The sequence below is a fragment of the Melanotaenia boesemani genome, chromosome 12, assembly GCF_017639745.1.
Source record: "Melanotaenia boesemani isolate fMelBoe1 chromosome 12, fMelBoe1.pri, whole genome shotgun sequence".
Classification (NCBI taxonomy): Eukaryota; Metazoa; Chordata; class Actinopteri; order Atheriniformes; family Melanotaeniidae; genus Melanotaenia; species Melanotaenia boesemani.
In genome coordinates this window covers 30,597,863-30,729,708 of record NC_055693.1, presented here as the reverse complement: position 1 = coordinate 30,729,708, position 131,846 = coordinate 30,597,863, and the positions used below count along the sequence as shown (strand labels likewise).

Sequence of the window (131,846 nt, the reverse complement as noted above, 5' to 3'; positions counted from 1 at the left end):
AGTGTCAAACCTGTATGTATCAAATATGATACATACAGCATTAGAGGGTTAAGGATTTCTGCAAGAGGGACAAATTATATGAGACTTCTTTATTCTGCTCCATTACATTCAGGTGTTGGAGATTTATGTTTGTATTGACTGTTTTGCTTATTAAAGACACATTATTTAACTTTCTAACCTTAAAACTCCACATTCTGGACTTGTTTGATGGCACAGTGACATCTATTATGTGCATTTCTGGGACTGTTGCTGCCCAGCAGCATCTCGATACAACTTTGCATCCGAAATGGCATGAGATGTCGCATTGAGTTTTGCTTTACACACACATCTCTATGCTAGCAGACAAATATAAACACACTGGCAATTTTAAATACATATTGTGGCTGATTCACCAAATAAACTTAACACGATATTATTAGAGGGAGAGAGGAATGGAAAGAGAGAAAGGGACAGAAGAAGAGATAAGTCAAGTTTAGAGATGAGACCTTTTACTGGTTGGAGAGATCTCACAGTACAGGTAAGATCCAAGATAGATTAGCAGTCAATACAGGGTGCACTCAGAGAGCACAGACCTCCAACAACCAAGATAAAGATAAATGACACAACTTATTTAGAATTCTTGACCCTGGAAACATACCGTTAGGTGCCAAGATGAAGCACATGACTACAACAGTCCTAAAGTTATTGAAGAAATTTGAGTGAACTTGGTTAGCTGTTAGTGTATTTAGCATTTACTTAAGATCATGAGGGATTGAGGAAAATGTATATTCATGAAAACAATCCTAAAGTGTTTTCCCAAGGGAAAACCCAAAATCTTCACCATCATGTAGGAAAATGCAAATTGAGTAATTTTTATTTTTAATTTTCTATTTATCATCTTATTTCCTTTTTTCCTCTCTTTAAAATGCAAGGAAAAAAGTAACTACATTCAACACAAGAAAATACTGACATTGTCAAATAGTTTATTGACCTAATAGCAAAATTATCCCTCTCTCCCAATAGTACAGAATTGATTCAGATCACCCACAAAATAAAATCACTTGCTCCTTATTCCATTTCTGATATTTCCTGAAAATGTAATCAAAGCCTGTCGTAACTTTTTGAGACACATTACTAGACAATTAGCCACAATAATCCACACTTAGTCGAAGATGGCGCCGAAGATGTCTGCTGCATCTCAAGCTCTCTCCCCTAACATTATTTTATTGTTTTGTTTTGATTTAGGCTCTTATTATTCTTTTTTTTTTTGTAGTTTTGCAACCTGCTATAGTGAGCTCTATCAGACAATATGATAGAGATAAATTACTATGCATCGAGTCTTGGTGGAAAAAACTTTTTATCGCCACCACCACCTCCACCAGCTTACAGCGGGGAATCTCCATGGCGGCGCCTACCTGTTGTTGTACCTGAGCAGCAAAGGCGGTGGAGGAAAAGAGAGTCACGATATGGAGTACTGATCCGGGTGAGGAAACAGGGGAATCGGCCTCCTCTACCAAGTATTCTTCTAGCAAATGTTCAGTCATTGGACAATAAGCTGAATGAACTTCGGAGTAGGATGGTGTTTCAACGGGAGATTAACATCTGTAACGTTTTTGCTTTAACGGAAACTTTGCTCGACCCCTTGATCCCGGACTAGGCCATTGTTCCCGAGGGACTCTCCGCTTATTGGCTGGACTGCACTATACATTCAGGAAAGAGCAGGGGAGGTGGTGTCTGTTTCATGCTGAACAACAAATGGTGCTCAGATGTGGGAATTATTTCTACAGGCTGTACTCCGGTCCTGTAGCACCTTAACAGCACCAACCTAAGGAAAGTCAGCTGTTCTCAGCTGTTGAGTATTGCAACTAATTGTGTAGTGTTGTGGCTAATTTTGGAGTGTTGTGGCTAATTGTTGAGTATTGCGACTAATTGTGAAGAGTTGTGGCTAATTGTGGAGTGTTGTGGCTAATTGTATTACGCACAATACTCCACAATTACTCAGAATGCTCCACAATTAGCCACAATAATAGACATTTAGCCATAACATTCCACAGTTAGCCACAATACACCACAATTAGGCACACAACTCCACATTTACTCACAAAACTCCACAGTTAGCCACCCTGGTTCCATAGGGTTCCTGACTTGGACATCGGGGGTTGGTGCTGGCCGACGGTGAGTGGCCGTCAGTGGGGACCTGGTCCTCCTGGGCATTGGTGGGGGGGCTCCTGGGGCCCTGTGTTTTGTCCGCCTCTGGGGGGCCAGCGCCTGCCGGGGCTGGCGACTGCTATATCTGGCCTCCTGGGGCCGTGGGGCACTCTGGCTGAGGCCTTCTCCTGCAGTGGATGCGTGGCCGTCACTGTGATGGGGTGGCCGTGATTCATGCTCTGGGGGACAACTGGCCCCCCCAGGTCCTGGGGGTCCTTTGGTCTGCCTCTGATCTTTGCAGTGGTCTGTTTGAATTTGCACGATCAATTATCACTATTCATGCCTGACTGTTTGCCCCTATATTTATTAACCTGCATGCTGATAGTCACTGCATTGTCCGTGGGTTTAATCACAACTACAGTTATATTCATGTTTTTTCTTTGTGTTGCTGGTGTTTCTGTTGTTGTGATTTAGGATTCTCTTTTCCAACTTGTATGTTCTTCTGATAATTGTCAGCTTTGTTTTTCTTGAAGATTATGCAAGTGGTTTTCTGTTTCCTTACAGGTGTAGCAGCTGGTTGTCTGTTTTTTCCTGTTTAGTATGAACAATTTATGCTGTTACTTTCTAGCCGGTGTCTCCTTGTCCTCCTTGAATTATCATTCTGCTTTCTTTGATGCTGGACAGGACAAGTTAAAAAAAATCTAACTGTTAGTACCAAAATGTGTTGATTTTATGGACAGATTGGACAATTCTAAGCGTATAGTACATGAAGTCCTTATATATTTTACAGCAAGATTAAACAGAGCCAAAGATAAACGCTTCTGAGAGGTAGAACAACAATTTCAGACAGACTTCAGTGACAAGCAAAACTTCAATCAGTGACTGGACTATCAACAGATGGCAGTAGAGAAGAGCATCAGAGGACAAAAGGTGGTTGTAAGCAGCTTCTCTGATAGACAAACAGCTCCAGCCACTTAGGACAATCCAAGATGTGCCAGTATTTCTGACTGGATGATGGCAAAAAGTTCCATTTATCACCACTACAGGACTAGTGGTTGTAGGGTGTAAGAGACACAATAAGTACAGTAGTGTATAAAGCCAACAATTAAACATGTTGTTGTAAATATAGGTGTGTTGAGTACTGATGTAATTCTTATAAAGTTTTGTATGGAGACAAACTGGCAGTGCTGACTGACAGTGACTTTTCATAAGTTAACAGACTTCAGCTCCAATCAACATTTATGGATAACAGATTTGTTTAACAGAGAAACAGCATTTTCCTGACATCTGAATTACAAACCAAATCCTATTTGTTCAGTAATTCTAAAACATCTGGTTTTGAGCTGTTTGACAGCTGTTTGTGTAAACCTGTAAACAGCTGACTGTTTACAGGTTTAAAAGAAAGACGCAATTAATTAAGCTCTTTCTTCTACTTAATAATTTTTTAGAGCTCTCAGAACAGTTGTAGTTTTCACATTTTACTTTTTCATAGCCTGATATAAAGCTGAACGAGTCCTTTTCAAGTCTTGCTTCCTTGGAATAAATGTAACTGTTTTCAGGGGGAAATAAAAGTTGCTGTAGATGGACACGCTGTGCATGAATGTGGAAGCAGTCTGACTGGAAAATATGACATGGGGAACTGACCTTAGCAAACCACTGAGACCACATTAGAGAAATCGGTAAATCAGACCTGCTGCAGAAGCTACACAGCTCTCTGAGTCCTTTGATGTCACAGAAAAAAAGTCGTTTTTATTTACAGGTTCGGCCCACCTTTTCCATGACAGTAGGGATTCAACAAAAAGATTCACAAGAGTCATGCATTCAGCTGACACATCTATATTAAAGTGAATGTAATAGATCCACAGGGGATTGTTCCCTGTCTGCTTCATTTCCTTCTAAACTTCAAAGGAATGAAAACTAAGGTAAGGTGTGCACTAACATTTATTAAAAACTTACAGGATAATTGTTGACTGTTAATGATCTGCCCTGTATCTGAGTTGGAAATTGCCAAATTGCAAACTTCTGTTTGAATTATCCAGAAGCTTTAAAACTCAACACTGACATACTGTAGAGTCAACCCTCTGGGACTTGTATCATCAGATCATTTTAAAGTGTCTGACCCCAACTCACCAAGCAAAAGTGCCCCACATGCTGTCTTGTACTTCACTGGTTGCAAAAATACTGGTACTGAGTCCAGAGCTAACAGAGAAAACTGACTCGGGAGAATCTGTCGACTTGAGTGATTTTGAAAGGGAATAGTTTCCATCTCAAAAGTAGGAATAGTAAATCATCCTTTTTCATCTTTCTGTAGCCTAGGAATAATCCAACTGAGTATGCCCATGTCCATTCAACTTCACAGCCCCTTCCTAGTTCCTTTTCTCACCATTTTCTGTCACTTGCCACCTATCTTAGCATTTTCTTAATAATAAATAAATAAATGTATGCAGTAAGTAAACTACATCATGTGCTGATTTGGAAAAATGATCCAGAATGCCTGCAACCAGTCTATGTTACATTTTGTATCTAATTCTTCGTACTGTATTACAACTGAATAAAACACAACACATCTTGCATCCGCTATTCCAGTTACTCTTCTTCTTCTTCTTCCCCTCCATCAGGTTGTATCATAAAGATGGACACCTTTACATGTTCTGTAATAACCACAAAAGAAGCTTTATGCAGCTAAGCTATTGATTTCTCATGCTTTTCTAAACGGGAAACTTTCTAAAATGTTTTAATATCCTATGCAATGAACTGCTCATAAGCTTACATGTTATGTGCAGCAAATAAACACAGTACATGTAGTATACAGTAAAGCCCTGTTTCCACCAATGAGTTTGGTCTAAAACAGTATGGGTCGGAACACATTTGTTCCACAGGTTAAACCTGGAAAGAGTACCAGAATATTTGACCCGAACTACTTTACTTTTTTGGGACCCTTCTGTTCCCTAACAAACCCAAAAGGGGTTGACACACTACAATGCATTGATTGGTCAAAAGAGTCATCATTCCCTGTGCGACTCGGCACTAAAAACAAAGCAAAAATGGTGCCATGCTACTATGATATCCTGCTATTACATAGCTGACACATCTATCACCATCTGGCTTATACACCACCTAGCAGGTAAGGGGATGGTTGGCTGTGGAAACAGAACATAGATCAGGATATGATCTCCATTTACACGAGACAGTAGTATAAACGAGATGCTGCAGGAGATGCTGTTTTAACAAAAAAGTTTTGTTAAGTTTTGGCCTCTCGTTTCCATGGTAACAAAGTCTTGGGTAGACAAAATGGAAAGGTTTGGGAATAGGCTCCAGAGTATATTTTCTTAAAAAGCAAGGTGAATCCTGTCCGTGTATTTGTGTTCTTTTGGCGATGATGACATCTGTCACGTCATCTTGCATTTGTGCACTAAGGCCCTGTTTACACCGGTGAACAGCACAATGTCAACAGCAATGGCAGACGACCAAGCTCTGTTTGCGCTGCTAAATCATTAAAAGTTGTTTTGGTCTCTTAAAGCAAGATGTTTTTTTATGCAACATTAATGCAGTGATCAAAGATGGAAGTTGTTTTCACTCCACTGTTGTGTAAATGTAATGTTTTTTTATATACAAAGGGTAACATTTTTAGTTTTGCATGGAAATATGCCTGATTGTATGAAGTTACTTTCAACAAAATTATGTACAACAATAGCTTGGTGTGATGTTAGCTTTTAGGCAGAGAGTGAGGAATACTCAGTGGCTGTAAGTGCGTTGGGTTTTCTAACAGCCTCTGAGTAATTCAAACTAAGTGGTACATGAAGAATCTAAGTAAGAGGAAAAGGAAAACACTGTTAGCATGAGGAGGTTTCCTCTGGGAGCTAAATACGATCAAATGTCTGGCCTGAGGGTGTAAAGCTACCATTGCAACCGGGGTTGATATACTGCAGGAGTTGATGAAGTAATGATGGTCGAAAAGAAATTAGGCTTTTGCACTCCTTATAGAAGCCCTCCCAACAATGCATTCCACCTCTCCTTTAAACTCCTCTGCAATGTCATGAAGAACAAAACAAAAAAGGCAACTTTCGATATTAAAAGTTGTGCCAACAAATTCAGGCTCCAGCTGACACAGGGTGTAGACAGGTGCTCACATAACAAATGCTGAAACAGAAAAAGAGACAAACACTCACAGAATTATTTTTTATTCTTTTTTTCAAAAGGAAATTCACTGAACATTCTGTTGTGTGTCACATAAGACATATGACATAGAGCTAAGCATGTAAGGGGGGATCCCATTTCCCTGACAAATGAAATGGTGATCTTAAAGATAATTGACTGACTGTCAGTCCTGTGACCCTTATATATGAATACACGTCCTCATGTACCAGAACTGTTCAAAACGCACTATGCGTCCAGAACTGCTGGATAGATTCAGTAGGTGTTTCTATTCTGATCAATTCATCTATAAAGGGAACAAAGCTTTGTGATGATGTCATGGAAATACTTAAAACAATAGGTGTGATATGTGATGAATAAAGTGTGAAACAGGGTGTGATAGGTAAGGCAAACCAAAGAAGTATAAAAGCATCATAAAGGGGTCAAAGCCCTTTTAACTTATCTCACCAGTGTGTGAAATCAAGTTTGACCTTAGGTGTGATAGAACCAAAAAGGAAATCAAGTTCATTAACATTATGCTAGTCCATTGGGTTTTGAAAGTATTTGTACATTTCAGCTTAATAAAACTGCAGGAGATGTTATCTGTAGAATTTCTGCTGTCAACTTGTCCTCTACCACATTTATTGGAATACATTTGGTCAGCTAGTCTGATTCATTATATGCATACTGAATATCTGCAATGTAATCTGCAAAAGAACAGTAAATAATATATATATATATGCTCCATTTTATTACACAGAAAAAGTCTGGTCTCTAGCAAAAATATAAATAAATTAAATATTACTAAATGTCATATGATGTAATGGCAGACTGATGCTGTCATAGGATGAAGCTTGTGTTAATAGTCGATATTATGCACGAGCAGGAAACCTTTCACCTACTGCGTGAGGAAGGCATTTCCTTTTCTCTTATCCTCTCCTATCCTCTTATCCTAGCCTCTTATCCAGACTTTGCCTAGTTTTCACACTTACAAAAGAATCCTGGACTGGAGGGTGGGGTGACAGAGGGGTTGGAGGGAGGTGTTTTACTGACTGAGGGCTTTACTGACTTGGTTACCAGCCTCATTTTTTCATGTTTAAATGTTACAATTAAGTCTCTTACTGGCTCTAGTTGAAAAGGCAAGCCCTTATGTAAACTACTACTTTAACTCGTGGATTATTGTCTTAAAAGGTCTATGGCATGTATTTTTATGGGAGCCTTCACACCAGCCTTTTTTTTACTGTAATCCTAATCTGTTTCCTCGAAAGTCTGTTCAGTTTGGGGAATTGTGAATGCCAAATGAAAAGAAGCAGATTCAGTACGGCTTCAACCCATTTTCATGTCACTTTTATAAGTAGTACCATTTTGATACCTAAGGGTAAAAACTTTTTTGGTTGTTGTTTGTTTGTTTTTTTTTTAAAGTGGTTAAAGGGTTCGTGCTTCTCTTCAACGGTGGCCAAGTTCTAAATTTACCAGTCAATCTATGTTTCTACTCTCACCTACAGTCACCAGCTGTGGGAAGTAGCTGAAAGAACAAGATCTCCAATACAAATCGTTTCCTCTTCAGGGTAGCTGGGCTTTTCTGTAAAGACAGGGTGAGAAGCTCGGTTATCTGGGAGGAGCTCAGAGTAGAACATCTGCTCTTCCACATAGAGGGGCTCTTGATAAGATGATTATGTCTTTCAACTGGCACGGTTACCCCTCAGGATCTCCCTGAATGAACAGGAAGAGGTGGCCAGAGAAAGGGAAGTCTGTGCTTCTCTGCCTGGTGCCCACGTGACAAACCTCTGATAAATGGTAGAAAGTGGATGGGTGGAAAGACATTAAAAAAAATCATAGGTTGAAGGGGTCCTGAGCTTCTTTAATTTTACAATTAATTTCTGTTTTTAGTTTCCTCTTTTTCTTTCAAAAGTTTTTAAGTTATTGCATGGTCAGGTCTAAAAAAGAAGATGTTTGTGGTAAATTTATGGTATTTATATATTAAATGGTGGGTTTAATCTATTACAATTTGCTTGGTTAGGATTTGTAAAAAATAACCATGGCTTGCAGTAAAACATAAACCAAGTGATAAGTCTGGGACCCTTTGCAGAAGAAAAAAAAAGGGAAAGATTTTGTTTTTGTTTCTCACATTTGATTATATCTGTTGCTACAACCGCTGTGTGATCATGTTTTATTCTAACTATGAATCATCACATCCCCTTTCCAACTTTCTCCTCATATAAAGGACTTTTCAAATGATGGTTGGTACATGTGCACAAAACAGTTGAGTGGAACATGAGTTAGAAGGGCTTAACGGGATATATAAGAAATAATGCCACCCTTTTTCTCCTCCTTTCACCATTGAAAACATTTTCCAGCCATACAAAAGATAGCACATCTTTCATGCAGCTTTTTCCAGCTTTACCTGCCGTGTGCTGTGTTTGCTATTATATTATTGCTCGTATAGTTTAGGGAGACAGAAATGTTTACTTATGACCACTCAACATTTTTCTGCTCATGATTGCATTATGAGCAAGGTGCTTAGCAACTCTTAGTGAAAGGACAATAGTTGAATAATGTTGGAACGCTAAGTTTTACACTTTAGCGGAACAACCTGATAGTGCAGTGCTGAGAGACGTTTTAACCAGGCTCCTGAAAGATCCATCTCTCAAAGAGTCATTTAGCTGAAATACCACAGGAAGGTGGTCACATTTTCCACTCAGTCATTTTTCTTAGCCATGAGGATAAGGAGAGGAGTGAAAAGGAGGTCTATTTTAAGGAGGACGCTGATATAAAGAGACTAATGAGACTGTAGGGGGAAAAAGAGGTTTCAGGATAACCTCAACTGAAAGATTAGGACTTTTTCCACTCAAAATGTGGATTTTGGCTCAATCTGTATGAATGTTAATAAAATACCAGAATCAACCATATTTATTTTGTGCTGATAATGCTACTCCAGGTACAGGTTCATGTCGTTCAGATCCTGTTTTTTTCATAAAAGCAGGGGAAAAAAATTCAAGAATAACACTATGTTCTTGGTGTACTAATGAAAGCAGCGTGAGTGGCGGATCTGGGAAGCAAATTATTGTATATTAACTCCAGAGAAAACCAAACAGCCCCGGAGCAAAAAAGCAGGACTCTGTCCAGCCTTCATTTTATCAAACAATGGCTGTGCCTCAGGAACCAGGGCTGAATTTGAATCCAGTACTCAGTGCTCCCCTTAATCAGTAGGTAATAATCAGCAGAGGTTTTGGCACCACAGTCATCTCTCTGAATACCTGGCTCTGTCCAGGGTAATACTACAGTTACCACAGGGTTTTACCTCTAATAGGAGAAGATTCACCTTCTTGTTAAACTTCAGCTGTGTGGCTTGTAGTAATTTACGGTGGGAAAATGAATGCTGTAAAAACAATGATTGAAATCTCAGAGTTTTTATGTAAACAGTGACTTTGTACTCTGACAACCTCTCAGAAAGTTTGAGCTTGGCCCCAGTTGCACTTTGTCAGGGCCCATTGGCAGCCCCTTGGCATCATCTGAGACCTTTTATCTTTTTCTAAACTTAGCTGAGTAGTTTAGGTATGGAGACAAAAATAGTTTCATAATGGTAAAGATTTACAAATGTGCAAACCATCTGTCAATCATAAGTCTTAACCCCACAGAGAGCAGACCTGTTGAGAGCAGGGTTTAAGTTTGTTTTTATGAAATTACCAAATATTTTAGACATGGTGAGGTCCTGTTTGAGTTAAAAAACAAAAAACAAAAAAAAAAAAAAAAAAAAAAAACAGGTAAATTTAGGTAAAATAAGAATGTATCTTTTAAATACACACGAATCATTAGAAACCATCCCACAGTGTCAAGATGTTGAACCACCAAAACATCAAGTCTTGTTGTGTAAGAAGCATATGTGTGTGTATGTGTGTGTGTAGCTAGATAAAGAGGCAGTGTGTACTGCTTGTGCACAGCTCTGCCAAAATACTTTCCTCTCACATCTAAACAGTCAAATTTTTTGTGCAAATAAACTCTGAGGTGACCTTGTCTGACAAACTATTGCTGCTACAAATGTTGCAGCACCAGTTAGGGCCTTTCAGCTTCTTCTGTGTTCATGTAAAATCTGCTGTCAGATGTCTGCTGTCCACACAGATAGCTTTTAAGTTTCTCTTTTTATATAATGTTCCTGATTGGTTGGATTTAGGCATTTCTGAATACATAGGTAATTCCTTCAATTCCACATATAAAAATCATTATTCATGACTACAGATATAGCTTCTTGTAGTTTTCAATGTGAAAACATGTCTTTATTTTGTTTTACAATCTAGTGACAAAAGGTAGAAAATGTTTTTAAAAATTTCCATAAAAATGTACTAAATGCACTGAGTTGCTGCCATGTGATTGGCTGATTAAACATCATATTTCCACTCATAAATGGATATCAGCTCATCTCAGATGGAGAGAAAGACAATGAACACATGTTCTCAGATGAGTTCAAGTTTCAGATACTTTTGAGAATCTCTGAATGAGTAATAGCCTTTTCATAACATAAATAGGGACAATATAAGGAACCATGTTGGCTTGTTGACATTGAGGCCTTAGTTCAAGTCTCTCTGGGGGGGTTGTGGGTGGAAAGTGCCTTTGAGTAACATGGGAACAGCCAGGCTCAGTCTGGGAAAGGAAGCAGACTGTCCATCGTTGTTGCACAATCCAATTACCTCCCATTCGCATCGATAAGAAACCAGACCAGATCAACACAGAAGCTTTGTGTGGCCAGTTGTGCATCTGATGGCTGGTTGGTTTACACTTTGAGTCATTCTCAGCCCTGCTTTCACCACGGATCTGAGAGAGGACAAAAATAACGACAAGAAAAGATCAGTGTTGAGGTATGTGCTTAAAGAATATCTTAATTTTATCTTGTTTTTTTTAATCCCATACATAACTGATGCATTGGTTTATTTTAACTGAATCTGGATGAATAGATGAATGTCTTATGAACCAGTGGCAGATGTTAGAAATGTGCAGATATAAAGCATTTAAGAAATGACATTACCCCTTCTCACATTCCTTGTAACATCTGTTTGCCTCCCACAAGATTAACTCATTAATTTGTGGGAACTGATAGGAAGCAGATGGACATCGCGCCTGTTCTAGATATCTTTTTATTAAGTAATTTATCTGATAGTTTTCTTTGTGAGGAATGTAGCTGCACTAAATTAGACAAATCTTTAAGGCTATGTTTTGAAATACTAGTAGATCTCTCTCTCTCTGTAATTTTGCCTCTACAAGAGACACATAGAGATCACATAGGGATGTGTTGTCTTTGCAACAGGGTGTTGCCCTGCATATTACAACTCATATGTGAGGGTTGAAGAGTAAACAAGTTTTCCAGACAGAATGTTTGCCTGGACATGACAAATATTGAACAACACATGAGAAGGATTCCTTATTTAACATGCATTCGTGTTGCAACAGATGGTCTGACATTAACTGAGACCGATAAAATATCATTATATCTTTTAACAGATGGAGTCAACTGCGTTCTTCCCAACACTTCTCTTAATCTGGACAGGTAAGACAGAATTTCATTACAGTCGGGTACTTGATCATTGCAAGCCACGAAACAGAAATCAGATAGCAGTCTCGTACAAGTTTTAGATAATAATGAATCATCAACACCAGTGCTACATTAAAAGATCTGTATCAGCTCATATCCAGCTTACTGGCTGCAGATGGCCAGTAGGTAAACAGGATGACATCAGCCCAGTGGCACAAATGCAATATGTGTGGTGCATTGGGGTGCTGCACCAGAGAGGGCACCAAATCGATGGGGGGAAATTATTTGAAATCTGCATTTTCTTCATATAACAGCATGTGTAAATGATATGATCATCATCAATAACAGAGACACATTACTCATTAGGAACACCCCCCCCCCCCCCCCCCCCCCCCCCAACCTGTCCTCTCACCTGTAAAAATTCAGGTTAGCTTCGACTAGCTAGCTAGTTTTTGAAAAAAACAGGTTTCTGTTGTCTTGCAACTGTGTACTGGGGCCTATTTCCCGAAAGCGGGTTTAGTCAAAACTCTGAGTTATTTCATGCAGAGAGTTAAAGGAAAATGAGTTTTCCGTTTCACAGAAAGAGTTCAGCTGGATTCGGTTACCATGGTAACACACTCTGTGAGACTAACCTGCTCGCTGGCAGGTTTAGACCCAGTAACTCTGAGTTTACATTCAGATTAAACTAAATCACTGATCAGATGTGGTGTCTCTCTCTTTTTCTCTTTAAAAGATCAGGCGACATCAAATCATTCACCAGAAGTCTGATCAGACCTGGTTTAGATATTTAATCCTGATGATTTTCTCTTTGAGCACTTTCGATTCACCCTGCGGTCCAGTATGTATCTGCATAATATTCTCAGCCCTCATTTAACTTTCCAAAATTTGTCTAACAAAATAACTAAATCTTTGTATTGTACTCCAGTTTATTTCTGAGAAGCAGTTTTCTGTACAATAATGATGATGTGCAGCAAGTTTCCATGGCAACCGTTTGTTGACGCTTGTGTGGATGCAGCGGATGGAAGAGCAGTCATGAACTCTGTATGCAGTAATTACTTCTAATAAATCAGTGCCATATAAAGACAAATACAATAATTTAGGATTTCTATTTCCTGTTGGGTATGCAGTTTAGAGTTTTACAATTTTCAAATTCAAATTTATATTTTATAATATTTATTAATAAATCCCTTTTCATGCTAAATGCAACACGAAGTGCAATTTTTGTACATTTGATCATCACTTTGTGCCACAACCGACCTTCAACTGATGTTCTAGTAATTATATTTCTATTTGGGTTTTACAATTTTTTTATCAGGTCATTTGAAGTTTAAAGTATACTTTCAAGTATACAACAAGTAGATTCATCTAGGCTATGTACTGCCACTGTAGTAGTTATATACTTCTAATCCACATTTTAATCTATTGAAGTATACTTTAAGTATACTTTTGTGAACTTAAAATGTTCCAATTTAGTTCAAAGAAATATTAAGTCAGTAAACTTTCAAGTGCACTACAAGAATAACGTCCATAGTACACTTAAAGTTATACTCAAGCATATTTAATAAAATAAACTTCAAGTATTCGACTTTTTGCAAAGGGAGGCACGAGTCAATGACTTGACCTTATTCTATCGTAAGTACAAGCTTTAGTATTAAAGTATAAATGTAAGATGTAGTACTATACTATACTTTTCAGTATAAGCCAAGTATACCTCACTATACCATTCTTAAGTATATAAAATAAGTAGTATATAAAATACATCATTGCAAACTACTTGAGGTGAGTTGAGCTTGTGATGACTGGTGCTGCTTTAGTAAAACAAATCTTCTATACTTGCAGTAAGAAAGTAATCAACAGGCTTCTCTTTGTGTTCAAGATTAGAAGTCCTCAAGTGGCTTCATACTGTCAGATGGAAATATTTTGAGGTACATTACACTCCGTGGTCTCTCTTCACCCATCTTTGGCCATTACCATTACTTGGTCAAGTACAGGGCGAGATAGGCCTCCTCACATTTTCTTGTCTTTTTTTTTTTTTTTTCGGTAGTTGAAATCTCTGCTGTGGATTCATCATAATTGGTACTTTCACAAATTTGTCCATGTTTTGCTAGCAATGCAAAAACTATAAGTTTTATTTAGCCTTGCTGTGCACCCCTCAAAAGTTTGGGAACCACTGCAGTAAGGCAAGGCAAATTTATATGTATAGCACATTTCATGTACAAGATACTTCAAAGTGTTTTACAGAAAAAACATTAAAAGCATTACAGTGGGGTGCAAGAAGCAATAACAAGATAATGCACTTGTTGAAACAAACCTTAAAAGATATAAAAGAAATTCAATAAAAACAAAAAGAAAAAAAAAGACCTAAAATAAAATTGATAAAATGCAAGAAAAAAAGTTCTGTTATGAGGGATTAACAGTTGTTTTGAAGGCAGCAAGTTTTAAACCCTGATTTAAAACTGCTGAGTTTCAGCAGACCTGCAGTTTTCTGGGAGTTTGTTCCGTATGTGAGGGGCATAAAAGATGAACGCTGCCTCTCCATCTTTAGTTGTGACTCTGGGAACAGAAAGTAGACCGGACCCTGATGACCTGAGGGATCTGGTTGATTCATAAAGAACCAGAGGATCCTGAATGTATTTTGGTTCTAAACCATTCAGTGTTTTGTAAACTAGAAAGATGGTTTACAGTTTAAAAAACAAAAAACTAGCCTAATCATCTCAGAAAGTTGTCCTCTTCAGAGATTAGGACTACCTGTTGTGTAATCCCATTACTTCATGTTTTCATGGCTCACAGACATGTATGCTGGGATGTTGTGGTGTGTTACTGGACCAGTTCTGAAAACATTTTAGCCCCCAGAGCACCAAGAATAAACATGCTTTAACTGGAAATGTGAAAAAAAGTTAGATTGTTGAAGCAGATGTTCCCATGTTTAAAAAACCTGTTTAAACATGCTACTTTTTTTTTTATTTACGACATTACAAAAAACATACAGATTTTAAGTGCCATGGTGAGTTCATGTGTTACACAGATTTGATTTGTTGTGTAAAATGAAATGGTAAAAGGCATGAATAATTCTCTGCTAATCTACTAGAAAGTAATTTATTCACAATTCAACAAAGCAAATCCATATTTACCTGCTAATCCTCTCCTGTCCTGTGCAGTGTTTTCTTCAGGAATGGCTTCCAAATTTGTAGCTCCAGCATGTGACCAGGAGACGTTTGATTATAATGTTGGAAACTGCTTGTCAAACTTCAACACAAGCATGAAGACAAGTAGCTATCAGAAAAAGTGCCCCTGGCCTGATGTCAAACTGTGAGTATTAGTTTGCTTTATTAATTCTTTTTGCGAATATAATGTTCTCCTCCTTGTATCCATGTGTTGCATGAGCTCAGCATCGGAGATTCCAGTGAGTGAAAACACAGGAAAGCTGGATAAAGTGGAACATTACACACTTTTTTATTGCCTCTTCAGTAAAGATATATAACTTTTAGTCATGGGAAAGTCAGATGCTTTCCTGTCTCCTGGCTACATTTGGTCTCGGTCAAAATTTCAGCTAATTAGTCATATTTTAATAAAATCGTGCCAGACTGTTGCTCCTCGGCTCCTATTTCCAGACAGGAGTTGTTTGTGGAGACTTACACTAAGCTTCTTCTATGCTACCTACAATGCAGTAGACTTTAATTATGGCTGTAATAATCCATATTTTACTGTTAACATGGTTTAGGGCTGAGGTCCCATAGAGCTCAAATGTAGGATGGAGTGTCCATCATCACATGGAGCTTGGCTTCTTGATCAGACTTCCAGCTGTCAGGCTCACTTGAGTCTGAGAAGATGTTTTCCACACCAAAATCTTGTTGTGACTACTGGTTGTGAGATTTATGGTGGTTTAGTTAGGCTACGGTCACCTCTCCACCCTTAAGATACAATCATTTAATACATAACCATGAAATAAAAGCTAGCCTCTAAACATCAGAGGAGGGATTTCTCAACTCATAAGAAGCTTGGATTTACTGGAGCTAGATGTTTTTGGCTGATGTATTTTTATTTTTCATAATAATGACTGAAGTTTCAGCTTCAAAGAGTAATGTTTGCCCTTTCCCTTTCTATTAAATACATTTTAATACAAATCCTGCACAGCTAGGCCTGCAAATATCCACTCACATGCCAAATGATTTATAATGAGCTTTTGTTTATCCTCTTAGTAAATAGTTGCAATGTCTTTTTGAATGTGTTCATTGTTTCTTTTGAAGTCTTTTGCCATCATTCAAGTCTGGACTCTGCTCAAACTGTTCACTAATGCCAACATTGTGTCCTGGTAACTGTTTCTTGACCACTCTGCCTGTGTGTTTTGGATCTTTCTTTGCTGGAAGGTACAACAAGAAAGTCCTGCCCAAGGCCAGGTCTTTCAGCCTGATATTTTCTTCTGAAATCTTAATGTAATCCTCTTTATTTCATGATTTCATTTAAAAATACACATTGAGAAGTTTTCTCTGACCCACTGGTTGAAATACACCCAAAGCTTTACATTATCATCACACTAGATTGTGGGGATAGCGTTCTGGTGTTTTAATATTTTTACTTCTTTCACTAAGCCAAAGAAAGCCACCTACCTGTGTCCAAACAAATTTCTTTTGCTTAAGTTGATCCCAGAACTGCTGAATAACTGGTTTCATCTCTGGAATTGTAAGCTTTTGTAAAATGAGAATTTTTGTGCCTGTTTTGGGGTCTCCTTGATTGGCTTCAGTGGAGTCCACTGGATTGTTTGTCTTGGGATATCGCTAACATCATACATGGTTTATACATACATTTACACCAGTTTTTTTTTGTTTGTTTGTTTGTTTGTTTGTTTTGTCTTCTCCATGTGTTTGGGAGCCAGAGCTGTCTATCATCCCACATGCACATATGTTTTGGTTGCATTTACCACCAATCCGTTGTGTTGAAGGTCTGTGTATGTTCAGGAAATTCTTAAAGTACCGTCGTTTTTCTGTTTTTTCCTTTGTCAAAATTGGAGAAACAGAATGATTTTCCTTTCCCTATTTCCAGAATCCAAATATGAAAAAAGAGAAAAACTAAAATGAAAAATGTCCCATTTGAAAATTGAAAGATGAAGACATGTTAATGGGTGGCAAAATAAAAGGCAAGATAAACACGTACATGGTGGATGAGTCAGTAAAATAATATTTTAACTTAAAATGCTCATATTTTCTTGAGAAGTGTTTATCCAGTTGATTTTTTTTTTCTTTTTGTTTTTCAGTGTTGTAAACTGACCTCTTTACATTTTACAGCATCTTACAGTTTATGACTTGTTTTCATGAACTATTTAGTTTTTTTTTTTTTTTTTGTACACATTTAGGTGTCCATAGATAGATAGATAGATAGATAGATAGATAGATAGATAGATAGATAGATAGACAGATAGATAGATAGATAGATAGATAGATAGATAGATAGATAGATAGATAGATAGATAGATAGATAGATAGACAGACAGACAGACAGACAGACAGACAGATAGATAGATAGATAGATAGGGGGAGGCAGACGGCATTACACTTCAAGGGAGAGAGCAGCCAACAAAAGCAGCTAGTTACAAAGCAGCTGGAAGAATTAAAGCCTGGTACTCACATAACGATTTTTTTAATCTCATGAGATATTTTTATCTAGTCAAGACCTTACACGTGAAGATAAAAAATCAGGCATTTAACAGTTTTGATCATACTGTGTGTGGTAGCTGGACATCTCATGTAACCAAACGTCATCTAACAAAAAAAGTAGAAGAAGAACCATAGCAACAACCGGCAAAAAACAATGAAGAAGAAACATAGTAACAACTGGAAACAACACCCAGCGAGGGAGTGGTGGTGGTCTTGGGACTACTGTTAACAGAAAAAGCCAGAATTAAAAAAAATAAAAAAATGAAAGACTGGAGACAGCGTGAAGACGGACTTTATATCCTTCCTTGTTCCCCAGCCAGCTTGCTCTCTGATTGGCTACATTCCGTGACACGTCACCATCCACAGTCACAATTCATCAGTCGTCAGCTTTTCGCACACATATGAAGATATTGGGTCGTATTGAACATGTTCAGTATTTACGATTTTCAGAGCACGCACTCACACACACACACACACACTCACAGCAGCGGGTATACCAGCGAATCACGTAGCCTTCACCTCTGGATTTGATGCAAATATGTATAACAGAAAAGGGCAAGGCTAACGGTTTAATACAGCTAGCTTAACCTTTGAAGTATCAGGTACTGTCATGAATGATCTGCCTAATGTTCGTTTAATTTTTAAGACATACAGGGTTTAAATTAGTTGTCTGTTTACCTGTTTTGTGTGTTGGCCCAGAGTCATGGGGCCCAATGGAAGGGACCACAGCTAAGGAGTTGTCTCTCTTCTTTAAATAAAAAACTGCCTGATGTCCATTTTGAACGCTCTAAATAACACCAGAGTTCAGATTAGGGATAAAACACCGGGCTGTCAGCCAATAAAACACAGAGGATTCCCCACTTCCATGAAATTCCTCTGTGAATGGTCATATTGTCCCTGTGTTGCATTCACAGAAGCCAGAAAATTACAAAACTAACATCTTCTTTAATGTCATAAGGCAGCTGAGGGAATGTAAACTTATTCCTTCTGGGGTGATAAAAACATTCGAGGCTTGATGTCAAATGTTGGGGGCTAGAGCCGGGAATGCCCAGGCCAGGCGTTGCCCCTGTAGTCAAAGTTATTAAACTGACTCAAGTCTATAAAAAGCATACATAAAAATTAAATAGTGAAAGAGGGAGAGAGAGAGAGAGAGAGAGAGAGAGAGAGAGAGAGAGAGAGAATGCATACATATAAAATCACAGAAAGATCATCAGGACCTAATAACATACAGACATTTCAGCCAGTACATCCCCAGTATGGGTGAGTTACGGGAGCAACTCCCAGAAAGATTTAAGATGCTACAATAATACTTTTCATGGAAACATCTAGAAATTGCCAAAACTTAAATATAATTTTTCTTAACAGTGTTTCAAGTGTGCTCGCTCTTGCAACATCTGACTGGCATTCCTCCTCTGGGAACCTTAAGTATTATTCACATAGCATCATTGTATGCAACTTATAACTTCCACATGGAAGACTTTTTATAAAACGACCACAGATGGGCTGTGTATAGTGGTGTATAATATGCTTTAAACAAGGACACTTTACCCAAGTAGAGCAAAACCTAAATTTGCGTGCAATTGTGTTTGTCTGTGCATATAACTTACAACATTGTCTCTATATATCATCATCACTCATATCATCTTTAAAAACATGACCAAGGAATTTAAAGGGGTCATGCACCCTAAAATGTGTTTTTTGAGCTATAACCATATAATATTACTTCATTGTGATGAAAAAACACAATGTTGATAAAATTTGTAATCTTTACATTTCTTTAAAAAACGCAATTTTGTGGGTCAAAAGTGGCTCATACAGGATTAAACTAGATTTTGTTTTTTGTGATGTAGAGTCATACTTAAGTCGTACTTGGTGCTTCTCTATGTAATGAGAAAATTTTCAAAATCTCACAGCCCCTCCCTCCAGATGCAAATAGGTGGGTCCTCTTCTAGCAGGCACAGAAAACCACCAACGTATGTGAAGGGATGTGAACTTATATGGTGTAGATTTGCTAGTTTCAGACTTCTATTGTTTCACAGAGTTTGTGATGCGATAATCCTGAAGTGGGATAGATTTGTACTTTTGAGGGGTGTAAAAGTAACACCAGACTTTATTCTTTTCCTGCTCACCGCATCTGGCGACAGACAGCAGCTCAAATCGTAGCACCAGCAACTTACAGCAGCACTTCCTGCAGCTGCCACAACCTGCCGCGAGTCTCCACTATGGCGCTACATCCAAGAAATTACAAAAAACCAAATACACCATGTTAGAAGCTCTGGAGGAAATACAGACACAGCACACTTTGTTTGTTTGTTATTTTTTTAACTTGTCCTGTCCAGCATCAAAGCAAGCAAAATGATAATCTGGTTGCTGTATTGTGCTGAACAAATTTGCTCTGCCAAGGGGAGGCCTATGGGTAAGGCTCCTCTTGATAATGTGATTAATTTATTTATTTATTTACTTTGAATCACAGAATCTATGTAATCTTGCTGGACCTGACCGGAGGGGACAGAAAAAGATGGAAAATAGCAAAAAGAGCAAAAGGGAAAGAAGAAAGGAGACAAAAAGATCACAGACAGAAGGCAACGACCCTTCAGTCCACACCATCACCAGACAACAAACTGTTACACCTGTACATGAACACACCAGAAAATTTCCTACAACTTTTACGAAAGCAGAAACACACCCACAGAAAAAACAGGGCTGCTAGTCATTAAGAGTTTTTAAATAATAACCAAATTAAAAAGACATAACAGCGACCAGATACTAACTCACAGGAAAAAAAAAAAAAAAAAAAGAATTATCACTTAGCATTAAAACCCACTGGACAACTCAGTGACTTTGTCAGCATGCAGAGCATGAGAAACAAGGAGTGATCAGTGATGAAGAGTGGTGAGTGAGATCATGCAAATGCGACCATGCCTCCACGGAGGCCAGAGGCAGACCAGGGCCAGAAGCCCGGGCCCTCAGCAGCAGACCCGGAGCACCAACCCAAGCCAACCCACCACGAAGACGACTCCAGCCCCACCCGAAGGGTGGCAGAGGAGAGCCCCAGCAAGAGCCCTTCACGGTCCCGGGGCACAGGTCCTAGTGGGCCAAGATCAGCAGCCGCCGGCCCCGCCAGGGACCGGCCACCCAGGGCAGCCCAAGCGATTGGGCCCAGGGCCCCAGGAGCCTAGAGGCGGCCGCCCCACCCCCCAAAGGTAGAGGGCCCGCAACATGCCTAGGAGGACCAGGCCCCCCCAGACAGCCACCCGGCGTAGGCCAGCACACACCCCGATGTCCCAGCCGCACACCCCGGGAACCAGGGTGCTGTCGGCCCCCTCCCCCCACTCCAAGGAGACCACTGAATGGTCTCCTCCGTTCCACCCCACATGGCTCCACGCCTCCCAACTCCCTACGTGTGTGTGTGTGTGAGACAGAGAGCGGGAAGTAAGAGGGGTCCGGGGATGTACGTCCAAAGGGAAGCAAACTTCCCTCTGGATGATGAGCCTCTAGTGGCATTAGGCACCCCCGCTCCCCAGGAGGCCCCCCAGGTCAAGACAGGCCAGGAGAGGCCGCCCCCCACGACCGGGCCACTCAGGGATCACAGCCAGTGAGCTGTCACCAACCCCAGAAAGTACCCACCCTCCCACACCCCTAACGGGGAATGAGAGGATGGGGACAGAGGCAGACCCATGGCCCACCACCCCCAGGCCCGCCCAGCCCCCCCCCCACAAGTGCACTTAACCCGCCCAAATGTTAGGACCCGACTTAAGGGGTATGGAAGGGCGTAACAAAGACACACGGTGAGGACAGATGTTATTGCAAAATAAAAGCACATTTATTTACAATTCCCGTGAAAGTGATGGACAACCTGTAAAACAAAATAATGAGCTGGGGTTAGCGGACCTGCAGAAAGAAACAAACCAAAACCTATACCAAACACTCGAGTGCACACACAGACACAACCGCAACTCCGTGAGGAAACTAAAACCAAACAAAAGCAACAGGCCCATAACTAAAGTGACCGTCGTCACAACACAATAAAACTCTAACCTAGCCCAGCGCTAAAACAACCACAAAGTTAACTTAACACAACTAAACACTGTAAGCACCCATTGTGGAAAAGGAGGTGGTCGCGACACACACACACCCGGTGCACAACATGAGGGGGAGAGCGGCCGGAGTCATTCTGGCTTCTCCCCCTCCAGACCTGCCTCGGCTGCAGCCTTTTCAGCCTGAGCTTCTCCGTAGGCTGCAGCCTGACTGGTCCAGAGGGGTGCCAGTCACACAGGGGCGGGGACAAAGGCGCTGGCCTTGGCCACTCCGGGCAGCGCTCTGCCGCCCCTAATCACACACAAACGGCCCCAGCTGTCTATGACAAGCAGGGCCGTAACACCCAACCACACACAGAAACACATGCACACACCTATTTCCTTGCACACTCCCGCTCATCCTAACTCATATATGCCCTCTCAGCCCCACCCACACAATATAAACACTCACACAGTATCCAACCCTCCCACTCTCACTCCCCAGACACACCCCCACTCACCATCGACACAGCACACTTTGGCACAGTTTGGGTATCCAAGTGTCCAAATGGAGAGTCCACCTGGTACTATCCACACTAAAACTGGCATAAAAACTATGAGCTTTGTTCTATTCTCATGAAACTTTGTACAGTTGTAGTCAAGGAGTTGCTGAATGCATGCAGTGGTATCTTTATGGGCAGAATGATTTCTATCATGATGTTTTCATCTGTGTAAAAAAAAAAAACAATTAGGCGAGGATAATTTTTTATTTTTACCTATGGTTTATCACAATTTGCACAGGCATATTAACATTCACAATGTTTCTAACACTGGATTTATATTCTATAGGGTCTTACCTATCCATTGAGACTACTCAATGGATTGTATACTCCTGTATACAAACATATTTTTAAATGTATTTTGCCTTTATATGTTAGCTATTGTGCTTTTACACCATGTCCTCCCAAACTTTTTGTTTTAGTTTAAAAAAGCGTGGTCACGGTCTTATATTATTTATTTCAGTGTACTGATCAAGTGCATTGTTATTCATAGATTCATAGAATTTGAAGTTCAATATTACTTAGGTTAGTGTAAATGTATTATCACTGTGTTTTCATATTGCTGGTTATGTTTAGCGCGGTGCCCAGAGATGACATTTCGGGGTCCTGTGTTGTATTTTAAGCTAGCTTAACAGAGCATAAAAGCTAGCAACAGCTTAACATCTGCTAGCATGATATATGCTTGTTTTATGTATTTTCTTCCCACACTAGTTTATGTAGTAGTGTCAGAATAACCAAACAACTTTAATACATGAACTCACATGAAGTGGCACTACATGGGAGAAAAATCCTTCTTAAACTTGAGTCTTTTCTGTCAAATGTGGGCTTTGGAATGCAGAGAAAAGATGTTGGAACACGAACACAAGGCAACTTCTGAATGGCTGCTAGCAGAACACATGCTTACTATACTAATGCTTTTCCCTTACTAATATCAAGTTAACTAAACACATGGATAAACTTCTAAGAAAAGCCAAATACTTTAAAATGTAAGAATTTTCTTTTCAGTTTACATTTAAGAGTTCAAGAAAAGGAGCTACATTAAGCTAGCTTAACAGAGCATAAAAGCTAGCAACAGCTTAACATCTGCTAGCATGATATATGCTTGTTTTATGTATTTTCTTCCCACACTAGTTTAAGTAGTGATGTCAGAAAAACCAAACAACTTTAATATATGAACTCACATGAAGTGGCACTACATGGAAACAATGAAATCCTTCTTGAATCTAAATGTTTTTGTTCAAATGTGGGTGTTGGAACACGAACACAAGGCGACTGCTGAATGGCTGCTAGCATAACACTTGCTTATTATATTCATGCTTCTTGCTTTATTAATATCAAGTTAACTAAACACATTCATAATAACTTCTAAGAAAATCCAAATACATTTGTAAGAATTTTCCTTTTAGTTTACATTTAAAAGTTCAAGAAAAAGAGCTACATTGAGCTAGCTTAACAGAGCATAAAAGCTAGCAACAGCTTAACATCTGCTAGCATGATATATGCTTGTTTTATGTATTTTCTTCCCACACTAGTTTATGTAGTAATGTAAGGATAACCAAACAACTTTAATACATGAACTCACATGAAGTGGCACTACATAGTAGAAAAATCCTTCCTAAACTTGAGTCTTTTCTGTCAAATGTAGACTTTGGAATTCAGAGAAAGGATGTTGGAACACGAACAAATAGCAACTGCTGAACGGCTGCTAGCATAACACATGCTTATTATATTATGTCTTTTGCTTTATTAATATCAAGTTAACTAAACACATTAATAATAACTTCTAAGAAAATCCAAATACTTTTAAACTGTAACAATTTTCTTTTTAGTTTACATTTAAAAGTTCAAGAAAAAGAGCTATATTAAGCTAGCATTACAGAGCATAAAAGCTAGCAACAGCTTAATATCTGCTAGCATGATATATGCTTGTTTTATGTATTTTCTTCCCACACTAGTTTAAGTAGTGATGTCAGAAAAACCAAACAACTTTAATATATGAACTCACATGAAGTGGCACTACATGGGTGAAAAATCCTTCTTAAACTTGAGTCTTTTCTGTCAAATGTGGGCTTTGTAATTCAGAGAAAGGATGTTGGAACACGAACACAGGGCAACTTCTGAATGGCTGCTAGCAGAACACATGCTTACTATATTCATGCTTTTTGCTTTATTAATATCAAGTTAACTAAACACATGTATAAGAACTTCTAAGAAAAGTCAAATACTTTAAAATGTAAGAATTTTCTTTTCAGTTTACATTTAAAAGTTCAAGAAAAGGAGCTACATCAAGCTAGCTTAACATAGCATAAAAGCTAGCAACAGCTTAACATCTGCTAGCATGATACATGCTTGTTTTATATATTTTCTTCCCACACTAGTTTAAGTAGTGATGTCAGAAAAACCAAACAACTTTAATATATGAACTCACATGAAGTGGCACTACATGGGTGAAAAATCCTTCTTAAAATTGAGTCTTTTCTGTCAAATGTGGGCTTTCTAATTCAGAGAAAGGATGTTGGAACACGAACACAAGGCAACTGCTGAATGGCTGCTAGCATAACACATGCTTATTATATTCATGCTTTTTGCTTTATTAATATCAAGTTAACTAAACACATTCGTAGTAACTTCTAAGAAAATCTAAATACATTTGTAAGAATTTTCCTTTTAGTTTACATTTAAAAGTTCAAGAAAAAGAGCTACATTAAGCTAGCTTAACAGAGCATAAAAGCTAGCAACAGCTTAACATCTGCTAGCATGATATATGCTTGTTTTATGTATTTTCTTCCCACACTAGTTTGTGTAGTAATGTCAGAATAAGCAAACAACTTTAATACATGAACTCACATGAAGTGGAACTACTTGGAAACAATGAAATCCTTCCTGAATCTAAATGTTTTCGTTCAAATTTGGGTGTTGGAACACGAACACAAGGCAACTGCTGAATGGCTGCTAGCATAACACATGCTTATTATATTCATGCTTTTTGCTTTATTAACATTAAGTAAACTAAACACATTCATAATAACTTCTAAGAAAATCCAAATACATTTGTAAGAATTTTCCTTTTAGTTTACATTTAAAAGTTCAAGAAAAAGAGCTACATTAAGCTAGCTTAACAGAGCATAAAAGCTAGCAACAGCTTAACATCTGCTAGCATGATATATGCTTGTTTTATGTATTTTCTTCCAACACTAGTTTGTGTAGTAATGTCAGAATAAGCAAACAACTTTAATACATGAACTCACATGAAGTGGAACTACTTGGAAACAATGAAATCCTTCTTGAATCTAAATGTTTTCGTTCAAATTTGGGTGTTGGAACACGAACACAAGGCAACTGCTGAATGGCTGCTAGCATAACACATGCTTATTATATTCATGCTTTTTGCTTTATTAACATTAAGTAAACTAAACACATTCATAATAACTTCTAAGAAAATCCAAATACATTTGTAAGAATTTTCCTTTTAGTTTACATTTAAAAGTTCAAGAAAAAGAGCTACATTAAGCTAGCTTAACAGAGCATAAAAGCTAGCAACAGCTTAACATCTGCTAGCATGATATATGCTTGTTTTATGTATTTTCTTCCAACACTAGTTTGTGTAGTAATGTCAGAATAAGCAAACAACTTTAATACATGAACTCACATGAAGTGGAACTACTTGGAAACAATGAAATCCTTCTTGAATCTAAATGTTTTCGTTCAAATTTGGGTGTTGGAACACGAACACAAGGCAACTGCTGAATGGCTGCTAGCATAACACATGCTTATTATATTCATGCTTTTTGCTTTATTAACATTAAGTAAACTAAACACATTCATAATAACTTCTAAGAAAATCCAAATACATTTGTAAGAATTTTCTTTTTAGTTTACATTTAAAAGTTCAAGAAAAAGAGCTAAATTAAGCTAGCTTAACAGAGCATAAAAGCTAGCAACAGCTTAACATCTGCTAGCATGGTATATGCTTGTTTTATGTATTTTCTTCCCACACTAATTTGTGTAGTAATGTCAGAATAACCAAACAACTTTAATACATGAACTCACATGAAGTGGCACTATATGGGAGATAAATACTTCTTAAACTTGAGTCTTTTCTGTCAAATGTGGGCTTTTAAATTCAGAGAAAAGATGTTGGAACAGGAACAAATAGCAATTGCTGAACGGCTGCTAGCATAACACATGCTTATTATATTCATGCTTTTTGCTTTACTAATATGAAGTTAACTAAATACATGTATAAGAACTTCTAAGAAAAGCCAAATACATTTGTAAGAATTTTCCTTTTAGTTTAAATTTTCAAAAAACAGAGCTACATTGAGCTAGCTTAACAGAGCAATTAAAGCTAGCAACAGCTTAACATCTGCTAGCATGATATATGCTTGTTTTATATATTTTCTTCCCACACTAGTTTATGTGTTAATGTCTGAATAACCAAACAACTTAAATACGTGAACTCACATGAAGTGGCACTACATGGAAACAATGAAATCCTTCTTGAATCGAAATGTTTTCGTCCAAATGTGGGTTTTAGAATGCAGAGAAAGGATGTTGGAACACGAACACAAGGCAACTGCTGAATGGCTGCTAGCATAACACATGCTTATTATATTCATGCTTTTTGCTTCATTAATATCAAGTTAACTAAACACATTCGTAATAACTTCTAAGAAAATCCAAATACATTTGTAAGAATTTTCCTTTTAGTTTACATTTAAAAGTTCAAGAAAAAGAGCTACATTAAGCTAGCTTAACAGAGCATTACAGCTAGCAACAGCTTAACATCTGCTAGCATGATATATGCTTGTTTTATGTATTTTCTTTCCACACTAGTTTAAGTAGTAATGTCAGAATAACCAAACAACTTTAATACATGAACTCACATGAAGTGGCATTACATGGGAGAAAAATACTTCCTAAACTTGAGTCTTTTCTATCAAATGTGGGCTTTGGATTTCAGAGAAAGGATGTTGGAACACGAACAAATAGCAACTGCTGAACGGCTGCTAGCATGACACATGCTTATTATATTCATGCTTTTTGCTTTACTAATATCAACTTAACTAAACACATGTATAAGAACTTCTAAGAAATGCCAAATACTTTTAAAATGTAAAAAATTTCTTCTCAGTTTACATTTAAAAGTTCAAGAAAAGGAGCTACATTAAGGTGAACAGTTTTTTTTCATGTGTTGGGAATTTTAATGAGCAGTAGCAGAGAAAGCTCTCGAGTTTGTAATACTTTCATGAATTCTCTATTGCATATAATAGAAAATCACTCATTTGGTAACACTCATTGATATTAGCTCATGTTACAGCTGTTCTACATTTATGTTCTGTAGTCGATTTAGTCTTTTTTTTTTTTGTTTTGTTTTTTTCTTTTTTTTTTTCGCTAGACCTTGTAAATGCTGTTTAAACCATGTCTGGGGTCGACAGTCACGGATATACAATAACTACAATTAGACTGTGTGTAATTGACCGTTTAGGATGAAAAATAAATAAATTAAAATGAATGACAACTTTAAACATTGAATGAGTTGTCATTGTTACTTTCATTACATTTATAGCCTGTAATTCAGTCATTTTTGTTGTTTTTCTGTACACAACAATACTGACTGGCCAGACCTGTGGACTGTCAAACAAAACAATTTTAAATGGGGGCGGCAGTGGCTCAGGCGGTAGAGCAGGCGTAGGCGCAGACTGGCAGCCACGTTTTTGTCAGCTTGCCCCAGGGCTACACAAGTGTGTGGCTACACATGTAGCTTACCATCACCAAGTATGAGTGAGGAGTGGATGAATAATGGATTCACAATGTAAAGCGCTTTGGGTGCCTTGAAAAGTGCTATATAAATCTAATCCATTATTATTATTAAATCCAAGAACACCTGGTTGGGATCCAAAACAAAAATTTGGATAAGTTTACATAAATTGCTAGTTTGGGTTACTTTTGAAACAGTGGACACTGAGAAATGTTATATGTTTGTGTGAGTGTGGCCATTTGGATGTGCTGTAGGTGGGAGAAATGGACCATGCTCACACAGTTGTGGATACAGTAATCCAAACTGCTCCCAATCAGGTGAGAGAATAGTTGTCATTCCAGTAATTCATTATTCCATCGAAAATAAGGAATAGTTTACTCTACATGCAATATTGTCTCTCTAGTCTCTGGGCCAGTATTGGTTTTGCAATTTTATAACTCCACCTCCCTGAGCAACAGAAATCATCTGAAAAGAAGCAAATACTTTTGGTGTAAAGAGTAATTAGAGCAGTCTTGTGTGTCACTTTTCCTAAAACGTGTTTTTCTGTGCTACTAAAAAAAAGGGGGGTAAAAAATTAAGGGTATACCCACTTTTCGAGGGATCACTGCACCACTGTGCAAGGTGCAAATTAAAATGGCGTTTCACACTTTAACGGATGTAAAGAGGCGTGATTATGACCAAAAGACCCAAAAAAGAAATACTTTCAACCCATCTCAAGTTATTCAGTTTTTCAGTTAAAGTTTCAACATTATATGGGAGAATATTACAGCATTATGAAGAGGTTATGTTATGAAAACTGTTGGAATACTAATGTACTCGGATGTGCGCCTCTGAGACAATGAGACAACATTTAATCAAACTAAGGGAAGTTTGCACTACACTGTTTGCCCTAGGTGTGATCTCGACTGAGTAAACATTTCTCAAGAAAATATGGGCATTTTAAGTTAAATATTATTTTACTGACTCCACGATGTAATATGGCAGCTTAGTAAAGATAAATTCCAGCAGTTAAATTTAATTTAGCAGTTCACAGCACTTTGATTAGAGAACAGTCTGTTGTAATCCTGCCTGGTTACTTGTTATCCATTAGGCTTTTATTTTTATAGGGTTTTTTTATTATCTTGGGGTCACTGTCTGTCCGAAAGAACATATTAATGTTGTTTTATATGGGCCAATGCAGTTATTTACGTGTGTATAGTTTAACATCATCCAAAGTGCTTGCAGTGTGTTACTCTTGGGCTTTATTTTGTCACCCGTTAACATGTCTTCATCTTTCAATTCTGAAGGAAAAATAATAATTGTCAAAGTCCCAAAAACAGGCTGTTTTTTAGTTTGTTTTTTCTCATTTTTTGTCTTTGGATTCTGGGAATAAGAAAGGAAAATTCTCTTTCTTGTCCATTTTCCAATTTTAACTGTAAACAAAAAAAAAAAAAAAAATACAGTACTTTCATTTTTTTTTATTTTTTTTTTTATTTTGGTTTAAAATGAAAAAACAAATTGCCTGAACGTACACAGACCACTGAAGCCACAGCGCATTTTGCCGCTCCCTCTATTTGGTTCAGAGATTAATAGGTGGACTGAGTCCACTTCTTTGATCTGAATCTGAGTTTGTTTGCGCATTCACAATTCCCCAAACAAAGCAGACTTTCTAAACAGACTAGAATTCAAATAAAACAGGCCTGGTGTGAATCCACCCCTTGGATTCATTAGAGTGGTCTTGGTGGTGGTTGTTACACTTCAGGCAAAAGGACTAAAGTATGAGTCTGGAGTAAAACATCTGGCAGTCCGCAGGAAATTGTACTCCAGATAGTTTCTAACAAGACTTTTCTGAGAAAAAAGAAACAGTAAGTGAAAAACGTTTAACAGAAAATAGCATGAAAGAAAATCAGATCAGAGTGATTGTAAGGAAGCCTTTCGGGCTGAAAGACCTTTCAATCATTGCCAAAGAGAAGTGGTTTAAAATTCATGTGGAGACGTGCAAATAGTTTGTTAGTAATTTGCTGACTGACACAGTTACACTGCAAAAGAGAAATGGTGAATGGTGAGAAACCATTTTGGACAAAGAATTTTTATCAATCCTTTTAGAGCCTGAGCAGTGTGTATCCTTGCTACAACAGCAACACGTGAAAACCCCTGATGCATGAGGAAAACACTTCCTCATATAACATCTGGTGTCAAAGCCAGTGTCTGGTAACACCTTCAGCTTTGTTTTCATGTCCCATACCACAAAGAACCCAGAGCATATACTAACTTTATTCATGCATTTTTTTGTGTGTGTTTGTAAGATTTTATGTAATAGAAAATGTATCATAGAATAATCAAACAAAAAAAGGACACATCTTTTTTTATCAAAGAAAAAAAAATGGCATATCCACATGAAACCAGCAATGAAGCTAGCAATGACAATATGTCATATAATATTCTTCGCTGTAATAATTTAAATATAAAGCACTGTGACAATAATATAGTGATCCCCCCTTAAAAGGAAAAAAACAAAACAAAAAAACACAAAGTCATATGTGTCCAACACGGTAATCCTGTTACTTACCCAGGTACTTTCCAAGAAGAAAAGAATTTTTGTTCAAATAAAAACAAGCTCAAAACTAAAAAATTCTGAACATGTCTTGAATCATGTTTTTGCTTCTAATAGCAGTGGATTTGTTTTCCATGTAAGCTTTCTTCATGGGTGCAGTCTCAGAAATGTCTGACTGCTAACGTATTGGCTATGCAGGTTTTTGATTAAAGGATATCGAGGTGTTTGGAGAACATATGAGCTGTGTGTCTGAGCAGCAGTAGACATCAGTCAGAGTTAGGAAGAGCAGCTTAACTAGCTTTCTAGCAGTCTGAGTAAACAATTTATATGAACTGTTTTCCACTAGGTCATTTTTTTTTTAACCCTGTCCTGTCCAACAGAACGGTGGTCTGTGTGCCATATTTTGCTTGACAGATTTGCTCTACCAAGGGAGACATGTTATATACATGGCTGCCCTTGATATTTTTATTATTTTCATTGTAATCTTATTTTCTTTAGTCTTTATATGTCAGTGCCGAACCTGATGGAAAGATAGAGGAAGAGGAAAAAAAAGGGAGAAAAGGACAGGATTAAAATATGTAAATAACAGTTGGCTGCCTAGAACACACCACAAAAAAAAAACAAAAAAAAAAAAACAATATAAACTACCACAGTACTACATGATATATAAAGAAAAAAAGGATAATGATGATATGAAAAAGTACAGTAGTCATCAAACATACCTGCAGAGAAACGTACCAACACACAAACATCAGCAACCATCTAGTCAGAAACGGATGGAGAGACGAGTACGTTTGTGAGCATGCATGTGTGAATGTGCGTGTGTGGCCATGCAACAAAGAAGAAATGTGTGCTTGCAAGGGGGCCGTGATCCCGCCGCACCACGAAGCATCAGTGGGGGATGGGGGGAGCCCGAGGCCCTGAAGGCCCAGCAGGTCCACAGAGCACCAAGCCTCAGGCTCTTTTTGGAAAATTATTATTAAATCTTTTTTCTTGTTTTATTTGTTTTGTTATATTCTGAAGTCAAACACAAAATAAATATGAAAATAAACTCTTCAAAATAGACATGTGTAAATAGTTTTAGTAGAATTAGTTTGTCCCTATAAATATGCCTAAAAATTTGACTATAATTGAAATTGCCCTTGTTTTAAAGTTATGTAAAGTTTTTTTGAATTTATATTTTTATTTTAAATAAATTATTTTTCACCAACTTATTGTCTGATAAGCAGTTAATAATTATTGTTAGAAAATGTTATGAACATCACCAAACAGATGGATGGAAAGCTAACAAAAGCTAAATGCGATCGTCGACTATTATCAATTAATTTGGGTCAGATTAATAAAATACTTACATTTAGAGGTCATTTTGTGCCACTCAATTTTCTCGCCTCCTTGCGCCATGTTAAGCTTCTGCCCACAATGCATTGTGGTCTATATTGACCCGTCAAGTGACCATCGATGCTCACTACTTAGTCTTAGTTCGGGGCAGCAGTGGCTCAGGTGGTTGCGCAGGTCTTCCAATAATTGGAAGGTTGGCGGTTTGATTCCCACTCCCCAAGTCATCTGTTGTGTCCTTGGGCAAGACACTTCACCGTCTGTGCCTCGAGTGTTGGCATCACTGGTGTATGAATGTGGGTATCCAATTATGGCTGTTGTCTCACATCAGATTATGCTGTTTACATGATCACTGGAATTATTTGATAACTCCAGAAATCAGAAAATGATCTGTAAACGGATTAAATTACAGGGTTATCAAAATTTGTTTTTTGAGTAATGTTTGTGTTTTTTTTTATCTTTGTTTCAATTATTAAGTTTTTAAAATTGTTTTAACATTTCAATTGTTGATAAAACACACAATATAATATTGAAATGACTAGAAAATGTGCCACTTTTGGCCATTTCCTCTTGTTTGATCCACTATTAAATCGTATATGAGGCACCTCTCCATTTATTTCTCATTAAAATGAGCAATGATTTGCAAATATGTTAAACACCACTGCTCATACACCTCATTTAACTTGTATTTATATTCTCCAGTTTAACATCACTGCTTTTAATAATGAAACATCATCATTAAAGTCTTGGTACTCCTAAAATCGTTTTCAAGCCTTAACTTTCTCTTCTGTTTTGCTCTTTTCTTCTGCAGTGACTACAATGTACTCAAGCTGTGTGTGGACCACTGGATCAGCAAGACTTGGTGTAAAAAGTCTCTTGGAGATAAGTTTTTTTTGAAGGTCCACCAGATCTACTTTTCATCCTGTGGACAGATCCAAGACCCCCCACTATTTACTCTCATCATGTTAACAGCCCCTGTTATTGTTGCCACACTGTTACTGCCCTTTCTGTGTGTTCCTCTCACCACCTGGAATAAATAGATGGGCTTTGGTTCTCTGATGTGCTAAAAATAAGGTACTATTTAGCTGGTGGCTCTGCTGATCATAGTTCAAGCTTACTAATGATCATTTCTAAATTACTCAATTAATTTATCAGCTATGTTTGGTTTCTTTTTAAAACACAAGTGAGTTGGTATGCTTCTGTTTATTCAGCATTTTCTTAGGAAATTCAAAACAGTACACTAGAACTGGAAGGACAGTGAGGAATGTTTTTGCATGCAGCCAAGTGTGGGAAATATAAGAGTGGCCTTCATACATATTAACAAGTATTGGTAAGAAAAAAACACCAGGGGGTTGACAATCTTAATGTCAAGCTGATCAAGCCTGTAGCTTCATTAATTGCATGTTCACACATAGGCTATTTTTAATCAGTGTTTCATCAATAATGTCTGTCCACAAGCATGGAAAATATCCAAAGTAATCCCAATAACAAAGAATAAAAAATTGCCATTTTCTGAATCTAATAGTCAACCAATAAGTTTATTACACATATTAGTTTTTGACATCATTAACCTGCTATTAGCAAGCAAAACAAAAGCAAAAGTATGAATACAATGAGTGTGTTTTATGCTAGCAGCTATTTAGCAGTTGCTAACTGTTCATGTACATTTGAAAGAAAACACTTAAGCATGGAAAACAATGGCTAAACTAGCATATTTCATGCTAGAAGCTATTTAACAGTTGCTAGCTTTTATACTCTGGCTAAACTAGCTTAAAGTAGCAATTTTCCTTGAAATCTTAAACATAGTTTCCAAAGAAAATCTTGACATTTTAAAAACATTTGGCTTTTTCTTAGATGTTCAAGTTGATCACTTTTTCACTTTTCATGTATCCACTGTCCTCTAAGTGTCCTTAAACAATTTTTTGAAAACTTATTAAACAAAACAAAAAAAATCTAATGTAGAGCTTGTTTTTACCCTTTGCTCATACCACAACTTTGTCTCGTGAGAGTTCATGCAAGCTTTTGATTAATGTTAATAAGGTGCATGCTGATTGGCTGCAGGGAGGCCAGAGTCAGAAGAGGGGCTGCCCCAGTGCATGCACAGTGTGTCAGACTCCAAAACATCAACAGCTTAGTGATAGCGAGCGAACTTGACCAAGCAGCAGCTTAGGGAATTCAGCCATTTATGTTTGAGCCAGACTCCGAGCCTGTGAGTGAAGATACTGAGATGGTGGAAGAAGCACGTTAATGTTTACAACAAAATTTACATGGCAGAGCACTTAACCGCACTTATAAAAAAGAAAACACGGGGCTCATTTGTACATTGCAGGGGGTTAAACTTTTAGGCTCGTCTCTTAGCATTAGCTTTAGCATCAGCATTAGCTACGTCAGCAGTAAAGCATGACTTTATATCAGTAGCGACACTTACCAATTACATTGATGGTAAGCCGCTCAAAGTTGGAACTGCTCCTCTTTCCAACTGCCATGCCTGCCGTCAGTGGCAGAAACTGGTGCGTAAGTGACAATTGACTGAATATTTAATTTTATTAAAACTGGAGCACATGGGTTAAAATATTGGATGGATAGAACAAAATCTTAGTTTTATGTAGATTCAGTCCCACTGTAATTGATCTCTACCCAACACATATTTATGGAATTATGATTTCAGATGTGAAAAATTCCTCATGACTTAACATAACATTGTCTTTCTAAAATGTTATACTTACTGATAAGTCACACTTAGGCCATGTACACAGATAACAATTTTTTTAATCCTACGAGATTTTTTTTTATCGGTTCGAGACCTCAGACGTGAAGATAAAAAATCAGGCATTGAATCGTTTTGATCAAAATGTGTGTGGTGTGCGCCCATAATCCAATCACAGAACAACACACACATGACGATGCTGTCCTGCAACTCATGTATAATCTAGTCCTCCGAGCAGTACAAATGTTGAAACGTAGAAGAACAACCATTGCAACAACCGGCAAAAAACAAAGAAGAAGAAACATAGTAACAATAGGAAAACACAACACACTGCATGAAATGGGATAAATAGGATGAGGGAATGATAGTGGTCTTGGAACTATTGATAACAGAAAAAGCCAGAACTAAAAAAAAATAACAGACTGGAGATGGTATGAACCATGGATGTATTATAAGAACTGGATAACGGACTGAACAATGGCGGCACGCCGATTTTTCCCAGTGGCCACTCGTGGTACTGCAACAAAAAATCCCATGGGGCCCAAAAAGCATTTTTCCCATAGGCCACAATGGTAAAAGACACGGCTGTAAAACTGTTGACAGGACGTCTTCAGCTTTAAACACAGCTAATTACTAATCTTTCTGTTCAATATTTTTAATTCATGGACATTTAATCCGTCAATTATTTTTCAAAAGGCCATAAAAGCCACAGAAAAGTCTCTATTTCTCCGGTGACGTCACGGCTGTGCACATGCACTGCCGAAGCGCGGTCATGCTGTGTCGGGAGCGAGGAGGACGGCTGTTGACTTCAATATGATGGGAAAGCTGTTCGTAAAAGTTAAGTTAAAGTTAAGTTTCTTTTTTCTGATATCGAGTAACTTAATACATTTGTATTCTTAATGTTTGATATTACATGCATGATAGTTCCTGTTTTTAAACGTATTGTGACCTAAATCCTAATTAGCTCTAGGTTGTAGTTACGACCACCTGTTTAAACCACCTGATAGTGCGTTTTACTGGTTTATTTTATGTAAAGAGAGATTCAGCCCATGAATAGATTGGGGAAAGTGAGGGTGGCTTTTTTTTTTATTTGTTAATTTCTTATATTTTGGTTCACATTAGTTCACTTTTTGTTAAGTAGTTTAATCACACTGTTCACCCAGAGGGCAATAGAATTTTTTTTAATTAAAATATTTTGTCTTATGAGCTGCTATTCTATTTTCGTTAGTTCAAATAAAATATGAATAACAGTCTTGACGCATCGCTGTCAGTGATATTTTGTTATACATATACAGTTAAATATTTTGGGAGTGTTGAGCCATTTCATGACAGCGACACAATGTCGCCAAGTTAGGTAAAATAGCCTACAAAACCATTTTCAATCCCTAACGGAAATCACGATACATAAAATACATAACTACATAATAAATATAGAATGGTGATAACCCAAGTGGCCTAGTTTTCCTTAACATAGTCCTCAGTTTAAACAAAGTTTTTTTTTCTTTGTCAATTAAAAAACTGCAGCATTTAACAAAGTGGAATCTGGCAAAACACAAGAAAGGAACATTTTAAGAGACGCAATTGATAATCTTGGTGTCATCCAGGGAATAGCAGAAAAATAAAGAGAATATGCATGGGTAGCACAATGAAATAATGCATTAACAAGGACTTCTAACATTTATTACAAAAGACGTGCCTGAAATTATTCATGAATAAAGGTAGGAATTGTAAGTCATCGTGAAAATTTGACACGGGATTATACAAATATACAATATAGACTGACTTATATTGGGCTATTACGAATCCCATATAGAAATTCATCAGATTAAAACAAACCATCATTTTAACAATTACTACACAACTTTTTCCACGTATATTATATCATTACTTTACATCGAGGTCCGATCGTGTGCCGTAGAAAATCATCATCTGAGTTTGTACAGCTCTCATACTGCAGATTAATGTCGTGACCGCGCGTCGCTGGATCAGGTCACTGGGCTGCGCATTGCTCGTTCACAGTGACGTGAAGCATGATGGGAGGTGACACTACTGCGCATGCTCTATGGGCCCAATATGCGGAAGTAACCCGGAAGCCTGAGAACTTTTTCGGCGTATGCGCTGGGTGAGCAACTTCCATAGAAATGAATGGGCCGCCATTTTCAGTCCGTTATCCAGTTCTTATAATACATCCATGGTATGAACACGGACTTTATTTACTTCCTTGTTCCCCAGCCAGCTCGCTCTCTGATTGGTTACATTTCGTACCACATCACCATCCACACAGTCAGAATGCACGAGTTGTTGGCATTCCTCAGAAATCGGCTCTGAAATATTGAACATGTTCAATATTCCACATTGTTAGCTACAACCCATTTCGGAGTGGATTATTGGGACAAATCGGCCCGTAACACACTACAGACAACATGATAATTAGACAGGGAAATCCCACGATGATCGGGTGTTTGCCATCCGAAGTTGGGAAGAGGCAAAATCTGGACAAAACAGCCCAAAAATCGTTATGTGTGTACCAGGCTTTACTAAAGATATTTTTAAAAGAATGGCAGCGCAAAGTATAAATCTTGCTGTGATGGCATCTTGTGTCCAAGTGTGTCATGTTAAATATGTAGGAACCAAATCTGAGTGACTGCATATAGTGACTGAAGTGATTGTCATATTTTTAATGAATAATATATATTAATATTAAATTTGTATATGAAATTTATGTAAAAATTAAGGTTGGACTCAATAAAAAAATTTGGAAATACTTAATCGCATTTTAATCATATAGGAATATTTGCACCAAAAAGCAGTATTTTTCATTTAAATGTATTTTAGTAGACAACTGAATCAAAATAATAGACACAGACATTAATGTTGTAAACTCAAGCTTTAGTACTGGTTGGAAAAATGCATTTAATTGCATTTCAGTTCTAAACAAAAAAAAAGAAAGAAATAGAAAATATCCCTCGCCCAAAATAAAGAGACCTAAAGTTAAAGTGACATTTTAAATATCATCTATTTTAAAAGAGAATAGTCCTTATATCTAGAAAACAACAACTTGCCAGAAACTCCAGTGTGTGTTCTTTGGGAAACAGGAAAAGCAGTAATGAGAGGGAAAATAATTTCCTTCTCTTACCATAAGAAAAAGAGTTAGAACTCAGAAATCCCTAAAGGATGATTACCATGTCATCCCAGTAGAACACACTCTGAACGAAATAAGGAAAGCTAAACTTGAACTTGATAAAATAATAGATTAAAAAAAAAAAAAAAACAATTCTTGGTGCAAAGACTTCACTTGGAGAACTTTGAACATGGCAACAAATCTGGAAGGTTCCTGGCTAATCAGTTAAAAACAAACATGGAGAAAACAACAATTTCCTCTGTAAAAGATCCAGAAGGTAATATCAACCATGACAAGATAAATAACACTTTTAGAGCATTCTATAAAACATTATATAACCCACAAGTAAACACAACAGATGCGGATCAATTTCTTAGTAACATCAATCTTCCAAAATTTAAACATGAAAATAAAATGGCCTTGGATTTACCTCTTTCAGTCAGTGAACTCCATGAAGCTCCCCAGCATATGCCCAATAATAAAGCCCCAGGTCCAGATGGTTATCCAGCAGAATTCTACAAAGAATTCTGGACAACGCTGACATCCAATTTCTACAATATGATATCAAATATAAAGGGAAAAACAAAAAATACTTTCAAATATTAACTTAGCTAATATTACACTGGTATTAAAACCAGGAAAAGACCCTACACTTCCACCCAGCCCCTGTCGAATTTCATTAATAAACATAGATCTTAAATTAATCAGCAAAGCTCTCGTCAGAAGGATAGAAAGAAAAGTCTTTATGCTGATGATGTATTACTTTTCCTTCAGAACTCACAGACATCTCTCCCAGAGATAGTCACACTCATTAACAAATTCTCATCAGTGTCTGACTATTAACTGGTCTAAGACTGTAGTGATGCCTAATAACACACCCAATCCTATAATACAGTTTGGAAACATTAGATATTTAGGCCTAAATATTTCTCCCAGATTATCAGGACTAACAAAGCTAAATTATGTCCAGCTACTTAAAACAATACGAGATGATCTCTCACATGGAAGCGCTTACCCATATCACTCATGGGGAGGGTTGCCACAATTTAAATGATGGTTCTACCTAGTCAACTACCTATTTCCAATGATACCCACTAATCCTCCAGCTGGTTTACATATATCCAAATTTCTATTGAAAAACAAGCATCACGTATCAGTCTAAAATCTTTACAACAGACTAAAGACAGCGGTGGATTGGAGCTACCCAACTATTCACTTTTGCTTAGCTAACAAGCTGCAATATATCTCAAATGGCTTAAACCTAGCGGTCTAGATGAACCATGGTTAGATGTAGAGCAAGCATTGTGTGAGGATCTCGTTATCTCTGACCTGCCATTGATCAGCTCAGCCATCAAACCACATAAGTGTTTTAAAAGCATTAACATCCGTTTTGCTTTAATGGCTTGGTGGGAATTTCTTAAAATAACCAGGTCTTCACTTATTTCATGTAATCTTACACCCATCTGGAACAACTCTGACATCCTGCAAAACAAAAAGATGATTTACTTTACTCAAGGGAAAAATAAAGGAATAAAACAGAACATATAACAGAAAATGGAAACTTCTTGTCATTTAATATTCTCACTTCACAATATGGAATCAGTAGCACTAAATTTTTAGAATATTAACAGCTTCAGTCTATTATATGTAAAAAAAAAATATTCCATTTAACTTGCAACCAACCAATTAAAACAAAACAAATTAAACAACCAATTAAAAACAATTAAACAACCAATTAAACTTGCAGCTACCTATCAGGGTAGCAGAATTCTTGGATTTCAGTGCCCCAAAGCTATTATCAAAAATATATAGACCAGGCATCAGCAACCTGTGTGTGCCGTTTTCAACCATAACTAAAAGTGAAATTACAGCTTACAACACAAAAACATACCAGGTATTTTGTTCCATCCATATAGAGCACATCCAATCATATTGTTAAAGATATTTTTTCTGTAATTCAAAAAATTGCTTTCATAAACATATTGCACTGGGAAGACAGGCCAAAACATGGACATGGACAACCAGCTAGTCATTTAAACTAAAACCAAGTGTAGACTGAGGCAACATCAAATTAACAGCTGCCTACCAGTTAGTTAGTGTGATCTCTGGCTTTGCTTGGCTGCGCTCTGTGATCTGGGTCTTGTAGTTAGTTACTTTGAGCTGCAAACAGGCCTCAGAATGCTCCGTTGTTAACTGACTGCAGATAGGGCTGAGCATATGTTTCATGTGTGAAAACACCTGCTCACAGGAATATGTTGGACAGACAGCAGCACCAGTGCAATGTCCAATGAGACAGCTGAATTTCTCAAGTGCAGATGCCCAGCAGGTGAGAATGTGGGCTCCGTGATCTTGCACTGGTGTGGCTTCTAACTGTTTTCTGAGCTCTGCAAACTTCGTCACCCAGGGAGTTGAGCTGTTCAATTAAATCAGCTGCAGTGCTTTTAAAATCAACAAATCGCGTTGTGAACTCTGCCTCCAGCTCACAGATGTACATGATTATTTCAGTGGTGCTGATGTTGCGGTGGGAGTAAAACTCTCTCATGTGTCGGAAGTAGTGGAAAGTGGAGGTAGAAATGTCATCTGAGAATACTCCCAGCTTACCGACAAAGGCCTTCCATGTCTCTAACATGTCCAAAACAGTTTGTCTTGCACCTTGCAGTCTGAGATTGAGCCCACTCAGGTGCCAGCGATAAACACACTCCACTTCTCGTCCTCTAGTTCTGGATGCTTTTGGCCCTTTTCAGCCAGAAAGGCCTTAATAGCGTCAAAGCAGCTGACAAATTACTCCAGAACTTTTCCACAGCTCAACCATCTCACTGCTGTCTGGAGAGGGAGATCTGTGTATGCACTGCCCAGCTCCTCCAGCAGGGACTGAAATCCCTTCAATAAGTTAATAGTCTTTGCCACCATGGCCACAACTTCATTGAGATCCAAATTGGATATTTTTGCACCCAGATTTTCTTGGTACATTATGTTATGTATATATATATATATATATATATATATATATATATATTATGTTTTACGATGGGATGATCGACCTTTTCTTCAATTAGTTTGACAGCTCCCTTTTGTCTCCCTACCGGGTGTGGTCACTGCAAACATTTTCCCGATGTTAATTCTCCGTCCCTCAAAATATTCAATTAATGCCTTGGGTATGTCTTCTCCTTTGTTGTGTCAAGCAATGGCTTCAGGCAACAAAGTTCCTCTCTGACAGATGAATCACAGTACCTTGCCATGACTGCCAAACACAGGATGTCATTTACGTCCACACTTTCATCAAGTGCAATGCTAAATATTGCAGCATCTTTTAATCCTGCTGTTTGCTGAACTCTGACATTTTCAGCCATTTCATTGATATGTCGCTGAACACTTCTAGCTGACGTGGGAATGTCCTTTATTTGTGACTTGATCGTTTCTTTCTTTGGCAAGTTTTCAAAGAGAGCATCTGACCAACTGAGAAAAGCTTCCTTAATAAATTTGCTATCTGTAAACGGTTTCCCATGCTTTGCAATACAATGGGCAGTGCAATAGCTTCCTTCTGTTCTGTGATTTTTAACAGAGGTAAAAACACTGAGGGAGCTAGCTTGTTGGTCATACCTGGACACAACACGTTTAATTGACTCTGCTTTGTCTGCTTGATTTTTTAAATTCTTCTCGCGTTTTGTCTCAAAATGCCACTTGATACTTGACTTTCGCCACACAACATTCTCACAACATAAAGTGCACAAAGCATGGTCTTTCAAAAATACAAAACCATTCTGCGCCATCTGTAGCACGAGTGCCAAAGCTTACAGACCCCTGATATAGACTATTATCTAGTCTAGAAACTTAATCTATCTCAAATTTCATATTGGGAGGATGACTTATCCAACAACTAATCAAAATGAATAGTCACAAATATGTTTAAACACCTTTAAATGACTAATATGCAGCTAATACAACTCAAAATTCTTCATAGAACTCATACAGGACAAAGGATGTTCAGAATGGGTCTGTCACAATCAAATATTTGCTCACACTGCAGTAACAATACTTATTAACAACTACTTCCGTGCCTTGTGACCCTGAACACCTCTCCAAAGGTTCTGGCTACAGGTATGTGATGACAGGTCAACATGGTTTAAATGTAATATTCTAGCAAAACCCACACTGTGGCTACTAGGTGACTTGGGTAAAATTAACATGGTAATTAACTCTGCATACATGATCCTCATGGTCTTATGCTTTGCAAAGAAAACTATCCTTGTGAACTGGAAAACCAAAAATAATCTGTTTACTCACCAGTCTTACTAAACCAATCAGTAGAGAGAAAATGTTTGCCTCTTCAAAGAACCAGTTAGCTGAATTTCATTCCCTCTGGTCCCCTGTGATTAGCTCCATCACTTAGTGTAGGTGGAGGATTGTGACCTCGTCGCTTTGGGGGTTGGAATACGGAGGGGGCAGCCTCATGGCTGCGGTTCCCTGGTGGTTTCCCGTGTTGGAGATCTGGACTGCTCTGCTGTGGGGGTGGCTCTGTGTCCGGCCCTGGTTGGGCTCTTGGAGGTGTCTGCAGATGAGGTCGCCTTGTGGCGGTGAGGTATGGCCACTTGTGGGGCCTGAATCAGTGGATGTTGGCCCTTGGCCGGGTGGCTGTTCTGGGTTGTCTGGGTGGGGGTTTTGGGCTATGGTTCCTGGGAGTGGCTCCTCCTCTTTAGGATGGAGGGGTCGGTTAGTGTGTAAAAGGATGGGGGAGTGGTAGATGATGCCCTGGTCCCCTGGTTCTCGATGTGTGTGGCTGGAACATTGGGGAGGATGCTGGCCCACACCATGCGGTTGTCTGGTAGGGCCTGATCCTCCTGGGCATGGTGCGGGCCCTCTGCTTTTTTTGGGGGGTGGGGGGCTGTTCTTGCCTGGTGGATCGGACCTGTCGATCTTGGCCTGTCAGGGCCTGTGCCCTGTGACCACAGGGCAGGCCTTTCTCTGCCACCTTTGGAGTGTGTCTCGGGTGTTCTTCGTGGTGGGATGGCTTGGGTTTGTGCTTCAGGATATCTGCTCATCGCCCGGGTCTCTGAGCCGCCCTAGTCTGCCTCTAGCCTCCGTAGAGGTGTGGTCACATTTGCACGATCACACTCATCTCTGCTCACACTCCTCATTCCTCATACTCTGCATGCTGATACAGTCACTGGGTTGCGTGTGTCTTTGGTACTTTGGTTATTGTTGTGATACATGTTGTTGTTTCTGTCTCAGTTATTTTTTAGGTACTCCTGATGATTGTAGGCTTAATTTACCTGTAAAAGCTGTAGGAATATCTCTGTTGTGACTCTGTACTGGTGTAGCAGTTGGTTGTCTGGTGTTAGGTTGAATTAAAAGTTGTTGCTTCTGTCTACTGTGTCTTTATTTCTTCTTCCTTTTTTATACTTTTCTTTTTACTTTTCTGTTTTTTTTTTTCTGTCCTCTCTGGTCAGATCCAGCAAGATTACATAAATTCCAAATAAACAACATAAAACTATATATTTAAAAAAAAAACAACTAAAAATTAGATTATCAATAGGAGCATTATACCTATAAAGTTACCCTTGGCAAAGCAAATTTGTTAGACACAACACAGAAGCCAGACCATCATTCTGTTTGCTACAATACTGGACAGGACAAGTTCCATCCATCCATCCATTTTCTGCTGCTTATCCAGTGTCGGGTCATGGGGGCAGCTGCCTAAGCAGGGAAATCCAGACTTCCCTCTCCGGGGTGATCCTGATGTTTTCCCAGGCCAGCCGAGATATGTAGTCATCACAGTGTGCCCCCTCTGGGTGGGACATGCCCAGAACACCTCACCAGGGAGGCTTCCAGGAGGCATCCTGACCAGATACCCGAGCCCCCTCATCTGGCGTCTCTTGATGTGGAGGAGCAGCAGCTCTACTCTGAGTCCCTCCCGGATCATCGAGCTTCTCACCCTGTCTCTAGAGCCCTGCCATCCTATGGAGAAAACTCATTTCGGCCGCTTGTATTCGCGATCTTGTTCTATTGGTCACTACCCACAGTTTGTGACCATAGGTGAGAGTAATTTGATGTAGATCAACCGGTAAATTAAAAGCTTTGCTCTTTGGCTCAGCTCCTTCTTCACCACGACAGACCGATGTAGCGTCCGCATCACTGCAGACGCCGCACCGATCCACCTGTCAACCTCCCTCTCCATCCTTCCCTCACTCGTGAACAAGACCCAGAGACACTTGAACTCCTCCACTTGGGGCAGGATCTCAATCATGACCAGGAGAAAGCACTTCACCCTTTTCCGGCTAAGGACCATGGTCTCGGATTTGGAGGTGCTGAGTCTCATCCCAGCCGCTTTACACTCGGCTGTGAATCGCTCCAGCGAGAGCCAACAGAACCACATCATCCCCAAAGGGCAGAGACCCAATTCTGAGGCCACCAAACCGAATTAACTTGTCCTGTCGCTGGTTTGCTGACAGGACAAGGGCAAAAAAAAAAAAAAAAAAAAGAAATCAAACAATTATGCTCTTAATTAAAGGAACTAAATAAAGGAAAAGGAAATACCTCCATAGTGAAGACCCAGCAAACTTGAAACACTGAGTTCTAGCTTTAACGCAGTTAGAAAACCATCCCACAGCATGTTCAGATAGGCCAGTATCAGAGTCTTTCTGTCAAGATGATATAGTCTACTGTGTCAAATGCTTTAGATAAATCAATAAAAACAGCTGCACAACATTTCCGACAGTCCAGTGCTTCAACAGTGTAATTCAAAACCTTAATAGCAGCAATTGTTGTGATTTTTCTAAAACCAGATTAATGTGAAGACAGAATACTGTTAGTGTTAAAAAATCTAAGTGTGTGTGTGTGTGTGTGTGTGTGTGTGTGTGTGTGGCTGTTAGTTTGTCTGTGCTAAAATCAGGAACACTAATCCTGCAAAGTAACTACTGCTTTTCTATGTACAATTACAGAAATATAAAAGACATTCCCAAAGATTCCAAAAGATATTGTTCACAATGATTTTGTTCCTCTAGAGAAAATATCAGTGATTAACCTTCACATATATCTGGTTTATGGTTATATAATAGCTGAATACACTATTCCATATGTTAAAGTCCCAGACTGCCAGAAGCCTTGTACTTAAGTCTGATGATGGTGAATTAGGAAAGGTTCAACAACAACAGAGCCAAGGTTCAGCTGTGGTTGGGTGGTCTGCACCATCACCACGGAGGTAGCAGCTGGATGTCATGCCTTTTTTTTATGTATTTATTTATTTTTATTTATATATTTCTGATATTGTTTATATTATTATTGTAATCACTGTTATCATAAATAAAAACCAATTAAATTATGAAGGGCAGGCATACATAGAAGATGTTCCCCATGGCAGAGTAAATCTGTCCGGCACAATTTGATACACAGATCACTGTTCTGCATGTCATGACGGGTCAATTAATAAATAAATCTTCAAGTGATACTAAATGAAGAACCATTTGGGGTTCTTCTAATGGAGCTAAATTATTGAAAATAGTCAGACCTGTACCAATAAATGAAGTGTATATGTATACATCAATTAATGAAGCAAATGACTACATTTCCCATCAACACTATGCTACGATGATGCATCATCCATTAGGAGTTCCTGCCTGAACCAAGTGCAGCTGAATGATGTGACAATTGTTGTATGAAGTACAACAGGAAAGTAGTAATTTTACAATTTTTGCCTTTGTGAAACGGCTACCTTTTGCACTGTGGACCATCATAGCTGCTGTACATGCTTTTATTTTTGTCAAAATAATCTGTGTTTATTAATGCAAGATGTGTAAATGTACCGATGTCTGAGACTAGAATGAAAACCTGTTTAATGTCCAGTCCATTTACGTCAGAGTACTTAAACACATATTTTTTTGCCAAAACATATTTATCTTTAAAGAGACATGTGGATGGCCAGATTTTCAGTAGAATAGTAAAAAAGTTCTTATCATTTCCAGTAGACTCAGCTGCATTTTATTTAAAGGGGCCAAAAATATCAAAACTCAGAAAATGGGGGCACCATTTAGGGGTTTTGTTGTTGGTTGAGATGGGTTGTAAAATGTAAATAAAAACTAAATGTAATGATTTGTATAGTATGGTCTATTGGGAATAAAATATGGGTTAATGAGATGGTCAGATGGTGGTTCATGGAAAATATGAGCTCATTTTCAATTTCATGGACACAGGTTCACAAATCTGAGACAAACTGGGTCTAAAAATTATGAAACACTTTTAGAAAAATGTTCCTCAAAGTAAAATGTGATGACTTTGAAGCTTAATCATCTACAGTGTATAATTTCACCAAAAGATTCAGGGAATCAGGAGGAATCTCTGTGTGCATAGGACAAGGCTAAAGGTTGTTTACAGACAGTTGATAATGCTAAACATCACCCTGGAACTACTTTTTACAGATGTGTTGCTGCCATTAGATTTACAATGAATTCAAATTATTTTCCATGAAATGGTAAAATGTCTCAGTTTCAACATCTGATATGTTGTTTATGTTTGGGAATAAAATATGGGTTATTAAGTTAAAAAAAAACCAAAACATTGCATTCTGTTATTTACATTTTACACAGCATCACAACTCTAAAATATGGGTTTTATTATTTTACTTTACTTTTTTCATTTATAGTAAAAGACTATTTCAGGGTAAGAAGAAGCAAAACAAAACATTTCTTAAGTTGTTTTTATTTAATTTAATTTCATAGCAATAGGACATTGTTTACTGTTGCTACTCACTTAATAACTTTGTCACTAATTACCCTCCATAAATGAAATATGTGAAAACATATCGGTAACTCTTATGAAGAAGTCCCAGGGTCTTTGCCCTTCGCTTGCCTCTGCAAACCTGCAACCCTGAAATATAAATACTGGGCTGGAAAGGTCCATTAATAATGCAACCCACTTGGATGAAAAAAGGCTGTGCAGGGTTAATGCAAAGCACATTCTGTGACTCATTAACTCGGGAAGCTGCAGAATCGAACACACACTCAAGCAGGTGTATGCTTCACATCAAAGCAGGGCTTCCAGTGGAAGCCTTAGAACAATCAAGGAGGAAAAACATGATTAATTTACAGTTAAACTTCTACGTCACCTCGCTGGATGAACACATAATTCTCTTCATTTGACCTTTTGACTCCGTTGTGTAACATAAAATCCTGAACCACAAGCTGTAGATTTTTTTTCTTTTTCCCATAGCACGTGTTTGGTCACCCTGGCCACTCTGTACACAAGAAAAGTCAACAAACTACAAGGTTGAAAAGCCATATTTACTGATCTAAGGTCAATTTACCCTGAGACAGAATTCCTGCTCGGTTCATCCAGTCATGTAGGACAGTTAGGACTTGTTTTTGCGATCAGTTTACATGGATTATAAATCACTGCTGGCTCTACTGTAGGGTTTGTGTGTATTTTACAACATTTTTTTCAACTAGACTCTAGTAGTTCTGGTGGATGAAGATTAAATCAAATAAATAAAGCTTTGGAAAAAGCAACTACCTATACAAGACATCTGTGAACACACATGTTGGCGTGTTATCTAAGCAAGGCAGAACCAACTGTAGGGTTCAGCCTCCTCTAACTGTCTACTATTTATCACTGTCGACCTCAGCACACCCAGTTCTGTAAAAATCATCAATACCAGGAAGCTTGATACTCTGAAATATGTTCTCCTTGGCAGGTAAAAGTGAATAAATTAAGAGTAACTTGATCCTGTTTTACCTTAGTACTGTTAGCCTGGACTAAGTCTTCTGTAAACGATCTCCTGATAACTACGTTTAGTCACTTAAAATCTAACTAAATGTTTGGGAACAGTCAAAGTGCAGAGTCAGTCCTTTATAATGTAAAACTCCAACATCTATCAAAATCTAGAATTTCATGTGAAATTGTGCCACCTTCACTGGTAGAAGGTGGTAAGAGGTGAAAGAGCCCATGAGGTTTTATTACACCAGACACTGTTGAGGACGGTGGACTTTAACATCTGTCTGTTTTCTGATCTTTGCCCACCAGTTTTAAACCAAAGATTATTAAGGGGACAGCAATGGTGATAAGGTTTTTGTGGGAGCTATGGAGAATTAAAAACCTTTAGTAAATAGATATCTAAATATCATCCATCATCAGTTTTCTTCTTCAGCTCATCTTATATCTGTAAACATTCCCTGAGAGATTAAAGTCATGTTGGAAATGTCCAAATAAACCACTGAGAGAACTTTTAGCCTCTGTGTTTGTGTCAGTCCACATGAAACACAGTTTTGGGACACTACTAATGAACTTTTCAGAATAATGAACTTTTCCAGAGTGAAGATCTTCAGCTAAAGGATAAAAATTTGTTATCATGATTAATCAGAGGATTTTCTGTGAATTATCACATGATTATGTGCAAAATTCAACAATGAATTCAAAAGTAGCTGCAATTTAATTTTAAGTGTATATGAACATGAGGTCAGTAAGTTTTGTGTTAGAAACACTTAAACAAGCTGCTTTTAACAGCAGGATTCTTTTCATGTGGTAGTTTTAATATTTATAATATATTTTATGTGACAAAGAAGAATGAAAAATTTAGGATTAATTTAAAGGTTAAAAATAAGGTAACAAATCAGCAGGATGACCTTCAAAGCTGTGTTCCTTCCAGAGGGAACAATATCACATGAGTTTATGCCCTCAGGTGTGTTTCCCTGCTGGAAAAGACAAAAAGCCGGATTAGAATCTCGCGACTTTTTTATTGTGGAGAAAGTTATTTTTTAAATGACTCTTTAAAACCTAAAAACTGAAAATAAAAACAAACTTTGGGCTTTTCACTTGCTGTAAAATGAGTGCATCTTTCCCTGTGTGGGAAGCAACTCAATACATTTAGAGATGTAGACATGGTGAAGATGACTTAATGAAGTTCAAAATGAACATCAGAATGAGGGAGAAAGGAGATTTAAGTTACTTTGAATGTGGAATGGTTGTTGGCCTGACACCAGGGATCCTCAATCCTGATCCTCCAGGGCTGACATCAAGCTCTGCACAAGTCTGAATCAGTTGTCTTGCAGCAGGAGAGCTTCTAAAACCTGCAGGATGCCGGACTTTGGGGACCAAGGTTGAGGATATTGGCACTAAATCATCAGAGGAGCAGAAAATATCCAAAAGGCAGCAGTTGTCTGGACCAAGATGTCTTGGTGCAAACAAATCTGCATGATGATGCGATCATGTCAATATGGAGCAAAACCTCTGAGGAAGGTTTCCAACACCTTGTTGAATCCATGACACCAAGAATTAAAGTAGTTCTGAAGAAAAAATAGGGTCCAACCCGATACAAGCAAAGCTGTCTGGGAACTGGACATCAGGGGTTTAAATCCCAGTTGAGACTCACTTCCAGGATTCTGAGAATGGTGGTGAATAGGACACAGTAAATGAAAGTCTGCTGCCTTCAGGTAACTGAACTAAATCAAGGGAAGCTTATTATTTAAATTTAATTTAAATGTATCGGTTGATTGTCAGTTTTGACAATCTAAAGATTACATGTTGACTCTCTTATTATAGGTTGATGCAAAACACAAAAAGTCTGCACCTGAATAAAATTGAGCAGCTGGTTGCCGTACTTTGATAAATCCTCCCAACTTTTCCTGATTTTGAGTGGATTTCTCTTGAAAACTTGTTGCAAAGTTTCCGCTGGTTAATATTCCAATAACTGCTTCAAAAAAGAGGTGGAAAATAAAATTAAAAAAAAAAAAAAAAAAAAAAAGAGGTGGAAAATAAATCTAGTGGTTTTCGGCTCATCATTAATCCAGGCTCACAGCCCTTTGATAAAATGTGACATTCATACAACCAGCAAATGCTTGACAGCGACCAGCATTTTCACCACTTGTGAGGTTGTTTTACCAGACAGGTGTGTCATTCTGTTATTCATGACATCTGTGGAAGATGCACAAAGCTGTGGAAGTCTGCAAAGGAAAGGTAAAAGAACAAATGAAGAAATGTGTCAACCAAAACTATGTTCTTTTCTTTATTTTAGATTCATTCTTATAGCAGTTTTAAGGTATTTGGAGTCTAAACACCAGTGAGAATCTTGCATGGCATCAAGTCCAAACATCACAAAATAAATAGACACAATGAAGTAGAAAAATAAAGGTCAGGACCATGTTAGCTAAGGTCACGATAAAAGGACCAACAGACTGGTGTGAGGGGTATCAAACACCTAACAAATGACTGTAACAACCCTTGAAGCAGCTCTCTTTTAGGGATTTTGGCTTCAAGGAGACGACTAAGTTTAAGGAGGGGTGGCGAGCCGGGGAGCTCGGCTGGCAGCAACAAAACCAAACTCCAGTCAAAGTGCTAATTTCTAAAAGTCTGTACAGAAAAGAAATGGATGACGTAACTCCTTGTTTACACATCGTAGCTATTCAAAGGTAATGGCAGTACGGCGGTAAACAGGAAGAAGGCAGCTAAACTACAGGCAGTGACAGTAACTCAGGGTTTAAAGAAATTATTTTAGGGTCAATTCATCTGAAAATGATCAGTTTTGATGAGAATCCATTTCTTGATAAACAAGAAAATTGTGTGTTTGGCTTTTTCTGTTTCTTGTTTTTTCTTCACAATTTAGCCTAAACTCTCCAGCCTGTTGTCCCAGAGGTCAACGTTATCATTGCACTTATGCCCCAGACCTGTGGAGTAGTTAAAGGGATAACAAAGGATAAAACGTTTTCATGTTACAAGTGTTGTTTCGCAACATTTGTATTGTCCATGTTAGGAATGTACTATTTCTGGCCGCTGACAAAATAACATCTTTAGGGAGATTAACATGACACCACCATCACTGTGCTGGTTTAAAAACTGGAATAAACAAAAAAGTAGAGCTTATCCTGCAATGGTTTCCGTAGGTTTGCAAACATCATTACGGGAGCTCCTCTTGCTACCCAGACACACTGAAGGTTTCCAAAGAGGCGTGTGTGCTTTGACAATCAAAGTTCTTATCACCAGGGTCTGCTCTGGATTTATACTAGCATGTGGATCTCATTGTACTCGTCTCGTCCGTCCTCATCGAAGTTGGGAGAATCCTCGTCGCAGTCCAGCTGTGAGAAGACAGCGTGAAAAGGGCTTTAGTTAGCTTAAAGAACCACCTGGGGGGGAAGGGGCAATTTAATTTGTGTAATGACAATTTCATAAAATTGCATCTCATAATGAAATGAGTATATCTGCAACCCTGAGGGCTATTACACCATTAGAATCACAGTAAAGGGAACGCTTGTGAGATTTGTTAACGTGTAAATATCCATTGATGTGTTACTGGTAAAGAATAAATGTAGATGGTACATAACACAAATGGAAAAAGTTTCAGGCTTGACTAAAATGAACAAAACAAAAAAACAGCCACTTTCAGGATGAATATGAATATCTCTAGCATGATGCCTATGTAGGTATAAACCTCTATCAAATCTTAGTACAGCATGTGAAGACTGTGTCTGCAAAGGCCAACTCTTATAAAACAGAACCAAATTAGAGGTTTTATAGGTCAATATATGTTTAGAAAAAGACACTATTTTCTGATTCTGTACATTACTACAGTCCCTCAAATCACTGAGGCATCTCAAACATAAACTAAAGGAAGAACAGCATAGGATAGAAAAACCTTCCTCGCTAAAGGTTTAAGTTTCAAAAACTATATGAAGCCCTAAAAACACTACTCAGTCTTAGTTTCATATTACATTTATGTATTCATTGTTACTATGTTCCACTTATTCCACTTTTTACATTGTACATTTTTACACATCACGCTTTAAGGTTTATTCGCTTCAAATACATTTGCTCTGTTTCTAAGCTCACTACGAGGGTAAGATGACATTTATCTGGTCTTTCCTCAGCACTTTGGTCAGACTGGTTCTTAGACATGACATGTATTTGACGCCAGTCCAGGTGTCTGCCCAAGGTCCTGAGGAAGGAGGACTTTTCCAACAGAAATGTATAACCTATTGTTTTTTAATTGCCTCCTCTGAGTCTTTTTCTGACTTTGTGTGAGTCAGAACGACCATTCTCATTGCTTGCAAGTAATTGTCTCTGTTTATTACTTTTTATTAAACTTTGTTATACTTTTACTCATTCCAGACTCTTGGTAATTCATTTTTCTACTACATGCTCTATGGAAAAGACGGAGCATCTTGTCCGTCTTTTGTGCCAGTTCCATTTGTAGTTTGGTTTGTTTTCCGGATCCTTGCAGATCTGTACCACACAAGTCATCAAAACTGATCTGTAGAAAAAGTGTGCTCTAAGTTTTTCTTCTCTTGGAAAAGTTTATCACTTTCTCTCACAAAAAACTTTAATCAATCAAATAAAAACTGGAAGGAGAACCAGCTGGTAAACCATTTATAGCATCTTTCCACTTACAAAAAACCTTCAGTGTTGTTCTAAAAATGCGCTCATGTTCTGTTCTAACTTGTTCTTTCTCTGGATTTTTGCTTTCAACATCCTGTGTCTGAATAACATTGACGCCTGGCCAGATAGATCATTATCTTTCACATTTCCTGAGAATACTGCTACATCCTAAGGTAACTTTTCTTCTCTGAAATCATCATCTTTCAGCAGATAATAGACAATGAAATGATGAAAATGTATAGAAAGTTTCAGTTTTTACATTTAAAGGTAATTATGAGACCTTCGGATGAGCACAAAACAAACTGTCAAGAAGTTAAGAACAAGGCTGTTTATCTAAGTTCTTAAAAAAGACGACCTTTTGGAAATGATAAACTTTAATGTGATGGTGATGACATAAATGGGGATTAAGAGATCTAGCCAAGAAAACTTGATACTCAGCTTCAGCAAGTGCTGTGTCTCTCTTTCTAGTGAGGACTCAGAGCAAAGAGAAATATTTACACATGATTTGAATAAATGTGGTGAAGAAAGCTGTCCATTATCAGAGAGCAGAATATGATCTGGAATGTGAGGGCTGAAGTTCATCTGCAGCATTTCTCTGAACGATTTTACAATTGAACACAAACACAAAAATTGCGAACATCAATGTAATGTTAAATTTGCTGTAAAAATAACTATCCTGAGGCCATGCGGGACAAGATAATTGTGGCAAAGTTTCATACATTCCTGGAATGCCCTCGTTACCCAAACCTACCGCCTGAAGCTCGCGTTCCTCAAAAACCCTGGAGAGGATGAGGCGACGCAGCGGCACCGTCATGATGAGGATGAAGGGGAAGGCCAGGGAGGCCACCGAGGACTTCACAACCCACAGCGCCACGATGCATCCCAGCTGGATTATGGTGAACATGTTCATACGCCATGTCTTCACCTAAAGAAACACACACTGGGTTGGTTGGAGAAATGTACAACATAGTCTGCTGTAAAGTCACATAAATATACAGTAGGAGGCATACAGAGACAAACTAAACACAAACTCAATCCCAAAAGCTGTTCCCCTCCAGAAAGAAAGTCTAACATGACCTGGGCTCCATCTAGTGGAAAGCTCTGAATCTTCTCTAAGAAATAGAAGAAAGGGTGGATATTTGTCCTTAGTTTCTAGAAATAAACTTCTAAAGACTAAAACAGTTTTATGTGTTCTTTGCTTTAACGCCTTGGTGGTTTTAAGAGTACATCTGGACAGAAAGAGGCTGTTTAAGTGAGTAGTGGCGTGTTGGCTCAGCTACTGGTGAGACATGATATACAGGCCAGTTTGAGAGACAGATGCAGACATTCACTGTGGAGGTTTATCAGCAAAACAAGTATGAAAGGTATAATTTATTAATTCATTAATTAATTTTATTATTAAATCTCTATTTTTAAAAGGTATTTTTATTGATATCTTTATTTTTTTATTATCTTATTTGAATTAAACAGTGTTACATTTAAAAAACAATGCTTTTAATTGTAGGTTTTAATTTCTAATATATACATCATAATTAAATTACATTTTTAATATAAATTTTTATTTAAATTATTTATCTGAAATTTTTTGTTCATTATTTCTTATATATATAAGAAATAATGAACAAATATATATATATATATATATATATATATATATATATATATATATATATATATATATATATATTGTTAATTACATTCTTAGCAATTTAAAAACATTTTCATTTTTAAATCAATGTATTTATTATAATATGTCATTATAATTTTATATTCATATTTCACTTTTTTATTATATTGTATATTATATTATATTATATTATATTATATTATATTTTTTATTATATTATTTATATGATGCTGTGGACGTCTGTGTAAATATCACAGTTTACCTCAATTGCTCAATCATGCAAATAATATAAATACTGAAAATGGTTCTGAGTGGTCAGTGAGAGTAGAAATGTACTGTCTAAATGCAGTCATACAGCAGAGTGATGAATATCTTGGTGACCAAGTAGCCAGAAAGAAAATTGTGTAATTTAGTTACTAATATGTGATAAATAATCAGGTTCCTCTTCCAAAACAAAGCTAAAAACCATGAATCAAACCAGAATACTGGTGCACATGTTTCTAATAGGAGCTTGTCATTACTCAGGTTTCAGTTATGTCTCGGACTCTTTGGCCTCCCAGCCTCTGATGTTTCTGTTCTGACTCAGTTCACTGAAAAGCTGTCGGGGAACGCAGTGTGGGTTCTGGCTTTGGTTATTACCCTGCTGGATTCGGTTATCCCATCTCACTGATGACAGTGGGACCAAAAAAGCATGTGAGCAGAGTTGCGTGCGTTACCTTGGTGACGTAGATGTGGTCAGGGTGGTGCTTGGCAGGAGTGACCATGAGTGTTATGCGTTCGTACAGCTGGATGCCTGTCAGAGAGGTGACCCCCATGTACAGGAAGATACCGAAGAGAACGGCCAGAGGGATGAGGCGCAGCACGTCAGTCATCACGATGGACATACCTGGTGGACAGTGAAGGTTTAAAGGGGAGAAAATTCACTCAACAAAGAAAAGTTTTAAAAGACAAACACACTCAAACAAAAGCTTTTTAATCAGGGATTCCCATCAATGTTGTACGCCCAAAGTAAATCAAACTATATTTATTTTACCATAAGCAAAAATGTCCCACACAATAAAAATGATTGATCTGAAAAACAACTATCGTTCTGTGGTGCTGCAGAGGCTGAGTCATACCTCATGATTGTCTAGACATGCATGAACTGCTGAGGTGCCACTCTACACTCTCTAGTTCATGTTTACTCGCTGGGAGATTTTAACAGCGTAATTAATGTAAAAAAAAAAAAAAAAAAAAATCCTGCATCTCCAAAATTAAACAGAATAATTGCTCGTTTCGTCTTCTCTGCCTCATGGAGGATGAAAGATATTGATGTCGTAAAGTAAAATGTGAAAACCGCCTTCCATACAGACCCAATTTTAAAAAAAGCAGAAATTGGATGACAGCACGCACTGAAAAAAAGTTTTTTTGTATTGTGTTACATCACCATTACTTTTAATTACACTTTTGAAATACAATGTCATTCAGAACCTATTCTGTTCAGCTGAAATGTCTGCACTGATCCATGCCAATGAAAGATTTCAGCTGCCTGACAGTCTAAGGTTGTCAGTGCCTGGTCCGTCTCCTCATTATCTACCATGTTTTTAGATAGGGGAGAGGTCTGGACTGCAGGCAGGTCAGTTAAGCACACACACACACTGTGTATGTGAAGTCATGCAGAATGAGGACTGACATTCAACTGCTATAATAATCTAAGATGTCACCTTAATGGTAACATGTCTCTTCAAAATTTCAATATCCACTTCTGCATCAATGATGTCTTCACACTAATGCATCCCCATACCATCTGTTACACTTTCTCTGATAAGAGCCTAGGTGTTATGTCTCACCTTCGGCATGTAGAACAGCAAAAGCTCATCTAATCGCAAACCTGTGTTCACTGTCATGAGCTGACATGAGCTTTGGTGCGGAGTTGATAGATGGCCCTCTTGTGTAATTCACTTTCAAGTTATATTTTCTAATTCAGAAATTGTTTGTTGTTAGTGAAAATAGATTTTCCAAGGTAACCCTGAGCTCATATAGCTCTGACTATAAATATGGCGGTTTTTCATGCAGTGCCTTACAGGACTTAAAGGTCACATGCATCTAACAGTAGTTTACAGCTCGATCTTTACTCACTGAGATTTTTCCAGATTGGCTGGATTTCATGCACTGCCAGTCTTAAAATTGCAACATTTTTAGCTATATTACGATACTGTTTGAAATTCATTAAAGATTTTCTGGGACAGAACAGTGAGAAATAACCCATTTTCACTTGGAAAGACTAACGGCCTGATTTACTAAAGGTTTGCATGTGTAAAAACATGTGCAAACTTAACAGCACATCCAAAAACATGTTGCAGTGAATTTACTAACTAGGTAAAAAATTGGGAGTAGATGCAAATAGATCAACGTAGCACATGCAATGTGATTTACCAAACATGAAACTGAATGCACTGGCTAATTTTGTGTCTATATTTAGCATGTTTGAAAGGCAGGTGTTAACTGGTACAACTTTACGCACAAATGGCTGCAGATGTTGTTGCGGGGAGAAGGCATATACACCACAAAAGAAATATTTATGTAAATATTTTTGGAATGCCAGAGACAAAGATTATTGAAACTGTGTTGCTGTGTTGAATGCATGTTGCTGCTGCACTCTGGGTCTGCTGGCATTCAGAGCCCTCATCACCGCCCAGATAAAGCATTGACCAGCTGCCCAGTAAATGCATCCTCATTAGTGCGCACAGCGCACACCTCATGCTTAATGAAAGGTGCTATAGGCTACTGTGGTAATAGTGCCAGAATTATTACTAAACATTAAATCAGTTCATGAAAAAAAAATCTATGTTTTTCCACAAAGGATAAAGCACATCTCTTGCACTTGAACAGCTTTCGGTGACCACTTCCTTAAGCTATTGCTAAAAGTGATGCAGTGAGTTGATGAAAAACCTTTTCCTCAGTTGCATTTTTATGTTTACTTGCAATTTGGGTAAAAAATGCTTGTGCATATGTGATGGGTGTTTAAATGATAAAGATCAAGCCCAAAAAGTACTGAGTAGACACATGCATGAGATTCTAATGAAGCTGTGGTGTTTCTAATGCATTGCAAGGTAGTGCTAGTTAGCAATAGCGTTGAAAAGGAGCTAATTAGTAGTAGCACTAAGCTATAGCACTAAAGAGGACCTAGTTGTCCTCGTAACTCTGAATTCCGAGGTATTTTTGCCGGAAATGACAAAGTGATCTAATTTTTCCAAATAGCTATCTCATGTTTCAGAGGATCCCGAGATTCCAGATTTAAATATGGCTGCATGTCCTTATTAAAATTCTATATAATACATTTTGTGTTCGTTATGTTTCTAGTGTAAACAGCAGCAAGTTGTTATTAATAATTATGGTCTTACATTGGGGCTCGTTGGGGTAAAATGTTGTGGTTTATAATTCATTAAAATTAGCTGACATGGTTGAAATTTTTACAATGAGTTTGTGATATTCTCCTTTTATACGCCATTTATAGATGTTGACGCTCAAAAGTTGGCTGTTTTGGAGGCGTCCATTTTTTTGCACCAACTTGGATTCCATCTACCTGGTGATGTCACCTACTCTCGACCACTTGGAATTCTGAGACAACTGGAATGCATCATTAGCTCTACCATTAAAGAGGAGCTACTTAGGTCTAGCATTGAAGACGAGCAGCTAAGCTCTAGCATAAAGAGGAGTTAGTTAGCTCTAGTATAAAAAAGGAGTTACGTAGCTCTAGCATTAAATAGAAGTTAGCTCTAGCATTACTGAGGAGCTACTTAGCTATAGCAGTAAAGAGGTTTTAGTTAGCTATAGCATTAAAGAGGAGCTACTTAGCACTAGCATTAAAGAGAACTTAGCTCTAGTATTACGGAGGAGCTACTTAGCTATAGCATTAAAGAGGAGTTAGGTAGCTATGGCATTATAGAGAAATTAGTTAGCTCAGCTATTAAAGAGGAGCTATGAAGTTTGAGTATGAAAGAGTAGTTAGTTAGGTCTAGCATTAAACAGGCGCTAGTAAGCTTTAAGCATTGAAGAGGAGTGTGAGAAATGAAGATGTCAGCTAATCAGTAGCATATAACCTATATGAATATGAATATAGATAAAATTGATGAAGATAAAAAAAAACAGGCTACAATATGACATTTGCTTTTTATAGACAGGATGACATTCACTGGGCACACCTTAGCCCATTTACTCTCTTACCAACAAGCACAGCCACAAGAAGCCCGGTTAGCCTCTGCTCTTTCACCTCCTGAATCATGGGCTTTTCTCCTGGAGCTGTTGCCTTGCTCATCACCGTGAGTGCATTGACATGGGTGACAGAGCGCACAGTGGCTGCAGTGAGCCACGGCAGGCCGAAAAGAGGGCAGATGGCACCAAGGACGACAATAAGTAGGAGATCCAAGTGGAAGCCTGAGCCTTTAATAAGGCGACGTTCCTTTTTACTGCATATCAATCTGAAAAGGTAGTGAAAAAATATGTTTTTAGAAACAAACTTCACCACATATAAATTATACATTTGCCATTAAACACATACAAACTCTAGTGTAGTATAGATGTAAAAAATTTAAGGGCACACACGAAGTGATTTGAGTTTCCATGAAAATGAGAATGAAGACGAGGAGGGCAGGAACAAAAGATGCTCCCATCATCCAGGTTGGAAATGGCTGCTTGTCACCAAATGGACTGATGAACCAGCCTCTCTTGTCCGGGGATGTGACTGAAAAACCTGACGGGACATTGAGTTTCTGAAAAGAAAAACAGTCATATTCAAGGACTGAAAAATGTATATACAATCTTTTTTAAAAAGGCACTTTTGTTGCCACAATATAAAATTATTGATGGTGAAATTACCTGTGTGTAAGTGTCAGTAATGGAGTAATCCACCAATACAGAAACTAAGATTGAGATGGGAATGCCAAAGTCCCCAATAATTCTTCTGGCCTGAGAAAATTAAGAAACTAAATGTTAATTAAAATAAAAAAAACAAGCCTCAGCACAAAAGATTACTTTAGCACAAGCCTTAAATAAATCAGAGAAACATTCTTTATTGGGTGAATGAATATTTTTAAAAACTTGGTTAATCCCATTTGGATTGCAAAAGATTAATAAAATTCTTACAAAGAAATGAGATATAAAAAGTGTTAAAATCTAGATTCACTGTTAAATTTTGCAAATAAAAGTTCACCATCAAGTTTTTAAGAGAATGATCCACAGAGGGGCTATCAGTCTCCTGCACACCTTACCTTACCACCCAAAAAGCGACTGTTTCTGAATTTCCTGAGAAAGAATGCAACAAAGAAAGTGCCCATCATGAGCACCAGAGACAGAAGAGCGGTGTTGGGCTGGTTGAAGATGGGAATGTCATGATTATGAAAACCATAAGTTGCTGTGGAGTCTGTGGGGTATATTGCCATCAGTGGATGCTCCTTAAACACCTGGAAACAAAAGTGCATTTAACTATACTGGCTTCTTGTATATGTGATTACTGAATGATTAAAATGGATTCTGTGATGCTAATAAAGATTTTCTTGATATCAAATTTTGTGGATGAGTAGTACTGCTGGTAGCTTACCTTAAAGAGCTTGGAGAAAGTTTCGTAGATGAAGATGAGGGAGATGAGGAAAGCAAAAATCTCTTGGGTAAAAGGTGAAATGTAGCGGACCATGAAGCTGCCCTCTGCTGCCACAATCACCAGGACAATGAAGATGAGCCAGAAACCAATCCACACTCGACCGGTCAGGTACTCAAAGTTGTAAGCCTGACAGAACTAAAGAGAAAAAAAATCATATTAGTTACCTGATCTAGTATAACCCCAAATCCAAAAGAGTTGAAGTAGAATGTAATCATTTGCAAATCTCATCAACCAATAATTTATTTCCAACAGAAAATAAATAACATGTCAGGTGCTGAAACCGAGACATTTTACCATTTCATGGAAAATATGAGCTAATTTAGAATCTGATGGCAGCAACACATCTGTAAAAAGTTGGAACAGGAGCAACAAAAGGCTAAAAAAGTAATTGGTATTAATCAAAAACAACTAGAGGAGCAACTCCAAGAACATTTTCAGAAATCACTGTCTATAAACAGTTCACCCTGAAATCCACAAATGCAGGTTAAAGCTCTGTCATGTAAAGAAGAAGTTGAGTGAGAACAGGATCCAGAAACACAGATGTTTTCTCTGGACCAGCAAAGTGGAAAACTGTTCTGTGGTCAGATGGATGAAAATGTGAAATTCTTTCTGGAAAGCATGGACGGCGTGTCCTGCAGACTAAAGAGGAGAGGGAGCATCCAGCTTGTTATCAGTGGACAGGTGAAAAGCTGCATCTCTGATGGGATGGGGCTGCATTAGTGCCTATGGCGTGGGCAGCTTCCACATCTGTGAAGCTCCATCAATGCTGAAAAGTACATGGAGGTTTTAGAGCAACATCTGCTCCATCCAGACAACGTCTCTTTCAGAGAAGGCCTTGCAGATTTCAGCAAGATGATGCTGAACCACATCCTGCATCCATCACAGCAGCATGGCTTCACAGGAGAAGAGTCCAGCTGCTGAACTGGCCTGCCTGCAGTCCAGACCTTTCACCAATACACAACATCTGGAGCATCATGGAAGCAGAAATCCAGCAACCAAGGTCCAGGACTGTAGAGCAGCTAGAATCCTGCATCAGACCAGAATGGGACGACATTCCTCTCCTAAAACTCCAGCAACTGGTCTCCTCACTTCCCAGATGTTTACAGACATTTATTAAAAGAAGAGGAGATGCTACACGAAGCTAAACATCACCCTGGAACTACTTTTTACAGACGTGTTGCTGCCATCAGATTCACTCATATTTTTGATGAAATAGTAAAATGTCTCAGTTTCATCATCTGATATGTTGCTTATGTTCTACTGGGAATTAAATATGCGTTGATGAGATTTAGATTTTACACAGCATCCCAGCTTTTTTAAATTGGTGTTGTAAAAGATGTAATGTATGTAATGTACATTCTTCTTTAATTAGCACCTTATAATAGGCTTCCTCAAACACCAGTAAGGGTCCTGAAAAACCAATGATGAGAAGGGGCTGACCAGCAAGCAGAGAGAAAATAACTCCAAGGGTCGCTGTTGAAATAATGAGCTCAGTCACCCCCATCAAGCCTTCTGTTTTCTCACCTGTATATATAAAAAGACAACAAAAAAGTTGCTATGACATTGGTAATGCTGTCGAAATAAAACAAGATTCAGTTTTCGCCATGTTGCTGATAATTTTAGTTTTACCCAACAGGCCTCCGAAGGTAATAGTGGGTGACAGTGCAGCAAAATAGATGAAAATGACAGCAGCAATGCACTGCATGTCCAGGGCATCCTTCAGATCGCTGACATATTGTGGGTAACGCCGGCGGATGTCATGGATCAGGCCTCCAAAGGGGATTCCTGAGCGTTTTAAGGGGTCCACCTCCTGGTCTCCCTCTTCCTCTTCTTCTGGAATAATGTCTGAGAGGGATTGTTAGAAAACTTTTTACAATGAAACTGCATCCAATCCTCACAACAAAACACAAAAACCAGTCAGACAGCAGGAACTAGTTTGTGTTCATACATTGATACAAGAAGTCCCCTCTGCACCATGAACTATTGTTATAGTCTTTTTTTGTGAACTCTTGGCATTATGGTGAATGTATGGTGACATTGGGCCAGACAATGTAACCGTATTTGTCAAACAACTGACACTTGTCATGCTAAAAGTTACCTTAAAAAAACAGATCCCAACACAGTTCACTAACTAATATTTCAATTGACTGGCTGCTAGATTACTTTAATGTTTGTATTTAAGGAATTCGATATGTTGCCTTTTTGGGGGGAGGTTCAAGTCCCTATGACCCTCAGGGAAAACCCTAAAACTGTTTGGTCCAAAATCACAGGAGGACTAAAAGCTCAATATTCAATTCAAAAGTAAATACCATAAATAAACCCTACATCAAGATTGAATCTTACTACACTGTAAAGAAAACCAACTTGCTATACCCACTTTATGTTGTTAAGGGTTGGATGGAGCAGGTTTGAATCCTGCACATAACAAGTGCTGCAGTTCATCTCAAAGTAAGTAAATTAGATCTGCTCTTAGACCAGCGGTTCCCTACCCCTGTCCACAGAGAACACAGGGACTCCGCAAGGTTTTTGATTGTACAGACCCTGTGTGATTATTAAAATGAAGGCCATGTTCACATAGAGATAAGCTTTTTATCGTTTGGACGTTTAGTTCACATGAGAGTAGAGATTTTGGAGTCTGAAAACACAAACTTTTGAAACCACGTCCCAAAGCAAAAAAATAGGGGTCATCAAAATCTATTAACTTTAAGTATGATATATTTATGAAGCTCAATTCAAGTGATCAGAAGTTTCTTTCAAAGACAAAAGAGAAGAACAAAATTTTCATGAAGTAACTTCTTTAGGTTTTGACGGAGTACCTTTGTTTTCCTGCTCTGCTCCATATATGGATTGGTGCTTCTTGCCTTCTCTTTCCTTTCTCTTGCGCAACAGCTGCTTCTGGAAGTCAGCCACCGTCTTCAGGAGGTCTTTGCCCTCCACATCTGAGGGTGGAATAACAATGCTGCAGTCCAAGAACTCATTGATGCCATTCAGGAGATCCTGCCTGTCATCAGCGAAGTAGGCTACCTCATGGAAGTTCTGCAACAAAACAGAACTGGCTGAGTGAGCGAGAGATGAAATTAGAAAGGTATTGCCATAATGTCATCAATTCTAACCTTCAGTTTATAACAATGAAACCATCTATCATGTTTCATCTTTCTGATTTGATCCCTAAGAGCCATGTGGGCATTGAACTACCTTGTCAGACATGAGAGTAGCAAAGGAACGTCCAATCTCATGGTAGTCCACACTGGACTGACTGGGGCCGAGCAGGACGAAAAGAAACCGAACGGGGACGGGGACCTCAAGCACTGACTCCAGGAGGACTGCCTCACTCAGTCTGACAAAGGCCATGGCTGGCTGTTCCAGAAATTCAACACAGCCTTAAATGACAAAAAAAGAAATATATATAAATTTATAATCAGAAATTTGAGATTTGTCAGCACAACCCAAAGAGGTAATACCATTAGCGGTAAGGATGACAAAATTATGCAGCATGATGATTTTTCTCTGAGCAGTTTATAAAAACAAAGAAGAAAAGAAAGAATCCCTCTGACTTTGTCCCTGGAGCTTACCAACTAAAACAATGACAGCTTCTGCATCTTTGGGAATCTTGGCGAGCAGCTTCATGGATCTGGCTGCAGCTGGATGGCTCTCGGGAGGCAGAGGGTGGAGAGATTTCTTGGAGGAAGAACAGTGCAAAGATTACCCACTTTACTTGTCTCGACTAACATGATGTTGCACCAGAACTGTGCGTGAGACCAATAATGTGAATTTACTGTGGGAACCGTGGGAGTGACTGAATCAGCAGTCATATCCTAACGTCCCTATGCACTTCGTTTCAACTGCACAACTGGTTCTTAATGTTGGAAAAGATTTGTTTTCTTTAAGGCAGGTTTAAATTTGCCAGCATTTTCAGCCATGGGGAACATTAAGTTTTCACAGCTAACATATCAAGAAGCTTTAACTAGAAGCACCTGCAGGCAGACTAAGAACATAATTCAACACATGTGGAAGAGGGAGGCTCGCTGTCTCCGACTTCAAGAACTACGTACAAGACTTCTGACCTCATGGATGGTGTTTCAAAGAACAATGTGAGTGCCACAGGCCTTACATCAGCAGTTTTAAGTAATCATATTTAAATCTATGCTTACTGGTGATTCTTAAGTCTTAAAGTAATCCATAAACTAGAACAAGACAGTTCAGTCTTTTATCTCTGTCCATTTAGATAGCCGAATTCAATTATCCTGGTTCGCTCTTGTCAAAACTAGTTTATAACGTTCTGTTTTCTGTTTAAAACTTTCTCAAGAAAGTGTGCTGCTTCGCCTGGAGTGCTTCGACTACATCCCAGCTTTTCATCACTCTAATCCTGTATTCTGAGGTTTTTGTCAGTAATCTTTTAGATTATAAAATGAGATGTGGAAAAAATAGCAATCTCTAGAACTAATCTTAAGTGGTGTAACAGTACATGTATTCATATTCGGGTTACCAACTGTCTTGCACAACAGTTAGAGCCTCTGGCTAGCGGACGTTATGGCTTTAAGGAGAAACCAGAGCTTAAAGACCTGTAAAAAAGGACTTTATTAAATAAATATTTTCTGACAGCCTTTGTCTTTAGCAATAATAAATACTGTAAAGTAAATAAAACAGGTAAATAGATGAAGGGTTTTTACTTTGAATGCAAGCTTTATCTGAAAACCTGTACTCATTCATACAATTGTCTTATTAACCAAACATGTCATACCCATGCAACTAATCATGTTCCTTTATCTTTTACAAAGTACATGCAATTAAAGTTTTACTTTAAAAGAAAACATTGAACTGTGGATAAAATTAATATTTGTACAAGTTTGCTTGAATCATTTTTATTTTTCCCTTGAAACCTCCCTTCATTATAATATGTATGTGCAGATCCTGTCTATTAAAAATAAATACTGTCCATATCTCTGTGTATGCCATACTTTTATTTTCTTTAAGAATCTTTTATTGGAAATTTAATTAAAAAGGTTTTTTTTTTTTTTTTTGTTATTTTGGTTTCATTTTAAATGTCATTAAACATGTTCCTGTTCACACTGAAGTTAAGTAGCTTCATGTTTTTGTTTCCTTACTATACTGAAGAAAACTCGAACTGTGACCTTAAAACCAATGTACTGAATCGTGACTTTGGGGTACCGTTACACCCTTACTAATCTATCGTTACAGAGAGTTTCAAAAAGTGTAACCTTACAAAAAGGCTGACAAACACATCTTGTTTGGGGTCGTACACGCCCACTTTGTTATCTTGGTGCTCTTCGGGCTCTTCGGCCACCAGTGGCAGGCTGGTGTCCTGGATGTGGTTGTGATTGAAGCTGCCGTGCAGACTGGCGGATGACTGGTGGCGGTGAAAGCGATGCTTCAGATCACTCGGATGGCTATGTGAAAGTAAAACAAAGCACAAGCATAAATAAGTGCATGAAGCCATCCAAGTTTGCATGCAATAGCCTGGAGAATTTTACCGTACAAGTAAATCTGGGAATTATTATTTGACAATGACTCAGTTGCCCTGCGATGGACTGGTGACCTGTCCAGGGTGTACCCTTCCTCTCACCTGTTAATGCTGGGATAGGCTCCAGCTTACCCGCGGTTCAGAAAATGAATGAATGACTCAGTTGCGGAAATAAAAACAAGTGTTGTGATGAACAGTTTGAGAGTACTAAATAAATAGTGTGCATGCTTCTTTTTAGCTTTAGGTATGTTTGTTGACTATAATGACCATACTGGAGATTTTCAAAACTATAAACCAGTAAACATGGAAAACAAAGTGAAAAACTCCACCTGCTGAGTCAATCAGAAGTTCAAAAACATGTAAAATCATGTTTTGATGTGATCTGTAGTTTTATTTCATTCTTGCTAATAGTCCCAGATTACGTTTTTTCCATATCCAAAGTTAACTTTTTTCCCACTTGTAGTGCTGGTGCTCATAACTGCACATTTTGGAGCACCAAGCATGTTATTACATGAATGCTTCAATATCACTTCAGTCCAAATAAAACAGTACTTTGGTATTTCTGTCCGCTAAACTGTTTATTACCAAAACAAGTTATCAGCAAGGATGTTGCTGAGTCAAGTTGCAAGAACACTGCTTAACTGGTGGATACATACAATGTAATTTCCAATGAGCTGTGTTTCTGAAGGCTGGATTTACTTGAAGTATTTAAATGTCATAAACAATTCTGAGGCTGAATCTCATCTATGTGTTGCTTCCTGTCTTCAAAATGCTGCTAGTTTCTGTACGGCACGTTTAAATGTTGCAGTCAAGTTGGGAAACTAGTTTGTTGTTATTCAGCCTTGTTTAGGCTACGTCATTTTATTATTTTTATTATTATTATTTTTACTTTATTTGACTTATTCATGTACTTATCGTTTTAAAAATTGGCTGTTTTTGTAATCTTCTCATTTCTGTGTTTTTATGACTGTTTTCATGAGCTCCTGTATTTAAACTTTCATACGTATTGTTCTTAATTGTTTTTTATTGTTTTTAGGTTTATTTATTTTTCTACTTTTAACATTTTTAACTCGAGTTTATTCCTCAATGGGACCCTCCACCCTGGGATCATTATCTGCTTGGTCTGTAGGATTGCAGTTCTGACAGCAGTCGTCTTCCCTCTGGCAATATAGTGTGACAGCCAACATTTAGTTAACTTTTTTTGTTGTTATGTAACTAAAAAAATCTATACCTCTCTCTGCGCTTCTTCTCTTTTCCATTGGCCATGTGTCAGGTCAGTTTAGCTGTCAATGCAAGTTTCAATCAATAACTGGAGAGAGGTTCAGCTTTAGTCACCTTAACATGTTTTTGCTTATTTGACTTAATATTTAATGAAAAACAGGAACTCAATTTGAGAATGGGCAGCAGGTTGGATCCTGGTTTATTTCACCTTATTAAAGTGGGATTTTGACATCTACACTGACTATTACAATAGTTTTCATCAACTCTGTCGACCTTGATACCAACAACAACCAACTCGGATGTAAAGAACATGTTAACACAGATGCAACAAACACTCAAAATCTAAAATGACAACTGGCCCAGTTGGCAAAAAGACACTTGATAAAGCACAAGTTCAGTTATTTTTATCTCATAATAAATCACATTTTATCTAAAAACAGCATTTTTAGATAGCAGGTTCTTTGGTATTACCCCTGTCCTTTCCTATGTGTAGTTTTCAGACTGAAAGACCCAATATTTAGTCTGAAAAGGGATTAAATCAGACAGAGAAAATAATTTTAAAAAGGACACAGATCTAATGTCCAGAACAGCTCAGATGATGAAGAATAAAACCTTTGATCTACCCGTCTGGGCTTTAAGAGTCAGTACAGTTTTGTCAAGCCAGGGGGAAGTCCACCAGCTGATGAGTCAAGTCTTAATAAACATAACTTTTGGGAAATTCCCTGCTCAGTTCCCCAAATTCACCATTTTATAAAGAACCTCCACTGAAGGATAGTGATTTATGAGGAGGAAAGCTTGGATTTCCACCATCCAGGATCAACATGTAAACATAGCTGCGTGTCTGACAACTGAAAACTGGCAGGTCACTTAAAACATGGAGAAAGAAAATACCAAACGTGAGGTCATAAAGTCCTTACTGGTGATGATTCATGAGGCAGGGATCAAGAGGTAGACAGGGAATCTTGGATCTATTGCCAGTATTTGTTGTCACCGAAATGGCGATATGTTGCCAGAGTAAAACCCCAAACCAAGCCTTGTTTCCCTAGCTTTGAGATGAATGATTAGCAAGTTGATCAATCTACTGAAAGATTATTTAGCAAAAAGCTAATAAACAACTGTTTGTACAGCAGTATGTTTTACAGACATAATTAAAGACATTCAGAAAAAAATTTGGACTTTTCTAAAGAAATGTGTTAATTTATGGACTACTCTGCACAGTATCAGTAGATCATCTCTGTACTGTGCAGGATTATGATAAACAGTTTCTGTAATCAGATAAATAAATAAAGGTAATTAGTTATTTGATTAGATTATAATCAGTGTAAATGTTTCAACCTTTTAGGACACAAATTCTACAAATTTCCTGAACTAAAGTAGTTAAACGAGGCCAGCTTTTCTAACTGAATGTAGTACTTTATGCAAGTGGGGAAAAATAACTTTTTTTTAACAGAAATGTGAATGTAACGTTAGCAACAGTTAGCTGCAGCTCTAACTCAGCAGCAAACATGTTTCCACATTTTCTTAACTTACTCTCCTGTGTGATGGCAAACTTTACAGTATTGTGAACACAACATTACCAATAAATTGTTAACAGCCCTAACTCAGCAGCACATCACCTCTGCTTGTTCTTCTCACAACAACTAATTTAACAAGAAGAAAAATAGATCTAGGCATAAGTTATGACGATGAGGAGATTGTCAATGTAAATGTCCACATAGTCGTCATAAAATTAGAATATCATGAAAAAGCTGATTTCAGTAATTCCATTCAAAAGGTGAAACTTGTATAATGTAGACATTCATTCCTCACAGACTGACATATTTCACATGTTTTTGAAATATTATGGGTACTGTGTTGTACAAAACAGTAGAACTTCTCTATCTGTTGTTGTAATATAAACATTGTTAACATACTCTCATGTGTGATGGCAAACTTTACAGTATTGTGAACATTAACAAAAACAGTGCAAACTACATCAGTGTAGTTTACTTGCTCTCCTCAACCTCATAAGCTAATGTAAGCCATATATATGTCTTTAAATTATATTTTTTTCCCTGAATTTGAAGCTTAAGAGGCTCATGATAAATTCTTGGTTTGTCATATTTGTGTGCATACCTTAGCAGTCTCATAATTGTTATAAATTCTGTCTATTGTTGTTAGCTTAGCCTAGCTCAACAGCTCTGCACCACTCTGAAAGTTTTGTTTTTTTGTCCTTTTGGGGTATTATATCATACAAAACATTAAACATGCTTTAAATGTTGATGTAATGCATCTGTATCTAAAAAAAGAACAAGTTGCTGTTGTTTGTATCCATATGTCCCACACAGGTTGCTAATCCACTCTAACAGAATTTAGCTTCTCACAAGTAGTCATTTCACACTCATCATCAAAATGAACATAACTTTATGTTTTAGTCAAATATTTAATATATATATGAAATGACTGGTCAAAGTGTCAGGTTACAACAGTTTTCAAGAAACAATGTGGTGGAAAGAGGAAGCTTTGCCGTAATAAGCTCAGAACACATCCTGTATTATAACCAGATAGCATGACTGTTCTATCTAAAAGAAGTAGAGAGAGTAGAAAGAGCAGGTAATTTATATTTCGATTAGTAAACTTTCTGACCTGTGTTTGAGAAGCAGCGCACGTAGAACACTGGGTCTGTCCTCTGCCCTGATCTGGTCAGAGATAATCATTGTTTCCACAACCAGGTGGGCAATGCCAGGCAAAGAGTTCTGGTCAAGGTCCAAAAGGATGGCACCTAGAAAATGAATGTAAAACAAAACAAAGACATAAAATAGTTGCTTAGACTGGATAATCTAAAAGGACTCTTTAAAAAAAAAAAAATATTCCAGCATTTGGTTTAGTGTTAGCCCATGTTTACAGAATTTTTTTCAATTTAAAAAAAGAGCATTTGACTTTTCACTTCAGCTGGAGAGAAAACAGAAGCATTTTACCATGAGTAATGGTGCGACGAAGCTCCAGCAGGCTGCGGAACGAGAGTGAGGCCACATGAGGTTTGCCCCAGCGGTCCGTCTCCTCCTCCACGTCCTCCTCAAACTTGATCCAGCGAGCTCGCTCTTTCCATCGCATTTCATGCTCTTTCTCCACAATCAGCTCATTGAGCTCAACAAACAACTAAAGATGGAGAAGGACAGAAAAGTAAAAGCATTATTTTATTCTGCATCTATATCTGGGGTTACTTGTGGGATTCACCAGCTAAGTATAAACATATCTATCTAGTTGTAATCATCAAAACATGATAGATAGATAGATAGATAGATAGATAGATGGATAGATAGATAGATAGATAGATAGATAGATAGATAGATAGATAGATAGATAGATAGATAGATAGATAGATAGATAGATAGATACGGTGGCATTGTTATTTTATTATTATTGCCCCAAACAATATTGCATAAGCTAGCTCCAGGTCCATTAAACGTTTTTTGTTTTTTGTTTTTTTTTTTAGCAGTGATGAAAAACTGGTTACAGAAATAAAAAAAAGAAAGCACACACCAAATATTTCACGAAATAACACTCACTGAGCAGCAAATTATTTACTCAAATTTATTATTTAATATTTATTATTAATTAATTTAATATTTATTATTTATTATTTAGCACAAATATTCTTACAATTAACGACTGAAGAACCAGGAATTTTGCTATTTGAGAAGTAAAACTATTGCTTCTGCTGCATACCTCATGGATTTTCTTATCGGCTGCCCTCTTTTTCTTCTTCAAGCTGGATAAAGGTGTGGAGCTGTTGCTGGCCCGTGACATCTGACATCTGGATGACTTCTTCACTAGGTGGCGTCGCACCCCAGGGTTGTCCTCAAATCTGTGGCCTGAAAAGTCACAGTTATTCCATGTCAAATGGCTTAAGGTCAACATTGCTATGCATTATAATAAACTTGCAACAAAGCTGGGCTCAGACACAGGCAAGGAGAGCCTGGAAAGGTTTTGTAATTCTTAAAAAAGACCTGGTGGTGTATCGTGCAGTTAGGGCTAGGGTTCGGATGGTTAATGGCCACAGGTCAGCATCATGACAGTATGGTATGATCTAGTAGTGTATGGCATGGTATGGTATGATCTGGTATAATATGGTCTGCTATAATATGGTATGGTCTGGTCTGGTATGGTATAGCATGGTATGGTATGGTAAGGTATGATCTGGTATGGCATGGCATGGCATGGCATGGCATGGCATGGCATTGTATGGTATGGCATGGTATGGTATGATCTGGTATGGGATGGTATGGTATGGTATGGCATGGCCTGGTCTGGTCTGGTATGGTATGGGATGATCTGCTATGGTATGGTATGGTATTCTTCGGTAAGACAGCAATAAGGCTGAAATATTGATGCTGACCAATATTTATTGGCTGTCAAGAAACACATCCATCCATTCAGATAACACTTTTTTCTAGGATGGTCTTGCTTATTTCAGCATGCCAAGTAGAAAAAAATGAAAAGTTAGTATACATTTCTCAAAGAACAACATTTTTCAGTTCCAGTATGTAATGCGGAGTGTGCTATTTCTATATTAGCTTACATTGTACATGGCACCCTAAAATCTTTTCAAAACTGAGCTGTAGATGAAATCAGAGACTGTTTTCCATTCCAAAACATGCCCACATGGCGTAGGTATATACAGGCACATACTGCCAATAATTACATAAAAAAAGAGATATGCGACCTGTCCTGGGTGTGACAGAAACTCCATGTGAATGGTAAAAATGGCACATGTGGCAGTGATGGTCAGGTTGTAAAAAGAATGTGCGTCAGCTGAAAACCATGATCCTTTTCTGACTCTAATCAGGTAACTTTGATTTATAACCGTAACCAAATTATGCTTGTGTCTAAACCCAGTCATGAAATTACAGTTTTACTGTAACATGTTGTTTTTCTATGTAACCATGGCAACATGTAAAACAGCATCCATGAAGTAGATAAATCAATGTATTTTAGTTGAAACCATGATTTTTTTTCCACCAGGTTAATATTTTTTGTCTCGTATGCAAACAGGAAATGAGCAACAGCAAGATAAAATATGGTTTTATCTTACTGTTGATTTAATAATGATGTCTACGCTGATGTAGAAATGCATCTGTGGGGACGGTACCTCACAAGACAAAATTCGGAGACATATTTAAGGGTATAAACAAACAACAGAAAAGACTGTGGATCAGTTGGAGGATTTGTTTTATCAGCAACCAATCCAGATCCATTGTTTGAGCAACAGCCTTAAGCGTTCTTTTAAAGGCTACATACCCATCAAACAAACCGTCTTTAAGAAAATATTCTCCAGATTGGAAAGTCAAAAATCAAACTAACATGCCTGTTTAAGTTTTCCAGAGGACAGAAAAACATCCACCATCCAAGGACAGAAAAACTGAACAGTTCCTGTGACATGGTAAACTATATTTAGATATAGATGTAGTTATATAGTTTATGTATTAATTCACAGCCAATTGACTTAGGAATGTCAAGCTGTAACGAGCAAGCCAAAGCAACACACAGTTAAGATGCAGGATGGGGTTTGTTTAGGTTGTGGTTTGCCAGCCATGTGCTGACTGCTGCCAACCAGGGACAGACTAGGCCAAACATTCAAGCTGGGAGTTGTACACTCACCCAGGCCGCTCGAATTCATATACTGCATGCATGTACAACCCCCCCCCCCCCACACACACACACACACACACACACAGGTAATCACCAAAAAATTTTTCTCTCTTACTCTCATCAAAAGCCTCAATACAACAGTCACAGCAGGACTCCATTATTCATATCATATTATGTTAACCTGAAACACGATGTGTCATTTTGTCAGCAGATAGTTTAATATCAGCTTACCATAAATAGAATTTGCAGTAAAATAATCCAACAAGGATAAAATGCTACATTCATATCATTTATAACCAGATGAACACACTGATGAAGTCACAAAGTTTCCATCAGTGTTTTAACCTGGACTAATAAAATATTCCTCATGGTCCAGTTTACTGCTGTTTCTGAGAGGGACAAGGACAGATGTGGACAGTAGCCTATGTGTACAGACTAGTAACATTGACAATAGAATGAAGTGTTGACAACAAATAATACCAAGATAGTTAGTACAGCATGTTAAGGTTTTCCCAGAGGACCCGATAATTCAACCACGACAGGAGTTGGATAAGGCAAAAAGTAATTTATTGTACAGGTGGAAGCGCCGGGAAACTGGAACAGTCTGACAGGACGAGGAGGGAGAATCCAGGAAGACTGCGGCATTCAGGAATCTGCAAAAGCTCCGAATATAAGGGCATCAATCCAATATCCGAACAGCATGGTCAATATAGCAGGCAGAGGTCATACACAGAGTGGCAGGAAAGAGACTACTTATCCGGGGCAGGCCAGAATCCGTGGTTGGTCCAAAACAGGGTTCGATATCCAGGTAGACTTAGGGCAAGATAATCCGATGAGGGTAAGGCAAGAGAAATCCGTGGCGTAACAGGGTCAAAGACAGGAAATCAGGAACAGGAAGCAAGGCTGGATCTCAACAAGGCAAGAGCAGTTGACCATCTGGCAGGGAAGCAAAGACTGGAGAGGGTTTAAGTAGAGCAGAGCACAGGTGAGACAAGGGAGGACAGGTGGAGCCAATGAGCCTATCAATGAACTGGAAGCCCAGCAGAGCAGCCACCATGACACAGCAATGGTACCAAGATCATTACTACAGCAGTAGTGCAGGATCATTACTGAAGCAGTAGTACCAGGATCATTACTACAGCAGTAGTACCGGGATCATTACTACAGCTACACAAAGAATCTCAACTTGTGCTCATCATGTTATGTTCAGATAAAAGTTTGTAGCTTGTAATACACCACCTGTCTCTCCTCCATCAATCATTTATTAAACAGTGAACTCACATGATGCTGCTGCTGCTAATATGAAAATGTCTGAAATTTTCTGACACTTGCCTCCTCCTCAGCAGTCTTTCCCCTTTTATCTTTTTATTCTGAGTCCATTTTGCCACCATGTTTCTCTGCATATCAGCTGATCAACACGCTTTGCTCGTGTTGATCATTAAAAAATATTATTGTCATTTTGACCAGTCGCCATTATTGGTGACAATCAGCCACTATGTCCATGCACTGTGACTTTTTTTTTTTTTGACAAGCAGGCCAGTCAGACCACTTCAGGTCCAGGCCACCAGGAATTGTCCCACATCTCCAGGCCTGCTGCCAACCAATTAGATTGGCAAGGACTGTGAAGTCAATCCATTTATATATTTTGAGCCATTTAAGTCACCACATGAGTAGTCAGCAGATAAGAAAGAAGCTTCATTATAAGATCGTGAATGTCTGCGGTTTTATAAATTTCTACACAGGTCTGGTGTGCAGTTTGCAATGGACCACAAATGTTTCAATGACCCTACAAGCCCTCACATGTAAACACTTGGAGCTCCCCATCAGTCAGTTAAAACTTGGGATACCTCCAGGGTGGAGTTTCCAAGACCTTAGGTTTAGCATGACTTTGATGACAGAAAACGTACATAAACAGAAAGCCATAAAGCACTCATTAAGTTAACACCAGGGCTAAATAAACACTTGCCAACACTTTTTGGCAGGCAAAAATTTGAATAAATAAAAAACTTACTAGCTACTTTACAAGGTGATGAATTAATGATACGTCCTTGAAGCTAACGAAGACAAACAACTGGAACCAAAATCCAGCAAAGCCAGACTGAAGTGTTGCCCTCTGGTGGACAGGAGGACTAGCACACCCTGGAAGTAACAAGCCTGTGATGTCCTCTCGGTCTTTTAGTGGACATGAATGTTTTTTTCGAGTGGAACAAACTTTGTGTAGCAGCTGATTGTTTTGTAAATAGTCTTCAAATAAATAAATAAATAACTAGATATAAATAGTTGCTTATAATTTTGTTGTTTCATAAATTTGTCAGCTTTTAAAATTAATTATTTATATTTGCATTATAAGTAATAAAAATGGTTTGTTAAACATATTTGTGCTTTTTCACAATAGAAAATGAGTTTTTCCTATTAGGATTTTATGTTTCTGGTGTGATTTTAAGTCCAGTCTGTTAATAGAGTTTGTCAAAATTAAAAAATAACTGTAAAATCATACAAGTGAGGTTGTGCTGAAAAGAATGATACCAAACAAGATAAGGCAAATTGTTCTGAATGTGAAATCAAAATATATAAAAAGTAATAAAAGTAGCCAAAAACGGCCAATTATACCCATGACCCAACAGGGTTAAGCCACAAAGTCTCTGAGTAGCGGCCAGAAAGGTGCTGCATCTACATTTTTCTGTTTTTCTTTCCATATCTAAAATAGGAGGACAAATATTTAATGTGAAAGAGATAGAAGAAAATAAAGCATAGCTGCATGTTGTCAATGAAATGTTTTTCCGCTCTAGCTGTCGCTGAGCCCAAAGCCAAATGGATGCCACAGGATCAATACATTAGTAAAAAATAGCAGCAGTGGAGCCCCAAATCAATTCACTCAATATTGTGGACAGTTTTGTTCAGTGTATGGCCATGAATGAGCCCTCACAGGTATGAAGTTGTCATCATTCAATAGAATCCAGCGAGATTCCATCTATTATTTTTCATGGGATTTATCCTCCCTGCTGTGTGAACGTATCCGAACTACGGAAACATGACGTAACTGTTCTTACAGTGACATGTGTTTATAAAAAATAGGCTCTGAAAGGACAGAAATTAAGCCCTACCCAGCAAGATGCTCATTTTCACAAGTAAAACAAATAAAAACGGGACTTACGGATTGGTTCGAGTGGCGACCCCAGCTGGGTATGAATCGACTCAAGCAAGTCATAATCGTCAAAGTCCAAAACAAACTCTTCAAAGTCCTCAAACCCATCCACATGCGAGAGGGAGCTTTGGCGCTGATGGTGATGCAGTGGGGTGCCGAGGCCTTTTTGGATGCTGCTGCGGCGATCCAGTCCATGGTTCTCAGCCACCAACCCATCACAAGTCCCATGTCCTTGCTTCTCCTGTCCCTCAATGTCTGTCATCTCCGCAGGTGCTGCCTCCTCCTATCCACCTCTCTCCAAAAGGACACACTGCTCATCCAGGGCTTCCAACTGGTGGACACGGTTGCTCTCCTTGGGTCAGTGTCCTGAGGAGCTTTGAAATTCTATCTTCTTTGTATTGGTCGCAGCAGCAGCTAATTAACTTCCTCAACGTCTAAGCTGCAAACAACTCAAGAAAGAAAAGATGTGCAGTTCAGGAATGCTAACTTCAGAGAAATTCTCCTCACCAAAGTATCAAAGGTAAATATTGGAAACTGTCAAGATAAATATCCACTTTCAAGTCCAATGAGACCTCGTTGTATGATAAGAGCTCCTTCCCTCTCTCCAAACAAAACACAAAGTTGGAGCAAAGCCCTCACGCAGACCCCCGAACAGAGAAACACATAAATGGTTACATTTGCATTGGCTGCAACTTTAAAAAGAAGACTTGATGTGGGATGAGGGATGGCGAGCTGTTGTGAGAGGTGGCTGTCAGCTGAACGTTGGGTCCACCCTGTTTTAATGATGTCCCCAGTCCATTGATCTTTGCAGCTGCTGGAAACGGAAGACTGGAGCGGAACAGGAAGGTTGATGCCCCTTTTTCCCATCGTGCTTCATATCATATGATGTGTCAGAGGGTAAAGGTCGAGTTGCAATGGCTGGCATATCCGCTGAATTGAATCAAATATTACACATCACAGGGACAGAAAAACTGAGAGGTATACTTATACAGTTACCTAAATGAACTCCACCTGGTGAAGAGAACAGAGAATCTGTTCCTGCTACAGAGATAATTGTCAGCTAAACCTGCACCATCACTGCTCCTGTGTCTCCATGGAAACCATGTGTCTCCTTAGTTTCCAGGTATTTCCAGTATCACACTGCTGAATAAAGTCAGGATTTTCTTCTGAACCATGACTGTGGCTTTGGGATAATGATTAATTTAAATACCTATTTCACCATCAGAGGGCTGTTTATCTGCAAGGAAAGGCATGGCTGGGGTAAATGAACAGATAACAAATATTAAGTAAACTTCAGATGTCCCAAGTGTCAGTGAATGCAGCATGTAATGCACTTCTATATGTTGTTCTACGTCAACACTGAAAAATATCATTGGCTGTTTGTTTTTACATATTTAACATCTGATGACCACTTAAGTTGTGATAAGTAGCTAGTTATTTTCTATAATCTTAAAATCAAGGCCTTAAAAAAGAAAAGAAAGAAACAAGTTTTCATTTGTGCCACTCTTTTCCTGCTGGGCCCCTCATCAAAACTTTTCTAGACCTGCCCCTGCACTTAAATCCTTTCTATCACCTGTCAACCACCTGGTTAGAGAAGGGTCTGATTTGCATTTCAGAACCTGTTCATAATTTACCTTCACCACATTCATGGCTCCTAAAAGGTAAACCAGTGATTTAGAGAAGACATCTCCTTGTTACATCTTGCTGTTTTACTCTCACTAGATATCTGAACCTGGTCCATCTGGCTGTGTTATAAGCAGCAGATGCCACAGCTGTGGGACCTGCAAAACTCAGCTAATAATGAAAATAATATAAAATGAACGCAAACAATAAGCTGTCTAATTAAAATGTGCTGTTTTGCATTGGTAGTTTCCTCCTCCTCAACTCGAATGCTGATTGATAAACAAGAGAGACGGTACCTGCGACAGAAAAGCCATTCAGCTGATTGTCTGACAGTCACGTCATGAGGACCAACAAGAGAGGGATGAGGAGGAAGAGGAAGAGGGAGAGGAGGAAGATGTGCAGCGCAGAGACAGAGAGCGACTGGAGCAGCAACGTTTGAAAACCCAGCAGAAAAAGTGTGGGTGTTGGACCCACTCACCATGAGGGGTCAAAACAACCACATCCCCCATGGGTGAGATGCTCCTATACATAACCTGCCATCTCAACTGACCACATTTCATTTTAATCGCATTGCTTGCTGCTTTAGCAACATTAGATGGTGACTCAGGATGTCGGATGGTCAGTGTTAATAATGTTTTATTCATAAGGCTAACAATACTTTTTCTGAGTTACAATCATTTTGGGGCAGATCAGTTTCAGTACAGTATTGGTCTATGTGTGGGAAACCCTGAATAGCTTCACTGTTTAAACATAACCTGGCTTGAGGTCCGTGGCTTTCAGTCGTCAGTTTGCAATAGTCATAATCCATAGAAGAAACAGCATTTAATTCCAGATATACAGACTGATTTATTTTCATTATGGTAGTTTTATTATTCAAACAAACAAACGATAGCTATTCTGCTAAAGGACAGCTGGCAGTCATAGCTAGCTGGAGGTTTTCCTGTGCTTCTAAACTCTCAACTCCGGTTAAAAAGAAATGTTCAAAACCATTTTTATGTGATTTACCGAAAGAACGTCCAGGCAGAAGACCTGTAGCCTGATCCATCTGTTTTCTCTGAGAGAAATCCAGAGTTAATTTGTGGGATTTAGTTATTCTTTACAGAGCAGAGTAGATTTAGCCGGAACGAGACTTCTTAGTGACTTTAGTTTGTTATAAAAGTTAGCTATTTTAATAAACAAGAATATCAAATCTGTCATCATGACATCTCTATCCTGCACAACCAAACCACTTTACACAACCCGCCCCACCGCTATTAAATTCACCCTAAATATGCCACTGATTTTATCTGGCCTGAAAAATGTGCTTGAGAACAAAGTGGAACTACTTATTGGAAACAACAAATGAAGTAATATCACAGGTTACACCCATTGCGCCCGGTCTCGGGTCGGCCCACAAATCACTGCTAGGGTTTAAAGAGTTTTGTCTGTAACAACACTTTGACTAAGACATGATACAACTGAAGGGATGGGGCATTAACCTTTTAGCCTTTCAGTTCAGTAACATTATCATTTAGATATTTTAATTATTTTCTTTGTGAGTACAGAAAGTACAGTTGACCATTATGAAACATCAAACATAAACAGTGCATACTCTGTCAATGTGAAGCACTACTGGCTACAAATCCAATGCCCCGTTTTCTGCTACCAGATGGGTTCTGAACAGTCAATGATCACTCTGCTCTGCTAAAGCAGGAAAGGCCAGCGGCAGGGTCGCTTGTGAAGGGGAATCGACTGCAGCCTCTGTTAATTAATGCCCCATCACACCGGGAGACAAGAGTTTCCTCTGGGTTTATAGAGAATATGCTCCCCATTTTTTTTTCCTTAATGCTTTATTCTGTCTATGCTTGTCATCCTTAAGTTTTAAATATAGATTTGTTTTGGAAAATCAACAGTTTTGACTTCTACTGTACTTTCGTTTAGAAAAAAATAATACTTTGGTACAAATCTAGTACGTTAAAATCTGTTAGCTTTAGCCGAGCCAACTGTAGCTGCTATTTCCTGCACTAATTGTACAACTTAAATGAAAACAGAGGATAGCTTCTACTTTAAATTCTTGCACATGATTTGCCTGCGTGTTTCTCCAATTTGTAACCAAAAACTTCTTTGGTTTTAGAGTCTTCATGCTTAGATGTTAGCTAATGTTGTAACATACTAGCTACACTGCTAACTTTTGAGTTATTTTGTGAGCTAGTCTTGTTGCTCTTCTCCTTTATTTTCTGATTTACAAATTCCAATCAAGTATTATGACTTGATTCAAATATCAACTTGATTCAAATTAAAATATCAAAAATGCCCCCCCCCCCTCAGTTGTATAGGCACAGCTGTTGGGGGACCAAGCTAGAGAGGCATATGTGGTGGTTTTGTCCACCTCTGATATCTGATTGGACACCCCAGGTGCCACCACAAGTGACTGACAGAAGTAGAATAAGGACAGAAAAACTTTACAGACAAATATGATCTCCGGTGTCACCACACTAGTCTGAAGTATGTTTTTCCTAGTCATCCTTTCTCCTCTTGTTCTATAGTAGCAGTAGGCTATATTCATTTTTAAGATAATGTGGGGAAAACTACGTCATATTTAGTTTTCAGTGAGTGAATTTAGGGACTACACATCAACTTAGTTTGGAAGATATTTACATTTCAGCCGCAAATAAACTATAAAAATGCTCAAAGAGTACCTCAGTATCCATGTTAGCGTTGACTAAGCTAGAGCTACATGATACAGTTTCATTTAAACAGGAGGCCTTATTTTGTAAAGGAAGAAATAACAATAAAAAAATTTCTGACTTTTTTGTAAATACTAAGGACAGAGATCAGGCCGAGACAGACCCAAGTCCCAGTATTAGCAGCCCAACGGCTCTCTGGAGCTAGCCACACCAGTATCCAGTTTACCACATCCAGTTTAACAGATTAATCCTCATTTTGAATGTTGCCTCAGCTTGTTACAAGAGATTTTCTGTGATGTTATTTCAAGTATTTTTTACACTGCAGTTTCATCCAGAAATACGCCTAGAAGATACAAAGATACTAACAGCCTCTGAGGAGGAAGACAATGAGGAACAGCTCCTAGGGGTCAAGCCACTGATCCCCCTGTTACCAGGGGGGAAAGTAGTTCTTCCTGGTACTATTACCATAACCTTCGTCACTCTCTCGCTTCATGCATTTAAAAATTTTCTGGGTGTCTTGAAGCTGCTCCTTTTTCCTGACATGCTGCCTCACACTGACTCTTGGCTTGATCAAGATCTTCATCACTGGGTGTTTTTCTGATTTTCTGTGATAACCCATCTTCAGTGTCCCTGTCTTTTCTTTTGAACAAATAAGTTATTTTTTATCTGCGTTATTACTTTGACAAAAAATTAAAAAACGGACTATTTTGTAGTGTTTCCCTGCATTTTTATGTAAAATGTCTGTAGATTAATACAAAGGTTGGGCATAGAGGAGACCACCTGGCTCTCTTCGAGGGGAGGAGCAAGGGCCCTGAGGAAGAGAAGGAGCGTTTTAGTTCAGCAGGGACTAAGTTTGCACTGATAGTTCAAAAACATTTCAGAATGAGTTAAAAGGAATTTTTAAACAGACAAAGTAGTTTACAGGACTGCATATTGCTAGCGGATCTATTTTCTGACTAAGAGTGTGGTTGTGAAACTGCTGTCACTGAAACTTTTAGTGGAACGCAGTACCAGACCGTACCGGCTTACCTTCACCCCTGCCTGTTACCACATCAAACACCACATGTTGCACTCCACAAGAACCAACTGGTAGACCCATATTACTTACCTTTCTATGGACCTTTTTCAACCTTTATTTCTCATATCTCTCTAATGTGACAACATCCCAGCAGTGTACGAGAATAGGTTAGAGAAAGGAACATAATCAGTTTCTTTCTTAGTATGTAACCCCCCCTGATAAAGCCTTGCCAACAACTGGCCCCATCACATCTAAAAGTCTAGCTCCACCACTGCAGCTGATAGTGTTGTAGTACTTTTTACAACCAACGGAGGGTGCTGAGCGTTTCTAACAAATTATAAATTAAGCCTTTGCCTCAAAATGCAGATGATGACATTGTCTCACCAGAGCTTATTTCTGCATTTACATCAAATAAAATTCCTGATTAAATTAGTTTGAGCAAAACAAGCCTGAACCATAAAACAGACGGAGATAAACCAGCATATCTATGCAGCAGGCTGCATTCAGTCAAGGACACAAGTAAATGTTCTGTTGTCGTGTTGGATAGAATGAGAGCTGAAGATGAGAGGAAGTTATGGCCTGTGATGAGTCTGAAGCTAGGATTTGAATGTTCATGTGTGAAGTGAAACATTCATGCATGACTACATCAGCTGCTGCAGAGACATTCATATCCTAGCAACCACATCAGCTGCTATGGAGAATGTCTGATAGAAAACTAGTGGAGCACAGTTGGTGGATGATAAACACTGTAGTGAAGATACGCTGAGAAAAGACACCACACATACAGCAGATTCCTCCTCTAACAACTTTTAGTGGCGTGGGTGAAAAGTGAAACTGAGTCATCTAAGAGGATGAAGATGGATGATAAAAATGGAGGGTATCATCTCTAATTCCAATATAGCAAACAGTTTCAAGAGCAGTTTATTAGCGTCTCGGTAAAGGGCTCTCATGAATTTGTAGGAAATAATCTTTTTTTTCAGTTTTTAGCCACAACATCCTCTGGAGCCTTGCTGGTGCTGTCTGAATGAGCTGTTATAGAGCAAACAAAGACCACCACCGACAGTTCCTTTCTGATCTGTGCATATCTTGTTACAGTGTTGGTTAGTGTTTGTGAAGCACAAGCTACAGGTTGTCCCTCCTGCAGGCATGCACCTAGACCATGCTGTGAAGCATCGATGTCAGTACTGCTGGTTTGCTGGCATCATAATAACACAGAACAGCTAGTTTTTTTTTTTTTTTTTTTTTTTTTTTGGGATCCAAGAAATCTGCAGAGCTGTGACATCTGCTGCTACAGGCATTTTTCTGATAGCTCTTGTTTTGGACAGATCAGCATTGAAAACATGTCCATCAGAGCTGACTTGGTTCAGTCAAAACCTGCATTTCAGAGGGTTGAGGTGCAGGTTCACTTCTTAGGCTCGGCTGAGAACCTTTCTGAGATTTTCATCATGTTCTATTACATCGAGTATGTAGTCAACGATGATAGCACAAGGGCACCCTGCAAAAATCTGCTCAATTGCACGTTGAAACACCTCACTGGCAGAGCTGAGTCCAAAAGGCATCCTGAGAAACCTGTAATGACCAAAACAGGTACAGGATGTAGTACACATGGACGACTTGTGGTCAAGTGATGCGTGCCAGAAAGAGGTCTTTGTGTCCAACACAGAGAAACTCAGTAGCATTTAACATGAGTGCAGCAGCTTCTTCTACAGTACGCATGGGGATGTGTGGTCTTTCCAGGGCAGAGTTCAGATCTCCTGGATTTACACATATTCTGACATATTCTGGTCTCATCCATGTCCATTTTATTAGTGGCTACCATGGAAGATACCCAATCTGTTGGCTTGGAGACAAGTGTGATGGACACCTATTCCATTTTGACTTTGTGCTTCATAGCCGAAGGAATGTGATGCACTGAATGAACTGCTGGTCTGACATCAGCTTCCCAAGCTCATGAGCGAAAAGATCGCTGTATTCTGTGAGAATCTGCTGTGACAAATGACCTTCAGTAGTGCTGACTTGATGAACATCTTTACTCAGTCCCAGTAGTGGCTGAACATCAACAATAAAGAATGACAATGTGTACAACTGTCCCTGGGGGAAGCACTCCAACTTGATCACACAAAGTGTGCTGCCACCATAATCAACAAGGTTCACAGAGTGTGAAGACATGCTTTTATTTGTTCATCAGTTTTTATGCTGTCAAATGTCAGTTTTGAGATCACATTGCACTTGGCACCAGTTTCTTTACCTCACACAGTAACAAAAGCTTCATCATTTTCTTCTATTTGTATATCAGTTGAATGGAGAAATTATTGGAGTTCTGCCGTTAACATAAAATGTCTCAGTGTGGTCCAGCTCTATTTGATGAACAGTCCTTCTGGATCGCTGTCTACATGACTGCCTGGGCTTGCAGCACTTCATATAATTATTATACTTTTTGCCTGCATTGCACTGCTGACCATAAGCTGGCCATTTATTTTTCTTGGCTACATGAGCACCTCCACAGTTGCTGCAGATAACAAATGGCTACGTTCCTGGTTTTTCAAAATTTTTAGTTTATCATCCCTTTGTTTTTTTCTGAATTTAGGCAAGATGGCATCAATATTTGTTGCAGAATGTTAAGGAGAAGCAATACTTTTGTTGTATTCTTTAGTCATCTCATGAATTTGACAGAGATAACCTTTGCTAAAGTCAAGTCTGTATCTTATTGGTTTTGTAAGAACCCCGTCCACCATTGTATACTGGCCACTCAGCACAGCAGCTATGACTTTGATGCAACTAAACCTCCAACTAGCAGCTATTTGTCTTCTATAAGGTGCCAGGTTCACACTAGGTTAACTTGTAGCATCTGGATCAGTTATCATTCAGACACAAAACAATTCATAGCTGATATGAAATGAGGAGTTTTTAGGAAATAAAAGAAAAACAACAAGCACATCACATCATTATGAAGCATCATCCTTACTTTTCATGTCATCCAGATCAGCACTGGCCAACATCTGGGCCTCAGCCTCATCAGTGGGAACCTGCTGGTAGACGGCAGTCTCAAGAGCCGTCATGCTGCCGATGCAGATTCGGTCCCGCAGGTCATAGCTGCTGCGCTGGACCGTTGGTATACGATGATGGATGGGCTTCTTACGAAACCAGCCACGGGTTGAGTTTGAACTTGAGGGATCTGGTCCTGAGAGACCACTGTCAAAGAGCAAAGATACACAGAGGAAAAAAGAACAAAGTTTATCATTTGTTGTCATAATGAGCTTCAAAATGTATAACACTAAGAAAACTCCCCTGTTACTGTCACTGCTTTATATAGTTTCCTCCAAGATTTCATATCATTAAATTTGAATTACACTTATTAATAACAAAATAGTGCACTGTCTGTTTTAATGTACTGTAATGTTAAAATTGGCTAAATCATTGTGCACTGTCACCACATAACCAACAGAGGGCATCTGAACACAGCAAGCAGCCTGGATCTCCTCAACAAGCATCTGAGTCATCCTGGTTCATGCAAACACAGCAGCACAGTCCTGCACAGGCATGATGCCTGTTTCTGCACTTTTATTTAGCCAGGCATTAGCAGACACAAATACCTGAATCACCATGGAGCCCCTGACCTCCTGGCAACAAGCTCTATACATAATTCAAAGCATCACCAAATAATTAATATTCAATTAGTTTTGCATGTTGGCCACCCAGCAGGGCTTTTTAACATGTAGGATTTGACTGCAGCCATTAGCGGATCATAAGTGTGACGGAAATTATTATTAAATCATTATTGGTGATTTGTTTTATGTTTATATTTCTGCTGCATGGAAACATTTAGACTGATGATTAGCTTCATCTAAAAATACAAGCTATGAATATCCTCGAGTAAAGCCTGCTCTGTGTTTTCTACTTTAAGCTTCTACTTTGCTAAAAGATTCATTTTTTAAAGCAAACCCAGCCTCTAAATAATACCTAGATCAATCATTTAGCTGGGTTTCTAATGCATGTTATGCTTGACAAGTAGCTGCTACAGTTGAGGAATAAAATGAGAATTTAATTAGTCTTTAGAGACCACGAGGGACATTATAGTGCAGAAAACCAAAGCAAAGCAAGTGATGCTGTGCAGTGAATATGCTCACCTATCAGTATGTAAAAGCAGAACAGAAGAAAAATGTATATAGCTATATATGCAGTGAGTAAATTCTCATTTCTTATATAACATGATTGTATATTACAAATACCAAATACAATCATCTTTAGCACTGCAAAACATTTTTCACCAGTTTAGTTTTACAATCCAGCAATTTAATTTCCTCTCGCTGCTGTAATCAAGCGGTTTTGCAGCAATAACAGCTCTAGTAAATACAGCAGATACACAGTTAGCAGCTAACTTAGTCTATTTCCTTCATAGCTGGACACAAATAGAAATACAAAGTAAAAAGTTTATGAAGTTGTGCTACTTGGAAACAATACTTACAGTTTTACAAAATAGGAGCATGGAAGTAGCTGAAAATAGTATGTGAAATAGGCCACCCTTTACAATAAACATATTACAGGATGGGAGGCTAAGAAGGACCAAAATGAGCTGTGGCTCTGGCTCATAAAGGACCTGCAGATCTTCAGTAGAGAAAAGTGGAGAATGCTCACAGGATTAATCCATCCAATCACAAATAAACCATGACAAAGAAATATGTAATTTACTCAGTCTCTATTCAAAGTACATCCACATCATATATGTTATTCACCTTATTAACTTGCAGGACCTCTACTTTCCATTTTACCATGTATACTATTTTCTGGCTCCACAGTCAGAAAATGGGCTACAGAAAGATTTTCTCATTTTAACTTGATGAGGACAATTTTAATATTTATATAGACTATACATAAAAAATATTTTGTGTCAGTATGTGTTTTGTGTCATATTAACCACTCACTCCTGAATCAAATCCAATTGTAAACCTTTGGTGACAGAATTTGTGACATCACATGATTATCCATTAAATCAATTTAATATTTTATGATGATCCCATTAGTAATTTAGAGTAAACCAAACATTAAATCTGTGAAGCAGAAAGCAAAACAGTCCACTGAAAAGACTTGATAAAAGACAGAGGGATTACCAAAACAGGTGAAACTTCACACACCCACCTGTTGCAAGCTGCTTCTTCTTCCTCCACCTCATCGTTCTGTCCAGTAACAACTATTTCCCCATTATGAGCTGCCTCTTTTGTCAAAGTGACTGCAGCTTTCCATGACAGTGGATGCTCTTCATTTTCCGTGTGGACGGTGGCAAGTGGTAGAGGTTCCTCCAAGTCCTCTTGGCTCCCAAAACTAAACTAAGAGGAAGAGGAAGATCAGTGAGAGGGGAGGAAAAGGCCGTCCCATGGTCAGGTCATCATAAATCACAGCCAGTTATTCAGTGCTATAAGTTCCACGTAGTCATACATGAACACAGCTCAACTCTCCACCATTACAGACTTATTTTACCTGTGGGTGGATATCATGTATTTCTGTGGGCGTGGAGACAACCCCCTGTCCTTCTCCCTCAAACTCCGCCTCTTCCTCATCTACTTCATGTATGGTGGGCGTGACATCAGAAGGAGGCAGTGATGTCTTTTTTTTCTTCCGTTTCTTTTTGCGCCGTCTGTCCGCACTGTGCACCCTCTTGCGTAAACGCTGGGGCACGGGCAGGTGGGTGGACAAAGGGTGGTGTGTATGATGAAACGTGTGTCTGTGATCTGGGTTTTAAAAGAGAAAGAAGTGAAAAGTGCGTCACAGTGTTTAAACTGTGTCTCTGCTGACTGAACAGATGCTGTTGCACACTGTCATGATGATGTCCTTTATACTATGCAAGGTATTTGAAGAATATTGTGAACAGATGGAACGCTCTAATTATACTGTGATTCTGACGTGAAATAAACTGATGTTGCATTTTAAAAGTCATGGTTTCCATTTAGGATGACAGCTTCAGGGGAAGTCATTAGTCTGAGTTATTCTGCACATTTCAGCTTGTCTCTTGGACTTAGTGATTTCTCCCCAAGGAAATGCTGTTTTCAAACATTAACCTATGTAAGCTAAGCCATAATAGAGAAGTAGGTTCTCAGAACATTGTACGTTATCAGAACAAATAATGTTCTGTCAGGGTGTTAATTCCATCACGTAAAACATGTAGGGAACAACTGCACAACTCTCAAGAGAAAACTTTCTCCTTCTAAACACACAGCTTTAGATTTTAATTAACATTCAATTAATGCAGTCAATTTAATGAACATCAAAGGAAAGCAGCTCCATCTAATCTTAGGCAGCATTTTCTCCTGATGGAGCATGGGGTATCCATCTGCTAATCTCTCTAACACAAATTCCCCATACTCAGTTTACATGGGATATGGTTCCTTGCTCTGATTCAGAGCTCTTAATATGATTACAATGGAAAGGGTCAGGATTAGTTTATATGAGAGCGTAATTAAACAGTAACGAACACATTTTTATTTGGCTGGATTGTAGTTTGACAGAGCAGCACCTGACCTAACAGCCTTAAAAATATATTAATATATTAAATATATTAAATATTGATGTCAGCACTGAAATTTCCCCTTATGGGCTGAATAAAGGTCTGAAGTTACTATTGTGCATGAAGTCTCTTGCTGATTTATTTGCATTCATTACAACCTGAAATGTGCACTTTCATTTTATTTTTTAATGGTCCTACATTATATAGATGTGTTGAACACAGGTTTGCACATGTATGGGTCAGGGTCTGGTATGGAGCACTATTTCATTCCACTGATTTTGAAAAATCAGACAAAACTCAGACAGATCAGACAAGAAGAGCATTAATTACAGAGTTGACACAGGTAACCCTGAAGAAGCTGAAGAGCTGTTCTGCAGAAACTTGTGTTGGTCCAGAGAGCCAATCTAAAACATAAAGCTGGATTAATACAATTCCTTTAAAGGTGTTTTGTTTTAGAAAAAAAAAACAAAAAGAAAAACATGAAAAAAATCCACTACAAATATCAACATAAGAGAAAATGGAAAGTTCTATGGCATATAAAAAATGTTGAATTCTTCCTTCTTGAATGACGGATTATTTTGTGTTACTTGGTAACTGTTGATCTACTCTAACATAGATAATATGTGGAGTTCCCGAGGCTCAATTTTGGACCTCTATTGTTCAGCATCTACATGCTCCCTGTAGGTTGGATCATGGAAACACATAATTTGATCACAGTTATGCTGATGACACACAGCTTTGTATCATTGTCTCACCAGAGGACTCTAGTTCCATTTAACGCTTAAGAGAAAGCCTCCATTAAATCAATACTCAGATATGTTGGAACCAAAGATGAGCATACAAAGATCAGTGCCCAGTTTCAGTCAGCAATATTAAAAACAGTGAATCAGTCCAGAAATCATGGTGTCATTTTCGACTTAGCTGAATTTTAACAGCCAAGTCAAGTGGCAATCTATTGTTTTATTCTTATGATTGACACCTACTGACCAATCAGAGTCAGAGAAGGCTAGTTTCCAAATTTACCTTAAACTAAATTTATACTCGCACAGCGTCTGTGTAAGGTCGGTTATGTCGTCACCGCCATAAGCTCAGCATAGGTCTGCGCTCTGTGGTTTTAATTATGCTTCATTTGGGTGGCAATCAGTCAATTAACAATAACCAAAAGGTACTTAAAGTGCTTTACATAAAAAAGTAAAAATACATACATGTACAACAACACCCCTAAGCGCTGCAAAACTAACAAGCTAATCATTAGTTAGCTCCCAGATTTTTGCTTTCGGGTTTTTCCTCTTAAACTTACAGTAAGACAGGGTATAAAAATGAGTGGGGGAGCTGGACCACATAAGAAGAAAAAAACCTATCACTTTCATACGGAATGGGAAGAGGACTTTTTTTTCACGATGACATTTTCAAAGTGCGTTTGTCTCATCTGCCAGTCTACCGTTACAATATCAAAGAAGGGAAATGTGGAGTGGATTTTCGGACTCTTCATGGAAAATACGACACTGAATTCCTACCAAAAAGCGAGCTGAGAAAGACAAAGGTGAAGGAGCTAAAATCCCAGTTGTTGGGACAGCAGTCATTTTTTACACAAGCTACTTCTAAAGCGAAAGCTGCCACTGAAGCATCATTCCGAGTAAGTCACATCATCGTTAATAACAAGAAGTCCTTTCAAGACGGAGAGATGGTAAAAGAGGCCTTCGTTGAAGCAGCTGACTCATTGTTCCGGGACTTTAAAAATAAAGCAGAAATATTGTCTTCGCTCAAAGCTCTCCAGCTGTCAAGAAGTACAGTTATACGGCGCTGTGAAGCCATGGCTGAGGACTTAACCCAGCAAATGTGGAAGGACATCGGAGATTGCGAGTGTTTCTCACTGCAAGTGGATGAATCTACGGACGTGAGTGACACAGCCCAGATGTGCGTTTTCATTCGTATGGTGTTTAGTGATATGACTGCAAAAGAGGAACTGTTAACAGTACTGCCCATGAAAGAAAAGACGCGAGGAGAGGACATATTTCAGTCGTTCAAAAACTTTGTGGAGAAAACCCAGCTCCCGGTGTACAAATTGGTGTCTATCACCACCAGGGGTGCCGCCAGGAAATCTGGGCCCTATGAAAGATAATGGCATAGGGCCCCCGTATGAGTGTGTGTGTGTGTATATTATATATATATTTAAATATATATATATATATATATATATACACACACATATATATATACACACACATTATATATATATATATATATATATATATATACACATACATACTCAATCAAAGTGTCTGTTAAAGGCTGTATTTCAATCTCAATCTACATCTACTTTTTAAATGCATTTTTTGTTAAGCACTAGTGGTACAAGGCTTGTACATAGTCACAAAGATACAGAGAAAAAGGGTCCATGGGACAGTCCTCATATGAGCATTTTCTAATACTAACAGTTTCCCACCCTGGGACATCCATACGTAGTAATGAAAACATAATATCACAATAAAAAAAGAAGAAGAAAAAACAGGCTCATCACAGCAAGTGTTGTAAGCTGCACTAAACATTTGGTTCACATGCAGAGTTGTAATAGAGGTAATAGAAAGACACAGCTAACTAGACTTAAAACATTGACTGTAACTTTAATACAGGCTGATGTAGGCTTAATGTTTCCAACCAAATGTCCAGTATTCAGTACAAACAATTACAGGCTTTTGTTTTTATTTCACAGTGATTGTTATGTAGAAAAAAAAGGGTTAGTCAATTTCTGTCAAAAAATCTTTTGTATTGTTTGGATGGTAAAAAGAGAAATTCTCATACTCTGTAATGATTCTAACTGGTCTTTGAACATTGCTCACCTTCTTCATTGGGACAGGTGGGGGACGGGTTATGTGGAGATGGGGCTGCTGCTGGCTCATCTGTTTTAATATGTTGAAGGGGTAAGGAAAGGAAAACTAATTTAATATAGATATCTTACTAAAATGTACTCCCTCTGAGGTCTGTCGCATTTTCATCTTGCCTGGTCTTGTTGTGAAAGTTTGTGAAGTGTCAACCCTGTGAGCTTTGTGGATTAAACAGGCTACTCGCCCACTGGATTATCTACAGACATACGATGAGTTTACTATAAACGCTAGAGGCTTGGTTTCATTAAAGATAAAAAATACACAAACACGGGTCGTTTTTATTGAACCAAGGTAACTCGCGAACCGTCGGCTCGCGCATCACTAGGCATCATCCAGGCGATGCCTCTGACCTCAGAGGGAGCGGACTAAATTAGCTTGTAGGTAGCTAGCTTATGAGCAACAGGTTAATCTCAACCTCACCTTTCTTGGTGAAAAAATGGGTCACATATTGGCATCCTCTCTTCTGTCTTTCATTTCGCTCCTTTCGCTCTCTCCTTTTTTGAAAACCCGACTTATTTTTCCCTCGCTGCATTTTTAATATTCGATGCTTCCGACAGGTTCATTCAAACTGATGCGCTATTACAGCCAGGACCAAACCATTTAGTTTTATGGAGGTGGCCGTCAATAACAATTTTTTTTTTATCATTTTACTACTGAAAAATAAGTTAGAACAGAGTGGCAATTTATTTTACTGCTACATTTTCTCATTATACTTGAAAAAATAGCTATTATTTCTAGATAATGCTTAATAATTTTCTTATATATTTTTATATCTCAATGGGCCCCTATCAAGTCGTGGGCCCTTGGAATCTTCCTAACTTTCCCCCCCCATACGGCGCCCCTGATCACCACAGATGGCGCACCTGCAATGACTGGCCACGTGAATGGATTTATTGCCAAGTGTAGGCAGGACGATACTTTCCCAGACTTTCTGAATTACCATTGCATCATCCACCAACAAGCGTTATGCGCTAAAATGCTCAACATGAAAGAGATCATGGATGTCGCAACGAAGATCGCCTGTGCTATTCGAGCCCGATCTCTTCAAAGACGGTTATTCCGTGCACATCTGGAGCAGGCTGACTGCGACCACTCTGACTTGTTGCTACCCACTGACGTGAGGTGGCTTAGCCGAGGGAAATTCCTGCAAAGATTTCGAGAGCTCTGCCTGGAGATTAAGGAGTTTTTCTGTGCAACTGGGTATGCAGAATACAAGCAACTAAATGACGGTGAGTGGCTGTTAGACTTGGCATTTTTAACTGATCTGACAAACATGTTGAACGACCTCAATCTAGAGTTGCAAGGAAAAGACAAAACAGTGATCAATATGATCAGCTCAGTTAATGCTTTCAAACGCAAACTGCAACATCTGTCCTCAAAGCTGCAGCGCCATGATTTGGCAAACTTCCAGAACCTGGCCTCAGAGCTGGAGATGCAAGGGAAGGCCTGTGTGCAACTTGACAGTGGACGCTACACAGAGCAGATTGACAACTGTCTGTCAGAGTTTGACAAACGCTTTCAAGACTTTTCTTTGCTCGAGCCAGTTGCTACATTCACGTGTTTTCTTTTTCGGGAAGATGTGGAGGTTGATTCACTCTCATCAAAAATTCCAACACTATTTCACCTGAACTCTTCTGGAGTGGAAGATGAGATATTCACACTACAAGCCGACATTGAGCTGAAGTCCAGAGCTCATGGACAATTCTGGAACTTGCTAGCAGAGGGAAAGTACCCCAACATGAGGAAATGTGCCACCTCCTTGACTGCATTTTTCGGCTCCACTTATTTATGTGAGTCAGCCTTTTCCCACATGAAGATAATTAAGTCCAAGTACCGCTCCACTATGACTATTGAGCATTTGGAAATGTGCTTGAGGCTGGGTGTCAGCAGCTACTGTCCGGACCATGCATCCCTGGCTGATTCAATTCAGTGCAAGACATCAGAGTGAACTTGGGTAATGGCAAAAAAATGTACATAATTATGTTGTGTTGTGCAACATATGTGGTTATGCAACTTACATCAACATAAGTTGTAAGAATCCTCAATATATTTCTCAATAAATATAATGGGTAGATCATTTTGACTTGGTCATTTCATAAGTAGCTCCCATGCTGAAAAAGTCTGAGTTCTACATGAACATGTCTATGTATGTAATCCGGTTTCAGCTCCTGTCTATCCAATTTCCACGATTTTTGGGACATTTTCTTCTTTATCGGTGCTGCTCAATGAATCCAAGTAGGCAGCAACCTTTCCTTTCTGTTTACAAAAGCTGGCCTCTGACTGGTGTAGAGAAATCACGTGACGGCCGTACCACCACCTTTTTGAATTTGTTGGTACACTGAACCATAGCTAGTGTCGATTTACAACAGTGATCACGGGACTAATTAGCTCCAAACTTTTGGAGTTAAGCTAAAGGCGAACCGGTCTTTTTTTTCGAGGAAGAATTGTGTGGTCCCCAGACTGTGGAGCGAGATGAAACGATAACAAGGCTGACCTTACGGCCTAACATAAAAACACGGGAAAGTGCTACAGTGCTGCAGGGTATTAGGAGCCTTTTAGAAGTGCATAAAACGGACAAAATGAGAATAACAATATACACCTAAAAGCAATACTACCCTAGTCTGAACTGAAAGCCAATCTAGCCACTCTTAGGCCTGGTACACACATACAGATTATCGGGCTGTTTTTGTCTTAATTTTGCCCCTTTCCGACCAAGGATGGCAAACGCCCTTTTATTCTGAGTATTAGAAGATTTTCCTATACAATTATGATTTGGTCTGAGGTGTGTTACGAGCGGATTTGTTCCAATATTCGTCGGCTCCAAAATGGGTCATGGCTGACAATCGGAAATATTAAACATGTTCAATATTTACGACCAAAAATCTTCATGTGTGTGAGGAAAGCCGACGACTCCTGAGTTGTTACTGTGTGGATTGTGACATTGAACGGAATGTAGCCAATCAGAGAGCAAGCAGACTAGGGGATAAAGAAGGATATAAAGTCCGTGTTCATGGTCTCTCCGGTCTGTTATTCTTTTCAGTTTTGGATTTTTCTGTTAACAATAGTCCAAAGACCACCATCATTCCCTCGTCCTGTATATCCTCTTCCATGCTGGGTGTTTTCCGGTTGTTGCCATGGTTCTTCTTCCTTGTTTTTGTTAGATCACGTTTGATCACAACAGATTTCCAGCTCGGAGGACTAGATTCTTGATCTGTTGCGGGACAGCATCGTTATGTGTGTGTTGTTCTGTGGTTAGATTATCGGAGCCACCACACACAGTACCATCAACACTTTTAAATGCCTGATTTTTTATCTTCACATGTGGGGTCTTGACCAGATAAAAAAATCTCATCATATTAAAAAAATACATATATGTGTACCAGGCCTTAGTCTGAGTGATCATGTCACATTTCATCCATCTCTGATGTCACTGTTTTGAGACTGACCTCTCAATCTGCACCAGAGGGGGCGCAGCAAAATGTAAACAATCATAACTTTGTTGGATCTGATTCAACAGCTTCAAAATTGATGCACACACATGCTGTGTAGACGTGTGTCAAAAGGTGATGAAAGAAACCCCTTTTAGGTGGACTCCTAAGAGATTCTGTGATTTTAACGTGTAAATGATGCATTCTGGTGTACGCAGAAAATATAAGAGAAAAAATAGTATAAGCCTCAGAGGAAAAGTTGTAAAGTTTAACATTTTGGAAAAAGGTGACATTAGAGAAAGGAATCATGAAACTCTATGCTGCGTTTAGTTACACAGCAGATTATACTGTTGACAGGTGACTAGAATTATGTTCAAACTGTTGATGTCCGTAAACGAATCATTGCAGGCAAAAGTTGCCGTTTTCTATGGAGAAAAAGTAATGCTGTGATTGCGAATGGCCAAACGACGACGGAGCAGCATTCCATCAAAGATGTTTTATTGTGAAAACAACAGTGTCCCGTTTTTATCTGAAAGTCCGGTCCCTGAGGGACAGCTCTTATGACACGTTTTATTAACAGCTGTGTCACTGCAGAGAAGATCCTCTCAATCAAAAAGTCTATACCATTCACATGGATCCCACATTTGGATTAAAAAAATGTCCATTTTTGCAACAAAGCAACAAGTGTGCAGGTATGATATTTACTTCCATAAACAGAGCGTGTTGTGTGTGACGTCATCATACTCAGTGAATGTGGGTCACTTTAGAGCCAAAGACTGTTCATGTTAGAGCAAGGCAATTCAATTTGGTCCCACGAAGGCAGCAGTTCTGCAGGTTTTAATATTTTCCTGCTCCAACACACCTCCCAAAAGCCTATTAAGCTCTGCACAATAACCCATTAAATTAGGCCAGGTGTGTTGAAGAAGGAAAACATAGAAAACCTGCTGAATTGTGGCCCTCATTGTGGGACCTAACTGAATAGCCATGTTTAAGAGTCTGATGGCAGTTGCTTTAAATTATAAAGTAAACAACTTCCCAAAAGCTGCAGTGTGAACATAGCTTTGCCCTACATTTTAAAGGTGGGGAGAGATAGCAGACTTGGATAATGGATAAGGGCAAACTGGCTCAAAAAAGGCTGAGAGCCAGTGGCCTATGATCTTAGTATTGGCTGTGCTAAAATAGTCAACACGCGAATGCTTGACTTTGTTTACATCTGACTTCCTAATGCTGCACATCACTGTGTTTTTCTTTTGTGTTTCACTTACATTGTGACTGTGTCTTTTAAACAGAAGAAGCTAAAAAGATTAAACCAACGCAAGTTTTTGCGTATATGTTAAAAAAAAAAAAAAAAAAAACTACCTTTGGGGATAAATCTAGGCGTGTTAATCCAATTTCTCCTAATCAGTTAACTGCCATCCTGACAAAGTATATCAGGTGTCTGTATGATGACTTGAATTATCAGGTAAGTCCAGAAATCAAATAATCATCAGATGTTTGGTGTGAATGAAAACAGGCTCAGTGTTGTCTACATGAACTAGAGAGGCCGTATAACTTGACACAGAGACACCCAACACTGTAGCTACTTGGAGTTTAAGTTAGTGGAACAACTTTGAAGATCCAATCGTCAGTGCTTGTTTCATTAAAGGTCCCATATTATGCAAAATTCACTTTTTAATGGTTTTGGAACAGTCATACTGGTCCCCCCGCATGTGTAGGAGACCCGTAAGTGTGAAACTCTTTCAGGCGCTCTCTCTCCCCCCTGCTCCACCTCTAGGGAAGTAAGCGCTGAAATGAGCTTGTTTGAAAGCGTGTACGTTATGACGTCATAAGGGACAATAACCACTCCCCACAGAGCGATGGACCCGTCTACCGGCTCTCAAAGCCCGCCCTCTAAAAATCACCTAGCGCCCAGTGTTTTTCCCTCTTCGGCAACCCTCGTTAGCGGACATGGCTAAGCGACAGAAGCACTGTTCTGTTTGTGGCTGCATAAATGAACACGAAAACGTTTTTTTACTTCCATCCACTGAACCCACGAGGACTGAGTGGATTAATTTTATTTTTGGAGGAAATGTACCCGGAAAACTTCCAAAGGTTTTGCATGTCTGTGGCCAGCATTTCAAAGAGGACTGTTTCCACAACATGGGGGCATGGAAAGCAGGCTTCGCCAACCGTTTGAAGCTGAAGCCAGGTTCAATACCAACTGTCCGTGACACAGCTGGAGAGGTAAGAGCTGGCAGTTATTTTATCGTTTCGGCCTTATTAGTCTGATAGCTTGAAAATATATTAACCTGTCAATCACCTCATGACGGGCGATGCGATGGGCGGAGCCAACAGCTGAGCTGCTCCACCAGGGTTCCGCCCACCATAAACGGCACATTTCTGAAGCTGCTAAAAAGAGGGAGGTGAAGAGAAGCCGCTGCACTCAAACTGAGGGTCGATTTGTCCATACCATGGCGGAAATATTTCATTTAGATATTAATGAATGGTCTCAGATTGGGAATAAAGTGTATAATATGGGACCTTTAAATGCTGCTGTGTGGATGTGAGTTTTTTTTCTAGAACGTATGGGGAATAAACTTCCGTATCCGAGTCACTGCGTGCTGTATACGGTTGCTTTGCTTACACTCAAAGTCTTTTTCAGTATAGTGTCGGCCCATCCTGTCCCCACCGCTGGACGCTGAATCACCGATGATGTCCCCAAAGCGCTCCACAGACAGAGCTTTCTCCCAGTTCTCTTCCTCCTCTTCTTCCTCCTGTTCCTCCATAGATGCATCCTCATCTTCCTCCTCCACCTTCACCTGCTGATGAATAAAATATCAGATGTGCAATGATGAGAAAACGCAATGTCGTGATGTAACAGAAGAAGTGAAGCATATTAATTCCTTTAAAATGACCCTACTAGTGCTTTATTTATTTCACGAGCTGTGTTTGTATCACAAAAGAAACATCACAATGTCCTCTAAAACAATATTGAAGGATTAGTATAGCTACAGATGTATAGTGTCTGTATATCCTCCACCACATGCAGGTAAATCAATACAACAAAGTGCTAAGCAGCAAAGAGCTAATGTACCAGACAGCCAGCCCCTGGAGACAGTGAAGGGCTGATGGGAGTGTCCTGACTCAGCCATTCTGTGCCTCTGATTGGTCAAATCACTGGGACATGCTGCGTCCTTGCTGGCACGGTAAGCACTCTGGCCACGATACAGTGGTTTCAGATTTCTCTGTGCCAGGGCTCCATTACTTCCTAATTACCAGTGGGATGAGGGGACAGGATGCATTTAATGATCTGTGCTATCTACAGTACACAAGGCTGAGGCAGACACAGCCAGACAAGAAAAAGAAGAGTTTTAGAGCAGCTAATTGCTTTATTTTCACCAGGGAGACAGTTTATGAGAAATCAAACCAATTTACAGACTGATGTTCCACAAGTTAAAAGAATACTAAAACACTAACCAAGTAATTTGTAATTCAGGACTCTATAAAAACAAAAAGCCCAAAAAGAAGCCTGAGATGTACGATTAAAGGATTTGTTAAAGTGTTTCAGAGTGATGGACAACATGTGGACAGCTTTGAGTTAGTCAGTTATAGAGATGTAAATGACTGCTGGCATCCACCACTATCATATGCTTTGAACTTGAACTTGAACTTTTAAAATGGAAATTATTTTTTTGATACTGGCACATCTTCTGATGCTGCTTCCAGCAGGATAATGCACCATGTCACAAAGCTCAGATCATCTCCAGCTGCTTTCTAGAACATGACGATGAGTTCACTGGACTCCAACGGCCTCCACAGTCACCAGATCTCAGTCCAGTAGAGCAGCTTTGGGATGTGGTGGAACGGGAGATTCTCATCATGGATGCAGCCGACAAACCTGCAGCAACTGTGTGATGCTGTCATGTCAATATAGAGAAAACCTCTGAGGAATGTTTCCTATGCCTGATTCAATCTATGACACCAAGAATTAAAGCAGTTCTGGAGGAAAAAGGGGGTGTGACCCAGTACTAGCAAGATGGAATCTTTTGTTCATGTGCTAATAAAACAAACAATACATATTAAATGAAACATGGTAATTGCTATGTAGCTGCTAAAGTGATTGACACTTCCACAGTCTACTTTTCATACTGTCCCTCAAAGTCTGAAAATGGCAAATTGCTTTGCCTTCAGAAGCATAGCTGTGGTTCTAACAAACATTAATGTGCAAATACTTGTTCTAAACACGCACAGCACAACCTATTCAAGGAGTTACCGTGTCACATGCTGGAAAGCTGTTACCAGCCAGAACATCAGTTTGAGGCACCAAATTACTTTAGCTTAATTTTTCACTTTCCTTATTTATTTATTTACTTACTTTCTTACTTACTTAAACATTTATTGACAGCCACTAGGTTATCATTCACTAATGAAGCAAATCTGAAGAAATATCTTCAAAAGCCACAAAAAATGCAAATGAATCACATTTCTTTGTTAACAGGCTTGAAAGTAGTTAGCCAAGTGTTGCGTAGACTACACTGCTAATGGTCGGCAATAATTATAAGAAGAAGCTGTTCTAGACAATCATTTAAACAAAAAAGTAAATATGGAAGAATGGAGAGACCTCTTCTTATGACATTATTGTCTATTTGCTCTTTCTAGACCTCCATCAGTCTGATCTCCCTTTACGTTGAAGCAGCAGATCTTTACTACTGACCACACATCCCCACATTGTTTTCCTCAAAGATTTTCCTACAATCCTCCTTACCCTCTTATCTTCATTTTCAGCTGTTTTTTAACAGTTTTCAATTACTTCCTCCTGAAGGCTTTTTACTATGTGACCCAGAGCTTCACTGCTCTGGAGGGGATGATGCTCTCCTCACAGAAGTTGATGTAAGCTGTCACAAACATCCATGTCATCTCACTGATGTCATGGTTGCAGGAAGGGGGTTAGATTTACCGCTACGGGTTACCAGCAGGGCTCTAAATGAACTTTTTAAAGGCTGAATAATTAGGATTTTTTCTCTAAAAATAATTTAAAATGTTCTAATTTGCTGCGAGGGATAAAAAGAAGCTTCCCTTTAAACAATCTGTCTCCTACATCAACAATGTCTTTGTCAAGTTTTTCTCCTTCAAAATAAGAGTTCCGTAATAAGAGAGCCAGAATAACTTCGGTGCACTGTGTTGTCTTTCCAACTTCCTGGTTCCTTAACCAATCGTATGCGACTCCACACGGTTTCCTAACAACAACAAGGCAGCATTTGGTATTTTATGTCAGCAAAAGAGCCGCAGGTGCTCTTTTATGGTATGGAAGCTAGTAAAAGAAACGGACCGGAAACAGTTTCAAAAAAACCTAAAAAGCCTCTGCATCTTGCTAAAAAAAGCAAACAACCAAAAACGGAATAAAAAAGGATCAATATTTGAGAATCTTTTGCAAGGTGGAGAAGTCTGAGCTGGCAAAGTTTTCCTCCACAGATAAGCACTGACATTTTGCTTAAATTAACCGAAAATTTTATCTTGATTTACCAAGATTTTAGTCCAATTTATCTCTCGGCACTCATTAAATTAGGTTGTGTGACTGTATTGATGTATTAGTGGAGTAAATTGGTGGCCTGTTAGTTTACAACAACAAATGTAATGATGTTTGGGCCAATTGAATACTGTGTTTGTCCTTATAAACTTGTGAAATTACTATCAAATTAATTTATTAAGTCAGACTAAGGGAAAACTGCTGTTGTGGCATTTGTTGATTAATGTAGCGTTTGTTTACAGTCTATTTTATGCTAACGTAAATTAGCGCATGAAATTAGTACTAGCATTGCAAAGCATAGCAACTTACTGTGTGTGTGAATCACACACATGGGGGGGGGGGGTATGGGGTTTTCGGGGGGACGCTCTCCTTGTTTTTCTCTTTCGACTGCAGTTCTGATTTGAAACACTAGGTGTCAGTGCTACTTATTTTGCCTTTAACCACCAGCCATTGTGGCTAGTAGGTTCCTAAAGTTAGCAGCCAGTCAGAATGTCCACCAGACACATTGCTTGGGGTGGAAAAAATAACCCAGATTATAAAGTGAATGCATTTAATCAAACATGTTTCTCATTTTATTTTATTTCTTTATATTTCTTTTTAATAAAAAAAATGCTGGAAGTCTGTGGTTGCCATTTTATGGTATTATGGATATTTTCAGTCATATTTACTGTTATTTTTATTAAACACCTTACTTAGCTTAATCTGTTTTAACTGCTTTAAATTCTGGTGTTTTATGTTGTTTTTACATTTTTAGTTATTTATCTGTTGCAATATAATTTTGTTCTGCATGCCCTCTCTGCAGTGGTGTTTGAATGTCGAACAAGAAGATTCTCCCAAGGAGATGGCGGTACAAACAGCCATGGTAACGATGCAGGGACACAAGCCTGTTACAAATCACACACTGTGTATTTCATGCCAGCTAAGCTGAACTGTAATAACCCCAACGTAATTGTATGTTCTCCCCATGTGACTGGCTACATTATCTCAGCATCAAACTAAAGGCTCGCCCATGACCGCTGCCCGATGAGTCGCATCAGCTGAAAATTCGGCTCTCCCCGACAGGAGTCGGCTTTTTTTTGTTACTAATTCATCGCCCACAAAAGGGGCAAGTAAGTTTTTATTTATACCTGCAGTTCGCGGGTTGACGGGTGTTTATTTAAAAGCCCTATTTGCCACATCAAATATAATAATGTTTTATGCATGATGATTAGATTTCTAATCAATTACAAGGGGTGGGGTTTTAGCCTGACGAGCTGAGCATTACTCCAGTTAAAAACACAGTTTAACCTTTTCTCTAACTGTCCAGCCTCAAGTGCAACATTAATATTTAGTATTTAATGGGATGCTGAGCCACAGAGATCCATTTAAATATTTAGCAGCTGCTGTCTGCTTTTCAGGACGTTCTGCGTTCCTGTGTTATATTCTTGCCTTGTTTGTCAGGATCAGTGCCTTCACATTAATGATCAGGAAACACTTTCCAAGTGAAAGCCATTTGGGTCCTTTGGGTTTGAAGATAAAGTTACAAGGTGGGTTCAGATTACTACAGTTTCTACTCTTAGGGGTGAGAATGGGTTCAGCTTTTTACTACCATGGCAGAAAAAAGAAACAGTTGATGTTTAATTGGAAAAATGCATCGAATAAACATCTTTTGTCACATTGAATTAAAGGTATTAATTACTGTTTGCTAAAAGCAACAGTAGCAGCAGTGAGCAGAAAGAAGAAAAAACATAAATACACAAATAACATGTTGGATTTACAAGGGTTACAAAGGAAAAGCAAGCACCTTTTGAACACGAGGAAACTTTGAATGACTGTTACATGTTTCAATCTATGACATAGTCTGTACGCGCTGACTGTTGGATTTAACTGGGAATTTTTTTTGTGACCAAACAGAGAGAATCTCTGCTCGACATAATGAATGCTGACAATAAAGTCAGATAATATTATACTGTTTTAAACCAGGTGTCCTGCAGTGACGTGCAGTGAGGTTTATGGCTGGTGAGGAACTGACTCCTCTGGAGTCAGATTTACAATTGTAAGAACTTAAAAGAGCATCTAATTTCACTATACATCCAACAACATGCAACTACTGGTAATGCTTCATATCCCATCAGCGTTCCTCTTTCAATTACACTCACACAAACACAAACATACACAGAAGGAACATATTGTGTTACAAAGAACGTTTCTTTTAGAGCGATGGATAGAGCAGACTTCTTGTGGCTGAGCAAATCATATTTACTGTAAACAAATTAAAATATAGAAATTTGTGCAGCACAAATTTATTTTAGACCTTCAGTAAAAATTTCAGTTATTTTTCAAACTTTAAATTCTGGTGCTTTAATCAATTTTAATAAAAGGGTAAGAATAAAAGAATAATTCTTTCAGGCCAAAAATTTAGTTATCAAATACTGGAATTTTTTCTACTTACTCCTAATTTTATTTTTAAAACCATTTGTGACCTTACCTTTACTTATAGATAAAGTCCATGCACCGATCCTTCCCCACGAAAAGCTCTGTGACTTGGTTGTAAAAGTCTTACTTATTTTCTCTTAGTGTTAAAAGTCTCTCCGTCTCAATGGAGATTATGGCCAAAGAAGAAAGACGTCCTTGATCGGTTCTGTTCATACTGCATGTTTTCAGTCTTTTTAATGCACAGAATGATCTCTCCACTGATGCTGTTGCAGCTGGTAGAGTGAGAGCCAGCTAGAGTAACTTTGTCGCCTCTGGAACAGTCTGGGTTAGATCCTTCTGGGCCCAAAAGCTTAGAAGCTGTCCAGGTGATTGACATGCATTCCCTGCTTCTTGTGAGCTGTACAGTCCAACAAGATCAGCCTTTAGTCTTACAAAGTCAGAGAATCTTGTATACTTTGACAGGCTCTGCAGCTTGGTGTCATCAAAATGTTGTGACATTTCATGAAATCTGGTACAGTCAACCAAACTAAAGAAAGCTAGCTCACCAAAGGGATCAAATCTAGCTTTCATTTGAACACTGACATTGTCAAGGATGTTATAATACAGTCTTTTCTTCTCATCTCTGACTGGCTGTTTACTGCCACTATCCGTCAGGCCAAGAGTGGTGCATTTCTGCTCATATTTCTCATAGAAATGGTCAAACTCCTGTCTCATGCATCCAATAACTGAAACTGTGTTGCAGATCCGTGCACAATATCTGATGTCCATGACTTTGTTTTGCAGCACTTTAAAAAGGGCATCAGTTTCCATGAAAATGCCCTCATATGCCATAAGGAAGAAGCATGTTGATGTTTTTGACAGCTACCAATCATATCCTGCAGCCATCATTAGAGTTTCATTGTCCCAGCTGTCAGGATTTTTACTTATAATGCTGAATACAGCACGCAGATCTGATAGATACATGCTTATTGTCTGCAGCATCCGGGAGTTTGAGCTCCATCGTGTGGGCGCTGCTTTTGGTAAATTTCGCTTCACAACATCATACAGTATGTGGGTATGTTTTGTGGACTTACTGAAAAATGGACCTAGTCCCTCAACTGTTTAAAAAAATAAAACTTTGCATCAGCACTAGGTTTACTTCACAAGTATCACTTTTTAAAGCTACATAGCGCAAAATGACAGAAATCTGGGCTTTGTTTGTGACATCAGTAGTCTCATCTACTTCTACTGCAACAAATGAGGCGGCATTAATCTTTAATCTTCTTTCTGATCACATCACCAGCTGCTTCAATTAAATCATTCTGTATCCAGTTTGACAAGCCAGAAAACACAGTAGATGTTTCTAAATGTCTAGCTAACCTCTCATCTTTCTCGGCAAAAGCATGGAACAGTTCTACATGCCTCTACATGTTCCCTCTGCCAGTCTCTCCATCCAAGATTAGGAACATCAACTCCCTTCCATCATTCACATCTGCACTCAAAACCCACCTGTTTAAACTGGCATACTCCCTATAACCCATGTAAATTGACTGTTTTGTGTAAGTTTTATATCAATGTCCGTTATCTGTTTTTAACTCTTATGTAATTTATATTTTTATTGTCTTTTTATTTATTTTTCCTTTTGTGTACGGTGACCTTGGGTGTTTGAAAGGCGCCAAGAAATAAAATTATTATTATTATTATTATTATTATTATTATTACATAGTTACCCCGATTAGAGGAGTTTGCCCTCTCATCGTTACCACGAAATGCTAGCTCCTGTTTGGCTAGGAAACAGGCTGCATTAATGAGGTCTTTTAAAATCTCTCGGTTTTTCCTCACCTTAGCATTGTGGATGCTAATGTTTAGTCTTCGTTGCTCATCCAATGCCAAATCGATCCTATGATAAACAGAAATATTTTTTTCTCACACATACATTAAAGACGTTACACAGACTGTAGAGAGTCATGGTGTATAACAAATATTTCGGTTAAGCTGATATTCGCGGGATGCTGAGGAACAGAAAACAGCACATGTCATGCAACATGGTTTGTATTGGATGACACAGTCAGAGCTGAGGCACAGCTCGCCCGTGCCTCCACCGGGTTTCTGCACTGGATTTGATGGGGAAATACTCAAATTTGGCAATTTTTACTTAATAATCTGTCAATAATGTGTTAGAGTCATACTGAAAATGCATTTTCAACACAGATCAGTGGAACATAATATTTATTGTATGTTTTTTTCTTTATCATGACAGGTAAGGGGGGGCTTAATGTATGGATGACTAAAACTGGATCAATGGATTGATTTTCAAATAAATTATTACTCTAGAAAATGCTCGAAAAATAAAGCAAAAAATTTTTGTGAATAATAAATATACAGAATGTGACTAAAAAATAGATTTCTGCTTTGATTTCCACTTGTTATCATGTTGATATTCTTATTTATTCACTTTTCCATGTGATTATTATTTTGCTAAATCGATTTAATCATGTATTATTAATTTGTATATAGATATATTCTTTAATCCATAAATTTATTCATGGTTTTTTATTAGCATGTTTCCTGTATTTATATCTCTAAACTCTAAAATCCAGCAGAAAAGTGATCCCAGGTTTTTGACCGGTTTACTAAAGTTGGAACATTGTGTAAAAGGTAAACAACCGAATGCAATGATCTGTAAATCTCATCAACCCACATTTTATTCCCAGTAGAACATAAACAACATATCATGTTAAAACTGAGACATTTTACAATTTTGTGGAAAATATTAGCTCCTTTGGAACACATTGTGTAGCGTCAAGCTACAATGATAAACATCTGAGAGACTCTGCCTCTCTAAAATGCTCCTTTCATACCAGTCATGCTACTGACCTGTAACCAATTAATTTGTTAGTTGTCAAATGATCCTCCAAGGTTTTTTATTTTTACCAGTTACCTTTCCAGCCTTTTGTTGCCTCAGTTTCAACTTTTTTAGATGTGTTGTTTCCGTCACATTCAAAGTGAGCTCACATTTTTCTGTTTTTATTAATATTTTACACAACGTCACAACTTTTTGGGGGCTGGGGTTTTATTGTATTGTCTTTACAATGTCTGGTTAGGATACTGTTTAAGGTACTCTTTTTTTATTTACATGATATTTGTATTATGTCCCTACTGGCCTTTTCACTTATCAGAGAAAAAGAGGTATCCTTAATTACCCGCTGCCGTTCCTTCTTGGTAATTCACACAAGCTAAACAGAGGAAGCTCAGTGCTGCAATGCTGTGTGCTGACAAACATTAAGCAGGCTTTTCAGAAACAGATGACTGATCTTTAATCAATCATCTGGGGGATATTAACAATATAATCAAATTCTAACAAATCCCTTTTAGAATTTGGTGTCATGCAATTGATTGGGGCTGCCTTTTGTTGTGTTTGAAGAAAACATGCATAACAAGTCTTCCAGTCTCTGCAAGGAGCTTATTATGTTGTTTTTGCACAACAGGATAAAACAGGTTTCAGGCGAGCATAATGTTGATCAGTTCAGAGAGTTGCTATATATAGTGATAACACTTACAAACACAACAAAGACATATAAGCTGCCGTAGCAAATAATGAAGAGACTAAGTTATAATTTATTTATTATTTATCTGAACTACTGTATGTTATAGTCATCATTGTGCTTTTGTTGGTCTCGAGTACTCTTTGTGTTTGGCTATGTATTATAAGGAGGTGAAGCAAAAAATATATCAGCATCAGTGTTTTGCTCTTCTTCTCACAGCGCAGCTGATGTTTACGAGTAATTATTAGACAATGTTGCCTTTTTGATAAATGTTTGTCTTTTTAATGAATATGAGTTGGTTTTTTTTTTTTGTTTGTTTTTTGCTTCACAAATTATGTCCATTATGCTCTAGTCAGTAAACATCAGTATTTGTGTTATCTAATTAAATTCATTTTGAGTCCTACTATGACTGTTAAACAGCAGACATAGACCAATTAAGATGCAGTTGGGATGGTGAAATGCAGCTACTGTGTACTCAATGTATTAACTAAAACTTAAATCTACAAAAATAATCAAGTTAAATAAGACGTAATCATAGGTATGTGGGGGACCAAATTAATAACAGAGAAAAGAAATTAAAAACACTATGATGGGTAATAAAACATATCAATTACAACACTCCCCCAACACTTTATCAGATCCACCTTGCTAGTATCAGGTTGGACCCCTTTTCTCCTTCAGGACTGCTTTAATTCTTGGTGTCATAGACTGTGGAAGAGTTATTTACTTGAGCAGCTACATAGCAATTCCATTTTGTTCCATTTTCTGTGTATTGTATGTTTTATTAGCACATGAACAATAGGTTACACTGATTCGACACCTTATCAGGTGTAATAGATTAAATAAGGTGTTAGAAACATACCTCAGAGGTTTTCTCCATATTGACATGACAGCATCACACAGTTGCTGCAGGTTTGTCGGCTGCATCCATGATGAGAATCTCCTGTTCCACCACATCCCAAAGCTGCTCTACTGGATTGAGATCTGGTGACTGTGGAGGCCGTTGGAGTCCAGTGAACTCATCGTCATGTTCTAGAAAGCAGCTGGAGATGATCTGAGCTTTGTGACATGGTCATTATGCTGCTGGTAGCAGCCATCAGAAGATGCTAAACTGTAGTTATTAAGAAATGGACATGGTCAGCAACAATACTCAGGTAGGCTTTGGTGGGCCACATTGGTACTAAGGGGCTCAAAGTGGTCCAAGAAATTACCACCCACACCATTACACCAGCAGCAGCCTGAAATGTTGATCCAAGGTGGGATGGATCTATGTTTTCATGAGGTTTCTACTACCCGACCATTTAAATGTGATGCTGAAATGGAGGCTCATCAGGCCAGGCAACGTCCTTCCATCTTCTTGTTTGAAAGACTTTGATGAGTGTTTTTTTAATTGTTATGTAATCTGTTTTGATGTTTGTAAAGGCTTGTTTTTTTTAATATGCATGAATTCCATTTTTTGTCATGTAAAGTGCTTTGTGTTTCCTTTAGCATGAAAAGCACTTTATAAATAAAGTTTGATTTGATTTGATTCAAAGTCACTTAAATCCCCCTTTTTGTCCTCATTCTGATGCTCAGTTTAAACGACAGTAAACTGCCTTCATCATGTCTACATAACTAAATGTGTTGAGTTGCTGCCGTGTGATTGGCTGGTTAGATATTTGTGTTAACAAGCAATGAACAGATGCACTTAATAAAGCGGCCAGTGAGTGAATATAATTTCATACAGATTTCACCTTTATAAAGTGAATAAAATCATCTTATTCCAAAATGTGAAGAATCCCAGATTGGAAGGATTTGGCTCCAACCCCGTACTGGATCGGTAAAAAGTTTAAGGTACACTTGGCAACACAAACTATGCTGCATTCGAAGTCATTATGGAACAATTTGTGTCTTATTTGATGGGCTTATTTCAATACAGCCACTTAACTGCTTCCTGTGAAAGTGCCTGCCTTTTTGGACCCTTGGTGTTATGGAACAGCTCTTTATTGTTTGATTGATAAAAAACACTAACACGCTTGCTGGTGTGGTTTGTGGGATAACCTTTACTTTTATACCTTTCATACACACCCTCCTTACAAAAAAGGATAAACATTAAGTCTCTCCAGGCAACATTGTTCCGCTATTAGAGTGAACAGTGCAGAAAAGGTGTTTTGTCACTGTGGAAGCGGGTATTTAAATACAGAGTTCACAAATAACTGGGGCAAAAAACTGAAAGGTCTACTTTTGTAGCCGAGCATGTAGCCTGTTATTTCCTTCAAACCAGTGTCACAATGTGCTATGCACACCGTGGCTGACACAGTCTCCCTGTGTGCACAATGACACATCAGCTACTTAGCTGACAGCACTGTTTTTCCCTCAGAACACAAGATAATTTATCCTACTTAAAGAACAGCTATAAAATGTACTGCAGTGAAGGATGTGAGTGTTATCCACAGAACCGAGGGTGACTCATCTTTGTGGTGAGACTGTCATTTGAACAAATCATTTTTAAAGATCCCCTCCCACCTTTTCAGATAATGATCATGCTGATGGGTGAAAGAATCAGTAGGGATGAAAGCACAGTGACAGCTGTGTTTAAAATAGCAGAATTATAACATTGGCCAACTCTAATATGCAAATTTGCAGAAGTGCTGAGCTTGAAATAAATAATGAGATGAAGGATCTAGTAGAAAGGAACAAAAAGCCACTGTTGCTTTTTGGCAGCGTTGGAACAATGTACTTGACATCATCTGCCATACAAAGACCTTGCACATAAGAACACTCCAAAATGCATATTTTTTTAGCTTTTGTGCCCATCATCCACAAACAAATGCAGTTTTGGGGCAAATGAAATCAAACTTTTTAAAAAATGTCTTTCAGAGGGAAGATTTTTGTTTGACTCTGGCTGCAGTGTTTATGTGTGGACTGGATTGGAGCTTTTTGTTTGTGAAGTCAGTTGTGAACCACCACTATGCCATGATCTCCCCTTTTCATAAATTTGCAATAACAGAAGCTAGCCAAAAAAGCACAGACTAACTTTACTAAGAGGACTGCAGGTTTTCACATAAATGCACAGTTACTCAGGTTATCCTGAGGAACAGAGGCAAGAGCATACTTTATGGAGTACACTGTTACATAAAACAACACTTCAGCAACACAACCTCATCCCAACAGCATCAGTTTTATATAGTTAGCTTATCAATAATTTACCAGGCACCTCTCTATGTTAACAGACATACTTAATTGGGCAACATTTTCACAGATGCAAGAAATAACTTTGCTCACATACATTCAATCTAGTTTGCGTAGAGAAATGTCGTAGCTGACTAGCACCAGCAAGTTGTGGCTAGTTAGATTTAGCAGTTAGTTCACCAATGATTTCCTTTAACAGGGCAACTTTTTCACTGAAAATATTTTGCCCACATTCATTGTAATATAATTAAAGCATAAAACAATTAATCTAAAACAAACAGACATATTAACTTTTCAAATTGATCAAAATATAGTAAAATATGCCTGACTTTGGTTATTTTGGACTTTGAGTCTATATTTAAGATTTAACTGAATTTAACTAATTTAAACTGATTTGAACGTATCCTTGTATAAAAACATTTAAGGTTCTGTTTAAAGCATTTGTTTTACAGGAATATCAAAAAGACCTTTAGAAAAAAACAGAAAAATGCCCTTTGTTGAGTCATGATACACATGCTGTTTCAAAGGGTAACATTTGCCTGGGGGTTTTACTTGGAAAAAAGACAATTTAAGAAAAAACAAATCATCCTACATGATAGCATACAGCAGATTTCTTTCTATTTTATCCTGCATTTTATTACCATGCTGGTAATAAAATCTTAAATAATGCAGGTCATCTACTCTAACATTAATGACTGTTTTACAGACTGTCTAATAAGGTCTACAAATTACTTAGTTCTACAGTTAAGTTAATTTAGATTTGCAAATTAAGTTCTTCTACCTCCTACTTTACTTTAAGGAAGTGTTTGTTTACAGAAAGCAATCACCTTGCTTCCTAAAATGAAATCTAAACCACTGGTCTAAAGGAGGACTGTCAGCTCAAAATGAATCCAGTCCAGACCTCTTCAAGTGAAGTATGTGCTATTAGCTTTAGAAGATGAGATAATAAACAAGTGTTTTATCTATTGTGGAAAGACACAGGAGAGCACCTTAAAGGTGCCCAATATACTTTCAGGAAGCCACTGGATAGCGTAAAAGAGCAGTAATACACCAGATCAAAGCAAATTAAAGAATTTGAAGCTAAACTTAAATTGGAATATTCTAACCATTTAAACAGGGACAGTCCCTCTAGACTGGCAGACTGGGGTGGTGGTCCCCCTCTTTAAAAAGGGGGGACCGGAGGGTGTGCTCCAACTACAGGGTGAATTACACTCCTCAGCCTCTGTTCTAAGGTCTATTCTGGGGTCCTGAATTGAGAACTAGTGTGAGTTTTGTCCTGATCGTGGAACAATGCACCAGCTCTGCACCCTCTTCGGGGTCTTGGAGGGGGCAAGGGAGTTTGCCTTTTTGGACTCGGAGAAAGCGTTCAACCGTGTCCCCCAGGGACTCCTGTGAGGAGGTGCTCTGGTAGAATGGAGTACCGGACCCCTTGTATGAGTTGTCTGGTCCCTGTATGACCGGTGCCAGATCTTGGACCGCATTGCCAACAGTAAGTCAGGTTTGTTTCAAGTGAGGGTTGGACTCCACCAAGGCTGCTCTTTGTCAAGGATTCTGTTCATTACTTAGATGGACAAAATGTCTAGGTGCAGCCAAGATGTTGATGGGATCCAGTTTGGTGGTCTTAGGATTGGGTCTCTGCTTTTTGCAGAAGATGTAGTTTTTCATCGAGCTGTGATCTCCAGCTCACGCTGAAGCGATTTGCAGCAGTTTGAAGTGGTAGGGACGAGAAGCAGCACCTCCAAATCCAAGACCATGGTCCTGAGCCGGCAAAGGGTGGAGTATTTTCTCCAGGTCAGGAATGAGGTCATGCTCCGAGTGGAGGAGTTAAATTATCTCATGATCTTGTAGATGAGTGAGGAAAGGATGGAGAAAGAGATCGACAGGAGGATCGATGTGCTGTCTGCAGTGATGTGGACTCTGCATTGGTTTGTTGTGGTGAAAAGGAGCTAAGCCAAAAGGCGAAGCTTGGGATTCACCGGTTGACGTTCCTGCCCTCACCTATGGTCACCAGCTGTTGGTAGTGACCGAAAGAACAAGAATGTGAATTCAAGCAGCTGAAATTAGTTTCCTCCTCAGTTTAGCCATGTTCTCCCTTAGAGGTAGGATGAGAAGCTCAGTGATCCAGGAGAGGTTCAAAGTAGAGTCGATGCACCTCCGCATCAAGAAGAACCAGGTGAGATGGGTCGGGCATCTGGTCAGGATGTCTCTTGGATGCCTCCCTGGCATCCAGGCTGAGAAGAGGCCCTGTGGAAGACCCAGGACAAGCTGGAGGGACTACATCTTCCAGCAGGACTGGTAACGGCTCGGGATCACCCCGTTTGAATTGGCATATCTGGCCAACTCAACCGGGGTTGATTTTTCCTGATCTTTTCCTTAGCTTTCTATTGAAAGATTTTTTAGTCAGAGAATGGGGTTTCATCATTGAAAGGTAATCTGGAAGTTCACCTGCTCAAAGGGATGAGCACACATATAACATGGAATATACTTGCTAGCAAAGGCATGTGTTTTCATTGGCTATCATCTGTATTCTGTGTTTGTTTGCAATGTTGGAACATACGCAGAGCCAAACGCTGGTAGAGGAAGCATCAGTGCAAATGTAATCTAACATCTTTGATTTAGAGATATTAAATATCTACATATAAATATCTCCTGATGTGTTATTTGTTATGAGTTTTTAATATCATCTAATGACATCAGAAGAAAGTATATTTAACTGCATGGCCACACGTAGGAATGTGATATGACAAAGACACAGAGAATGAGTTGTAGACAGAAATCAAGGTGCAGCATTTTCCTACATGTATGAGTAATGAAAGTGTTTTTTAATCTCCATCCATCCATTTTCTATACCGCCTATTACTACTCAAGGTCAAGGCTGAGTCAATCCCAGCAATTATATTTAAATAAACAAATAAAAAAACAAATATGTTATTTAGTAAAACTGAAGACTTTCAGTTATTTTGTCCGAGAAGTGTTTGTACCTTTTATTTTTCTAAAACGTTATAGTAAAATGTCATTAATAATAGTTTTCATATTTAACCATGTAAAAAAACCAACTAAAACTTTAAACTCAACTTTGCATGGTTTAAAAAATTAACCAAGACAACCTAAAGAAACCTAGAAATATCCATTTATTTACTATATTTATTTGTTTATTTTTGCATTTCTCTAAAAACAAAACAAAGAAAAACAATAATTTTAGGAAACTCTGCCTACATTAGTTTTACAACAGAAACAAATACTTAAACTACTTTAATGGGTGTTTTATGGATTCCACACGGTCTTAATTAGAAAGCTTAAAAAAAACAGGTAGGTGTTAAGCTAGCTTTGTTATTCAAGAATGGAAAATAAATTGTTTGTATGCGTAGCCTTTGTATGGATTAAACAACAAGCAGGATAAAATGTGTTAATTAGTGGAACATCCATGTTTGTTTTATCTGAATGAGGACAGGCTAACTGCCTCCTCCTCCTTCCGCTCTTCATGTTCTGCTTCCATATTTATACTTGAGGAATCATCCCATTTAAAAACACAAATGTCTCAACCTGTGATGTCTTTATCATCCCTGGGTGACGGTTATTCTTCATCACTTTTAATCAAACTGAAAGCTGCATGAGTGTAAGCTAGGTTATGCTGTTCAAAGCTCTGGACAGCCATCCTTCACCTCAGGAGGATGGCTGTCCAGAGCTTTGAGCACCATCTCCATAGTCAAAAACAAGATAGAATAAAAGGTTTTGTTAAATTTTGCCAGTGAACTTATCAGACTGGTTGTTTTAAATTGAATGACTGGAAAAATAGACATTTTTATGGTTGTTGTGCAGGTGACATTCAGGAAACACCTCAGAATAATTCCTACCTGTTGTAAGTTGATCAACACATCTACATCAGGGGCATGACCTCCTGTAGCCATGGAGCCAAGCGAGCAGCCAGCAGGTAAACAGCAGACCTCTGAAGAGAGCTTTGACCTGCAGAGAAGTCAGCTGGTGGTGGCTGGATTAAAACTAGGTGGAGACGTTGGGTACACAGCTGCTGCAGGGGAGGATTTGCAGGTTGGGCAATATGATGGGATGTGACAAGAAGTGGGTGGTAGCAAGGGTGGCAGGGGTTAGGTGAGGATGCAAGAGTAAGGTAGGGTTAGTGTTATAGAAGGGATTAAAAAGAAGGTAGGAGTAGGGGAAAGATGGGGTGCAAAGCAGCAGAAACCTGGAGGAGGACGGGGATCAGCCCTTCTCTTTAATGGCAGGGGATCCAGGAAGCATTTGGGGTGGCATAACCTAAAGGGGGAAATTAAAGAAAGACATAATTATTTACATAATGTTAGTAGTATTTGAGAAGTAACCAAGAACACATGAAGTCCTGTAAACACTACCAATCGTGATATGCTGAAGAAAATGTGCCCACCCACGCAGTTTGCATCAGACTGAAAGTGTTTATAATCAATGCTGAAATGTGAAAATATGAATCAGAGCTTAACCATTATAAAACCAGATTCAAAACCATCTGAGTAGATCATACAGCATTAACATATCCTGCTAATATTATTTTGGCATTTCAGCACAACTTTCTGGTTGCAAAGCAGTATTTGAGTGTGTACTGTTGGCCTTTGTACCACAGGCTGTTATGGTGAAAAGTGCTGACATATAAATGAATCTGGCCATTTTCACAACTGTGGACTATACTAGCAGAAAGTACTAACCAGTTTTTATTTTGGATTTGATATGAATTTGTCATATTCACACCACACCACAAAAGGGACTTTTTCACAGAATCTGTTGTTGTTTTTCCTCTCAGCAACAGATGAGATGGAAGTGATGAATACTGTGCTGAAATGTAAGAATAAATTATCCACTGATTGTCATGATATCAGCAGTTAAAAAAAAGTTAAAAAAGTTTTTCCAAACATTGTTAAGCTCCTAACGTATAACTACTATCTATCATTCCAGTCTGGTTGTTTTCCTAAATAAATTAAATTTGCAAAAGTAATACCATTATCTAAAAATTATAATAAACATAAATTCACAAATTATAGACTAATTTCTAATTTGCCTAAATTTTAAAAAATTCTAGAGAAACTTTTCAATTCTCGACTAAAAAGTTTCTTGAGAAAAATCAAATGCTACATGAAGATCAATATGGTTTTAGAACTCAAAAAAACGTTCTCAATGGCAATAATTGGGTATATTTGTCGACCTTAAAAAAGCTTTTGACACCATTAATAATTCAATTTTACGCATTAAACTGGAAAAATATGGATTTTGTGGAATAGCCAGAGACTGGTTGAAAAGGATGCAGCTATCGCGAACCAATGTAAAGCATAACCTACATTTGAAAAAAAAAAATTTTTATAATATATATATAATATAATATATATATTTATATATATTTATATATACACTACCGTTCAAAAGTTTGGGGTCACTTTGCCATGGGATTCAATAGGGAAGTGACCCCAAACTTTTGAACGGTAGTGTATATATTATATTATATTATATTATGTATTATATATTTATATATATATATATATATACAGACCAGTTAACTGGCAGTCGTTTTTCCCCCAGAAGTAGGTGATTGTGTGTTAAGTTGGTTCGTGATGGCTGTGCTTTTTTTTTTTTTTTTTCGCAGGGAGATGCATTTTCCACATGGTTACCATGAATCCCACATGGTAAACGCATTACAAGAATACAACCTGCAGTTTGGCAGTGAAGGGGGAATCACAGAATGTAGGATAACCTGACTGACTGGAAAACGGGGAGTCGTGTGAAGGTTTGTATCAGCTGTGGTGACCTCTGGCTAAGGGATGAAATAACAAATGATGTGGAATTATTTGAGGTAATAGGGGGTGAATTAAAAATACTTGGAGCAGCTTGAGACTTTAGTCTGTTGGTCTGGCGGACCACTAGCTTGCCAGACTCAAACGTCTTCTGCTCTATATAATCTTCCTCAAGAAAATACTACAGACCCTGGAGTCAGGAGGAATTTTTTTCTCTTCAGTGCTGCCAACCAGCAGCAGTACAGTTCTACATTTCAGCTGAAGTTTGTGAAAACAGACCGTTGTGTCCTCGACTTGAGCCCTGTAAACATCGTTCTTACACACAGGAGTAATACAGTAGTGTCCCTTTTTGTTTTTTCTTCTCCCTTGGTTCACCAGTCTTCATCGTTCACTCTGTTATCTGTCTCACTTTGACGCGAACAAGAGGACTCTAATCAGGAAGCGACACCAACCAACCCTGTGATGCCACAGTTTATAGTACTGCAAGATGGCGGCGCCCTTGCTACGAAAAATAAAACGGCACTATGTTTTTCTTTTATATGTTTATATTTGTCACATTTGTTAAATAATTATTGATAAGAATAAGACTCATTCTAGTAAATTGTGTTAATTTGGTTGACTGTTTCATTTCCTATTTAGGGGTTACTTATGCACCCTTCATGTACATATGCATTTACAGCATTTGCTAAATAAAGTCACAATAGAAGAGGTTCTGCAGGAAGATGATTGAAGAAACCAGATTGTTGTCCCTCTTTTTGTGTTTATACATCTAAGTTTGATTAAAGGAAAAAGCTCGACCCGTATTAAGGCCTTAAAACATCCCATCTCCAGTGTTATCTGTAAGAGACTTCTCAACTATTAATGAGTGAGACATTTAATACACAAGGATTTGTTTTGGTAAATGTTTTTACTTGTAGCTAAAAACTGTCCTGAGAAACAGGCTGCAGGTGGATCATCGTGTCATCTGTTATCCTAAAACCAAGTTTTAGAGCTCTCCTTATAAAAAGCAGAGATATGAAGTGCTTTGTCAGCCAGAAAATGCTGTGAATGAGACAGTAAATTTATAAATATCTCATTATTATCTACACATTTTATTTGCACAGGCCATATATGATACATATATTTAGTAGTGTCCCAATCTCCAATAGATTTTCTGTTTTTTCCCCAGTTTATACCGAGTACAATCGCGTCTATCTGGACACAGCTTCTTTCTCTCTGTCATGAACAAACTGATGATTGACCCAGCTGTGAGCCTCTGTTCTCCAAGCACATACACTCAAATCAGATCATAATGTGATCATTTGTGGGATGAAGGACTGCTTTTCCCTTTTTCTTGCACAACAGTGATGTCAACTGAGAGGCTGTGTGGTTCCATTTAGCCATATTCAGCTATTTGTTTTTTTATTAAAAAACACTTAGCAACAAATAGTTGGCAAATTTTTGGTAAGGCATTTAGAGTTCCCACCCATCCATCCTTTCTCCCTTTTTATCTATCCACGTCTTCCCTTCCCCCTCACCCCTGTTAACATTATCATTATTCATTCATCCTCTCTTTACTACCTAATAGTTTCACTTCTAATTGAAACTGTAGTCCTGACCTGGAAAGAAATTTGTGTCATACAAGTCATCAGAAAATCAGAAGTTTTAAGGCCAACCACTGATTACTTGAAGCAGGATTTTGTGATTAGATGTAGTTAATACATTATTTATACATACACTTATTAAAATCAAAACCCTTTTAACTAATCTACAACCCAATTCCAAAAAAGTTGAGACTGTGTACAATGTAAATAAGAAGAGTGCAATGGTATGAGGGTGGTTTGAGACATTCACACATTTTACTAAAACCTCTCACATACCATACCCAAATCATTCACACACTAAAGTGAAACCTATTATTTTAAATTTAATGGCAGTGACGTGTCTATAAAAAGTTGGAAGAGGAGCTTGAAAGAATGGAAAAATAATTGGTACAAGTTTAAAAAAAACTGGGAGAGCTTTTGGCAACTAATTAGGTAATCTGGGAACAGGTCTGTAACATGACTGGCTTTAAAAGGAGCATTTCTCTAAAAAATTATGGAAAAAATTCAGGAATATGTTCCTAAATGTCAAATTGCTAAAACTTTGTGCAATATACAGATTTAGAGAATCGGGAGGAATCTCAAAACTCAAAAGGTCAAAACTGGGTTCTTATGATCTTCAGGTGTTACTGCATTAAAACCAGACATGATTTTCTACTAGAAATCACTGCATGGACTCAGAAAGACTTCCAGAAACCACTGACTGTGTTATCAGCGGACAGATGAGACGCCTGCTTCTCTGATGGGAAGACCACATCTGTGAAGCTCCATCAATGCTGAAAAGTACATGGAGACATGGAGACATCCAGACAGGGAAGACCTTGCAGATTTCAGCAAGACGATGCTGAACCACATCCTGCATCCATCACAGCAGCATGGCTTCACAGGAGAAGAGTCCGGCTGCTGAACTGGCCTGCCTGCAGTCCAGACCTTTCACCAATACACAACATCTGGAGCATCATGGAAGCAGAAATCCAGCAACCAACAACATTGGTCTCCTAAAACTTCAGCACCTGGTCTAAATTAAGATTAAATTTAACAAGAGAAACTCTCTAACACTAACTGATATAAAGGGAATTAAACAGAACCATTACACTGTGGGAACTTTTGTTTCTAGTTTGTTTTAATGTTGCTGTTGTGTAGACCAGAGGTTCATGTGGAAAAGCTTCTTTGGAGCTTGTTCAACTGATTTTTGACTTTGTTGATTTGCAGTTTTTAATTTAGGCAGGAGGAATAAGAGCTGTGTGCATAAAGCATTAGTGTTTCAGGGCTACCAGTGCTTCAGCAAAACAAAGAAAAACAAACACTCCAAAAGAGCTGATAAACTCATGATAGTTTCTCTAGACTTAAGAAAAGAATTCAAATTAAAATTAAAAATAAAAATGAAAAATAATTAAGGGTGAATATTTGCTGATAACTTTTGATTCCCAATCAATCAAAGTATCCTTACTAATGTGGATAAGTTTGGGTACATGCATCAACACGTTAATATAAACAAACTGAACAAATGTAAAATACATTGGAAACAGAACATATATTTAAATGACTTCCATATTTACCCTTGGCCTGACAGATATGGTCATTTTCATTTTAGGTTTGTCATGAAGGGAAATTTTCCATCTTGGAAATCTCCACTTATTCCTACAATTATTTACAGGTGGTTCAACAGGCATCATCCAGTTATTGGTCTTTTTTCCTGCTGCCAACAGTATATTGCATAAATATCTATTATTATTTTTAATTTCTGGAGAAATGGAGGCTATGAAACCAAACAGAGCCTCTGTGTTGAAAATTATCTGTTTCATCTTGTGAATTTCTCTCCAAGAAGTTCACACGTGGTCATTTTCCCACTTGACAAGTTTTCTGATGCACACGGATCAGAATTACTGATCAAGCCCCGTAGCGCACGCTCACCCCTCATAGTCAGCTAAACGCGGTACATTTGGGGACTCTGTTCACTTGGAGGTTGCAATATTTTTTCAGTCCAAGTTTTTACCAAATAAATAAATGAATAAAAGAGCCTCACAGTCACTGTTTAAGTGTCGGTGTGTGTGTGTGTGTGTGTGTGTGTGTGGTGCAGTACAGACAGGTCACATCCTCTGAAGAGGCGTTTTTCTCAATTTAGATACTTTTGTGGTGTTTTAGTCAAGTTTGAACCAACAATAAGAAAAAATAAATATCTTACATGTCAGGAGAGAGAGACCTGGCTGGCACACTAGGGGGTTAAAAATACCCCAAATACCTCAACCAAACCGTTACTGGAGGACGCCTGTGAAGTCAACATGTTCAAACATCTGTGATGCCTTCACTGGGCAAACTGGGAAAAGATGGGTGAAAGAGGCTGGTGTTGTTCTGGATTACAGCCGTTTAATGGGTGGTGTAGATCTTCAGACGCACTGATAAAGTATTGAAGTGTCCACCACAAGACAAAAACATGGAATAAAACATGTTTTTCACAAATTTACTGACAATGCAGTGGTGAACAGCTTTATGCTCCACAAGCAGCCGCGCAAGGAAAAGAAGAAGAGCCATAAACCCATGAACCTAACCCTGATGGAGAAGATGGCAAAAGAAATACTGGACTTGGTGGCTCAGCACCACCACCAGCCACCTTTACGCTAATGTTTTATGGGATATTGAGGATATTGAGGGTACTGAGAAGAGTAAGGAGGTGCCACGATGCTGGGCAAAATGTGTCAAGACCCATGTTTACCCATGTCTAGTGCCCAGTCCCCCTTTGCTTCATCAAAAACAAAAACCTTTGTTGAGTTGCACAATGCCAAACATCACTAGCTGCATTTCCATTACAGCATTTCACAAAATAAAAGCGATATTTCTAAAATTTTGACAAAGTGCAATTTCAATTTGCAGGCATTTCCATTGAATGGTGTTTAGCGCATTAGCCGTTATTCTCATAAAATCTCATCATGCGAGACTCCACTTTGAAGAGGAAGATTTCTAATTCTTCGTAAAACTCTGCATTTCCCTGTTTTAGCTATCAAGGATGGCAGCTATACTTTTTCTTTGTATGAAGATTTCTGTCTCCTCCTGTATCCACTCATACATCATTCATCTTTATCTACTTCATTTCATCCATCTATCTTTATATACTTTGTGCATGTACTCATAATGCACATTAATTAAATGTTTCAATATACTATAGAACCCAATACCAATGAGAAAAACCCAGGGATGTCAAAATTAATGTGTTAATGCAAAGACATTCATCTGTGGGATTATGTTTCTGATAGTTTTCAAGTATTATAATTAGAATTTCTATCATCAGGTGTCCAGAAGCACAGTTGTTACTGGGGCCATTTTAAAAATTCAAATTATCTCACCAAAAAAAAACCATTTTATCCTCCTTATTTCTGAAGATCCTGACAGTTTTCCAGGTTTAGATTTAGAGGATGCTGCAAGATGAACCATTTAATATTTCACACAACTAACTACTTAGTTGTTGCATCAGACATTCTTGTCCACACGCTTTACCAATGAGCAGTAATTTGATTTATTAGTACATTTGAGTACTTTGTATAAGCAAGTACTCAAATGTAACTTCTACCCGGTTTGAAAAAATATATCGGTGCATCCGGGTCCGGGTCAATTTTCATATTTAGTCGAAAACAGTTGAATTTTGATGGAATGAATAACCATAGTGATATATCAGCAAAATATATTTAGTCTTGCAAAAAACACCGAGGGCTGGAGCTCACTGATAGATTTTCAGCTTTATTGTGCAAGCTGAAAATTTATCAGTAGCTACGTTTACAAGGAGCACTTCTGATCTGATCAAACATCCAATGAGAATAAAAATGCGTCACGCAAACATGTCAGCTGATCCGACTGGCCTCAGTCATAACAAATTTTCAATCTGATCGAGAGGGATGGTTTAAGCCTTGATCCCTGATAGATGTTGTTTCTGGACATGCTTGAACCACACGGGGTTACGTAACATCATGAGTTTCAGGAATGACTTGAAAAATGGCAGCAGCAAAGCAGAATGGGACTGTGGTGGCCACAACAAAACTAAAAGAGATATTGATTATTTTAACAATACTAATGTAAAATAAGACAAAAGATGATGAAAATCAGGAAGAGTTGTATCTTTTTTGGATGATCTTCTGCTTCAATTGAACTCTGGTTTGATGTGTCTGGGTCACTTGGTTTAGAAGCTAATGGGTTTTTTTTTTCTCCTAAATTATTAAAATATGTTATTTCTCTTTATGTCAGAAGTCAGCTTTTCTTTAGTATGAAAATATTGTTTTATGTCCTTTATGAGAATTTCCGTTTCACAGGAAGTCTGTCATTTGTCAATGGTCTCTAAACAAGACGCTGGTCGCTCCAGTGCAAATGACGAATATCTAACCTAAAACTGATTTCACCGCGGTCTTACCTCCCTCTTTCTCATCTCTCCCTGCTGCTTCCTTGTCTCTCCTTCGAGTGAAGAATGTCCTGATATCCATCTACAGAAGTCACGCGATATGTTTCAGTTAGTATAAGGTCATTTGGTTTCATTTTAAAAAATAATATAAAATTGACTGTTTTTGTGACACGTTACCAGACCTCAAACTGCACTGTGCGCTCACCCGACACACTGAAGAGCTGCGTGATGTGTGTGTGGTTCACCTGCTGCTCGTGCACGGTGACATGCAGAGACAGAATCTGCCCCCCGAGCTCGATCCTCTATTTGAAGTTAACGCTCTTGCTACGCGTTTGAGTTAATATATATCTTTTCCCGTCTGAATTATCTGAATTAATGTATGATAAATATTTATTGTCGAAAATTAATCAAAGCATTTATACTGGGGCACGTGCCCCAGTAAAAGGGGTCTGGCGACGCCTCAGATGTAAACACACAGTGGCGCCAAGAAGTTTCTGGAGAGTAGGAGCGTTCGGTGGAGTAGCAGCAGCGGTTATCAGCATGGTTTTCAGTAGATTTTACCACATTTAGTAGTTTTAGTATAAAAAGTTGTTCATTTTTAGCTTAGTTTACATCAGTGTAGCTTAGATAGGTCTTAGCATCATTCCCTGTTTTTTCTGCTCATCTGAAATCAGTGGCACAGAGGAAATACTCGGCGGAGCAGGTTGGGAGCTGTTTAAACCTGCACTCTGTACAAAACAAAGCTTCAGGAACAAACAAAGAAAAGAGAGATATAGTTCAAATTACTTACTATTTAATATTTTTCTGCATTTATAAGGGTTTTGGTTTAGTGTTTTTGTCTGTTCATAGAGTAACACCAACACTAACCTAGTATCAAAATTTGAATTAATATTTTTTTAGACTTTCAATGCTCCAAAATCTGTTTCTTTAAATTGTACATATCTGTAGGAAGATATAGCAATTAAAAATACTCCAATACATCAACTGACACAACAGTGGAAAAAAACCCATGCTTATATTTAAGCTGCTTTGTACTGAAGCTGAAATGAACTGATTTAAACGTCTTCATACTCTGCTCCTAAAATGGAGTGTATCTCAAAAACTAAAAGGGACAAACTGTTGCAATAACTTGTATAAAGAATCATTTTCTTTATATTTGTAAGTGTATAAACATTTGAATCACTAAGTTTTCTATGTTTATTTTGCAAAATGTGATGAAAACTGTTAAGATTTTTGTGTATTTTTTTTTAGGCTAAGATTATACATACAGTCCATGGACTTATAAAGATATAGTTGGCTGTTAATGGGTATGTCAATTCAGCCAAAAGGTGGAAGAAACCATCAGAAAGCTCATTGGATTTCTAAATTAAATTGACTGGACTGAGGATCTAAAATACATAGATGAAAAAAAATCTGCTAAGGGAAACGTCTCAGGCGGTTTGATTAGCTGTCCTGAATCTGCAACAGATGTGAAGACGCCTCTAACAGGTTGTTGTTGTGGTTAGTAAAACCTTATAATCTGGGAATTGTTGCAGCACAGAGACACACTGAATATTAGTCTTGGCATTGCTGCAGAGACATCTTGCAGATTTCACAGCACACACTGACAAACATTGAGACAGCTTTTTTAACAGAGCAGAAGGAAAGTGGAAGATCGTGACTTAAAGTACACCAGAGCAAACTTGTTAAATGAAATGGATCGCCTGCTGCTCCACCAGTAGCCCTCAGTACAGACTGTGGCTTACATGCTGTCTTCTGGACTTAACTGATCAGAAAGTCTGATTTCTGACCAGAAACCGACAGCAGTCGTCATTCACAGTCTGATAAGAAGCACTCAACACACGCCAGGCTGCATCAAGCCACTGCAGATACTGCAATGTGCTGCTCCTTGATGTAAAGGCCTATATTTAGAGACAAGTGGGCAGGAAACTCGGGGACATGGAAGCTCGTAGCATTACAAGGCCTCAAACTTTAAAACAAATGATGGTGATGAAGAATGCAACAATGAATTGAGCTTTAGGGTCAAAAAAAAAAAAAAAAAAAAAAAAGACGTATCATTACATTAACTAGCTAACTACATTCATACAGTGAAATAGTGATTTAAGCCAGAAACTACTTTGTATGTTTGAGTTCACTCTGATAGTGAAAAAAAAAAACAGAAAAAGTAAGTCTCACTGTTTCACAGTGTTCCAGGGTTTTAAATGTCATTATGTCTGATTCCTGCTTCCTCACCAAATATTCAGCGTACACAGAATTTAGTTAGCATTTGACGCTAGCTAGGCTATTTATGAAATGGTTAAAAAATGAGTTGATTTCTAATTAATGAAAAAAAACTAACAAATGGAGACACAAGAAGGAAGCTAAAGACACGAAATAAAGTGGACAATGAATTTAATTTTGTTTTGTTTTTTTTTTTTTGTTAATGTTGGGCCAAATCTTGCCAGCAGAGTTTCAAGACATGATTAGCATGTTGAAGGTTTAGGACAAGTGGGAAGCAAGCTACTGTAGTTCATGTCTTTAGGAAGAATTGATTGTGATGGGATTGATATTGTAATTATAACAACTATAGACTCTATAAAAAAACATTTATGTTTAGTATTTAATGTTTTGTTTAGCAGAGGGGTTGCTGAAAACAGCAAAGGTCATTCCACGTTTAAAACTTGGGGACAAACATGACTTTACTTACAGTCACCAGTTTTCAAATGTACCTGAGAAATAGTTTACTAAGAAATTAGAGAAATTTATAGATAAGAATAACTTGCTGAGCAAGTTTGGTTTTGGACCAAAAGGTCCAAGCTATGGGCGAGGAATAACTACAGTAGTAAATGATAAAAAATATGTAGACTGTGTTTTTGATTTAAAGGAGTTTGACAATATACAGAATTCCATCCTAAACTCTAAACTCTATCATCATGGTGTGAGAGGGTTGATTTAGACTGGCTAAGTAGTTACTTAGACAAAAGACAACGTTGCATACAGTTAGGAGCAGTGCTGGTCGAATTCATGTGGAACTCTAGGCAAACCTCAACTGTGGTGCCTCCAAAAACAAAATGCATAAAAAAATGCACACATCATTTTTTTACCTGAAATTCCAGCAGCAACACTGAGGTGTCAGCGTTTGGCCCTTTATCAGGTTTTTGTACTGAACTGACCCTTGCAGCTGTTAATTATTCTTCTGTTTAAGAAAAAAGAACAAATGAGTTCTTATGCTCTAGAGGACAAATGGAATATATAAAGTGTAATGTGGTTTATTCTTACCTTTTCTCTTATGTATATGGTATGGTGTAACTTAATGGAAGGGTATGTACAGAAAGGGGCAGGTGGTATAAGTTTATCTTCTTCCTGCTCTTTTTCATTTGTGGTGTACAAAAAAAGACTTTGACAAATGTAATTTATGTAAACCATTTATTAAATAAAAGAACATGTAAAGTAAAATAAAATTGCTGCAACAACTGAGGGAAAAATCATGACTCTAACACTGAAGCAACCGAAAACAGACATGAAGACCAGAGAGGGGACTCTCTGGAAAGGTATGAGCCACACAAGATGAATGCAGAACATTTTCAGAAAAACTGACAAATATATGGTTAATATTTTGGTTGGCTTTTTGTGTTTTGGGGTAAAAATGGCTCCCATGTTTACTTTGTCTTGTCATTGTGGCTCTAGTGAAGATCCCTGCCACAGCGTTATCACTAAGGAGGTGATACTGTTAAGTTCTTCAACAAATTAGACAGCAGTGACCAGCACAATGTTTAAATAAAAGACTGCAGATAAGACTGAGTGCCATCATCAGGTCCTGTAAATTCATCCTGTACTTTGCTTTATAATCAGGCTGTCAAAGTCAACCTAATATCATGCTAACAAAAGCTCACGCTAATTCTTATTTCTTTTAAAAAGAAAGAAAATGTGTATATACTGAGAGTGAATTTATGGTTAGATTAAATTAGCTTTGCCTTAATATTACAGCATTCCAACATCCCAGGCAGGAAGGTACATGAATGCAGCGTTACTTGGCAATGAAGGGAAAGAGAGGGGGTCCAATTTAAAAGAAGGAAAGTATGCATTTATGTCCTGTACTCTTTCTACACCTGCAGCTCATCTTTTCAGGCTAAGTGTACATCAACATCAGCAGTAAACACTTACAACACTCATCTAAGTGTTATTCTTGAACCTGGGTGCATCTAGGCCCTTTCTGGTTGCTGTTAAGTAATTTAATCACTTCTGCACTTGGCTCTGTAACATCCATCCTGAGAGAAGCAGCTGCTCATCTCACCAACAACTGCAGTAAATTAAACCAGACTGACCACAACACAGATAGAAGTATATTTGTATAAAGCAAAGTGTCTCCAGTGTTGAATCAACCTCACACTGTTTGAAACTCATTAAATGTACTACAGGTAAAATTCAACAGAACAGAAAATAATAAAAGGCTTTTTAAGAATTTTGACAAAGTACTTTGAAAAAATGAGAAATTTAACTTTGCATGGTATCACAAAAACATTTTACCCACTGGGACTGGTATAGTGCAAAAAAATGTTTCATTAAAGGGGTAGTGCACCCTAAAATGTGATTTTTGAGCTGAAAACATGGTACACCTACACCTCACGGATTCTGGCTTTTATTTATTTATTTAGCAGTGGGTGGAGTTATGCAAAAAGTAGATGGTGTAGTTACACTTTAAGCATCTCGTTTTACATATAAATCTGACTCTTATCAACAACAACAAAAAATACAGTTTTGAATGTGTGGAGTTGTACAGGAGGAACCTGAAGTTCACAGCATGTTCAATCGTTTTTCATTGTGCACCTTTTTTAATATAAGGGACACACTCTAAAGACAATTTTTTTAATGTGGGGATTCTCTTAGGATGAGAATATACTTGCTTTTAATTATTTGTATGCATTGTTTTTATGGTTGTCTTGCATATTTTACATTTGTTTGAAGAACAGTGTGTGCACATCTTCAGAAATACACGTTCACAAGCCGCAATATGTAAAAACACCAGTAGGGGCAGCGTAGGACCAAAGCTCACAGGGTTGACATCAGAGTTGCTAAGTCCACTTGTTATAAGTGACTTTGGGCTTGTTTTTCTGTGAAGTAGCTTGGAAAAATCAACAGTCGCAGGGTTTTAGGCTTGTTTTTTTAACAGTAGTTGCATATTTGGGCTGTCCTGCTTCCTTTATAAAGCACTCCTTATTCTCTCTCAGCTGTTCACAGTAAGACAATAACCCGTGGCTGCGGATCAGGAAATGTATACGCAACAGTCCTTTTTTTAAGGAATTAGTGTCCACAGCCTTGTTTCCTTGGTTACCATCCCCTATCCAGTACACACACACATGTGCACAACTACGCCTGATAGAGCGACAGTGACATTCTGCCAAGTTTAGTGTGTGAAAAGTATAAAATATGTGCTCACCATGCAGCATACAGGAAAAACAACTTTATCCAATAGGCTTATTAGTTTCACTGTCTTATAACATGAGGAGACCATTTTTATTTGTTTTTGGGTTTTACTCCAGGTCTTTTTGAGATAAATCAAGTATAGGGGCTAAGTTGCTTCTTTTGAGCTTGTCAAGAATGACAAAGTTTTGAGGACAAGGCACCATGGTTGGTATAGGTACCATCTATACCAGGGCTACTCAATTCGGTCCTACGAGGGCCGCAATCCAGCAGGTTTTCCATGTATCCCTGCACCAATCATTAATTTGACTCAGGTATGTTGGTGCAGGGATACATGGAATGCCTGCTGGATTGCGGCCCTCGTAGGACCGAATTGAGTAGCCCTGATCTATACTCTAGCTGTAGTAATTTCTTTCTGCCATGGTCTTCGATCACACCAGGGATCACTTGCAAGAGACGCAAGACACCCAGTTTTCAAGTGAACCAGAGTTCACTTCCTTGGTCTGCACCGGAGTGCGAATGAACATTCACACTGCCCTAAAAGACCAGGACTATCTGTGGAAGCAGACCAGGGTCTGTTCAAAGCATGGGAATGTGCCTTAACTGGGACTTAGACCAGAAGCTAGGGGGCTTAATGTATTTAGTATAAGAAGTTATACATAAATAAATAAATAATATACATACATAAATAAATAAAATAAATAATAAATGTTATAAATAAAAAAAAAGAAGTTTAACATTTCGAAATCTTTATTATCCAAGGTCAGCTGAAGTGCTCGTAGTAAAAATCCTGCCTTTCACACAGTTAGTGGGATAGTAATCAATACTCCCACTCCACTCTGAAAGTCCTCATTTATAAACACAGAAACTCAAAGGCGTCAAGTTACTTCATTCTATCTGATTTCTCCTGAACACCAGCAACACAAACAGCTGCTCCTCTGAACCCTTTTGTGAATTTTTTGGACGCCATAGTTTCCTCCTCCTCTTCTCCAGCTGCTGAGTCATCCGTACAGTGACCTTACTCCAACCCCTGTTTGAACTCATGCTCATTAAGCTAACATATGACCTATGCAGCTCCTGATCTTTTCTAAGACTGAAGCACACGCACTTACTGCGCCACGCAAAACGCTGCAGCGCAAAACGACTATTATCATCCAAGAATCGGGAAGCCGCCGCCTACGGTCCCCCTGCACACAATTTCTGCAGGAATTACTCTGCTCTCATCCAGCTCACCCTTCAAATCTGGACCATTACACACTCACATGCGTCTCTTTGTTGCACAACAAAATACCCAAGCAGCGACTCAGCATTCTGTCTCATGCATGACTGCGCGTGACCATGTAATCCAATCCATCTTTTTTCTTTTGCAAGGTTTGAACGGCGCATTCAGTGACCTACCTGCGGTTTGGGAGAGCAGCCCCGCAGCAGGAAAACTAGAAGATGCGGAGATGCTGCGACTACACACGGCGATAGCAGAGCTGATCCATTCTGTTATCTGAAGGAGAGACGGAGCGCAGCACGCTGGATCAGCCGAGGATGCAGCGCGCGACCACGTGACCATGGAGGAGCTGTCCGTCTCAATCCACCGGCTGTTTACACTACATACAGACTCAAACAATGATCACATCACTCTCCTTTTATGATGCAGCACACACTGAAACAAACTTTAACCTGCTGATTTTTAAGGTAATACTACTGAGTATTCAGCAGATATTTACATACATTAGATATATTCCACATGGAAAAAAATAATGTACATTTTATGCTTGCTAGTACTAATATAGCATTGATTGTGTCAGATTCATTGTCTCATACACTGATTCGACACCTTATCAGGTGTAATAGATTAAATAAGGTGTTAGAAACATACCTCAGAGGTTTTCTCCATATTGACATGACAGCATCACACAGTTGCTGCAGTTTGTCGGCTGCATCCATGATGAGAATCTCCCGTTCCACCACATCCCAAAGCTGCTCTACTGGACTGAGATCTGATGGCTGTGGAGGCCGTTGGAGTCCAGTGAACTCATTGTCATGTTTTAGAAAGCAGGTGGAGATGATCTGAGCTTTGTGACATGGTGCATTATCCTGCTGGAAGTAGCATCAGAAGATGCTACACTGTGGTCATAAAGGGATGGACATGGTCAGCTACAATACTCAGGTAGGCTGTGGTGGTTAAACCATGCTAATGTGCTGGAAAGCTGCCCTCGTCTTTAGTGTTGGTCAGACTTGACCTGGAATTTAATTGAACCCATATATATATATATATATATATATATATATATATATATATATATATATATATATATATATACATATATATATATATATATTTATATATATATATAAATATAAAACCCTATATTGTTTTCACTTCATAGTTAACTTAGTATGTATTCATGTCATGCCATCTAAATGTTTTTGTAAATGTTTTTTATTATTATTATTATTATTATTATTATTATTATTATTATTATAGTTATTATTAGTTATTAGTTATTATTTATTTTATTATAAAAGGCCAGATAGGCCTTTTATCAGATAATATATCACTAATTTTCAAATGGAAAAAAAAATGTTTAAATTCACTCACATTTCCTATAGGGATGAAAATGGGTATGATCATTATTTTTAGTCTAATAGATTATTATTAGGGTACATCTACAAATAACTTTACATTATTAATTATAGCAACATCTGTGGTTTTATCCATCGATATTAACCCATACAGCTTCAAGTTAGGAAAATGATAAAAAAAAAAAAAAATGTTCATAAAACACAAACCAAACCATAAACTTTAACTCAGATTAGCATATACATTTTTTTAACATGTTGGATGACAATACATGAACATTAAACCTAAAAATAAAAAAAAAAAAGAGGGGCCCAGGAAATGTGGCTGGAAGGTTTGAAGCCACCGTTAACTTTGTGCCTGGACTCCAGCATATTTTCAAGGACATGGAAGCCTTGGAGGTACGGGTTCATGCTGTATGTTGACCAAACTGTGGTGTCGGACTATAAAGGAAAAAAGGTAAAAACTTTTAAGCTATCTTGTTGGCAAGTATGGCAGAGAGCTACTGGATACATTAATGGGCAACATCACTAAAGATGCATGGAAGCTGGATGACATCATTGGAGAATTTGATCAGCACTGCAACCCTAGTGTTAATGAGACTGTGGAGCGTTATCGTTTCTTCACGAAGATGCAAGGTGCCTGTGAAACGATAGACATGTACATCACGGTACTGAATCTGATGGCTAAAACATGCAATTTTGGAACATTAAGAGACTCACTTATTTGAGATCGTGCTGTGTGTGGTGTTAATAACGCAGGTATTACGAAGAGGCTACTGCGTGAGAAGAAACTGACCCTAGAAACATGCAAACAACTGTGCAGGGCCGCAGAGCTGTCCCACGAGAACAGTAAAACAATATCCCGCCCAAATGTGGAAGACGTACATGCAGTATACAGAACGACGCGTCAGAGACAAAACAGCGGTTCATTTAAATGCAAGTTCTGTGGGGGAACGCACAAAAAGAGCAAACAAACATACCCAGCATATGGTAAAAAATACAAGAGGTGTGGCAAAGACAACCATTTCTCAGTTAAATGCAGAGTGCGGCCAAAGAAACCTGTACACACTAACTGAATGTGAAAGTGAAGAGTATGAAGAGATTCTCTGTATCATGAAAGCAGAGTAGAAGAATGTAAATGCAGTTAACACTGATGATGCTCAGCCCTTTGCAGGCATGCTTTTAGGCAAAGACACTGTGAAATTCCAAACAGACTGTGGTGCTAGTTGCATTGTCATGCCAATAAATCTGCTAAACCCAGACACAAAACTGGAGGACACAAAGACTGTACTGGTGATGTACAGCAAAAGCAAACTGAAACCATTGGGGAAGTGCAAAGTTAAGAAACCCAAGAAACCAGAAACTGTATCAGCTGGAATTCCAAGTCATAGACAAAGACTGTACAGTGCCCCTGCTTGGTAAAAAAAGCCAGTAAAGCTATGAAACCTATTGGGGTACACTGAGAACATTTGACAGCATTGTTACCTCAGAAAAGCACACCAGTGCACAGTGGACAATGGAGGAAATAAAAAATGAGTATGATGATGTGTTCACTATTGATGGTTGTTCTGATGGAGCATATAAACTGGAAGTAGACAGCAGTGTAAAGCCTGTGCAGCTGCCAAAAAGACGTGTTCCGGTTTCCATGATGAAGCCGTTGAAGGAGGAACTGCAGGAACTTCAGCGCAGAGGAATCATCACACCAGTTGAATGTGGCACAGATTGGGTCAGTAGCATGGTCGTAGTACAAAAACAGAATGAGAAACCATGAGTGTGCATTGACCCAAGACCCTTGAACAAGGCAATAAAACGTAACCATTTCCCACTACCAACCAGTGAGGACAAACTCCCTGACTTATCCCAAGCAAAAGTATTTACTGTTTGTGATGTCAAGAGTGGGTTTTGGCATGTCAGGCTGGAAGAAGAGTCCAGTTATTTGACGACTTTTTCAACTCCATTTGGACATTACAGACGTCAAAGGATGCCAATGGGTATTAGCCCAGCTCCTGAGATATTTCAACAGAAGCTCACACAAGCCTTGGAGGGTCTTCCCTGTCTGTATATAATTGCAGATGACGTGCCGATCACAGGACAAGGTGAGACTCAGGAAACAGCTCAGCGTGACCATGATGAAAAGTTGAGACTGATTTTGAACAGGTACGAAAAAAAATGCTAAACAAGTTTAAACTGCGACAAGAGGAGACCATCTACATAGGACACCTGACCGACTAAAGTAGAAACAGAAATGTTCATGTTCAAAATGTACAAATGTTTATGACAGTTAATGTTTCTGAATTGTTAGACGTCAAGCTGTTAAGTTTCAGCTGTGAGAGAATGAATCAGTTCTGTTATTTGTAGACAGAAAATGAGCATTATATTGACTGTTTTGTTTTATTAGAATGGAGAGTGGAATTTAAGTTTCATGATACACAACGAGGTAAGAAAAAAGAAAGTGGTGTTAAGGCGTAAATTAGAGGTTCATAGTATTTTTTTTCTTCTTTTCAAAAGAAAGGATGTAACAATAGGGACTATTGTTTTATGTAAGCTATAACAGAGCGTTCCACTTGTGTTCTTGTTGCTATAGGGACAGAGTGAAAAGAGGGACACAGGAAATGTACAGGCATGAGTATGAGCACATGTAACATAAGTATGAATAAATCGTACTACCCTGTTGGGCAGGAACGAGTTATTATGTGGTCCAAGTGTGTGTGAAAAACAGACAGAAACAAACCAGCAGATCGGTTTCTGCTCAACCTTGACTAGTCTAAAAGATGCACATTTATGATATTCCAAGAGATAATACTCAACTATTTACAAAATGATCTTGAATTAATGTGGTTAAATGCTGAAACAGATAACTGAATGTCTGCTTGTTGAAGCTTCACACGTACTCAGTCTTGTCTCATGTTGCAGTGAAACAGATGTTTCACATCTGCCCTGTGCTGTGTTTTCTGATCTTTCTGTGCAAACGTCAGCAGCAGTATGTCTTTATCTGGTATTAACAACATCTGCTGATGCTTATCTATCACTATTCTTCTTTTGGCATACAAAATCAGTCCTTATGATACTTTTCATTAACTGAGGAATCTGAAAAATCTGAAAATTATTTGTATAAATTTGCATTTCCATTAGGTGGTATAAAGAAACTACAAAGATTCTGACAACTGAATATTAATTTGACACATTTGCGGTGATCGAGGCAACGATTGCTTGTTAATATAAGCATAAAATGACAGTGTGATAATATTAAACTGTGAAGCTACTTGCAAATGTTTAGGATGCAGATGTACAACTTAACAGATTGCATAAAGGATGTTTCAGTTATTATGGATCATCCATGATCAATGAACAATCATTTAAACAATCATTGTGCAGGTAAACTAAAACATCAAAAACGTGATTTTAGAAGAAAAAAAAAAATCCAAGAAGTAATAAGCCTTCCCACCACTAGAGGGTAGCATAACTTTAAATATAAGTGGAGTTCTCCTGTCTGTGTGCTCTGCAGTATCTTACTGTTGTTTAAAAGTTGCTAAAAAGAAGTTTAAGATTTACAAAGATCAAATGAAACAGGACATAAACTGAACATTTGCTGCATCATTCTGCTTGATATGTGGTCGTTGCAAACATTACACTCTTTATCTGGACGTAATATTTACTTTAAATGTTTTTAAGTCTGCAAGACAGATGAAGCATCATCTCATGGAGTCGTTTCAGGAGGATGACAATAATGATTTCAGCCTTCTTTCACCATATCTTGTTAAAAAATGTCTAGAGTCAAACAGAGAGCAGAAGGTGCGATTTGAAGCAAAAGAGAGTTAAAAGGAACATTTGTGGATCTGAACATTTGGCTGTTCGGCATTACGGTGCGAGCAGGACCCGCAGACACACTGGGTCAACTTACAGAGGATGAAATCATTCTTTTTAAGCTCTTTTCCTCAGACCGAGGATCTTGTACAGGATGTTTCTTTTGGCTGTGTTACTGCTTCAGACTCAGGGTTGTCCATTGATTACAGGTCTTCTGAAGGGAAATGACACTTCATGAAGACCAGCCATTTATCTATCACTATTCTTCTTTTGACACAAAATCAGTCCTTTATCTGTACTGCTGTTTATTTATACTTTCTTTTAACTTTCTTTTATAATAATCCAACCTGACCTGAAATCGCATATTTATCCAGGCAGTGGGGATACCTTTGTCTCTGTCCACTCCTCAGCTTGGCAGACAGAGGCTGGACATGATATCACTCTGTTTAAATTACTGAGTTAAAATATCTTCCTAACAAAAATAACCTTCTTTTGATGCTGAATTAATGTTGATTTAAACATCCTGGACAAACTCTGGATCTTTGGAAAGATAACCTCTCACTGCATGTAGGAAGACTGAAGACGTTCCTTCTCTAAATAGGAACTTTTATGAACCTGTTTCCAACTGAACTACCTTCTCCAGACTACCACCAGAGTACTGTATACGTCCATTTTCTATACTGCTTAGTCCCATTTGGGTTGCAGGGAAGCCGGGGCTTATCCCAGCAATCATCAGGAAAGAGGCAGGGTACACCCTGAACAGGTCACCAGTTCAAAACAGAGAGACGACCACTCACACTCACTCCTAGGGAGAATTTAGAGACATCGATTAACCAGACATGCACGTTTTTAGATTGTGGGAGGAGCATCTGGAGAGAAATGATTTGTCCACCATAACAAAGCAGTTTGGCTTCCATTCTGAAGACCTAATGGTGCAGTGTGTAGCAAGCTGAGAAGGACAATGACAGAAAAAAAACATATATAATTAAAAACTGTATTTCCAGTAGTATCTAATCATTTTACTAAAATAACA

The 131,846-nt window shown here is 38.3% G+C and overlaps 1 protein-coding gene and 1 long non-coding RNA gene across 4 annotated transcripts; both read right to left on the bottom strand.

Annotated features, from left to right (window-relative positions):
• Window positions 1-49,984: 49,984 nt before the first annotated feature.
• On the bottom strand, window positions 49,985-125,953 carry slc4a3 (solute carrier family 4 member 3). 3 transcript variants are annotated; one of them, XM_042001479.1, is made up of 23 exons: window positions 125,834-125,953; window positions 111,155-111,572; window positions 95,308-95,485; window positions 85,348-85,598; window positions 85,009-85,196; window positions 82,838-83,064; window positions 69,498-69,643; window positions 68,747-68,927; window positions 68,415-68,550; window positions 64,311-64,494; window positions 62,659-62,764; window positions 62,282-62,466; window positions 61,903-62,122; window positions 60,716-60,931; window positions 60,462-60,610; window positions 59,027-59,221; window positions 58,698-58,889; window positions 58,306-58,395; window positions 58,033-58,199; window positions 57,655-57,908; window positions 54,165-54,334; window positions 52,573-52,746; window positions 49,985-50,524 (listed from the first exon to the last, which is right to left on the bottom strand). In XM_042001479.1, exons 2-23 carry the CDS (start codon window positions 111,206-111,208, stop codon window positions 50,447-50,449), a joined length of 3,741 nt encoding a protein of 1,246 aa, XP_041857413.1. In that variant the 5' UTR covers window positions 111,209-111,572; window positions 125,834-125,953; the 3' UTR covers window positions 49,985-50,446. The 3 variants fall into 3 exon arrangements, with proteins under 3 accessions (XP_041857413.1, XP_041857414.1, XP_041857415.1); XM_042001480.1 differs by having other exon boundaries at window positions 95,308-95,482; XM_042001481.1 differs by lacking the exons at window positions 95,308-95,485; window positions 111,155-111,572; window positions 125,834-125,953 and having other exon boundaries at window positions 85,009-85,191; window positions 85,348-85,513.
• On the bottom strand, window positions 89,085-90,087 carry LOC121650149. The gene is made up of 2 exons (XR_006012219.1): window positions 89,677-90,087; window positions 89,085-89,271 (listed from the first exon to the last, which is right to left on the bottom strand). It is a non-coding gene; the product is annotated as an uncharacterized LOC121650149 (long non-coding RNA).
• Window positions 125,954-131,846: the final 5,893 nt, after the last annotated feature.

Coding starts and splice junctions, on each gene's coding strand:
- slc4a3 (XM_042001479.1), bottom strand. CDS start 111,208: ATGGCTACAGGAGGTCATGCCCCTGATGTAGATGTGTTGATCAACTTA. Junction 85,197..85,347: donor TACATGATATCCACCCACAG/GTAAAATAAGTC, acceptor TCTTCCTCTTAG/TTTAGTTTTGGGAGCCAAGA. Junction 58,200..58,305: donor TTACTGACACTTACACACAG/GTAATTTCACCA, acceptor TTTTCTTTTCAG/AAACTCAATGTCCCGTCAGG.